The sequence below is a fragment of the Thermobia domestica genome, chromosome 7, assembly GCF_964235325.1.
Source record: "Thermobia domestica chromosome 7, izTheDome1.hap1.1, whole genome shotgun sequence".
NCBI lineage: Eukaryota > Metazoa > Arthropoda > Insecta > Zygentoma > Lepismatidae > Thermobia > Thermobia domestica.
Window position 1 is genome coordinate 251992587 of NC_137460.1, and position 144179 is coordinate 252136765.

At 35.8% G+C, this 144179-nt stretch overlaps 2 protein-coding genes across 4 annotated transcripts in view; one reads left to right on the forward strand and one right to left on the reverse strand.

Moving 5' to 3' along the window:
• The first annotated feature begins 13414 nt into the window (after positions 1-13414).
• Positions 13415-89904, forward strand: LOC145690813 (carcinine transporter-like). Of its 2 annotated transcripts, none has more exons than XM_081766114.1 (10): positions 13415-13629; positions 44322-44575; positions 48807-48940; positions 59547-59709; positions 63067-63224; positions 68204-68372; positions 70871-71092; positions 72602-72816; positions 73349-73536; positions 89434-89903. In XM_081766114.1, the coding sequence occupies exons 2-10, from the start codon at positions 44337-44339 to the stop codon at positions 89674-89676; spliced, it is 1731 nt and encodes a 576-aa protein (XP_081622240.1). In that variant the 5' UTR covers positions 13415-13629; positions 44322-44336; the 3' UTR covers positions 89677-89903. The 2 variants fall into 2 exon arrangements, with proteins under 2 accessions (XP_081622240.1, XP_081622239.1); XM_081766113.1 differs by lacking the exon at positions 13415-13629 and adding an exon at positions 26521-26633 and having other exon boundaries at positions 89434-89904.
• Positions 89905-130368: 40464 nt separating this feature from the next.
• The window catches only part of LOC145690814 (uncharacterized), a 23559-nt gene continuing 9748 nt past the window's right edge, over positions 130369-144179 (reverse strand). Inside the window, exons 2-4 of one of the 2 annotated variants that reach the window (XM_081766115.1) lie at positions 142265-142354; positions 140094-140174; positions 130369-134842 (exon numbers count right to left, since the gene is read on the reverse strand). In XM_081766115.1, coding sequence (XP_081622241.1) covers positions 134377-134842; positions 140094-140174; positions 142265-142354 — 637 coding nt within the window. In that variant the 3' untranslated portion in view covers positions 130369-134376. The remainder of the gene's footprint in view (positions 134843-140093; positions 140175-142264; positions 142355-144179) is intronic. The other variant, XM_081766116.1, reaches the window with a different exon arrangement.

The window sequence follows — 144179 nt, forward strand, 5'->3', positions numbered from 1 at the left end:
TGAAAAGTTTACTGTTTTTTGCAATGTAAACTGAAGTTTTGTTTTTGTGTACTCTTTTCGTATATGATAGGCTAGGCCTATAGACACGGGATAATTAACGATTTTTTGCTGATTAGAAAAAAGAGATCATTCGTCTTATTATTAACAGACTGTTCAAGAATTTTTAGTTCTAATGTGATTATTGTGATACAAAAAGAAGGTATTAGAGACTACTTATTTGTGTTGTGTTCTCTTAAAATACATTGAAGAGAATCTTGTTCCCACCCAAATATAAATATATGACTTTATGAGCACGTAAACCTACCACTTACACCTTCTATTATTCTAAAATATTATGTATACGAATTCTACTCTATGTTTAAGTACGACTTTACAATTGTGTGTGGTCTCAATCCACTTAAAACATGTGGCCCTATTCACCTTACGAACGGCCCTATTCACCCAGATATGTTAGGATGAACAGGGCCAGTCGAGGCGAGTATACATATACATTTTTTATAGTATTATACGATTTTTGAAGAAAATATTTTTTTGTGAACTTTATAGTAGAGATATGGTATATTATAATTCTGTAAAAAGTTCTTTAATAAAGCACTAATTATAGCAGTACAAGGTAATTTTCTTGAAAGTGGCCCTATTCACACCAATCTACTATATTCTAAAATGTCGAAGGTAATGAAATAAATAATATCTATATTTCTGTGATGGATAAAATGATGGTTCGTGTTCAAATAGATCCTGAAACAAAACGCAAGGCAGGAAGTCAGTAAAAATATTTCTCCTGATACACGGAAATATAAGTCCCTTGGATATATACATGACTTCCAATATACGGTTTAAAATCGTTTATATATTAAAGCAATGGCAAATCTAGGGGTGACTGTTGAGCCTCCTTTCGCGTTTGTTAATAAATCATCATAAAGAATTACAATACATGTTACTACACATTACAGTGACGTAGTCAGAAACTCATTCAGAAGAGGACTTACATACACAAGCATACACCTACAGTCAGTGCCTGATTTAGGTTTCATATGGCCCTAAGCTATTAAAAGTAATGGGGTCTTTATATGCCTAGCTTTCTTTTTCAGCGACAAAATTTCGTCATTTTGAGTTATTTTAATATTTGCTATATAGTACTTTATGGACCTAATATATATCTGAATACATTAATTAACTTCATATTGATCTACTTACAGCATTTTATAATTTTACAACATTTACAACACATTGCATTCTTTAAAAACACAAAATAGAGGCTCATTATCTAGTCTCTAGAAGATTGCTATAAAATGAAATACGAGGTGTTAATATATTACAGAAAACTACCAATAATTATACAGGGCAAGTCAAATCGATGGACACAATTTTAGAAATTTATTCTGTGAAATCTAATAAACATATGTTATTTTGAGACATGTGTTTCAAAAAGGTTGATTTTCAAGTTTAGTTTACACGCAGTGTTTCCACTTCCTTCCTATAACGAGGAAGGTCCATAAACCGTGAGAATTGAATTTTGATGAAAATTAGTGACAAGATTCAGTTCGAGCTCCTTAGTAACGTAGTAATAGTCACTCGATGCGCAATTGCTTCGTTGAGCTGCTACACCAACGCCATCTTGAAATCCAGTAGGCAATGTTCAAGAATACCCTTTTGGCACAAAAATGAAAAAGCTTTTGGTAGATCTGACTTCACCATTGTAAACTGAGATAGAGCATGTATAGGTGGGAGAACTTCCAGTGCATGCTGTACATGTCCACGCTGTAGATGTCATCATCCTGAGAAAAATTGTCTATGGCTTTCCAGGGTTTTACTTTGTCCCTCAAGATGAACATCGCAATGTTGTTTATGCTTAAATAATGTTAGTCGCTACTCTCCCTATCCCTTTTCCGGGTTCTGGGATAGGATTTTTCATGGCTTCATACAATTTCACCAAAATTCCAGAATATCGTTACCTTCTGCTGTTTTAAGAAATGTGATCCCGTAGTTGGCAAAGGGACAGTGATTGGTGGTTGTGTCCATTGAGACATTTTCTCAGGATCACAATAACTACAATATATCACGGTTTCAATTCCACCGAAATCCAGAATACCTACCTTCTGCTGTTCTCAAAAAACGTGGTCCTTAAGTGGTCAAACGGTCAGTGCTGGGTGGATGTGCCCATTGACACTTTTTCTCAGGATCCAATATTAACAACATATTATGGCTTGAAGGAATTCCACCGAAATTCAGAATACAGTTAGCATCTATTGTTTTCAAAATGTGGCCCCGTAGTGGTCAAATGATCAGCAACATATCACAGTTTCAAGCAATTATACCGAAATCCAGAATAACGTTACCTTCCCCTTTACAGAACGAACGGCTCAAGAGTTGAGCCGGAAGTTTAAACCTTCATCATTTCGCTTCTAATTAACCTAAAGAGATAATTTAGGTGTCTATCTCTTTAGGAAGGATAAAACTTTCTACTGGTGTGTATTTCGTCTACATGAGGGGTACAGCAGCGGAAAGGTAGGGGGAGATGTTGGATATTTTAGTTCCCCCTCCCCCTCAACATTTGGGGGAGAGCGACTCTCTCTCCAAAGCAGCTAAAAATAGAAAAAGTGGTATCAATAAACATAAATAAACATCCTAACTAATGGCCATTCTTGCGCACGACAAATAAACTCTTTTGTCAACTTCGAGAAAATGTTTGTTATGTCTTCTTCTTATTCTTTTACGTGTTGAGCATGCGGAGCACAAAAGTCACCTCTTTGAAATCTATGTCTCATTAGCTTTCCAACGAGGTATGGCTTGTGTCTCTGTGCCAATTAAGCGCGTCAGGGTAGTCTAAAATATTTCGAAAAATAGGTACAGGATGATTCTCATAGGAAGCACATTCGGAACTTTTTCTCACTTGGTATTGAACTTTCGCCCTTCACTTTTCTACATGATTGTACGCAATGCCTGACGTACACGCGAAAATATTTTTTCCTGCTTACGACAAGCAACAGTGTTGCCAGCTTCTGACAAATTTCCAAGTTACAATTAGAAGGGGTACTAGGGATGCCAAAGTAAATGTCTACGATCTTCTTCAAATATGCCTACCTATCCGTCCTGTAAAAATGTAGCCCTACAGTGACCAAACGGTCAGTGATGGATGGTTGTACAAATTAAGACTTTTTCTCAGAATCACAATATCTACAACATATCATGGTTTCATTCATTTTTACCGAAATCCAGAATACTGTTACCTTCTGCTGTTTTAAAAAATGTGGCTCTGTAGCGGCCAAACGGTTAGTCATTGGTGGCTGTGCTTATTGAGACTTTTTCTCAGGATCACAATATCTACAACATATCACAGTTTCAGTCATTTTCATCGAAATCCAGAATATCGTTATCTTCGGGTGTTTTCAAAAAAGTGGCCCTGTAGTGACCAAACAATCAGTGATTGGTGGTTATGTCCGTTAAGACTTTTTCTCTCGATCGAAATAATATATCACGGTTTCAGTCATTTTTACCGAAATCCAGAATATCGTTATCTTCGGCTGTTTTCAAAAAGTGACTCTGTAGTCGCCAAATTTTCAGTATTTTTTGGTTGTCTTCATTGAGAATTGTTCTCAGGTACACAATATCTCCAACATATCACGATTTCAAGGAATTCCACCGAAATCTAATTTCCGTAAGGATTGTGCGGGGTCCTTTGCCATTTCGAAGAGAGCCATTGCCCCCTAAAACCCTTTCCTCGCAAAAACGACAAAACCCGTATTTCCTACTTTGAAGTCATCTTTGCATGGGCAGAGTTTCGTTTCTTTAACGTGGCCCTTTTATCAAGGTGACCCTTTTTTGAAAGGGGGCCATTTCCCCCCACCCCCCTTTAACCTATTTTCCAAAAGAAACAAAAGTACGTGTCGATTTATTTTAGGTCTAGTATATATGTGCCAAGTTTGCAGAAAATCGGATGACAAAAAATCCTTTTGAAGCTATCTCCTTTACATTTTCACTTTTTGGACTTAACGGGTTTTTGTCCCAAAGTCTTCAATTACAAAGCTATAGCTTGTTTAGCTTATACGTAAATCCGACACTGAATACAGTGCTCGAAAAATTGCGGGAGCCAAGTCACCATGGCAACTGGAAGTGAGTTTAGCGTCTAGTCAGGACACCTTGACTTTTGTATGGAACTGGATTTGTATTATTTGCCAATGATTTCAAAACTAGCGCACAGGTCAGAAGAATTTTTTGATCACTATATTATGTATATACGTATAACAAACATTATATGGCATTATACAGCATTCATTACATGTACTTTCCTATGAAGAACAGAAATATCGGATTTGAGGCCCATATACTGACCAAGCCTCTATTATTTTCAGTTTTATTTAATTACACATCAGTATTTAATTATTTTCAGTTTTATTTAATTTGTTTTATTTAATTTCAGTTTTATTTAATTTGAAACACCTATGAAATTAATTAATAAACAGAAGGAATTACTAAAGTTGTTTTTGCTATAGTTCTAAATAGCTATAGTCGGGTTGATGGCGCTCGTTCAATTGGGTGCTCCATGGTGAGATTATTGTTCCTCAAATTCCAATATTTCTGCACTTCTGGATCGGGGGTTCGATACATCTTAATTCAGGCTTCTCTCCAATTACCTCATGACGGTGGTTCAACAATGGAAATTAGTGCTCCTACCTGAGAAAGCAAACCACGTACACCTAAGTCACATGCGTCAAGATAATTCGGCTAAGCAAAAGCTATACAGTGTGTTTCCGTGATGCTGTGCGAATCTCAGAGGGATGAAAGATGATGTCAAAAGAAACAATTTAAGGATAGAAACGAGTGTCCTGAAATGCATGTTTTTAAAAAACAGTTTTTTTTCGATTTCTTTCCGGAAAAATTGGAAACATTGAAAAAATAAAAAATGTTTATATTAGGTTAATTGTACTAGTAATGATATCAATAATATGGCGCCTGAAAAATATAAGTTCAAAAATTTCAATATTGCGAATATTAAAAAATAGCACTCGAAAATAAAGCTATTCTAATTATTATCTGTATTAAAATACTAGATTTATGCGTATATGTTTGTTCCCACAGAAAAGTTTGTATGTTTGTCTCCGGTCCTCTCGACAATGAGATCTTGAACCCGCAAGTGCTAAAAATGTGCCATTTTCATTGGTCGATCCCAATTTTGTGCAAATTGTCCAGTTCTAATGAATATCCAAAAGAAACATGGCAATTAGTTCTTTATTAAATTTTTACGGGTACACTGGAAGTACTGAAATTTTTGAAAAAGAAAAGCATCATACCCTACGAGTTATATATTCCAACATCACGTAGTTGTATATAGGGGTTGTATATCTGTCGGGCGTTTGTTTCATGGCCAAATGATAGGAAAACGAAGGATAACAATTTCTCCAGTCTGAGATGAATGTTCATTGCTTGGAGAGGTTTTTTTCCAATGAACTCCGTATATAACTGACATAATTAATTGTGTGTGTAATTTATTTACTTATTACATAATGCATGCAAAAAGAAGGGGCGCACTTGCGGGGTCCATCGGCCCGGAGCCCCCTCAAAAAAATTCTAACTCAACATTCATTTGTACACTTTCTCAATAAAGCATGAAATTTTGATCTTACATTTTATCTTCACTCTTTGCCTTATAAAACAACCAAGTTCTATCATTCTTTTCTGAGAAATATAGTGGAAGTATTTGACAATTACTTATCGTCTTTTCGAGTGTAGAATGATATCCATTCAGACGTAATGGCTTGGAGTATTGGACCCTCGCAACGCTTAAATCTCTCTCAAAAAAAAAAAAAAAATTCTGGGTAGAATAGAGATAAAATAAATTTCCTTGTAAGCATAGAACCGATGGATGTAAGGATCTAAGTTGTTATTATTATTATTATTATTATTATTATTATTATTATTAATATTAATATTAATATTAATATTATTTTGACTTAGTCTCTGGAAGGCAGTAGATTTTTATGAACAGAAGTATACAAGAGCTCATGAATCTTTGTGATGAGACGAACTTTGTCGCTGTCTCCTATCGATATCTTCGCTTGATTATTTATTTTTTATCATCACAATAAAAGTAAATCCCGTCAGTGCATCACAAACTTGTGTATACACTTACCCATTTCTTTCCTTGCAAACGCAACTCTTAAAACCTGCAAACAATTATTCCGAAAGGTATTTCCGATTACTGTTGACAACAGTCTATCGAAACTAGATATCTTGTTCACGGAAAATTGATTTCTCACGTGACACATGAGAGATTAAAACCCATCCACCTTTCGTTGTTGTGTTATATAAATCTCAGTGCGAGTACAGATAATCTCTCGTTATCTCTGTTCCTTGAAACAGCCAACAATGGCCTTCGACGAAGATTACATATCGTGTGTAGTTCAAGTACTGTAGATGTTGACAGCTATACACGTTTATACAATAAGTAGCCGAAATGCTTGTTCTTCCACGGGAAAAATAGGTTTACGGAAAATACCTCCTCCTCCTCCTTTCTCCTTTTTGAATACGCATTTTTAGAACAGTTTAATTATAGCAACCTACAAAATACCCTATTTTAGGAATACGTTTTGAACTTCTCTATTCCATTAGGATGTAGCCTTTAACCCTTTAACTGGTTATGACGTAATACGACGTCAAGTCATGCACCTGAGAGAACACAATTCCAAAAAAAAAACTGTGCCAGTTAAAGGATTAAGGAGGTGACATGATTTTAAGAAAAGAAACTCAGCTTGAGGAGAGAATTATGTTCCAAAATCCACTTTAAACGGTTCAGCTATTTTACTGTGAGGTGATCTCAAGAAACAGAGAACGCCGATTTCAATAGGAAAAAAATATACGTATACAATAGAAAGAGCAAATCATATGCTGAGATGATAGTATATATATACTCATTTTTAATTCTAATACAATTTATTTCGAGACTAACTATATGAATTCCAGACTTGCCCCTCGAGACCGAGATGAAGATAATTATCTTTTTATTAAGACAAAACCGAGACCGAGACAGCGGGTTTCGACACGTGACAAAACCAAGAACGAGATTTCTACTTGTCAACCGAGACGAGATTGAAACGTACATAGTTTCGTTTCGTCTCGTTTCGATACCATCTTTCCAAAAAATTACTATTGTACTAAGTTTTTTTTTATCCGATCTTCATTTTACGTTTCATTCTCGAACTATGGCCTTGGCGAGAGAGACCTGGGTTCCATTCCCGGCGGGAGCTCATGTGGTTCGGATCGCAGGTTAAGGTGTATGTTCATATCTTATGTAGCCTTGCTGCTGAAAAAAACGTTGAATTCAAAATCACATCATATCACATCGAATTATGGTTCTTTTTATATCGTTCCGACTAACTTTCAGTGGGCTATAACTCCAAAATAACTCATTTATTCACCAATGTTGCTCTACTTTTTATATTTGTGTGCGTTGTGTGTCACCGAACACTAAATTATTCACACATTATTCATATTGTTGATATAAATTCGGAAATTAGAATATTAGATAACTTATTGTCTTCCTTTTGCTTCTTTAGATTTTCAAAAAATCTGAAATTTTCAAATTATCAATCTTAAGGTTTAAAACTTTTCGAATTAAAAATTCAACTCCTAATTCTGTCCACCAATGACCTTAGACTATCTGTGGTGACTACAATCTGAGATCCAAACTATGAACTTGTTTATCTACACTAGCTGAACCTGCGCTCTCTACACAGCGCATCAACCTAATATAAGCATAAATCTCCTTCCAATTTCCTCACTATATTTGTGCATGTCCCTTTCCAGACAAAAGTGAAAGACGGGAGGACTCTCAAAGAGATTTGAATTGCTATAAACAAACATAAACGTAGCATTTTAATATATACATGCTGAAGTGACTTCCTGGAAAAATTGGAGAAGTGATAATTGAAGGCAAATGGAAATGTTTTCTTCTTTATAATATTTCCCTAATATTATTTTTTCTTCTTTCCCGGCCCGAGTACGCTTCACTGCGGCTCCACAGAAGTTTGAAAGTCGCCAGCGTGCAATCGGTTATCCATCCATTCAGATTTAAGCAAAGCGCCTGAAATGCCCGTCAACCCGCTACACGTAGCTCTCCTGCGGGTTGTCTAACACAAGGATATCGACATTAACAACATCCTAGCTACATTCACGACAATGTTAATCTTATGGCTCAAAACATACCCTAAAACGTTGAGTAGGAAAAAAAGGCAGATGGAACATTTCAATAAGAACTGGCAAATCTATACAAAATTTGCAATCGGTCCGTGAAAACGGTATATTTCTAGAATCTATGGTTCCCAAGAACTCACTATCGAAGTGATTGGCCACAAACCTTTAACTTTCCTTGACCACAAATATATAAATGTAGCATTTTAACTATTGACTATTATCGTTATTTTTATACTGCATAAGTAATATCCTGGGGTCAGATTTAAGCTCATTATTTATTTTGAAATTAAAATATTTCAAAATGTATTACCATTAGTAGTTCATTGTAGACTGTTTACTACTACTAAACTTTAATAGATTTAACTAGTTTTGAGGACAAAAATCGTTTTCAATTTTTTTTGACTAATCGTTTTTTTTTTTCAACTACAAAGCGAAACAACTTTACTTAAATGAAATTATTTTTTGCTTATCCGAAAATAATAAAGTATGAAAATACACTTATTTTCATGTAAGGAAAGCATTCAGTTATTAATGCTGAGAAAACAAATTTTGTAACCTGTCATTCAAAAAAAAAAAAAAAAAAAAAAAAAAAAAAACTGATAATTGATGCACAATATTTAGTCTTAAATGTGTCTTGATCACATATCCGTTAGACACAGAACAAATATAGATACTTCTGTTGTTTTAATAACAGTCAGTACATACAGTGGTTTGTCGTGAATAACCCTTGCACACATTTCGGTTGCACACAAAACAAATCCAAGGATGTCTTTTGTCATCAATTCGAGAACAAATAGCACAACTCTTCCTTGTAGCTGGAGAATCTGTTGGGGACGGTCTTCGTTGATGTTCCCAGTTAGTCGTAACAATGACTGCCGAAGGCTACGAGAAAGTGTTCCGCATCCGACCCTTACTTTTAGATAATCTTTAATGAGAGTCATCCCAATCAGTGGCGGATCTAGAAGGTGAAAACTGCCGCGGGGGAAAGTGCAGCCAGAACCCAGACTATGGTAGGTATATCATGAGATTAATATAAACTTTTAAAAGTATATGCAATACCTTACATTACATTTGTAACTCAAGAAACTGGGGGCCTAGGGCCTCCGGCTGCGGGCTAGCCGCCACTGATCCCAATATTCTTCATGAAGTCTCGTTTCTGAAGCCTTCTTGGTTCTTTGGAAAGATGGTAAAGAACATGGCTATTTACGCATACATCGTCCACTATTCTGTAGAAAATTACAAGACGCCATCTTGTGCACCATCTGCCAGTTCTGAGTATTGCACACACATCTCTGTAACACTGTCTTAGAAAACAACAGAAAAATATAATGCAGAAAAAAGTACAGCGCAAGTACTATCCTGGGGCCAATTTCGACCCCAGAGGTTTGCCACAATCGAAACAACAAAGAGCATGGACACAAACACCCGTTTGGTACGAGATTTCAAGATCAACTGAGAATAGAAGACTGCATGCCTCAGTGAAGCAAAATACATTTTGTCCACAGCTAGAAATGTGTTTGCTGGGATTAATTTGACCTCACGATAGTAGTTAAGAGTTAATATATAGAACAATAGGTTATAATAATTACCTATGAGGTTTCATGCTCAAAAACTGGAGGTAGAGGTAGGGATGAACCAATAAGATTTCGTCACGAGTAACATTTCATCAATGACATCAGACTGTGTTATGTACTTATTCATATAATCATCTGATACAATAAAGTCTCTCATCTTGAACGCGGGGAAAATCCCTAAAGCACCAAATTTATTTTTTTTTTGTAATGATTTGCCTATGCGAGAGATCAACGTACCGTACAATTTTACATATGTATATTCCCAAGTCCTGGAAAACGATTACAAAACTTTATTTTATTTTTGAAAATTTCTAAATTTAAAGATGAACCGAAGTTACACTTCCCTAAATTTGAGAAGAATGTCTCAACATATTCACACTCATTGAAATAATTCATCCATATAATCAATCATATGTTAGACTAAAACCAGATCTTAGAAGATAAACTAGGTCACAAGCCTCCCAAATTTGAAATTTTTGCTTTTCTTTCCATAGAAGGAAACATGGACTATCCAAATTTACAGATGTATATAGCTTAGTCCGAGAGAACATTTATATTTTTTATTAGTTTTTTTGTCAATTTTTTTTAAAAAAATATGATTGGACAGCGGCATACCTCCCAAAATTTTAAAGGGTGTATCATGGTACAATTCGCGGCAAAAAACCTGCAACATGAGGATGTAAGTTTATTGTGAAACTACGCCTAACAGCACAGGGAATGAACATAACATCTAAGTAGAACAAATCACGCCAGGATAAACCTCGGCCTCCTCCCGTGCACACTTATTTTGGAGCAAAAGACTTCGTCATTTCACAATAAACTTATATGCTCATGTTGCAGGTTTTTTGCCGCGGATTGTACCTGTGTCCTATAGCTCAGAAACCAATGTATTTATCTATATGCTCATTAGAATAAAGTTTCATCTTAGCAGCAGTGATAGAGTGGGTCAATGAAAAGTTGACCCATGACCCACTGACCCACCACCTACCATGATCCGTGACCCATTGACCCACGACAGTCCATAACTCACCATCCACCGTGATCTACTCGTGAGATACTAAGTTCTTCGCAAAAATTCGGACTCTTATCCTCCTTAGATTATGTATTATAAAGCAATATAATTAAAGCAATATGATAACATCAAGCTGGGATTTTGGCCTAACTATATACTAAAAGTAATTTCATCTGACCTTGTCATTTGGCCGTGATGATCGCGCACATATAGTTACATTAATTTTTATGTAATAATTCATGTATCAGAGGTGATTAAAAAATATTTTTTTTCCAGTAGTCAGCTCCTATAAAAACGATGAGGCTGTGTCTCGAAAGCCAAGTAGTAGGTCTTAATACTATTATTACAATTACAAATATCAATATCCAAAAGTGCGTTAAGTTCTGTTTTCACCTAGATTTGCTCACCTTAGGAAGTAAATGCATACAAATGAAAAACGAAGAAAAATGGAGGCATTGAACGTAAAATGTAGACAAATTTACCAGTATTCAGATGCTGTCTACAATGCAGTTAGCAACAGACGACTGGGTCGATGGGTCAGAGTGGGTCAAGGTGGGTGGGTGGTTGCAGTGGATCACGTCCTGTTACCCCTGACCCCTTGATCCTCGCCCCTGACCCACTTGATCCTCGCCCCACTGACCCACTCAATCTCTACTTAGCAGACCATGGGGCACTACTTTCAAAACCCCGTCTCATACTAATTTAAATTAGCTACGAAAATTCAAAATTCCTGCAAAAAATATAGTGTTAATTACGTGTAGTTTTGGTATTTTTTTAAAAAAAAAAAGTACAGGAAGATATAAGATGAATCAATGAAATTTAGAGAGGTATGTATTTGCGTTCTAAATAACATTTAACCAACTTTTACTTTTTTATAATTCTCAGATTTAAGGTGGGCCAATACACCCCCTCCCAACATTTAAGAGGGTTGATCTAGGTATTGATGCGTCACGTAAGATAATTGAGAATTGAAGAGAATTGAATATGTACTCAATCATATAACCGTGTTATACAATCAAGTCATCAAAGGAGATAAACTAGATCAATAACCAACCACGTGGTAAGCACATGGTAAGAGGAATATTTTGGAAATCTTTTACTCATAGAAAAGGATAAGCGGGACCATTTTCTGTCAATTTCCAAATTTATAGGCGTGGGCCAATGTACCCCTTTCAAAATTTGAGAGAGTATCATTCATTTAAAAAATGAATGCCTATAACTTATCCATATAAGCTTCATCAAAGAGTATAAATTAGATTAGAAACCTCTGATATTTGAATTTTTGGCAATTTTTTGCCTATAAAAGGGAACGAGTAAACCAACCAAACTTACAGAGTTACATACCTCTGTTCGCTACTACCATACCAAGGTTTTAAATTTGATAATTTCTAAAATTTAGAAGGTGGGTTCTATTCACTCCTCCTAAAATTTAAGATGGGCAATGCACCGTGTTAAAATTTCAATTTTTTGTTCTTATGTTCCGTTAGGTATTGACCCCCTAGGTAATGGTCAACCTTTTGAACATATGATATACAGGCGCAGTTCTTCTTAAATTTATGATATGTGTTGAGTAACATTTAGTTGGTATTCATTTGACAACACTTTTATGTTTCATTATGTTGTACAACAAATAAATGACAACGATGTGATTTCAGTACTGTTTTTTTTTTTTTTCACAGTACTGTTGTTTAAAATATCAGCGATATGAGCTTCGTTGCTAGGCCCATAGTCAGAACACTAAGGCTAACTGGAATTCATCTTACAATCCTGACTGTTTATGCTCGTGAGCATACATCTCTTTAAACAAACAGCTAGAAGTGTTAAGGAGGTTGAGTTCTCTGGCCTAGCTACAAACTTCTGTAAAAACCCGGTCTCTTGATAAAATTCTGTGCACATCACTAAATGTGACAGTATCAATTTCATATTTCATGAAAATACTTTTCAGTCGCCTTGCGATGTATAAGAAATGAACCATCGTCTGATGTCTCAACAGAAATGAGAAAAATTTATGTGTTTGATCTGTTTTACAACACCTACTATTTCATCATATGACATTTCATATATCACCAGAAGGAACGAGATGGGCGAATATGTGTTGAGCGTGGTTGATTCAGCCATAGATTATGAAGCTTATTCAAAGAGGGAGGGCAAGAGTTTCAGAATTGCGTATACATTGCAGTAATATTTATTGATTTACATATTCAGAACGAGTGTTAGCATATCAGTGTAGCGTGCACTTGTTTTTTCGTTTTACTTAGTCTACTGAAGATAAACTAGAGTTTTCAGTAGTGAAGTAATAAAGAAAATAAGCTGTTTTGCACAGAGATGCACAGGATAAGCAAGTAACACTTGAAATTTTATTTTGCTTTTATTCTGCTGATAGTTTCCGCGGAATGGAATCAGCAGAAGGCTTTAGTGAGTGATCTCAATACCCTATTGTGATATTTACAATTACGATTACGTAATAATAAGATTGAAAATAGCCAATATCATTTCTTGAACAAGTGAAATAGAAAATATATATATATATATGATAATCAATTTTGACTTTGGACACAATACTCAGAGATAAGATATAGTAGGAAGCCTACCTTTTTGAAGATAATGACCAACGTCTTGAACAGAGTCAATAATTTCATTGTGGCGACTGGACATTCGCCCAAGAGAAAGTGTCAAGAGATTGGGACCAGATATGAACAAAACAGATAATTTTCCTTCTGATGTAAAACAATTTGTGAGCAATTAAGAAAAGTGTCAATTTCAAAAGTGATCGAGGAAGATTGATCTGGGAAAGGAGAAGAAGAAAAAATATTGTTAATTTATTGTTGATTAATTGCTTAATTATTGTGGAAGGTAAGAAATAATACAGATTCTTAATGAAATAGAGACGTAATTACATCATACAGCTTAATGAGTAAAATGTTAGATATTAATTACAGATAATCTGTTTGTGAAGTATATTTTAGACAGTCTTCAGAAACATGAAAAGAATAGAAATGAAATGTTTGTTTTACGTCCCACGGTTATGCTAGCTAGGCTAAAAGAGACGGTGATGATGTGAAATGAATGAAGAAAGTGGGAGAAGACGGGAGAACTCCGAGGAAATCCACGCACAACGTGTTTGACTAGGGATGCGCACGAGTCGAGTCGAGACAGAATTTTCCTGAGAAAATTCGAGTCGAGACACAGCTCTTCCAATAGAAAAATATACGTTTTTCGAGTCGAGACATCACTTTTACACTACATTTTCGAGACGAGACAGACTCAAATCTTGTCTCGTGCGCATCCCTATGTTTGACCGCCACATTCTTCACATGGCGCAAGCTCGGATCGAACCAAGGACCGTGCACAGTAAAAATGGTTGTGTTAATTCAACTCAATTTTAACACAAGGCAGTGATTCCAGCGTGACTACCACTATGCGGTGTTAGTTCAACACAGACCCCGTGGTGTTGGCGTTTAACACAGGGGGTGTGTTACGTCTTTAACACACAACCGGTGTTGAGCCATACCGTAAGCGTTAATGAACCACAAAATTACTCCCTCATAATATGTTAAATCGCCTATATGCGTAATGTGTTTACATTGGGCTGAATCTAAAAGAACCACTTTAAACAAGTAAAAAAAATACTCCCGTGGTGAGGGGGAGGGCACGAACCACCAATCTTTCGATTACTAGCCGCATGCTCTTCCGACTTGGAAGCTATGAAGAAAACGTCGCTTGTAGAGGGATAAATTGTTGAGGTCTTTTGAATTTGGCTAATCAGAGTCCTCCTTTAAGCCGCTTATATTCGACGATAACCGTTCAGGAGAAGATAAAATCTGCTCACCATGTAATTTTATAACAAAATGAGGACTGTCTATTTACTTTATTTTATAGTTTTTCCATATTCACTTTCAAATAATCGGCGACAGTTGCCATCTAATAAAGTTGATGAGTTTGCTGCTTCTAGTACACAATCGTTTAGAAAAAGAAGCAATAAATGCATTAAATGTGGGAGATGAAATTTTGTGTATACCTGGATTTGTTTAAGTATTTCTTTCTACTGTGTTTGTCTGTAGCTTCAAATCATAAGCCTTTATAAGTAGAAGCCCAACATATTTGGCAATCACGCAGAAAACAACACCGAAAATTCTACACTTATGTTAATTTAACACACAGACTGTGTCATTTCAATTACCGGCATTTGACACACAACTCCAAATGGAGAGTGAGTTATTCTAACCACTTGTTTCTGTTATATTTTAACACAATCGTGTTAACGCATAGGCATGTCGTTGAAATAACAAGGATTTTTTACAGTGTATGCACGAGAGAGAAATATGAAAAGGATATTCGGCTACTATTTCTTACATAATAATAATAATAATAATAATAATAATAATAATAATAATAATAATAATAATAATAATAATAATAATAATAATAATAATAATAATAAGAATAATAATAACAAACTGGTATCCTTTCTGTTCAGCTATTACTTTCATAGAATTTGTTCGATTTTAATGAAGCTTGGCATATATTTCTTGATTGACTGATTGATTAGGGTTGAACCTTTCATTTAAGTAGAGAACATCGTGGCTCAGTGGTACAGCTCTTACCTCTGGTGCATGGGATCCCTATTTCAATCCTTGGCCAAGTAAACTTGTGATGGACTACATCGTGTTTGAAGTTTTCTCGGGGTACTCCCGTTTCCTCCCATACTCTCATTCCACCATTTCTTGCATCATCATTGTGCGTTAATAATTTGTCTCCCTTAGCCTAAAGCCCGTAATCGTGGGATGTTAAAGATTTAATTTCAAGATTTTGCCAATTAAGAACAAGGTTATGTGATACGTCATATATTGCTTAAACTACAGTTTGAACCACTTTGATTTTTATCCGAGTTATGTACTTCTGCCGGTGATCTAATCATGCATTTCCCGCATATAAGTTAATATACGCACATCAGCCACTACATACCTATTTTCTTTAGGCTTACCAAACAATCTTATTGTTTTGTGTTATAATTAGCCGTATGGAGTGCTGGATTTAGGTTTGGTGGTGTCCTAAGTTATTGAAGGTAATGGAGCCCTTTATGTGTCCAGATGAGCGTAGGCGTCCTATATAAAGAAATGAAGAAACTAGTGATATTTTAAAAATAAGGCTAGCAGAAGGGGGTCCTTGCTTACATCATAGGACTTACACAACACGAAGCACTGTTGTTATATATAGCTACATTTTATCTTATTTACTGTTTCTCTTATAGTTTGGAAATGTAAATCCAGTTTTTCCTTTATTTTTGGGAGCCCCCAACAGAGTGGGAGCCCTAAGCTATAGCTTGTTTAGCTTATAGATAAATCCGGTACTGGCCGTATGCGAGGAGCTGAATTCACTTCACAAAATAATAAACAATAGTGTCACAAGATGGAGTTTGGTATACATTTCTGATCACACTCCATTTCGCACTCAAACGCTTTAACCATACGAATGAATATTTAAAAAGATAAAATGTTTAAATGTTTAGATATGTCGAGTAGAAAGTGATTTAGTTTCATTTCATTTTAGCATTGTATTTCACGGACAGATTAGTAATTTGTATCCTGAGTATTGTACTAACCAGCTAATCCGTTCGATACTGCGGGCAGTCTATCAAGCAAGGATGACATCGATAATTACTCCCCATAGAAATACATGAGGAACTGATTTTTCAATGTCTTTATCTTTGGATGAACTAGACGGATGACCTCCATCAGCGAACTCGATTTCTAGCTTCTGGCCTTCTTTACCCTGGCCAAAATTGATGGTGATTCATCGGGTAGCTTCTGAAATTTTGTGTCACCCGAACAGACTCAGGAACAGACAGACTATACATATAGAGATAAGAAGTTTTCCTGTAAACAAAAACCTTTAGGATTCCTTACAAAGAAAAAGAGAACAAATCTTGACTTCTTTCTGTTGTAAATGAAATCTTTGAGTTTAACGTCCCACGATTATGCTCTTTAGGTTAAGGGGACTGATGATTAAGGCAAGTGAATGATGATAGAAGAGTTGATGGAATGAGAAAGTGGGAGGTAACGGGGAGTACCCCGACAAAACCCACAGTCACAATGTTATCCACCCCAAACTTAATTGGCTGGAGATCGAATCGGGGGTCCCACCCAACAGAGATAAGCGCTCTATTTCTTTCTGTTGTAAATCAGTGTGTTTTGAGCTCCCTCGTGGCTATATAGTTAGCGTTCGCGTCTCCGGAACGGGAGAACCGGGTTCAATTCGCAGCGGGAGATCGTGTGGTTCGGGTCCTACGTTAAACTATAGGTCCACGTCTCATATAGTCTCCCTACTGAACGTGACGCTAGACCCCAAATCAACCAATATCGTCGATTGCTCAAGTCTTACTTTCACTCTGAAATTTTCTGTTATTGCACACGTGCCCCTTTAGTTATATCCTACAATCATCATGGATATCTTGAATTATGCAGATGTATGTGTTCAGAACATACTCTTTCTTTGCTGCCCACCAAATAAGATTCCGTGGTGATTAACATTACGTTTCCTATAGTATAGTGATTGTTAATATTATATTTCGCTTTAAACCGTCTTTAACTTACCGTATGTAGTAAGTGCAGGTAATTGAAAAGTTTTTCTCCTCCAAACTTATTTCTGACTGTTTGACAGATATTCAGAGCTACTACTGATGTTTGTAGGTTTGTTAGAAGATATTTTAAGGACAATAGATCTCGGCGAAATAATTGTTGGCACTAATGTAATTTACCAACATTACCCTATCCTTTTCTTATTTCATCTGCTAGGATTTCAGATTTGATGATTTTTGCACTAAATGTTGAGTACCGTAAGTAACAATAACGGTTTCCACTTCTTCGTCCTTTTTCATTGATGATAACAATCTTCGGTCTACTCTTTTGAAATATCTAGGATCAATATTAACACACCAAAACCATATCCACTAAGAAGTTAAATGTCGACTAAACACAGGGAATTCGTGTTATTATTCAGTTTAAAAACTTATGTTGTTGCGAATTCTGTCAAGAAATTTGAAGCTTAAAATATATAAAACGATGATCATGTCTGTTGTACTATATGGTTGCGAAAAATGGCCGCTTACTGTGAGGGAAGAACGTAAAGTATTTGAGAACAAGATCCTTACACGAATATTTGGACCCAAGAGAAATGGGAATGGGGGAAAGTTCATAATGAGAAACTGCATAATTCACACTCCTTACCGAACATTGTTAGGATCATGTCTAGGAGGCTCAAGTGGGCAGCTCATGTAGCTAGAATGGAAGAAAGTAGGAACGCTTTCAAAGTCTTAACAGGAAATCCAATAGCAAAAATACCATTAGGAATACCTAGGCACAGATGGGAGGCCAATATTAAGATGGATCTCGCAGAAATAGGAGTACAAAGTACAAACTGCATGCAGTTTGCTAAGGACAAAAGTCAATGGAGAGCTTTTGCGAACGCGGCATTCAACCTCCAGGTTTCATAGGCCATAGAATTAGTTTAATTTCCGGTCTACTGAGCCGCTGTTATATATGTTCTGATTTCTTGGTCCCACTTTTGTTCGTATTTCAAGCACTGAATTTGGTTGGCAGATGTAGTATGGTTTGGTATTCGTAATTGGTTCCATGTTTTGGTGCAGAAATTAGTGTATGATTGTTGTACTTTTTAAAGAGAGTTTAGTGTGTGCATATTAAAACTACTAATTAGAATTTTAAAAGAATGTGTAAATTGACTGAAGATTGCCACTTTTAAAAAAATAAACACTGTAGGTCAAAATACTGTTACTAAAATAACTTCGATGCGACGCGATTGTTACATTGGAAATTAGTTTTGTGTCGATGCTCTTGTGGATTGATTTGTCTTAGGTATAGTCAATGAAACTTATTTCCAAATTTTTACAAAGGCCATGGTTTGGAGCATCGTAATTTGCTATCAATATGTAATAATGCAGTGGTTTCCAAACTTTTTTGATTGACGATACACTTTACGAAGCGCCATTATCAGAACAAACTTATTTGCTATTTTTATTATTAATAATAGGAATTCACAATACTCCTATTACATATTGCAAAACCATCACCAGAAGATCCTGTACTTGTACTACTCGACAATCACGAAAGTCACATTTGTAATAAGTTTCCACTACGACAACATGCTGTTCCGCCGGGAAGCGCTCTATTCCTACCCGTACAGAAAACAGATGGCGACTATGCACTATTCGGTGCTCTGTGACCAGCGTTGCCAGACTCACAGCTCGGAATTATTCCAAAACCTGATCGAAATTATGCTAGATTCGGTCAAATTATGCTAGATTCTCATAATTACTAACTCAGGAGTTCTTAAACAAAAAACAATCTGTAAAATTAAAATTAACAACTCAGGATGTGGAAAAATATATCGTATAAATCAATGCAAAGTGTTTGTTTACATATTTTGAAAGAAAATGACCTCGCAGTAAAAGGATTAGAAAACCCTGGGTGGAGCTAACAAATATATATATATATATATATATATATATATATATATATATATATAAAATTGCATCTTTTGGGTGGACTGGGCCAAACACATGGCGAAAGGACTTTGAGTCACCTACATTTGTGTGCTACATGTTTTATCTTAACGTTCAAAACCCATTTTCAGAAAAAAAACTAAATTGTTTTTACTCCCACGCTCCTTCTGTAAAGGCATCGGTAAAGCGATGACTTCCCGCAGTTCGAAACTTGGTTCGAACAATAAGACTGACTGTATGGTTTACCGACTGTATGAATCAATGGGAGAGGGGGAATCAATATTTCTGCCGTTCTTTTAATTCCCACTATCAACTTCTTTCTCATCTCAAGTTTTGCAGCTTTTTGATAAACTTGCTGAAATTATGCTAGATTTGGGCAGGATGCTAAAAGAAAGATGCTAGGTGCTAAAGACACGCAAATTATACTAGACCTATGCGGCATGAGTCTCTGTAATATTCTAAATTATTTGTGATTTCTACATCTTCTAAATTATTATTATTTGTTCGAACTATGCTTTCTGATCGTCTACAAATTACCTCATTGCTCTTGACGATAATAGCGACATCTATTGACGGAAGGTAGGAGTCAGCGCGACTAGAGACAACTATTATTCTGAATGTGAATTATTAGAAGCATAAATGAGGGGTTTTGTTTTAGAATAACAATTATTATTAGTAGTACTAATAATAGTAACATTACCCTAGTAGCAAGAAAGCTTTCGGCTAGTTGGAGCATGCTTGGCTTTTGGTTTTCTACGCTTGCACTTGAAGCGCATGCTTTCATACAACAGATGAAGCGATTCTTTAGATACTTCGCAGAGCGTAATAGCATCACTGGCCGTTCATTGGCTATTGACTTGACTTGTAAAAAGCTTGCGTCAAGCTTGAATGGAACACTAAATGCAAGGTTACTCCCGTGTAACTTCGGTACTGGAATTCAGCTTGCGGCATGCTTGCATGTTTTTCAATCAACCTGAATGCAAGCTTGGCCGACTTGCAATTCAAGCTTACAGCAAGCAATTGGCAAGTTGTTTCTGCTACTAGGGTTACCAGTAGTAGTAGTAGTAATGAAAACTTTACTAATCCCTAATTCTTGTGTCTAATTAATGCGTAAACTAAATTTTATCTATATTAGGAGGTAAGTATCCTGTGAAAGTGTTGATAAAATGAAAGGACTCGAGATACTACGTCTTGTACAGACATCCTCTCGAAAGCTGTGAATTGTTTATGAGGCAGTGACGTTAATAGTACTCAATTGTGTGTATGCTTTCCTTTGCATGGAATGAACTTAGCACAACCAGAGTAGTTCAGAGATTAACGTCCGATAGTGATAAAACATTTCGTAACAACTAAAGTAGCCAATTAATTGTTAATTTTATCATAGCTTTTTAAAACAGACTATGAAATAGATAATTGAACAAATTTTCAAGATAACGAATATTGCTAATTACACTTTTAATATGTTACCTGCAGAGCTGTTATAATATTATGAGAACGACTAGAAAGTTTCATAATTAATATGAGTTGGGATTAGAAATAATGAGTCTAGCTGAGACTTTTAAGCATTTTTTAAATTCATATAGGTGGCTCAGTGCTAGAGTGTTTTATTTCTGGTGCGTGGGGTTACTATAGTTCGATCCCTGACTAAATAAGTTTGTGGTAGACAACATCGTGTCCGCGGGTTTTCTCGGTGTACTCCCATTTCCTTTCACTTTATCATTTTACCAATTCTTCCATCATCATTCAGTTACGTTAATTATCGTCTCCTTTAGACTAACGAGCATAATCGTAGGACGTAAAACTGAATGATTTCATTTCATTTTCTCCTTCTTTAGACTGACTTCTCGGGAGGGTGTGAAATCATGACACGGGACGTGGAGGGACACAGAAATAAAAACGCCAGGGCACTGGAACGTTTCGACATATACTACAGTTCATATATTCGAACATCCATAATTGTTAAATACTATAAGATTAGAAATACTGCTAAATACTACTTCACTCATTAATAGAGAGCATGTATGCAGGTGCGTCATTTCAGACTTCGCTTGGGGAGAAGGGGGCAAGAGTACCACCGACATAAGACGTCCACGTTTTGTGCTAGTATATTAGTAGACAATCGGTTAAAGTATATCCCAGACAGCAATTTAAGCTTGCTGCAAGTTGCCACAAGCTTGCTGTGGCAAGGTCAATTAGCTTGCCGCAAGCTATACTATGCAAGCCAATTATTTGGTCTAGGAATTAATTCGTGCGGGTGGACAAGAGATGGCGCAACGAACGGAGCGTCCCACAGTTCCGTGTATCCACACATGTGTTGCAAACCTCTGTCATCGCGTATCGTTCGTAGTATAGATCAGTGGATTAAAGCGTCAACAACACCAGTTTGTAGTTAAGTGAACATGGCGCAATTTGTGCCTGATAAAGTGTTTTTGCGGGGTGTCCTGCTGCATTACTTTAACATGCAGAAAAGTGCGACTGAAAGTCATCGCATTTTGGTGGATGTGTATGGTGACCATGCTCTAGCTGAGCGAACGTGTCAGAAGTGGTTTGCACGGTTTAGAAGTGGTGATTTCGGCTTGGCAGACCAAGAGCGAGCTGGACAGCCAAAAAAATTTCAAGACGAAGAATTGACAGCATTGCTCGAGCAGGATTCGTGTCAAACGCAGGAACAACTTGTAGCAGCATTAGGCGTTGATCAAACAACAGTCTCCAAACGCTTGAAAGCCATGGGAATGATTCAAAAGATGTCACATTGGGTTCCACATGAATTGAAAGACAGAGACGTTGAAAGACGAAAAACCATTTGCGAATTGCTGCTTCAACGACAGAGCAGAAAGGGGTTACTGCATCGAATTATTACGGGTGATGAGAAGTGGATCCATTACGAGAACCCTAAACGAAAAAAGGCCTGGGTGAAACCAGGTGAACCAGGTCTATCACAACCAAAACGAGATATTCACTGTGCAAAGGTTGTGCTGTGCATATGGTGACATATGAAAGGTGTGGTGTACTATGAGCTGCTGCAACCGGGTGAAACTATGAATGGAGAACGTTATCGACGACAATTAATGCGTTTGAAGCAAGCTCTGGCCAGAACACGACCAGAATGGGAGAACAGACATGATAAACTTATTGTTCAACATAATAACGGTCGCCCACATGTCGCAAAACCGGTCAAAAAATATTTAGAAAATGTCGGATGGGAAGTTTTACCCCACCCGCCGTATTCACCAGACGTTGCTCCTTCGGACTACTACTTGTTCGATTGCATGAACAACGATTTGATTGGACAGCGGTTTACTTCTTCAGAAGATATCGAAACATGGGTCTCTGACTGGATCGCTTCCAAGGATGAGGACTTCTTTCGCCACGGAATCCGTACATTGCCTGACAGATGGGCGAAAATGGTGGCTAGCGATGGACAATATTTTTCTTAAGGTATTTATGTATTTTGTGTTTGTACTACAGCTTCAATGTGTGCGTACCAACCGCACGAATTAATTCCTAGACCAAATAGCTTGCTGCAAGCTTGTGGCAAGCTAGTTAGTTACATCGGGGCAAGGCTTGCACAAGCTTGTCTTCACAAGTTAAACACAAGTCAAATTATCTCAAACGCAATCCAAGTTTAAGCGTATTCTCATCAATGGCAAGCTTTATTAAGCTTATTGCAAGCGAAAACACGCCAAACAAGTTATATGGAATCTTTCAGTAAGCGAATTTAGATAAACAGTATAATTTAACTGTCTGACTAAATCTATGCTACAATATGTTTTCCCCTCCCCTTCCCAATTATTGAAGCAAATGCACAACCATGAAAACACCCAAGTCTCGGATCCGCTTCTGCAAAACATCAAAATGAGCATAATTATTACATTTTAGTTCTGACAAGCAACGGCCACGGTCACGGTCACGGTCACGGTAATGGTGAAGTTTTGTGAAGAGTATCGGGCCGAAGCCCCTGACTCCATGAATAAGATGACATAAAGAATATATATAGATGTGCAGGTGGCTAGTTGGGTATTACTATTGTTTTATTATGTCTGGTGGTCTACATCTGCAACTGTCGCAGAGTAGCTGATAATGTTTTTACAAGCTATGGAAAGATATTAAATGCGTGGCGTGCGATGAACATTCCGTAGAGCGTATTCGGTGCCGATGGTGGCTATAGCGGGATTAACATGTCTTGGTAAAGTATGCCAGAACTTATGATGGAGATGCCGTAGAACTTCTCTAACAGGAGGCAGCTCTAGATCTTCCAGAATTTGTCTGTTGAGCGTATATCTGTCGTGACCAGTGATGATGCGACCGGCTCTCGTTTGTACACTTTCGAGTGTTTGAAGATGGCTATTAGAAGCATGTTGCCAGGCAGGACATGCATAAGAAAGTGTGGACAGGACTATCATCTTGAATATGTGCACGCGGACCTCATGAGAGAGCGAACTGCATCGAAAAATGGGGTACAATGCCGAGATTTTCCGTAATGCTCGTTGCTTTACATCTTTGATGTGTGGAGCGAACGTGAGCCCATGATCTAATATCACACCCAAATATTTCGCATGCGTGGCGTGAGGAATGTGTACGTTCTCATATATTAAATTTCGAGGGTGACAAGCAACGCGCCGTTGCTTCTTACAAATATCTAATACGTTGTTATATTAGCCGCGAGTATTTGAAATTTCTACCTTTTTATATAAAAACGCAGAAAAATGTTTATGCTTTAAACACAGCGTTCAGATAAAGTTTATACTGTAAGTTAAACTTGAAGTTTATATTAAAATATCTGCAACAGTTCTGTATTCTTTCGCAAAATAAGTAGGGTCAAATCTGCTGCCATCTATGTTCACATTTATGCTTTATATATAAATACTATAATTCGTTATGCCTCATGGTTACCGAAATATGAGAAAATAAAGGGTGATATTATAGGTACGTGGGACTAGAGTACTAGAGGACTAGACGGCACAATTAAAAAAATAATTAAGTTTGTCCTTTATTCAAGCTGAATGCTAACAAGACGCTAACAACGCGAACACTACCTTGTCGCCGAAAGTTAAGAGGTCAGCGTCACGTGGTTTTTGAGAACAACTGAAAATCGAACGCGCGCTGGCTTTTTACTTCAATCTAAAGAAAAGCGTCTCGCAAGTCAAGCATGGGTTGCCCGTACTACAGCTTGCGCTAAGCAGAAATAAGCTTTTGTGTATAAGCCAAAGCGAAATAAAATCAAATAAAAGCGACAGGCAAGCTTGCGGTAAGCAAACATGCTGTCTGGGATGTATTCCTCAAACTCTTGGAGGGGGGGCAATTGCCCCCTTCTGCCCTCCCTAAATGACTCCCCTGCATGTATGTTAATTACATATGAATTACTGTAAATAATTCACAAATTTCTAAAAATAGTCTTACTTTTTTGATTTCCAGTAAGTTGTTAATGGGGTGATATTTCCTTTTAAAAAAAATAATTAAAGAAATTTCACTTCCCCAGGATTTCGCACCCTCCTTCTTAACGACAGAAATGATTCAATTGGTTAAGAAATCGAACGTAAACAGATACGAAGTTTACACAGTCATCGGCTTCATATCAAATATTAAGTATGGTGCTAGCTGTCTTAGGTTCGATTCCCGTTGTGAACACTTGATCGAAAAGGTGTAACAGCTTTTCCAGGGCAGCCATCCTTAGTAAGGTTTGTCGTGAGTTTTCCTCATTCACACCAGTTAAGTGGCGGGATTGTACCTAATATAATAGCCCCATGCCGCTTCCTTCCTTTCACAATCCCTTCTTCGTCTCCAAATTCCCCGGGCAGAGTGATCGCCGAGGACGTCATTCTTCATGTGTATGACGGGCTAAAATGACCATAGATGCCGAAAGTTCAGAAATGTAATTCCTAATTTTAATCCGGATACTAAATAGAAGTTGAAGCTTCCCGAGCTCAATCTCTGTCTACGCCACTGACAAAGACAGGATTAAAACTTGCTTGTAGATAATCGACATCGTTGAAAGAGTGAAGCCATCGAAGCGACGACTGAAGGCACTTTTCTAGAACGATACAGATATTTATTTATATGAATAAATGAATTGGGTCACTACAAATACATTTTAGTAGGCGGCTATTTGAAGCGTTCGCAAAGCGTTTTTATTGATCATGCGTACGCTTGGAATACGGTGACCATGTACTTAAATGTGGATGACTAATCGCAATGCGCTGCAAATGCGAAAGCAATAAAAACGCATAGAAAACGTCGACTCAAGCGTATTTGTTGCGTTTCGGAACAATAGACCGCCTGTTGAAATGAAATGAAATCTTTGAGTTTTACGTCCCACGATTATGCCGGTTAGGCTAAAGGAGACGGTGATGATGAGTAATGAATGAAATGGTGGAATGAAGAAGGTGGGAGGAAACGGGAGAACTCCGAGAAAACCCTCGCACGCGGTGTTTGTCCACCACAAATTTTACTTGGCGGGGGCTGGGATCGAACCCGGGACTCCAAGCACCAGAGGTGAACGCTCTACCACTGAGCCACCGCTGTCCCAGACCGCATGTTGTTTAAAAGATGTCTAAAGGAAGGAGTAAAGAAATTATGTATTGTCAGGCAAGGGGATTTTAGCAAGGAACAGCTGCTTTGGGCAGAGTATTGAGACTCTGCTATTATAGACCTAGACCTGGGAAAAAAGACCTGGAATCCCTGACTGGCTCACAGTATGATTTACAACTCTGGCGAAAGTAAAAATACCGAGTAGACACCTAGGTCGCGTTCGCTGCTAGGCTTAACGCTTCGAAAACACAATCTCGAATAGCCACAGACTTATTCATGTTTTAATCCTTACAACGTTTAAAAAGCAATGCATAATGTGTTAAGGTATTCAATAACTTTCAAGCCATCACCCATTGTTTTGTTGTTATATAACCTTTGTTTTATGAATTTCCTTACAAACAGGAAGTAGTATTTGAGAGTGAATTGTTAAAAGACATTTTTTAGCTTTAGATCGGTATAAGTGTAATCTCTTGAATAAACTAAAACGAAACAGAAATTAACAGTTAAAAAAATGTTAAATATACGATATTTGCAACGACCCATACATCGCACCATTTATAGTCCTTTGTTCTCTGTTAGGAACTTCTAAATATTATGCTTTCGTGCGTGAGTTGCTTGCTGGTTACAAATGAACACTGGTTTCCAGTATTTAATGACTGAATTTTTACTTCTTTCTGCTTCATTTCTCGAACGAAGAAGAAAGGTAGACTGAAATTTTGCTGCTTCGTGAAACTCGTGTGAACTGTGATTTTATAAAGTTCTGTGGAATGGTTGTTACGGCTTATAGAACTGGCGATTCAAGATGTGTCTTGTGAGTATGACAATAGAAAACTTAAGCTTTAAGAAACTATTTACAGTCACATAATAATTAAAGTAAGATTCATAAAGTACATCAAAATGTTATGGTTGATTTCAGGGATGTACCCAAGGAAAGGGTTTCCGAATTTTAACCTCTTGAATAAGATATCACGAAAAACTAAACATTTATCCAGTGGCGGATCTAGCCCAAAGCTGGGGGGGACCTAGCCATCCCTAGTGATGGGCAGTGGGAATATTCCCCGTGGGAAGAAATTTAAAAAATGAGGATATTCCCGGGTTTTTCCCTGGCCTATAAATTCCCGGGAAGGAATTTATTTTCATTTGTTTACTTTATCTTCCAAATTACAATAACCATATGACAAATTACTTTATTTTAATATATTAGGGTTTACTTCTAGGTTTTAAAGAATGTGGAGGTTAAAAGTTTTAAAATTCTTTGACTGTACGTTATATAACTAATAATATGATTTTTAAAGTTCCATTTCCATTTGCACTAAAAAGTAAGATACTTGCAATAATAATACTAATATTGGCGGGCCAAAACCAGCAAAAAGTAGGATGATTTACGGAACAAATGAGTTTTTAGTGATGTTCAAGTAGTCAAGGAACTATCGAGCACAATTTTCTTTAGGGCAGTAGGTGATTTGGACAAACCGTAAAGATAAATGGAAGTGATTTATGTGGAAAAAAGAAAGTGAATTGTTGGTAAGGAAGATAGAAAACAATGTGCCATGCGGGGCTCTAACCCGCTTTCACTCGCTAACGCTCACTCTGCAGTGCTATCTGAATTTAATGTTGGTAACGTAATTTAACGTATGAAACCATAAAACAACCACATCGGAATAAAATATCGCAAAAAAAGTAGGTGAAAAAGCTTTCCCCCAATGCTAAACAATAGCCAAAATTAGCAAAGTATTAATTTACAAATGATGAAAAGGAATCATTTAGTAAAGTAATGTAGAATTATGTAGAAATAGAGATGAAGTACTATTTAATAAACCCTGAACAACCGTTAGTAATAGACGTCGGTCTCTCACCTCTCTCTGACTCGAATTTCTGAAGAGGTACTCGGACTTCTCTTACATGTGAATTAATGCATGAAATTTCGAGAAATAGGTAGGAAGAAAGGTCATGTATGGTAATGTTACGTGCTAAATTATAAACATAAATCAGTATCTTGCAAATTTTGTGAACATAAATGCGTTTGCGCAAATGTTGATAAATTAGTGAGACATGTATCTTACGGCAGTAACCCAATCTAATTTATTTAAAAATTTAACATCTTTATAATATCAGTAGTAGAATCAAGTATAGAAAATCCCCTTACTTATAAATTTAAACTGTTTAGAGGCGTAAAAATATGTGGACTTACTATACCATATTATCCACGTATTTACTTTCATAGAGCATATTGTAAGTAAATATACATTTATGCGTATTATCTAAACATAAAAAAATATTAATAAAGCAACATAGTACCGTTCAGAATTTACATGTAAAGAATCCCCTGGAGACAAGTGTAATAATATATTGTGACAGAAAACGAATTTAACTTCGAAATCTTAATATAGAATGCGCTTTTCTTTGTGATTGTACATAAATTCCCGGAAAAATTCCCATTTTGGGAATCTTCCCGGGAATATTCCCTGGGAATATTCCCAAAAAAATATCTTCCCGGGAATTTACCCATCACTAGCCATCCCCCAGTTTTTTGGATGACAAAATAATTTAAGCTATTATTTATTTATTTTTGCAAGTGTATAGTAAAGTCATCGTATACCTAATCATAGTCTGGGGTCTGGCTAGCCTCCCCCAGTTTTTATCTTCTAGATCCGATACTGCATTTATCGTGTTAAGATTTGAATCACCTGTATCCTGAAACGATATGAGTTTTGGTGCTTGAGACCCTTGTTTAACGAAATCTTTACGCCACTAGTTGCTCTCACAACATCAGAGCCGTAAGCTAGAGATTTCGGCGCCCGGAGCAAAGTAGAATTCGGCGCCCCCTACACTCACCTTACCAAACTTTTTCTTGTTTGTTTTTTTACATATAAGAAAAGCAACTTTTATTGTTATGCTACGCTGAATTTTTATCAAGCTTCTTCGAGAGACCACTGCAACAGCCAAAAGCGGTCGTTATGTTTTTGTTTTTTTATATTTTTTTACAAATAAGAGCTGTTTTCAAGAAGCATATTTTGGACTTTTTGTTAACCTTCACAAAACTACCTTTGGTGTACACAAATCCACTTGAAGAACAGTTATGAAAATTTAGAGTACAATTGTTTACAATGTTTCATAGTATTGAAATGAAATAAGAAACTATGAGCTTTTAAAATGTTCGAAATGGACGACAGTATTATTTTCCAGTAATAATTGTAAATTTCTGTAATTTTATTCTGTCTGTGACCACATAAATAGCATTTTAATTTCGATACTTTTACGGTAAAATATTTTGTGAAAAGTAACAGAAATTTAGGAGGAGCCTTCTTTGTGAATTTCTCAAAGTTTTCATTTTCGCCGTCCTGATTAATACAATTAGCTAGAAAAGCGTGATTAACTAAGCAAACTCATCACCATCAAAACGCTGAACACGTATTTCAGACTTCGACTATTTTTGATTTTGGAAACGCTCCTTCGTAGACTATAAGTTATTACTCGGCATCTTATGTATCACATCGTCATTAACAAATCATATATAATAACTTTTTAAAGTAATAGGTAAAAACTTGTTTTGACTCTTATTGAAAGATTTGGATTGCAAAGCGGAGCGAGCAAGAACATTTGTAACAAATCTATTTCTTTGCAAACTGACAACATTGATTTAATAGGGCGGCAATACTATTACAGGGTGCTGCGTCGTTTACTGATTTCCAAATCTTTTTTTCTTTCTTCTTGCTCGTTCGGCGCCCTCTTGCTATCAGCGCCCGGGGTAACAGACCCGCTCGACCCTCCCTTCGTAGCTACGGCTCTGAAAAGCATTGACGCACACCACAACACCACAAATTTGAACATAAAGAGTGCTAGTGCTTTAACATTTTCACATTTCTCTTCTGTTGATTAGTCGTTGCTATTACCCAACGACTGAATTTACTACTTTTCAGAGCTTAAAAAGCTATAAACACAGAGTGACGTAATTTATATCCAATTTTATAGAGAGTGTTTCGAAATGAATATCGGGGTTTTAAGATTTTGTTTTATTTATGACATTTAACGTATATTTCAATTATATGTCATAGAATATGTATTTACTCCTTTCTTTTTACCTTTTTTAAAAACTTAATATCTCTATTAATTTCCAGTGTACAATTCTATTTCTAATATTTTATTTTAGTTATAGAGCTAACTATATGGGGGTAGGACACGCCGCGTGTCTTCACTGTTCTGCGTTTCCCGTTTTGCCTAATGTTTCTTATTATCCCAGGAAACGTCAATCAAAAATTGGTACTTAATGGTTTACTATCGTAAGGCATAACGGGAATACCCGATTAGCCTTACAATAGTTTTCATATGTTCGAAGACCTGCTTGAACAAATACAGGGTGTTTCAAAACAACCCAACACCGTTTGGGAGGTGATTCCTGGCACCAAGATAAAATAAAAAGTATAGACCAACCTGGGTGCACAAATACTTCCTTTCGGAGCTATAGGCTGCCGAAATCATGAAAAAATGATCTTCAAGGGTCCACAGCTCCAAAACTATGGGACCTACCGTAGTCGAGCCAAGACTTCACTTAGGAACTAGTATGTGCCTCATCTAAATATCCATGTCTAGGAATCCTGCGGTAATTCCGCAACAATAGTTGATGAGTACTTCAAATTATATGCCCGTAGCCAAACTCCCTATATAAAAATTGTCATGTGAGTACCTTAGGATTCTGAAACATGAAATTTTGGATAGGATAACTTAAAAAACAGAGCCACAAGGAACTTACAATACCGATATATATATAGGAGAAGCCGCGAAGAGGAATTGTTTCATAATTTCATTGCATTGGTAGAGGTCATAAGGCGAAACGGGAAAAGGCGAACAGTGCAGGAATCGACATACCGCAAGGTTGACATGAAATTTATTCTTTAGACGTCGAATTCATAAAAAAAAGTCACTTCTTGCTTTCGCTTGTTGTTTCAACTCCATGTATTTAAGAAGTTCATGAACATCGATACCGAAAATTGTCTATTTAGGATTAAATAGAGAATTAAGGGAAGAGAATCAATCTATTCATGGATCGCTGAATTTATTTCAAGAAACTACTTTATTCTATTACTGTTTTTGCTACGATATCTGCTGATAACTAAGTTATAAAAATATCATAGGTATTCTACGGTCACTTGCAGTTTACTTGTAACAAACTGAGTATCTTTCGTCCTCTGCAACCCATTTAATCTCTTGCTGTTCACTTAGCTGTCATCACATTTTTTTTTGTTTTAAAATAACCACTTACTTCTCTTAAAAAAAACATAGGGGTCTATTCTCGAAAGCGCATATAGAAAATTGTAATATTTCCGTTAGTAGATTTGCAATCTCGCAGTGCTTTTAGCGCCGATGCTATCTGAATCGTTGACCTACAGTTTGCTGGGATCCGAACCAATTGTGAGCTCCCATCAGGAATTGAATCTGGGGGTCCCGCGCATACGTTAATCATATATATATATATATATTAGTGGCAGATCCAGGATATGATTAAGGCAGGGTCTAAACCATAGTTTGCCATTTTATCCAGTGCATACCTGAGCGTCAAGGAGGCCTTTAGCCCCTTAGCCCCCCTTGGATCCGCGCCTATATATATATATATATAAGAAAATAAAGAAGAAAATAAGAAAATAAAAAGAAACTAATGCCCTGGTTGGGAAGGGCATTAGTTTCTTTTTTCTTATTTTCTTTCTTTATGTAATCCACTACATCAGGAACACAGACACTGACAGCTCGAGAACACTTAAAAGTCTCACCATATGTTCTACTGACAAACTCGAACTCTCAACGCTGTATTCGTTCCCGACGACAATATGACCATTGTAATTTACAACACAAGAACTACATACTTTTTAGGGGGTGGTGGTGAGGTAGTTTCGGAAATATAGTCCAGAGCTCCCATAGTATGCTAAATCGGCCCTGGATACCATATAAGCACGAGAGAACTTCTTTTTTAATATTTCGGCTTATCTCCAATAAACATCTCATTTGACAAATTGATTCGCATTTATTCGAAGTCATCCGATTTATGAATATCAATACACACAGTGATGATTTCAGTGGATGAGTTATGGTGAAGCTCCCACTCCCCATGGACCTACATATTTCCCTCCGGGGCATTTCTTCGATCCTAACCAGTTTTGCAATTCTAGTTTTACCGTCTTCTGTTTATTCAAATTCGCCCACAGAGGAATTTTTCAGAAATCATCTTTGAATCGTGTCTTCCTGTTTCGCCGAATGCCTTTGGCTACTAAATTATGGCACACCTGGGCAGACGGCAATGTTAGGCGAATCAGGAATTCCTGTTTGACCGAATTCTGTTTGACCGAAAATTAGTTAAAGAGAATTTATATTCAGAAGGAGATATTTTCCCAGCAAAGCCTAAATTTTTTGTAGCTTAATTTGTACGGTGTTGCCAATTTTCTTGAATGGTTAGGTTGATTGAGGGAACAAAACACTCCATTTAGTGTTAAGCGTAGAAAATATTTAATTTTCTACAAAATTTTAAAGTAAAGGTAAGAACTTTTGATCAATTGTTATGCCTTATTAACCCTATTTAAGACGGCCAGAAAAGAGAGGGGACCAATAATGACTTTATTATTCGATATAATTTTGGAACTTTCTTGACAACATAAAAAGCATTGTGTGGTTAAAAATATTCTTATGATTGTCGGGCACGAGAATTTATTGAGCTTTCAAGGTTCTGTAAGGGTACAAAATTAATCTCAGGAGAATGAAATGTATACTTTTTAAAATCTATAATATTAATCCTCATTGTAGTGGACTAGCCAGAAAAATATAGATAATTATTATTGATAATTTTTAAACTTAATCTTGATTTAACTAACAATTGAATAAAATAAACGAATCTTTCTCCCAGCACCAAGTACAGTAAATAAAAGGGTGAACCCGAAAAAAAAAATGGTACAGAAATGTACAGAAAAGTTGCATCTTCAGTTCATTTCTTAGAGAATACATAAGAAAAATCATATGTAAAAAAGTAAAATAAAATAAAAAAAATGCCATGCATATATTGCAGCTCTTTCTTAAATATGGTATGCATTTTATATCAGGAGTATTTCTTTACAACGCTACTTTATGCAGAAACCCTCATATCAGAAATTTAGTGAAAAATTCTATATAATATTTCTGTTCGTCATCCTCTAGAAAATATGTTTGTTGTCCAGCAAGATCGTGTGATAAATTGCGGAAGTTGGAACTTTTCAAAAATTCGTAATTTTTGTAATGATTAACCTATTTCGCAATCTTTGTCTATATATAGATGAAAGTGATTATGTAAGTTAATCAATAGAACCACCCGACTGATTTCGATCAAATTTTCAACATAAATAACTTTCGGGCCTGTGATGGTTTTTATCATTTCATTTCGAAGACGTAACTTGGGGATATATAAATATGATCGAAAATGATCGATATTAGTGCCGAATCCACAGTTTTCGGGGTCGCTGAGATGAATAGTGACACTTTCGATGTTGTTGAAATCCAAATTCAGCCCCGCAATTTGTAGGAGATGGAGAAGGAGGTATACAAACAATATTACCAATATTAGTGTCGAATACATAGTTGTCGGGGTCGCTGAGATGAACAGTGACACTTCCAATGCCGTTTAAATTCAAATTCATCCTCCATTACTACTCCTAAGGACGGATGGTGATATTTTTTTTTTTTTTTTTTTTATGCCTCCACTTCCCCCTGCCTTGGCCGATTACTTTCGGACTTATTTATGGCAGACGCAACTGCCTCTTGCCTTTATTCTCTCTCTTATACTTGATGTTTCTTTATTATCTCCCTGTCTTTTCGGCTGTCAAACCTCAGCAGATTGAGGTGAGGCACACTTCTTTTCAGCATGGCACCTAATATTTAAAAACCATGCCCTTATATTCTCTCTCTTTTTTTGTTTGTTTATTTTATTTTGCTTTATTTAACCTTTTACATGCAGAAAATAACCTGAAAGAAGAAAGAAAATAATTGATTAATACATAATATAAATGATTGGGAAGCAGCGCATTAACCACCCTGAAAAGTAAAAATTTAAAAAGAAAAAGATAAACAAAACACAGTGTAAAAAAACATCTTCTCATTTGGTGTTAACTGTCTTGTAGTTTCTTCTTTCTTCTATGATTCTCTAAGCTTTTATCACACTGTTTCTCATATGTGTTTATTACACTAACACGCACAACACTGACACACACACAATGTTATTAGGGGTTATAGAAATAAAAACGACATAAATAAATAAATAAATAAAAAGAAACGTAAGTTTGTACTATAGTTCTGGATGTTTGCCAGAACTTTAAGATTGTTTCTATTAGAATTTGATTTGTTTTTTATTTAATTGTATCTTTTCAAAGTGCTATTTGTTCAATTACCTTCTTCGTTGGGTTCGTTCATTCCATAGGTTTCTCACTATATGCTCTGTTATTTTTTGAAAGTTATCGAATTTTGTTTTATCCTGCCGTAAGCTAGTCCAATCTTCATCACTAAGTTCATCTCTGAGATTCCTTATTTCTTCACTAGTTACGTAATTTTCACAATTCCATATTACGTGTTCAGGTGTTTGGATTTCTCCACATGTACACATTTCGTCATTTTCAATATTTAATCTTTTCAAATGTGTTTTGAAGGGTCCATGTCCCGACAGCGCTTCCATAGTTTCCTTCTTTATTTCACCAATTTCTTTCCTTACTTTGATAGTTGGTATGTATTCTTTGAGCTTTTCTCCTTTTGTTGTTGTGTACCATTCCTCCTGCCATTTTCTTTCTATCAACATATTTAGTTCATCTTCGTTGTTCGGATTTGTACCTAGAATCTCTATTATTTTTATAGTTTCATTATTTGTCTTCCATCGTTTTACAGCTTCTCTTAGTATTTGGTAGTGGATTGGTTCTTCTAGTGCAAGCACCTGTAAAGATTCTATCGGTAGTGTTTTGATTATTCCTATTGTTCTAATTAAAACTCCTCTCTGAACTCTGTTTATTTGTTCCCTTAATTTTTTATTTGCAAATATTCTGTGAGCCCAGATGCTGGCACAGTATTTTACTGTTGGCATTATTACAGCATTGTTGTACGTTTGTAGGGTCTTTTTGGGTATCTTATAGTCTTTTCTTGCAATTGTGAGTATTTTATGTGCAACTTTCTTTCCTTTGTCAGTTACGTTTTCGACATGTTTAGCATAGTTCAGTTTATCGTCAATCCATACTCCCAAATACTTGAATTCTTTCACTCGTTCAATTTTTTGGTTGTTAATCTTTAATATTGGATCTCTTTGTATAGATTGCCCGAATATCGTATATTTAGTTTTATTTCCTGATAGTTTCAGTTTATTTATTTCGCACCATTTTTGAAGCGTGTGTAAGACTTGGTTCCCTTTCCTCTCAATTTCGTCTCTTGATCGTGCTGATACGACTATTGCAATATCGTCTGCATAGCCGACTACTCCTTCCGTGTCTTCCGTAATTTCCAGTGTTTTTAGGCATGGTTCGATAACGATGTCCCACATCGTTGGACCGCATATGGATCCCTGTGGACATCCCTTTGTTGTATATGTGGTAATGTTATTATTTGGTGCCTTATAAGTGACCTGTCTTTCGTTGCAGTATTCTAACATTAGTTGGTATAGTGATTTAGGTACTTTCATTTTTTTAAATTGTTTGAAAAGTGATGGCCACCACAAATTGTCAAAAGCTCCACTGATATCAACATAGATTACTACCTGGTACTTGTCTATTTTTCCATTTTCTATTAATTCTAAAAGCCTCCTTATAGCTGTCTCCGTACTTTTCTTCTTCCTAAAGCCATGCTGTAGCTTATCTTTCTCTATGTTTCGATATTTGCTAAGTCTGTTAGTGATTACTCTTTCGAATATTTTTCCTATTATATTTAAGAGACAGATCGGTCTATACGCCTTAGGATCATTATTTCTTTTATCTTCGCTCTTTTTTATTATTACTAAGTTTGAGTGTTTCCATATTTTAGGAATTCTTTTCGTCTTGAGGCATAAATTGTAGAGTCTTGATAGATATGGTGACCATGTATCTGCATTTTCCAGGAAAATTTCTGATTTTATCATGTCTGGACCTGCTGCTTTCTTCTTTTTTAACATTTTTATGTAATTACTTATTTCTTGATTGGTTGTTTCTTCCATAATTTCATCGTTTATTGGTAAAATTTTCATTTCTTCCCTCATTTGTTTGTGCACCTCGTCATCGTCTTCTTTTTCGTCCTTGGGTAAAAGTTTTTCCATTAAAAATTTTATGGTGCTTTCCCATCCTTCAGTAAAACTTCCGTCATCTTTTCTTAAGGTTGAGAGAGTTGTTGGCTTCTTTATTTTCTGACTAATTATTTTATATGGTTCACCCCAAATGTCTAGGTTAGTATTTTCTTTAAGGTAATTTTTCCAACTATTTACTTTCATTTCTTTTATTTTGTTTTCATATATTTCTTTTTGTTCCCTGTATTTTCTTAGTCGTATTTGTTTCAATTCTATTTCCCACGTCTCTTGGTATAATTTCCTAGCTCTTCTCGTTTTTAGTTTTAAGTCTTTTAGTTCATTATTCCAAAAGGAGTTGTTTTTATTTGATTTTCCGTTTAATGTTCGTATTTTAGTTGAACTTTTAATTGCTTTAATTATTTCAGTTTCCAATGTTTCAGCTATTTCATCAACATCGCTATCGTCTTCAATTTGTGGCAATTTAATTGTCTCCCAAAATTTAGTCCAATTTATTCGTTTTGTGTTATATATTACAGTTTTATCGTTTTCATTTAGATTGTTAGAATTTGTTTTGCTGCTTATCTCGAATAGTATTGCGTTATGATCACTTAGGGTAGCCGCGTCTAGTACCCTCCAATTTGTTATTCTGTCGCTGAGTTGCAATGTTGTTAGTGTTATGTCTATGTTTGATTCACCCCCTTGTCTACTCCTGTACGTGGGCGGATGACCTTCCTCATTTATTACTACCAGATCATTTTCTGCTATCATTTCTTCTACTTTCTGTCCTCTTTCGTCTGTATATCTACTCTGCCAAATTGGAGATTTAGCATTCGCGTCGGCGCATATAAGTATGTCTTTGTGTTTGTAAGTGTCACAGAATTTTGTCATGGTATTTAAAAAAGGTTCTATATCTAGACAATACTGACAGTAACAGTTTAATATCATAATATCTCCATTTTGTGATTTAAGTTCTATACAATTTGTCCATGGGTCACTAAACTGGGTTAAATTTAGAATTTTGTAGTTTTTGTTTCTGTTTACTATCACTGCCATAGGTTTCTCTCCAATGTGGTTTGAGTTTGGCTTCCCTCCTCGTGTGTTTTGTTTTTCACCTGTGTTGTTTATAGGTTTCTCTCCTGCGTACACTATTTCTGTTTTTCCCATTACCGTTAGTTTTTTGTTTTTAGTATAGGGTTCTTGTATTAAAATTATGTCTATATCTTCCTTCTCAGCGAGTTCTTTTATCTCGTCCATTACTGTAATTGACCCACCTGCGTTTATCTGCATAATTTTTATTCTTTCATCCTTCCTCGGTTCATCCATGCTTGTGGTCAGGGGTTATATATTTTAACGTGGGTGTGTGGCCACTCCGCTCTGTGGTCAAATACAATACGTCCATACAGTTTGGCAAATTCCCTATACACTTTCTCTGGGTTTATAAGGTGCACTATGCATGTATTTCTATCTTCTAAATCAATGAAACCTTCCTCTATTGTTAAAACCTTTTCTATGCTACTTATTGGTGTTGATTCTTCCAACCAAATTTCGAATTTTGTTTCGGAGATCAGATTTCTTCTAGCTTCAGATCTTTCTTTATCCCTTAGTTTATTCGACTGGCTTTTCTTTTTCTTCTTTGTTTCTTTTTCCATATTCTTTTCCTGTTGATTATTGAAAAATCTTTCTTGACACTTATCCATTAAAATTCTATCCTAGAAATGGTCCGCTCGTAAAACATTTTATATGTAGCGCAGTCCTTCTCATTTTTTGCATCACACTTCTTTTTCCTTCTGCTACATGGTATGCATACCTTGCTCTTACTTTTATCTTCACAGGTAGCACGTTCGTGGCCTTTATTCCCGCAATGAGAGCATATCTTTTCTTTTTCCTTGCAGTGTTTGCTTACGTGTGAATAATCTAGGCATAAAGTACATTTTGGTATTGTGATGAAGTCCTTAACTCCATGAACTTCATACATAAGGTACACTCTACCTTCAGATATTAGTTTCCTTCTTATTGTGGCCGATGTCTCAATTACTAGATGGCATTTGTCTTTATTCTTCGGGCCGGTTCTAAATCTTGGCTTTATATCTTGCTTGGCTTGTTCTATTTCCTGTTCTTCGAAGTTTTGCTCAATTAATGTTTCAACTATATCTTCGTTCTCGAAATCAGCTGGAACATCGTATATTATTAGCAAAGGTTTTCTCTTGTTTGGCTTTTCTACTTTCACATTTTCATGTAATTTCCGGTTGTTCATTATTTTTTCCATATCTGGGATTGATGCTGTTTCAACAATCAGAGTGTTTTTCGTTTCCTTCAAAGATGTGATTTTAATTTTGTCTTTTGATGGATTCACTGATTTAACAAAATTTTCTCTGACTTGTTTAATGTTCTCATTATTTTTAGCCTTGAGAAACAATGTTGGTTTTTGTTTGTTTCTAGTATTTTCTATTATTTGTGTACGTTTTGTTATTTGTTTCTGTACAGTTTGATCTTTACTTGCGATAGTTGAGTACAGGGGTTTCTCTTCCGTTTTTGTTTCTTTTTGTTGTTTTGCTTTGTCTAATTCTGCTCTTAATTGTTTATTTTCTTCCTTCAGTTTCTTAACTTCTACTTTCAATTGACTGTTTACTTCTTCAGCTCTAGCCTGTTTGATAACCCATCCTAACAGATGCTTGTTTATGCTGCGAGTTATAGCTGAACTAGCTTTACTCCTTTTTACGACTTGCTCTACAAAGCTTAATGCCACCTCGTATTCTTTTATTAAATCTTCCTCCATCTTTTTATTTTGTTCATCGTCATCTCTACCATCTTCGTCATCGTTTTCGAGAATTGAACTGTTATTTCGGTCTTCTTCTATGTTTATAGCTGATCCTGCTGGGATACCTTGCTTCTTTTTCTTGTTATCCTTTGAATCCGGCGACTCTCTCAACCTTTTGTCACTTTGTGAAAATGTTTTTCCACTCTCTTCCCTCGTTTTCTCTTCTAAATTTACTCTGATCACATTTTGTGATCTCAAACTTGTAGTTTGCCTTTGTTCCTCATCCAATTTGTCAAGCATGTCTGTGTAATTACTACCCGAGTATCTTGGTTTTCGTTCCATTGCTCGATCCATCTTAGAGAACCTGGGGAGGGGGAATATCACCCCAGGAACGACCAAAATTATGTTTATGTAATGATTTCGATATTTCTCTATTTGTTCTATAGTTTAAAAAATTTCCCTTGGGAGTGTGCACACAATTATTTTATATTTGTTGCCCACTCGTCACAGCGTTAAAAGTTTATTAAATTTCACTGCCTCTTCAGAAGCTTGTGTGGTTTCGTTAAGACTATGTAGAGAAATGTATGTACTCACCATGTGTTTCAGCTAGTGGTGTTTCTTTCTTCTGTCAGTAAGCACTATAAGCACGTGTTTTAGCACTGTTACTAGAAAAAAAAAAACACTACTGTACTATTTTAGTATGCACTCTACTCACTATCACACAATTCTTCTTTTTTCACTCAAACGTATTTACTAAGAGAAGCACGTGTTTCTACTATTTGTTTACTACGGCTACAATGAGGTGTAATTTCTAGTACGCACTTTTACAACCGCGGGAAAAGGACTTTAGCCTTCCACACGGACACTCACACTTTCACAGTTCGTTCGCACTTTAACTTCGCCGTAAAGTTGCAACGTTGCGGTATTTACTTTTTTGTCCTCAGGATTCCACGTCTTCGTATTAGCACTCAAAATTGCACTATAATTCTGTAAAAACCACTAGATATTTTAGTTAAAATCTCCGTTATTTTTTAAAATTTCCAAATTCTGTTTTCACACAGTTGTTTGAAAGAATTTAACGCACACGCAGGTAAGCGGTATATCTCCTGCTCAACCTGCAAACCATTTTCCCGAATAGTTTCCGCGGAGCGACGCGACACACGTCTCTCACGCACTTCCGATACTACCAGAGTTAACGGTAGGTAATAGGTAAAAATCAGACGGATGGTGATAGGTAAAAATCATTGAAAATCACCGATATTAGTTTCAAATTAATCGTTTCTCGGGTCCCTAAGTTGATTGGTGATAATTTTGGTGCCCTGTATGTCCGAAATGAAAATATTCTCCCAGTGTGAAGAACGGATATTCTTCTAATTATTAACTAAATCAAACTTAGCAGGCTTTAAAATCATCATGATTCTGCAAAATCTTCTAAAATGGCAGCCATTTTAAAGAAATATATATTTTCTGCCGGCTTTGTGTCAAAAGATTTAATGGAAATTAACGGAAATATCTACAGTCAAGAGTGTCCACAAGGGGGGAACATGACACCTGTGGTTTCATTACATTTTTGGGCGGGTATTGTTATAATTTAAAATAGTTAAAATTGCCTCATTTCACGCAGAAAATGAACAACGTAAAACTAGTTACCAAGTCAATTACTACTTTATTATGTCAATAAGCGAAAATGGTTAACCTACAGCTAATCTAAAGATGCGGCTTGCTGCGTGCATTGCATGCTATGCATCAGCAAGAAATCAGACAGTATGATCTACAATTGGATACAAAGGATGGATAGGAAAAAATGCTTCTACAGGTATAGAGGTCTACGAAGTATCAAAACGACATTTCGAATGTCAAATTGCAACAATACAATGGTTAGCAGGAAATCGAATTGATTCAAGCCTTATAGTTCAGAATAATGAACTTGTAAATCATCATCGAGAAGTAATGAAGTTTATTCTTGACTGCTGCAAATACTTAAACGAGAAAATGTTGCAGATTTTTCGTCTGTATGATGTGAAAATTATTGAAACTATTTCGATTCTTTGCAAAACATAATCCAAACGCTCGAGTCTATTGTGAGAAGATGCATGAGTGTAGACGAAAAGATAGGAAGATGGGCTCCAACCTTCTAGGCTACCGAAACATTTTTGACTTCATAGAAATTATGAGCAAGCTTGTTATCTCTAGTATTGCACAATGTATTTTTTCCTCAAAATGCTACTTTATCATTGTGAACTTCATGACGCGAAAAAAAAAAAAGCAACTACAGTCTTAGTTCGCTATGTGCAACACTTTTGCGATGCAAATTTAGAAGTAAAAACCGGTGGAGCATTTGTTATCGGTTTTCAAAAGTGGAGGCACAACTGGCATAAATATCTAGTCGTGCAATTAACTTAAAACATCTTAACATCAATCTCCAAAAACATGATTGGTCAAAGAATGAACGGAGAGGGTACATGAGTTTATGTGTGGTGTTACGTGCACAGGTTTGCATTAGTTCTTAAAAAATCAGTAGATATTTGTGCAGAAATGAAGAATATGTTTTCCTTAATAGAGGAATTGTGCGTTTCCTTTTCTGGTCCTCTGGACAACTTAGAGAAGTCTGAATAGGTGGACAAATAAAAACGATGCTCTAAGAGCTGTGTTGTCCTGTTTTGATGTGATCAAACAAATTTTTTATTAGCCAAGTATAGACAAAGATCCATATGGTGATGCTATAGCTACCTGTAAAGGTTTGCTCAAACAACTTATTATAAAGTTGTTGCTGCATTGTACATCTCTAATAAGATATTTTAAGTTCTTAACCCTGTGACGATCTGTCTTCAAGGCACAACAGTTGATTATAGAATAGTTTATTCAGTGATTGATGGAATAAAAAAGAAGCTTAGTTCACCAAGGAATGATGAATCGTGGAATAATATATGTTCAGAGATAGATATATTTGGTGAAAAATACGAAGCTTTAAAATAAAAGATGCAGTTTCCAAAAGGGAACCTTGTCCTTTACAATCGTCAAGAAATCGTATCATATAAACCAAAAGTTAAAAAAGTTCTACAACTATGAACACGCTGTATGTAAATATAAGTGATCTTTAAATTAAGAAAGTCAAGACATTAAAATAAATGTGCAGAGTAAATTGAGAAAATTAAAATTATTTGTGATCACAGTTACTAATCATCTAATCCTCTAAATGTATGCAGTGCCCTAAGACAATGTCCCAACAAACATGGACCAAAAAATGCCTCTTTTTATAGTTTTACAGTTATGAAAAATCACATGTTAAAACTTCTTAGGTTGAAAACTATAGGACCGATTACAAAGGGTTGAAGGAATTACATAGGAAGAAGTATGCGTTTTATTTAAACATCCATGTTTTACAAGCTTCCAGTACCGGCTGAATGAATTATAAAAGATGTTGTTATTGAGAAAACTTCTTTGAAGTTAGAATATGTTGTGTGGGATTTCATAACTTTTAAAAATTATATTGACTGTTTCATGATAGAGAAGTGATATAAGTAATTTTCGATTACCAACAGAAACATGAAATGATTTATTAAATGTCATCTACTTGAATACTGCCAATAATATTCCTTCAGTAGTTACGAGTGTATCCCCTTAAGGGTTCGATTCCCAGAGAAGTCACTCGCTCGAAAAGACGTAACAGCTTTTTCAGACCAGCTATCGTGAGTGAAGTTGTTTCTGGGTTTCCCTCATTTATACCAGGCAAATGCCGGGATAGTACCTAACTCCAAAGTCCCAGGCTAAGGGCGCCGATTTCTATGTAACTTTGGGGGGGGCATTCATATATATAACAACACATATAACAATAAAATAAATATAAAAATATATATTCATAAAAATACATGGGGCCCACATGAGCTTTGGGGGAGCTTGGACCCCCTCGTCTCCCCCAGGATCGTGCCCTTGTCCAAGGCTGCTTCCTTTTCTCTCCATTCGTTTCTTCCTTTCCACGATAGTGTGTTCGCCGGGAACGTCTCTCCACATATGTATCTCTAAATGAAAAAAATGTACAATCACAGAAATTTCTTGAAGATGGGTACCATAAGTCAGGAAAATGATCAGCAAAATTAAAACTTTAATTATATGCTTGTTTGAAAGTTAATGAAAGGTGAGAATCATAAAGTAGCACACTTAATTTGGAAGCTTCCTGGAAACAAGCCAAGGGGTGGGTCCGGGGGATCCGGACACTTCCCTTCGAAACCAGAAATGAAAAAATAAGGAAGGATGAAACAAAGAGAAACGAGAAAAAGAAGGATCAGCGTTAAAAACAAAAAGCTACAGCAAGCGTTTGGTTACTCTTTCTTATGAGGAGGTTTGTGTGGAGGAAAGGGGGGGGGGGTGAAGTTAAAATGGATATTATTGTAACAGCGCATTCCAAATTCAATCTAGCTCCATGCTAATCCTATTGACTAAATGACGACCGATAAACCAGTTCGATCAAATAGACTCTCAGGTAGCATTTGAATGTCCACAATCACCAATCACCAATAATATGAGCCTGACAACATAGATTCCAGTTACACTTGTTAAAGAAATTTTCAATTTCGCGACATCACCAATCCATTTTATAGAATGTCTTTACTGCAGAAAGAGATCTCGTTGCTATCCTTGACGACATTAAACGAATATAAGAAAAATGAGAAGAAAGAAGACAACAAGAACCGAGTTCGGATGACCTCGGAAGATTATATATGTTTTTCAATACATTTTTTATATTTTACTTCAAATTTCTTCATAGTTAGTTATTAAAATACTTACTAACATATCCTCATTTTATTGTCCTAACAAACCAATATGCGTATGTTGCCAGTAAAATAGTTTAGAATGATCGAGACCCTGGTGTGATAACCACAGCATTCGTCACGTACCCTCCTATTATGAAATCCTGGCTACGTGCCGACTGGAAAGGAAAAAAAATATTCTGTACTTAACAACATCTGAGTGTAGTGTAAAGCTCGACGACGGTGCACATGAAAATTGGCAACATTGCACAACTTAACCGTAATTGAATGAAGACTTAGATGGGAAAAATCCCTTTGTATAGGTAAATTCAACTTTAACTAGTTTTCGGCCAAACAGGAATTCCTGTTTCGCCGAACATGGCCGATAGCCCGCATGCGCGATAATTTCATAGCTTAAGGCTTTCGGCGAAATAGGCAGGAACCCTTTGAATACAGATTTTTTCAAATAAAGCTTTCTCATGTAGTTCGGATTCCATGTAAATCAGTAGGTCCACGACTCATATAGCCTTGATGCTGAAAGGGACGTTAAACTCAAAATTAACTGAACTCAAATAAAGTTTGGTGGGCAGGATTCTTATAAACCATACAACAGTAATATAGAATATTGTCAGCTTCTTGTTTAATGCCAGCAATGCAAGGTTGAACAAATTATAGAAAATACTTATGCTACAACCTGGGCGTATACGACATGCTCTATATCCAAATTTTTTATATTTTTCTCTCTCTTTTCAGATCCAGATCGAAAACATGACAAACAAAAAACAAGAAGACACATTATTCGAGGATCTTCTGCAGAAGCTGGGGACACGGGGCAAGTTCCAGATGAGATACAATATTTTATTTAATGTTATTTTTGTAGTTTTCATCTCCGTTCCCTATCTCAACTTCGTTCTCGCTATGACAGTTCCAGAACACTGGTGCTATCTACCAGGCAGAGAGAAGACTAACTTCACGGTGGAGCAATGGAAGGAACTAACAATTCCAAGGTATTGTATCGCACTCTACTCGTGATTATAAGGGCCGGCTCGTCCATAAGAGCCGCCCCTGATTATAACTTACGTTTATCAGAGAAGAACAATAGAATTATTATTTAAAAAAAAATATCTAAAGTGTCGTAGCGAATGGGAGAGGCAGGGGGCCGGCTCCCCCAAAGAGTTCCGATAACGCAGTTTGATTTTTGTAATCTTTTTCTCGGAACAAACAACAATTTGACTTTCATGTACTCAATTTCAAAACAAAATATGTCACTAAACAGTTCCTAGTCAAGCTGTTCGCCAACGTCTTCTTTATTCTTAAAACATGGTTGCATTTTGTGTTGTATGGAAATCGAGTTTTACAAGAATCCCTGAAGTTCAAAGGGAAGAAAGAAAGAGAATGAGGAGGATGTACTGTATATGCATATGGTGAGCTTGCAGTTACTTTTTTCATTGTTTGACATAGCAATGACCACAGTTTTCATCTGTCTTCTAAGATCCAAAGCCAAAATTTGCAGACTGAGCCAGGCAATAGTGAAACGAATCAGTTCCTTTCTAATCATAAAAGAAGGTTCCGAAGCAAAATCATCCTTATCTTAATTCAAGGGTTAAGAGGGAATAGGCATTTTTAAGCCTAAGAAATCATTGACCTCGGTAAAAAATAACAAAACACGTGACTTGTCATTGTCTGTTTTAAATCATTCACCGCCGTTCTCAATAGGATTAACTAAAACAAAAAATCTGAGTGTAATAACATTCACTTCTAACCGCAATTGACATCAAAGAAAGCGGCAATCAATTGATTTTAAGAAATGCTCAGCAGGCAACTTCTTCCTTAACTCACAAGGCAAAAGAAAGAAGAAAAGGATAAAAATAAAGTTTTTTCTGTGTTATTTTGGTTTCATTCAGCTAGGGACGAGACAAGATTTGTGGCAGTCTTGTCTCAAAAATGTGCTGTAAAAGTGATGTCTCGACTCGAAAAATGTATATTTCTCTATTGGAAGAGCTTTGTCTCGACTCGAATTTTGTCAGGAAAATCTTGTCTCGTCTCGTCTCGTGCGCATCCCTACATTCAGCTGAAAAATATTTGAGGAAAATTGTTAACAGGAGAGGCTGGAAAACAATAGTAAAGACTTGTAGCGTGTGGCTATGTTACAGCAATCTCTGTTATTTGATCAGTAAGAAGAGTTCAGAAGATTTGCTTGAATTAGATATGTTTAGGGTATCGAAATAAGAACATACTTTGTAATTGCAAAATGTCGGAAAACGTTTCAAAAAATGGTTAAAGCAAAAAAAAAAAAAAAAAAAACAATTGTGTTGGGCACGGATGCCCATTCTGTGATGGATGCGTGTGTGAAGAAGCCGGGGTCTCCCTGGTATTTGCTTATGCCTTCGTATTTGTATTGAAAGCCTCATTAATATTTTGTTAAACGATAGTTGGCAAACCTTATTGATCATGTCCCCTAAAATTATACAAAAATAGACGCCATCTATTGTTGGGTGGAATTATTACAACATCAGTTGAAATTAATGCTCTTTCACTTACATGAAATAAGAAAAAAAGAAAGAAACATAATACGGAAAAGATGTAAAACTTTATTATTGTTGTGATTGCGTGAAACTAAGTCATCGTTAACTTATTCATGTGTGGCGGACACTGAAAGAAGCGCATGAAATGTAGTTTCTATACCAAACCGTGAAATATGGATGCGGCTCTGTGATGCTATCGGCAGCAATATACTAGTTTCCAGTGAGTTCCGTGCTTATACTTATCGATCGCATCATTCCTGTTATTATATCTTTTTTTTTTTTCGATCTTGTGCATTGCATCCTATGGTCCAGATGTTGCATTCTTTCTATGACGTCATTTTCCAAGATGATAATGTGTCTACTCGCACAGGTGGAACTGTTGTGGCATGATTTTGAGAAACATCAAAATTAAGTTGAAAACCTCCCATGGCCCACTCAATCCCAGACACGAACATAATTGAACAAGTGTGGTTCGTTTCGAAAACATGAATCTAGTGCAGATTTTCCCTTCCATCTTCTATTATGTAACTGAATGAGGTACTGCTTCAAAATACTGTATTCGTCTTGGTACTATTTTCTATAACTATGACTAGTGGTGTATTTACGATTTTGCTTCGGGGTTGGTGGTTTTGCTAACTTTATTCCTGTAAATTTGAAAATTCTGCAAGATATTTCATTTACTTTAAAATAGTAAATAAAATTTCAGAGGAGGCTTAAGCACGGAAGCCTTCTCCTTAAATACGCCACTGACTATGATTATTCTATGACGCCTCAAGCTGTAGTAAGGGCGACAGGCGGTCCGACAGCAAATTAATATATTAAGCTCCATATTTTAAAAGGTATTTGCATTGAATTGATAATGATATAGACCTATCTATCTTAATATGGCAAAGTGCATATTGTTATATCTTGTTGAAAGGTGCTTAAAACGTGGAACCCCTTTTGTGTATTCCAATTATTGCTATAGGGTCTACTGACTTTACAAATGTAAATACTTATGTTCCACTGAGAAATAAGTTCCATCAGTGCCCAAGGTGTAAACAGTTAGAAGTTATCATAAGAAAACAACCATGCTTCCTTGCAGAAGTTTTGTTTGGGTTGGTAAAATAAAGTTGGTTCTGGTTGGAGATCGATAATCATGGTTTGTAAATACGCTATTTGACCTATTATTACTACTTTGATCAAAAAGATCCCGGAATTCATTCACAAATTTACAAATACAAGTTTATTCCAGAAAATTAATATTGTCTCCTTCGAAGTAATCCCCATCTACTGCAACACAGTTATACTCCTCTCAACACGGCGACAGTCATGGCTTCGTTGAGAACACTACTTTTCTTTCTTCTTGTAGGCACCAAAAATGTCCTATCACAAAACAAAACAACTGCAAATCGTTGAACGAAATTACACAATCACTACACACCGTTTCGAAGCCAGGAGCGTCATTTCAGACTTCGCTTGAGGGTTGCAAGAGCATCACAGACTTTAAGACTTTCACGTTTTGTACTAGTATATCAGTAGACAATCTATTGAAGTACATGTATTGCTCAAACTTTAGGGGGGCAATTGTCCCCTCCTTTCCCTCCTAAATTACGCCCCTGTTCGAAGCACGAAAGTAATAGAGGGCACTTTTACATCGATCTTAATCAACCCGCACAACTGTGTTTCCCCGTGTTGAAACGTATACCAGCGCTTGATCCACTTCTCAAAATATTTGTGGTACTCGATATTCGGTACATCCATCGCAGTTGCCTCCGATTTTCATATTATCTCCTCTCGGCTGCTAAAACGCCTTCCTCATAATGGTTTCTTGAGTCAATCAAATAGGAAAAAGCGACACGGAGCTAAATCCGATGTCTGCGGAATGGTATTCGTTACGGTTTTGGTGAGAAATTCGCGGATAATGATAGCATTGTGTGACGCTGCGTTATTATGTTGCAAACTCCACGAGTTATTTGTCCAGAAATCTTTTATTTTTAGGTGAATTGCTTCACGAAAACGCTTCATAACACCCAAATGATACTTCTGGTTGACTGTCTGACTTTCTAGCAGAAATTCATGTTGTATCATACAACAATGTTGTAATCCATTAGCATCACTTTTTTCGACTGAAAACGACTTTTTTTTTTTTTTTTTTTTGTCTTGGCTCATTGGGTGTTCACCACCGGTAAACTGCTGTTTTGTTTACGGCATTATTACCAAAACACTTTTCCAATATTTCCAAGGTATTTACACCATTGAATACATTTTTAACGCAAAATTATACACATTCGTTATTGCAAAATTAACTTCATAGCAAATATCAAAACATGTACCGAAACAGATGCACTCAACGGTGCGTCACTTTCACAAATGGCAAACTAGGATGTTCAAGTTGCTAGGGAATATCACTCACAGGTGTGGCAAGCCACAAAAACAGAAAAAGTTAAATCAGGTGACTGAGAGTTCAACACTGTGGCAATTCCGAGAACTTTTTGATCAAGGTAGTAATTTATGGGAATTAAAAAGTATATCTTCCAAAACGCCATTTGTTACATCAGAGATCAACTACGTGATATAATGCAAGAAGATATGTAATGTGCAACATTGTAACATAACCAAAGGCAGAAAGAGGCTAAGAAGAGTGTAAACATACTCAAATGTGTCCAAGGGTATTGTTTATTAACAATTTACTTTTAAAAATTCTATTTCCGTTTCTTTTTTTTTTTCCTAGGGAAGAGAATAACAGAGGGCAAAGCTCATACAGCAAGTGTAAAATGTATAACATCACAGAGGATGATACAGAGATGAATGAAATTCTTCAGTTGTGGGTAAAAAATGGGTCTCGGAGAACAGAGGATGTGATTGGTAAGTTTACTTTATTAGCTGAAGTCAGTGGTGTCATTCAAATCATTAAAGAATCGGTTCTATTATTAGTATAGTAGGTTTACACAATTAATATTATTATTGTGTGATCTTTGTGATTATTATTATATGTCGTAAGACGGAGTTACTTTGCACCAAATGTAAGGAATTTTAAAGAAACTCGTATCTAACTTACAAACGTAATGATCTAGAACACTGTAAACATATAATAGGTAGATATATAAGGAAAACATTCCTGCAAGTTCATTAGTAAACATTTAGTATGACCATAGTTATTAAAATATAAACTTTGGTACAAAGTAACCCCATAAGTGAGGATAGTTTGCACAACATACAAGAAAGAATGTTCAACATACGAACATAACGTTTCTGTGCAATGTTTTCCCTTCAGTGTTTATACATTTCAATTTCTACACAAAACTGCATGCAGTTAACATGAGGGTACAGGTATCGATACTTAATATGAATTACCCATATTTGTAAAGAAAATTATAGTAGGAAATTACGCTAGGTGTCCTGTACTGGCACAAGAAACACATTTTGATAGTTTAGTATATGTCCCACAAAAGTGCCAACTCAGGAATAGGAAAAAATCCCTAAGAACTGATTTGCCTTGCTTGCTCTTTACCAACAATATTATTCCAACCGTAATGAGTGGAAGATTTACGGGGTTTGGGATTTGCAGGCTGAAGCTCATCTAAATTGCAGGGTTCCTTTTTTTTTTAAATCTAATGTTAGTCATTCCTATGCGTACAAGGCTTCAACCCTCCCTCCAAAAAAGTCTAGTGATATCTAGAATAAAACGAAGCTTTTTCTGAGTGAAGCATCTCTCAAACTATTTTTCTGGATCCCAAATTCAATTCTTTCACGTCACGCCGTTCACTTCCAACTTTAGTCGCAATCGTCATTCGGGGCTCGGAGGCGTGAAAAGTATAACTAGGAATGCAATGGATGTACCCAATTGCAATGAAATGAGCTGAGCGACCTTAAACTACGTAATCATTCCTGGCCATTATGCAATAATAAATGCCATTTTTAATTGTTGACAAAAAAATCGCGTGAAAACTTTTTCCCCATGTTAAGTCTATGCAAGCGTTTTTCGGTGATTATTCCTCGATGGTACATCGGATTTTTGATTTCGACCTATGTTGTCACTCAGCACGACATACTCTATCAGCGTGCTAAGTTTGGTTCAGATCGGCCAAACGGTCTAGGAGGAAGCGTTTTTCGGTGATTATTCCTCGATGGTACATCGGATTTTTCATTTCTACCTATGTTGTCACTCAGCACGACATACTCTATCTGCGTGCTAAGTTTGGTTGAGATCGGCCAAACGGTCTAGGAGGAAGCGTTTCTCGGTCATTATTCCTCGATGGTACATCGGATTTTTGATTTCGACCTATGCTGTCACTCAGCACGACATACTCTATCAGCGTGCTAAGTTTGGTTGAGATCGGCCAAACGGTCTAGGAGGAGTTCGCGGACAACCAAACGGCTAACCCGAGTATAAGAGCTTCGCTTCGCTCAGCTCAATGAAGAAAATAACCGATAATAGTGTCAAATTCATAGTTTTTGGGGTTGCTGAGATAAATAGTAACGCCCCCGATGCCATTCATATCTAATTTAGGCCTCCATTGCCATAAGGGGTAGGGTGTGTGTAAGAAGTCCAAAATGACAGTCAAATTCATAGCTTTTTTGGTATCTGATGAATAGTATCTTCCTCACGCCGTTCATGTTCAAATATAGCCTCCATTGTCATGCGACCGATATTAATGTCGAATCCATAGTTTTCAGGATAGCCAAGTTGATTGGTGACAGTCCTGATAACATTTAAACCCAAGTTTAGGCGATAAGAAACATGTCAGATGGCTCGGTATTTCACAGTGGTAACACCGAATGGATTGCTCTTTCTTATTTATTAATTTTACTTATTTTCTTATCTCCAAAAAGTATTATGTATTGCATAAACCTTTCCATTCCTGTGGGAAGAACGGGTATTTCAGGTAGTATTTAATAGTAATAAAATAATGTAAATGTATGTCCGCAAAGAAAGAGCAACAAATTAGGTACAAAAATATATTTTCATAGATCTAATTGCCTACGAAGCGCTTTTTTCGATTTTCAGACTTGAGGGCTGAAAATGTGTCCACTGGAGATCTGTTTTCTAAGAACTCCTAGTCTTTACGCAACCAGCAGTACGTTTACGTGTTGCGGGCTTACATAACATCATAGGATAAACACAGTGTAATGGAATTATTTGGGAACATTTATTATTCTTCCTATTATGCAATCCAGGCTCTTAATTAAAATGAAATGAAATGAAATCTTTAAGTTTAAAGTCCCACTCTTACGCCGGTTAGGCTAAAGGAGACGGTGATAATTAGAGATGACTGAAATGGTGGAATGAAGAAAGTGGGAGGAAACGGGAGAACGCCGAGAAAACCCACGAGAACGGTGTTTGTCCACCACAAAGTCCGAACGGCGCGAGCTGGGATCGAACCAGGGACCCCAAGCACCGGAGGTGAACGCTCTACCATTGAGCCACCGCACCCGTGGCTCTTAATTAAGACTGCGTAACGACGAGTTATTATAGCTAGAAATAATATTCAAATGACTTCCACTTAATCGACTGTAATTCTGAAGCAACAGTTGGTAGACTCTGTGTAGGCTAATGGTCGTCATGCTTGAGTATAGATAAATGCAATAAATGCAATATATATATATATATATATATATAGTTAAAAAGCACGTTATCCAACGCTGTTTAAAGTGTTTGCTGGCCCTTTCATAGTGGGTACGTTGGCAATTGACTTGCTTGAAAAATACTCGGCTAAGCCATCAATTACAACGTAGTTGGGTTAAAGGAAGAACGGAATTCGCCTGCCACTCCCAAACTTTGCTCACTCATCAATTTGAAAGCCAGAATGCCATATTGTCTAGCTTCAAAATTGATTTTTTTTTTCAAGAAAGAACTTCGAAGTTCAACATACTAATGAAAACACATATTTCTTTTATGGTTACAAATAAAAGCATAACTAAGAAGTTTAATTTCTAATGCTGATAGTGAATAACATCATCTTGATGCGATTTACGTGAGATGTTGAAGTTCAAATTTCTCTCCTCGAAAATTTCAGTTTTGGAGTTAACACAACGTGGCATCCAAGAGGTCCACTTGTATGATACCAGTATCATTAGCCTTACGCGCCTTTTGCGTGGAAGACCCGGGTTCGATTCCCGGCGGGAGCGCATGTGTTTCGGATTCCACGTTAATCAGTAGGTTCACGTCTCATATAGCCTCGCTGCTGAACGGGACGTAAAACTCAAAGTCAACTCAACTCAGTATCATTAGTGTTGAATTAAAAATGAAGTCCAAAAATGAGGCATATATCAATCGACACTTGACATCGGGCTGAAGAAAATGAGATGATTGAAGAGTGTGTTGTCAGGTATAATTTTTTTGAGAAAATTTTAAACAATGTATGGGTTTACGATGGTAAAAAGTTACATTGTTTAATGCTAGTAATAAAAACTGACAGTTTTCTGTTCTGCTGGAACAGATTTTTATTTATTTATTTATGTACAATAAATTAAAAAAATGTAGTGTTAAGTAACGTTCATTGTTGTTTGTATTGTCCACGAGACAATGGGCGGCGATCCTGGAGGGCCCAGTGGGCCCGGGCCCCCCAAAGCTCATGTATGCCCCCTTACTGTACTTAAGAATATACTATATTTGGCCTAATTTGAATGTAATTTGTCTTAAAATCCTCATATATGCCTTCTGCATCTGAATGGGCCCCCCAAAATTTACAAAGAAATCGGCGCCCTTGCATGAGACCCATCACAATTTTTGTCGAGATGTATTTTTCTACAAAATAACACCAAAACCATGTCTGTAAGCTGAATAAATAAATCAATATGAGTTTTGAAAATTGTAAAGTCTGTTTTGATACACTCTGTACTTTCCGAAACAAAAAGCTTTAATCTCGGCACCTTTTCGAGACGAGACAATCCAAAATCTGATCTCTTGGGCAACACTAATTGTTGGTTAATGTTTCTCTAAAGAAGACACATGTATTCGTAACAATAATGCCTAGATCATTTGTAAGACTTTTCGATAAAATATTAAACTGTTTAGCATTAACACATTGACTGCCACGTGTATGACATTTCAATTAACGGCGTCTTGCTTGTGAGTCATGTGCATGCTATTCCATACAGAAGCGTAGGCCCGTAGCCAGCCCGAAAATGTAGGGGGGCCCAATCCAAAAATATTAGTTCATCCCATATTATAGTTCATTTGCAAGCCTACCGTGAAAATTTTAGAGGGGGCCAGTAAAAATGTAAGGGGTTCCCGGCCCCGTAGACCCCCCTGAATACGGGCCTGACAAGCAGTATCTAGGGTGCCCAAATTACTGATTTGAAAAAGGAGGACTTTTGTCTAAAATAACGTGGATTGAAATAATATATACCTATAATAGTTACCGTGCACTGAAAATAGATTTATTTTGGACTTAGAACGTTGCCTATGATCGTTTCAAGTTGATGAGGTGGTCGTTAAGACAAATGAGCAATATCACATATTATTATACCATAAAACGGTTAAGAATTTATGTATAATGTAGACAGACATTCTGAGAGCTTTAAGAGATATTTATAAATTTTATATTCCATTCTTAAACATGGCATCATGAACAAAAATCATTGAACGGTAACAGCGTACACAACTTTAATTTAAGTAGAAAATATGGTATAATATATTACTGTAATAAATTTGAAACGCTACACTGACTCACCAATGATGTGTTTTTTCATATAAATTACTCATGTTTAATTGGATTTGCTTTTATTTCCAGTTATTTCTTTGATGCTTATATCTCTTTTATTTTTCACAAGGAAATCATAAAATTCATTACATGGATACTCCTTAAAATTATACTGCACACATCCTATACTTTTAATTGTTTCTATGAATAATCTACTCCTTTCCTTTGTCCACTAATTATTAATAAGAAAAAATACTCTTTCAACGCTAGCATTATTACTAGCCAATGAGGAAAAAATCAGCAATTTTCAGTAACTTTGAGAAACATCCATCATTTCTTCATTCAGAAAAGTATTTAACCTAAATATTGCTAGATACCTGTTCACCATCTGCTAAATTAGCGGCATTTATGAAAAGATTAAAATGTTGTTATTATTGTCAAAAATCAGGTAAAAATAGTGTATATTTCTTTCACATGCTAATTTGTATGAATATTATGGTTCGTAAAGGAACCCGAAAAAAGAGGACATTTGACTATTTTCTACAAAATCCCCTCCGATGGCTTCTTAGTGGGCGGCTATTTGAAGCGATCGCAAAGCGCATTTATTGCTCATGCGTATGCTTGAAATACGCTGACCATGTATTTAAATCTGAGCGGCTAAACATGAACGTGAAAGCAATAAAATCGCTGAGAAAACGCCGGCTCGAGCGTATTTGGTGCAGGTCGAAACAATAGACCGCCTGCTGTTTAAAAGATTTCAAAAGGAAGGACAGAAAGGAAAGACGTGTTGCCAGGAAAGGGGATTGTAACAAGAAACAGCTGCTTGGAAGACGCTTTGTGCAGAGATTGGAACTCTGCAGTTATAAAGTATGTGTGTGTATAACAAAAGAAAATTCACAAAAATAGAAGGAAATTCCGAAAATTAGCTAATAACAGAAAAATCTATGTAACACAATAGGGTGATTTCTCGTGATACACTTGATTGACACTTAGCTGGTGCCATGGTAATCTATTTAAGCAAAATATTTGGCTTTAGGCAAAAGATGAAACAACGAAATAACTTGAATTTGAGCCCCTATCTCCGAAGCTCGAACTCTACCCCCAAACAGATAACCACAAGTGTAATCACAAAGAGAAATTTTCAGTTGTGTTTGAAAACGTGTCCTGTGTACATATCCAGTCATGGTTAGTGTGTTTAACACAGAGGCGTTTATAATCGAAATACAAAATAGGCCATGCCTATATGATTTAAGAGATCCGAACTACATGAATCGTGACTTAAAAATAAAAATGTGGAGAGAAGTGGCTGCGATATTTGTTCCACACTGGGAGGGAATGGAACGGAATTCTCAGAATGAAGAAAGTAAGAATATTCTTATTTTATGATTTCATTTAATACTGTTAAGTAGAGCTACATCGAGCCAAGTTGTATGTTCACTATGAATAATAATAATAATAATAATAATAATAATAATAATAATAATAATAATAATAATAATAATAATAATAATAATAAATACTTTGTTAAAGTTGTGCCAACTTCCAATATACCTAATATATACCAAACCTTAAGGCGCAACAGCTCGAAAGAGCCAGGGTCGGCTATGCGTCATTTTATGGGGTGGATATGTTAGATGATGGAACAATTGCCCTTAGATGGTCTAAGCCATAGATGTGTGCACAGTAGAAAGGCGGAAAATGCCACCTCTAATAGTTTGGTACTTAGGTATATCGAAAATGTTTTAAACAGCAAAGACTATAATTTTAAATTGGGATTCAATACATCTTATTCTCTTTCCAGTCTTTGAAATGACCGAAAAACTACGTTGCCTAATTATTTCGAAACTTAGTTTTGTAAAACAAACACATAATGTTTCAGTTTCCAGACATTTCTTTCCATGCAGCTTAGAAATATTCCTGGGAAAGATATGTTTATTTTATTTTATTTATTTATTTTAACTGTAACTGCTCGTGTTTTATCAACTTTGTTCTGAAACTAAAAATAAGGTGCTAAAATTGGTAGAGAGTAGGAATTTCAGAAGATGCCAAAATCTTGAGAGGAAAAAAATTAAAAGATTAAACCAGAGAATTGGTTAAAAATATCATGATCTAAATTTTATAGTTGGTGGCTTGGAATTTAGCGGTCCTTTCAGCACAGAAGCTATACAAGATGTGAACCTACAGTTTAAGGTGGAATCTAAACTACCTTTATGCGCTGAAACTTTTCAATGATCTCCCACAGGATTCGAATCCGGAACCCCATTCTCCAAAGGCACGTGCATAGCTAGTAAAGTATAAAGTAGTGTAAATGTTGGAATTTATTGATTGGGGTCTAATATTTGTTTTCGATACAGAGGATATCTTTAAAAACAAATGCCTCTTGCTCCGTCTCTTTCGACTATATCAGCGAGGCTACATCAGACGCGAACTACAGCTCAACGTGGGACCCTAACCACATAAGCTCCTGCCTAGAATCGAATCCAGGTCTACCACTTCTGGCGCGGGAAATGAAAAGAAGAGACCTGGAAACCCTGACTGGCTCATAGTATGATTTACAACTTTGGTGAAACTAAAATTACCGTGTAGCCACTTAGGCCGCGTTCGCTGTGGGGGGTAACGCTTTGTCGACTAGCCTAGTACTTAGAGTCTGAAAAAGAGTACATGTCCGGGTAAAAGAGGACGTCTGGTCCAGAGTTGGCGTGGGTCAATGAAAACTTGACCCACGACCCACTGACCCACTGACCCACCACCCACCGTGACCCACTCTGACCCACGACCCACCACCCACCGTGGCCCACTGTGACCCACCATGACCCACCACCCACGGTGACCTACCATGACCCACCACCCACGATGACCCACTCTGACCCACCACCCACCGTGACCCACTCTGACCCACCACCCACCATGAACCACTCTCATCCACTTTGACCTACTCTGACTCACCAAAATCCATCGTCATCAACTCTGAACACGATCCACGGCCTCTTCTAAACTGACTAAAGAGTTTACACTTGTAATAAAACAAGACTGTGAAATTGTCACTAATCGGAGTTTGAATTTCTAGTCAATCGCTCAAGCACCACTGTTACAATAACGGTGGATCTGGCCTTTACGATATAAAATGGTAAAGTGTTTGTCAGTGAGGAAATTGAAACAGTTCGAGATGGGGGGAAATTAGTGTGTGCCTAAAATATACTAGTACTAAGAGAGTATTCTTGCAAGTGTTAATTTCTCAACGCATTCCAAAAGAAACTTCTATTCGCAGGAAAATACCCCTGTACAATATGGAAAAGGTTATGGTTTCTCAGTTCACAGTATTTTTCTCACAAAAGACTTGAAAAATTAGTTGTTCATAGGGTATAAACGTGCTCGGGTACCCTATGTGAAAGCATTTCCATAAAGTATGCTCATAATTGTAATTTGTGTAATCACTAAAACACCACGTTAAATTTAAGTTAGAAATATGCATAGTTGCAATTATTATGAATATTCATTCAAAGTAGTTTACCTAAAGCAAAGAAGAGACTTGCTAAAAATTAAGTACAAAGTTGAATAACACAAATAAGTCATTAGTAATACAAGTATACATTTTCCGTAACTCGTAATTTTCCACCTTAAAACACATCTGAAACCGGATTTATTTCCTGTTGGTAACTTTTTGACGGTAAATTAGCCGCAGCGGAATGATGTCCATCCTTCAGCCAAGAAATAACTAGCTCGTCTACTTTGAGCATGTCTAGCGGTGGGCCATTAACATTGATGAGCAACAAGTTAGACAATGTTTGAGCACTTAGTCTATTTCTAATATTAATCACCCGTAAATTCATAAGGGGAAATCCCCGTTCGCAGTCTGTCGTGGAAATTGATAATACTTCTACCCGATTTCTGCAACTTCTCATCGACAATCTACTTGTTAGACTTAACGATTTTTCTTGGTCAGGTTTGAAATACTTAGCAAGAAGCATCATCTCTCTATCACCATACAACATCTTTTCCATATCGACCACGTCAGTTGGCAATGTCCTCCCATGTAGAACAGAAACTTCATCTACCACGCCTTTGATAGGGAATCTTGTGAATAAATTATCAAGCCTGATAAACTGATGATTTCTTATTTGTTTATATATTTAATTTTTGTAATTACACATGAAGGTTTGATACCATTACCAAGTTCCTTCCCCCGTCTAGAAAGAGAAAGAGAACGAGGTTCCTGGGAAAGTGTTCAGAGGTGAATGGGAATTTCCCTCTTTCTTCAACTTCAATTACCACACTGCTGTTTGCCATGTACCAAATTACGATGAATTTCAATTAAATTATCATAGTATAATTATTTCCTTGTTGAGTTATCAATACTTTTCAGGGGAAAAAAAGGATGAAATTTCCAAGTTCCAAATTAAAGTAAGTAGACCAACGTAAAGGAAAAAAGTGTAAAATTTTCCATACAATTATGCGTACAATCCAAACTTAAAATTTTCGTGGAATTAAGCTCACAGTACAAATTTTATGACTGTTTTCCTCACAACTTTATGGGTTGATTGCCCTGTGCTGTAAGCGCTCCATATAATAAACATAAGCTTCCAAGCGTTCCATATAATAAACATAAGCTTCAGCAAATATTATAGCAGAAAGCAATGGATATATGAAGCCAAACACTGTATTTTTTGTTTCTGATTTTTTTCATAAATAACATTGATCGTTTTCGATCATTTTTACAAACTCACTACCAATTTTCCATATATAGAAAGTGCCCCCCTCCCCACATAAAGGAGAATTTTTAAAAATGCTAGGACACATTCTGTTTATTTTCAATAAAGAATTAATACACTGAATTTCAGCTCCGTAAGTTTAATGGCTTGCGAGATACTCATTTTTTTCGCAAAAATTCGGATCCTCACTACCTCCTTAGGATATTATGCATTATAATAAAAGCAATATAACATCCCAATTTGGATTAAGGCCTAACTATATACCAAAAGTAATTTCATTTGACTTTGCAATTTGACCGTGATGATCAGACACACATAGTTACATTTAATTTTTATGTAATAATTTATATATTACAGTGATTCAAAAATGTAGTTTTTCCAGTAGTTAGCTCCTCTAAAAGCTCACAGTTCTCGAAAGCCAGGTAGTAGTATAAGTTCGATTGCTATTATTACAATTAAAAATATCAATATCCAAAAGTGCCTGAAGTTCTTTTTTCACTTGGTTAGATATACTCACCTCAGGTAAGTAGACAGAAACAAGTGGAAAAGGAACGGAAATGAAGGTCTTGAAAGTAAAACGGAGACAAATTTACCAGTCTTCAGAAGATACTGTCTACAATGCAGTGAGCAGAGAGGGTCGGTAGATCATACTGAGTCGGTGGGTCGCAGTGGGTCACGGTGGGTGGTGGATCACAGTGGGTCATGGTGGGTGGTGGGTCGCAGTGGGTGATGGGTCACAATGGGTCATGGTGGGTGGTGGGTCGCAGTGGGTCACATGCTATTGACCCACGACCCACTGACCCACTCAGAAAACTTTACCCACTGACCCACTCCGTCTCTGGTCTGGTCACCCTAGCATTATCTTTAATCTCGGCCTTGTGTATAACAATTCATACACAGTTCAAGCAAAATTATGTGACTGTTAAACAGCCATGGTGTACGGCTTAAGCGTCAACAAATAGCTTCTTTTGATATTTTATGCATATAGATTTCATTTACAGTAGCTGGGAAACAGTGGCGTGGAGGAATTCAATGTGTTAAATCTTTAGTTAAATTCTGGCACGGAATGTGTTAAATCTTCTTTTTTTCTTTTAATTAATAACGTCTTCATTACAGATTGCCAATACGGCTGGGATTATGACACTACTTGGTACAGCAACACTGCTCCATCAGACTACAACTGGGTGTGTGACCGGGAGATGTACGTCTCAAATGTATTCGCCTTTGGACGACTGGGAGATGTCACAGGAACTCTAGTCTTTGGTTATCTTGGAGATATGTTAGTTCCTTATATATGGTCTTATTTATAGAACTTAATGTTATAGAAAAAAATGGTCTTAAAACAACTCAATATTAACACAAACCAGAGGTTCCAGCATGACTACGACTGTATTTCAACAGAAAGAATCCGGTGTCGTGGTAACACAGGTGCAATGTTACCGATGTGACACAGCACCGGTGTTGAGCGGTATCAAAATAATATAATGGTTCAACTAGGTGAGTAAACGATAAAGAACTGTGGAGCAGATAAACAGCGTCAACAAATAACCACTGTTCTCAAAGATATAGATCACTCAGTTTAACAAATGAAATCTTTCAGTTTTACGTCCCACTGTTATACCGGCTAGGCTGAAGGAGACTGTGATGATGAGAAATAAATGAAATGTTGGAATGAATAAAGTGGGAGGAAACGGGAGAAATCCGAGAAAACCCTCGCACACAGTATTTGTTCACCACAAAGCTCACTTGGCGCGAGCTGGGATCGAACCACGGACCTCATGCACTAGAGGTGAACGCTCTACCACCGCGGACCCTACTCAGTTTAACAGATGCCAGTATATTGGTGTCCAATGTTTCGATAATACCTAGGTATGTTGAAACACTAACATTTTCCAATCAATTCCACTAATAGTATGATGACTTACCTTACAAATAAACGATCGGATGGGTCAGAAAAAATTTAACACTTTCTTCTTTATAGTTAGCACATCAAATTAATACTCACACAAATTTTTGGAACTCGACCGCCATTGGTTTTGCACAAAAATGCATTTAAAATTTCTGCCGTTCGTAACATTTACCTTTTCTAGACTTTCACTTAAAGCCCAGTGAGCTTAATGAGCTCTTAGCTCACTTAAAGCTTAGTGAGCTATTATCAACTCATGAAGCGAGTAGGATCATGCTTCATCGTCATATGTTGGGTTATTGTCCGTGTCAGTCACTGGCAGAGCTTATTATAAGTGAGTATAGTCTCTTGATTCATGTTGAATCCGACAGAATTTGAGGCATTCCCAGAGTTAACTGTAGTCATTTTGAAGTTCCTTTTAACAGGCCATTGAAACCATATTTTTGTTGTTGCTGAATTGATGTCACTATCCAGATAATTATCGTAAACTACTGACTGGTACCATGCTCTTCTGAAATGATCTTCTACGGACAAAGAATTATATGCCCCACACAATTCAAGAGGTCGACATCTAAGAATAATGGCTTATCGCTTACTCACTTTCGTTATTTTGCTTAACTGTGTTAGATGGGGAGTGTCTTTCATTCTCTTCTAACAGTTTATCAACTATTACTTTCTCCTTAATAAAAAAGTCTGCATTTGAGGCAAGATTGGAATTATCATCTTTCCTCATCCAATCTCACCTAAAATAGTGGCTAGGAAATGTCTGTATTAAAGAAGAAATTTTTGTACTAGATTGTTAAACCAATAGCTCTACGAAATTGAGAAATCGTAAAACGAAGCCATAATTCTTGAAGTTCTTTCGTTGCCGATGTTGAAATATTGCATACTAACCATTAAGTAAATACCCGAATAGAGTTTTAAATCTTTGGGAAGCTAGTATCCGTGCCAACAGTAATTTAAAAAATGAGTAAATATATTATCTTCGCAATCTACATAAAGAATGCAACATTCTAATATAGCCAGGAGAAACATATCGCAAATCACATTTTAAGATCAATTGTATTTGCATGCACTAATTACACTAGGGGATATTAATAAACACTTTTAGCTGTATAATATCAACTTATACTATTAAAAGCTCATTGGCTGCGGTTGAAGTACATCAAGCACAAGCAGATGCAGGAAGATAAATCCTCCCCAAATTGCTGAGTTTTCTTATTTAAATAATGCGATTTAAAAATATTTTTTCTCGACAACCAACAAAAATATTCTATTTTGATACAAAATGGCGTATATCTTTCCTGGTATTTTCCGATAATCCCCACTGCTTGGTTTTAAGCCTGTTAGGTTAATTTACAATTTAACAATATCGTGCCCGTTAATTTTCGAAAAATTACATTTGACTTTCAATCAGTACGGTGCATATTTCCTTTGAGGTTTCGCAATGAACCCCAAGGCATAAAGTTAAATTCACTGGAGAATAAAGGATCTATTTATCCTCATCACCTATTAAACAATATGTTCCTAGTCAAAATGGGATTTCCCATCTTGCCTAAATTGGTTGAAATTCTTATCTTGGAGAATCAATAGCTGATAAGTCATTAGGCGAAATGGGATTAGAGGAGGTGAAATTGATCCTAGAATGGTGTTGATAGATAAATTATCTGATAACTAGTTATCATTATTTCCATGAGGAACGTTAAGTTAGAAAGCCATACAAACGGAATACCGTGCACCGAGGAAGGCTTCGTTTTTTAGATTTCTCAAGGAAATCATGATGTGTTCATTGTCATCAACAATTAGCAGATGCTTATGAAAGGGGATTTCAGCCTAAAGACAATGCCTAGATATGCTATACGTGCAATACAAGAATCACTTCTCACACGCTTGTGCTTAACGAAATATACAAATAATTACCAAATCTAATACAACTCTTGCACTACAGAAAGATTCCACACACATATCAATCCAGTGTAATAAGTGCGCAGCACATAATTTATCAACAAATTTTGTGCAAATTAATCCATCAGCATAACCTCAATAACCTGAAAAAAAAAAAAAAGAAATTTGCAGTTCAACATCCGGAAAACATGACAAAACTATTCTAAGTATTTGTAAGATTAAAGCTGATTTTGATAACTATTCGAAACTTTGTAATGTAAACTACTTTTAGGAGTTGGGAGTGATAACATTAAAACAGTAGTTTTCAAACTATACAGCACTGCATTAAAGTTAGAAACATATATATATATATATATATATATATATATATATATATATATATATATATAGAGAGAGAGAGAGAGAGAGAGAGAGAGAGAGAGAGAGTGGCCGAAAAGTAGGTATACAGTCCTGTATGTTTTATGTAGGTCTGCATACCTACTTTTGGGCCATATATATATAATACATACTAAGGATAGCGTGAACAGCATGAGCCTTATGCAGAGTTGTTTTGATGTATGATTATCGTAATACTAAAGGGCTGACTACTGCAGGAAACATTTGTTAGTCGGACTCTTTAGAATGGCACTAATCACGCGTCAGAACGACTGTGCATCAGGTCAAATAAGTCTGGATATAACTGTTTTATACTATGTTTGTTGATTGGCTAATTTCCTTGGATTTTTGATGCCACGAATTGATATAGATGTTTTAGAAAGCGAAATATCAAATGCATACACATTATAATTAATTTGAGATTATTTCTTTTTCTGTGTATCTGTGTAGAATAGGTCGCAGGCCTGTGTTTTTCATTACCCTGTTCATGATGGTCTGTGGAAGATCCATGCTGACAGCAACTGCTTCTATCTATCCGTTATTCATTGCATCCACCATATTTGGCAGCGCCGCGACGCCAGCAGTGTTCCACGCGCCTTTGGCCATTGGTAAGTGAGAGTCTTACAATACCTTTGAAAGACAAAACAATATCGAAAATTTATAAGATTATCAATTTATCTTAATGTATGGTTTTAGAGATACTTGTAGGAGAGCAGGGAAATGTGGGCATGACAATTTAGTAGTGGAGCACTTACCATTCTTGTGAAAAGTGCCTGTTTCATTTCCAGGGATGAGATTGTAGCGGACAGTAATACACCCTTGATATCTCTGGAAATTCTCTGTTTCCTCTTAGTATCTTTACTTTACTAATTATTTTATGATTATTCATGTTATCATTCTGCTCGTTAAAGCTTTGCTTTCAATTACTTGACGTGCTCGCGGGCAGTGATGAAAATCTTCCGGAAAATTTTCCGATTCATAGAAGGATACTCCACTAATTCCTACATCGATGTTTAGCCGTGATGTGAGGTGGAAAACTTTTCTTCTATATTTTTCCGGAAAATTTTCCGTTCTAAACAAATATCAGTGATCAAGTAGCAATTCCTCAGTAATCATAAAATTGATTGAATTCATGTATAGAAATGTTAAAAAGTGAAAGATCGTTTAAAGAATCGGAAAATTTTCATGGCTCAGACAATTTTTAGTACTATGTAGGAACAAGTTAAACAATCTTGCATGAATCGAAAAATTGTCTCTCCTGTATGGAAAATGAGTCGAAAAACTTTCATCAGTTTGGAGCAAAAAGTAAAAATCTTTTTGTTAATTGGGAAATTTTATTACTCTGTAGAAACAAGTAAAAGGAATTTTCATGGACCGGAAAATTTTCATTACGATGTAGAAACAAGTGGAAAAACTTTTCATAAGCCAAACAATCTTGCATATTATGTATAATGATGTTAGGTGGAAAATTTTAGACTATATTTAACTGCACATTGAGCTACAAAATTGAATTTCTATAGAGGAGACTTAGCAACAAATTATAATTTTCCAATTAGCTTTCGAGAACCGGAAAATTTTCTAATATTTCAAGTTGGGATGTAAAAATTTACATACTGTTTCTTTCTTTCTTTCTTTCTTTCTCTCTCTCTCTTTCTTTCTCTCTGTGTGTGTGTGTAAAGTGCAGGGAACATACATTGAGTTTGTAGAGAACAAATATCCCATTCTAATATTTAAAATGTAACAAGAAATCGAAAAGAAACCTTTGTGAATTTATCAATTATTCCAAAAAACAGAAAATTCCACTATTTCTTCACATACAGGCCTAAGCCATATATATATAGTAATGAAATAACTACATCAAAGTTCCTTACGAAGATTATTTTTGTAACAGAAAATAAGAAGATATGCTTTGATTTTATTGTGTTTAACACTCGTAAATCATAATTTCAGTATTAGAATTTTGTATAATCAACATCTTAGAGCAGATATTTATATTGTAAAACTACCATTATTATGTATAAAATGTATTAGAAATAATGACAATTCGATAGAACAAGTATATATATATATATAACAAATATGTTTTTTTTATTTTGTAAATTAAAATAAAATTACTTGTTGCTTTTAGAACGCAGCACTAATAGTGTACGTTTTTACGTTTCCCTTATTATTTAATTGGACGAACAAGTACACAAATCAGCTTCTTTATTAGTTATATTTCATTTTCTCTTCTTAATGAATATATTAATAAATAAATGTTTATTTCCAAAAAATGGTCAGATTTGTTTTCACGAGTTAATTAAACTCGAAGTTTGGGTAGTTAAAAAATTTCAGTAGGCACTTTATATTATCTCAACTTATTTATAAATGTTGCTGTATGTAAATTTAAAAAGTAATAAAACTATGAAAAAACTTTGTCTTACGCGTATTAATTGACGATATATAATTTGTGAGATCAAAGGTGGATTCTGAGGGAAGAACGCATTGAAGTTTTTGAAACATTTTTGAAGAAATGGAGAATCGTTAGATTTTCGGTTCATGAAAATTTTAAGACAATATTTATTACCAATAAATTTTACGACTAAACAACGATGTAGGAATAAGTGAAGGATGTTTTTATGAATTGGAAAATATGCATCTTTTAATAAATTTAAATTTTAAATAATAGATTGGGATTTTTGTACTCTACGAACTCGATGTATGTTCTCTGCACACACACACACACACACACACACACACACACACAGAGAGAGAGAGAGAGAGAGAGAGAGAGTTAAATTGACTTGATTTTGAGTTTAACGTCTCTTTCAGCAGCGAGCCTATATGAGATGGGACCAACCGATTAACGTGGAATCCAAACTATATGAGCTCCCGCCAGGAATCGAAGCCAGATCTCCCATGTCAAGGGCGCGTATGCTAACCGTTTAGCAACGAAGGATCTCGCAGAGGGAGAGAGAGAAAGAAACACAATGTAAATTTTTACTTCCCAATTTGAAATATTAGAAAATTTTCCGGTTCCCGAAAGCTAATTGGAAAATTAAAATATAATTTGTTGCTAAGTTTCCTCTACAGAAAATCAATTTTGTAGCTCAATGTGCAGTTAAAGATAGTGGAAAATTTTCCACCTAACATCACCGTACGTAATATCCAAAATTGTCCGGCTTATGAAAAGTTTTTTTTTCCACTTGCTTCTATATTGCAATGAAAATTTTCCGTTCTATGAAAATTCCTTTCACTTGATTCTTCATAGCAATGAAACTTTCCGATTCAGAAAAAGTTGTTTTAATTTTTGCTTCAAAATGATGAAAATTTTCCGACTCAAAAAGTTTTTCAATTTGTCCATAGAAGACAGAAAATATTTCGATTCATGAAAAATTGTTTCACTTGTTCCTACATAGTACTAAAAATTGTCTGAGCAATGAAGATTTTAATTCTTACACAATCTTTCACTTTTTAACATTTCCGTAGATGAATTCAATCAATTTTATGATTACTGAGGAATTGTTACTTGATTGCTGATATTTTTTTTTAAAAAACGGAAATTTTCCGGGAAAGTATAGCGGAAAATTTTCCATCTCACATCACTACTCGCAGAACTGTAAAGTAAGGACTTTCTGCATTTGTTGCTAAATAAAATCTATTAGAATGAATTCCATCGTTGGGTTTTGTTCAATTGACTCAACCTAAATTAAATACTGCTTGTCGACTTGCTTTCCTCTGGTCGATTTGAAATCAATTAGCAACTTGAAAATGTCCAAGAGGAGAGGTATTACAGTAATGTTCCATGGTGCATCACAATTGTCTATTTTTGCGATTTCACACTTATATACAGTATATATTGTCCTACGTTTTTAATATTTGAATACCGTTATATTCTCGTAAAAAGTATTCTTTGCATTCCATAAACACTAACAACTTTCCTCATACAACTCTAGAGATAATACAAATATCATTATTCCCAAATAAACACTTATGATCAGAACTCGCGCTCTACTTTGCTGCCTGCTACCAATTTTTTTCGGTGATAGGAGCTTTCAGTAGGAGATTAACCAATTGCGTTTGGTCGATCAGAACAAACTGCCACTGCTCGATTTTAATTTAGCTGACACTTGATTTGTCGCGCTCGATCACAAAAAAATCAGTAAGATCTCTGTCTATGCAGTGGAGTCGGCCGACAGTGACGTCAATCCAACTAGAATCGACAACAAATCGACTACGTGAAAATGCTGTTTATGTCTGAAGTGCATAGCCACAGAACGATAAATAACAGATGCTGTATTTCAGTTTATATTTATCTTTTTTCCGGTTTTAGGAAACGAGGGTGCCTTTAATATTTTAGTTATGACTGCGTATTGAAAACATTCTTGAGGAATCAATTATGACAATTCGTTAGAAATATACAAATGTATTCTGGTTTTAGAGTTTATCTCAGATTGGCCAACACTATCACTCCAAGACAAATATTGCGATGTTTGATGTACTGGTTTACGTCAGGCTCCGATTAGCGCCTAGGTCGAGTACGTTGGGGCCGACGGCGGTATGCAGCTTTTCCCGTTCATCTCATGTTAGCCAACACTTACACACCAAGGCAGATATTGCGAAGTTTGAAGTACTATGCTATGCGTGCGTTAGGCTCCAATTAACATCTAGGCTGGCTAAGTTGGGGCTAGGGCGGCATACAGCTTAATAGGGACAAATTTTCACCCCACTCCCGTACCTTACGTATTACATAATAAATTAATTATTGTACTAAAAATTATACATGTGCACATTTCTGCATTACATATTATAATACGCCCTACAATTTTTGAGATCAGAATATAGCTCGATCAAAATATAAGATGTTCTTCATCTATTAGATAGGATAGACAACATCAATAACAGTATTTTCCACTTTTCAAGTAGAAATATATATTTAAAATGACATTGTTCAATTTTGAGGGATGGGGTGTTTCCGGAAGTAAAGACTAGGGTGCTATACTTTAAAGTCCGGATATGTATATGTGTTTTTCTTTGTTGTGCACTGTTTTCACTATTGTTCTCCCTCACATTATCAACCAATTTTCAGATTTATTGTACGACATTATGTCAAGAAGCAGTTTACCTTCGAAGAGACAACGAAAGTATTATTCGATAGGGTGAAGTTAATTTACTATACCAGAAGTTTTATATATGAGTATTGCTGTATTACAGATTACAAAATCCACTTCCTTTCTCGAGATAAAAAAATAACTAATTAAAATATAACATTCTATTGCCTCCTTAGGAGAGAGTCTGTGTGATCTTGGTGAGTCTTTGCCATTGGAATGTGGAGACTTATATATATTAATCTACACAATAATTAACAGCTTGGTGGGAAATATCACAAAATTCACCGTGGCGTTCAACGTGTTGAAAACAAAAGACTTAAAAAGTGTAAGAATATTGTATTCTTTAAATTTTTCTAACATTTTTGATGCTACTTACTTGATGAGTGCCGAACTTAATATGTTGTGAGTAGAAACCATTACAACTGACTGAGGTATAAGGATTTTGGTCCTGAAACTCAAAGTATTAATTTTAATTTTGTTATTTGTATTTTCTCTAGGTCTAGAAATGACTGACAGTGGACAACGCTCTAGTATCTGCATGTGGCAATGTCTTGGGTGGACGCTTGGTATCTGTTTGTTGCCGTTCGTCGCCTGGGGTCTTCGAAATTGGATTATATTTGTTCTTGTAACCTCTTTGCCTGCTGCAGGATTCTTTCTTCTCTATAGGTAAGTTTTCTGATATATTTATTATTTCAAATATTAGGCTTACCTGCTAACACTTAAGAACCACAATAGGAAACCAGTATATTGTATTGTTAGATTGTAAGAGGTAAATTGCATTTCACTTTTCAAGAAGGTTTCCAGGCTATAGAGTTTGATCCTAATAAGAAGCTGATCTACTATCAGAATTTATATATGAAAACTAACTGGTCCTTTATATTCTGTTTTCCTGTTTCGCTGAATGCCTTACACTACCAAATAATGGCACATGTGAACAATAGATTATCTTTGGCAGACCAGGAATTCTTCTGCCAAAGAGAGCCTTTTGTTCAGCGATTTGTTTGACCAAATTTGTTTCCTGCGAAAATTAATTAGAGGAAATTAGGATCAGTAACGGATTTTTACACATTTAACTCTCCATTTCCTATCTGTTTTGTGCCTTGTTGCCGATTTTATGAACCGCTACCATGATCGTCGAACAAATCACTTCCTTTAGGCATTAAATTGGAATTACTTTTTCTGTCTCACATAGTTTGTAAGTTACAGGTACTATCCCTTGATTGATTGTCATGACCACTTCATTAACTTTTGAATATATCATTACATTTTTTACGTTGATTTTTGTTTTTTCATTTACCAGCTACTAAGGAATTTCTGTGATAACCGGCATGCAATCCACAAATGAACTAAGATGAAAGAATTGACGAATAAAATTTCATGGATAAGAAAAATTACATTATAGAACATAGAATGAAGAGAAAACGTCAAATTTAAGAGATATTTGGGAAGAAGAAGAAGAAGAAAAAGAGGAAAATGTTAATAGTAATAGTGATTTATAATGAAAAGTTATAAAATTTCAAAATGAAACAGTAAATTATAACAATACCTTATTGTTATATATTTAATAAATTTATTGACATATGTAATCTATATACATTGGATATACAATATTGCTATTATGATCATTACTTTGTCCAGTTAATGTTATTCACAGAAATAGAGCAGTCCTGTTCAGACTGTGTTTAATTCAATATAATTCTCCAGGATAATTCCCACATGGAGAAATCGCTTGACTTAAAACGATATTATAAAGCAACTTATCCACCATTTTGACACAAACAGTTGTTTCACTCATCCAGCAGATCACTTCATCAGTCTTCATCAGTGTATAATCCAACTGAACAGTCTGAACCGGTCTGAACTAAACTGACTGTAACGTGCTGTTTATGGAGAATATAATTATCAAATGATATACATTATTGTGATAAGCTTTGCAACCACACTTTCAAACTTTCGCCGAGATGATTACAGAAAAAATATCTCCTCCAGTTTCTTACCAGAGGGTAGCGTTCCCAAAACTGATGCAACGTTCACTCTTTGCACTGCCATACTGATGGGTTGCAGTAGAAAAGAGGTTGCTCTAGCGTCTCCTGACGATAAATAAACGCGGTGTCCGATTTCTTTTATAAAGTTAAGATCCTTGGGACTCCAGAACCCTCCTGATTCGATAGCTATAGTGACAAAATGATATTTGTCAAGTAAATTGTTGTACTTCTTGCGTTTCTCTGTTTCACGGCGAGCAGACACGTTGCCAGCTTGTGCTGAAGAAGAGTTGAGTTGAGTTGAGTTGATTTTGAGTTTAACGTCCCGTTCAGCAGCGAGGCTATATGAGACGTGGACCTATTGATTAACGTGGAATCCGAACCACATGAGCTCCCGCCGGGAATCGAACCCGGATCTCCCACGCCAAAGGCGCGTACGCTAACCGCTTAGCCACGGAGGAGCTCGAACTTGTGCTGAAGAAGAATGTAGATTTGATAGGGCGAAGGTACCGGAACAAGTAAAATTCCATAGAAGTGCTTTTCCTTCCTTCCACGGTATTACGGTCATACCATCTGGCAGCTTATCCTTTGCACGACTGCATCCCAATGGTTCGCGTATAGAAGGAACGCCTGCTGAAATTAGTGCCCTCATGATAATATAGTTGACACTAGAGTGGTGTGAATGTGTGCCCGCACTATTGGCACAGGAATAAAATTATATATAAAAGAATAAAATTATATAAAAGGCAACAATTAGAATTGTAGCTCAATAATTTAATATTATGATGTTTGTATTACCTACATTAATGTGAACATACGTATATATGCCAATTAACGTCTGATGCAGATAACGGTACGTTATTAAAACTGTTGCGACTTATTTTAATTTAATAAAGAAGTGCATATTCTGGTCAGAAAAATATTAATTATTAAAAATTCCCCATAAGACCACATTGTGAGCGTTAGACCTGGTCCATTATTCATAAGGCAAAATTTAAATGCAATAATGATTATATTTCCTTGCATTAGAAAGTATATCGATTTTATTCACTCTTGATTCATACTTATTTATTGTTGAATGTCTGGTGGAAGCTGGCAACTTACTAAACAGCGAACTGTCTGATTGTAAGGTAAAACTTGAATACTATTAACACTGTTCAATAAATCGTAAATTGTTTCCAGACTGATCCCTGAATCTCCACGATGGCTGGCTGCAACTGGAAGAGTGCAGAGAGCAGCTGCAGTTCTTTCAGACATCGCCCGAGTGAACAATACCAAACTTCCCTCCAACTACATGGAGACTCTGAATCAGCTGAGGAAGCGAAAGGAGAAAACGTATGGAATAGCAAGTTTGTTTTCAAGCAAAACGCTCGCCATCAGAACTCTACTCTTGAACACTTGTTGGTAAGAGTAAAATAAATAAATATTTAGTCAATGCATCTGCCCATTCTATTTTGTGATGTAAAGTTTATGATATAAATTTTACATTATGCATACATTATGTCAAAATTAATGAATTATAAGCTAATGCTTTATATTTTTGCTTTCCGATCGGTAGGTCCGAAATTCGAATCTAGAGTTAATCATTTTTCAAAAATATCTTCTCAGTTTAATTAGGAAATGACCAGATGGTACTTTTAGTATAGGGTCTAGTTAATTTCCCTCTACTACCTTTCACATGTTGTTGTACTTGCTGTTTATAAATCATAATTTTAATATGAATACCTCATAACAATGAAAGCGTAGTCACCTTTCTTGTGAAGTTAAGCGTATTTTCATCCACGCCGGAGGGTACTATAGTAATAAGCCTGGATGACAATGAAACTATTTCAATGCACTTGTCCCTTTGTACGTTGCTGTCTATTTTTATGTTAGAGTATGCATGCTATCCACCAATAATAGTCCTAAACTCACACGATCTTAATCAGATTTAGCATACTTGTAAACTTTGACTTTCTTAGTATGCTGAATATTTTCTAGTGCAGATCTTGATTTCCCACTCGCCATCCATCAAAGCTGAGTTTTGGAGTTAATGATATTCTCGTAATTGAAAAAGAATAATGAGTGAACTCATCCGACTTCTATCAAGTGTGTCACGATGGTAGATCTTGACCTGATTGATACACGTATGAGATATTGAGTCAAGTTTCCAGCGTCCATTTAGCTGATATCCTTACACAGACAAGAGAAAAGACATAACTTTCAATCATAAGGATAACTTGTCATTATTAGCAATTGATAAAACTAAGAAACTTTCCTTTCTTTGCAATACCACCCTCGCAAACGCGTTTGCTCCTTACCGAATCATCTCTTACAAAATAAACACTACAAAATAAAAATAAACATTATTTAAAAAGTAGTTAACAAGGAACTAAGAAAACATGATAAGTCATCAATTATCGTTGAGTTCATTTTTCTAGTCGCTGCCTTAACCTAAATTTTTGGGTATTTCATATTCTGGTCACACTGCAATTTCTATGGATGGCAACACTGAAAATTTTTTAGATTCATATTTTCGGGTGTGGAATAACATTATATATTGTTGTGGTAAGTTACATTTCATTATCTCTTTTCACTTACGAAAAACGGACAGAAGAAAAATGGTTAACTTTTGTATCAGTTTTAGTAGTCTGCCCCCTTGAATAACTGAAAATCTAAATTTCCCTCTACTACTACTTTCTCCACTACCTTTTCCTGCTTTAAGAACTTAGAATATTTTTTTTTACCATACTACTAAACTTTGGTGGCTTCAACAACAGAAAAATAACAATAGCTCAATAATTGCAAAACTCTACCTAGCAATGTGGCACATATGTTAGGGTCAAGAATGCAACACCAGAATAAACAGGAGTTCATTAAGAAACTAAGAATTATTGTTTCGAAATAATAATACCCACGTTACTTCTTTAACAGGATAGTGAACTCTTTGTCGTACTATACATTGGTTCTGAATGTCAGCAACATGTCTGGAAACCCATTCTTAAACTTCTTCTTCCTGTCGTGTGTGGAACTGCCTGCGTATCTGCTGGGATCATGGATCTGTGAGAGACTGGGCAGACGCTGGAGTCAAGTCACCTTCTTCTTCATTGTAACTCTCTCATGCATTGTGCTTATTATAATACAACGCCGTAAGTAGCTTTATTTTCTGTTTTTTCATTGATTATCTGCTAATCAGCACTTGAAACCAAAATATTCATACGATCAACATAAGTATAGTGAATTTTGTTATATAGACTGCTTGAATACCAAGTGGAGTAAACCGAAAGTTAAAATTTTAGAGGACAGAACTTTCAACTTGAAAATCTCATGTATATCGCATAAATAGACTTATTCACTATCAACATTATGCAAGAAACTTTATGTTCTTGATTGCAATTATCACATAAATATGAGATTTTGATGAAATATTGAACTTCAAAGTTCTCTTCTGAAAATGTTCTATTTTGGAGTTACATCTTGGCATCCAAACGGACCCTGTTTTGGTATTTACTTTCCTTGCACTTTTAATCAATTTTATGCACATACTTTTCCGACCAAACTTAGATGACATGTACAGGTATTATAACATTTCTAAGGTTAAATAAGTAACGGGAAGATAAAAAGTATGTTTCAGAAAAATTATTTTAGTTAAATGTAATCTTTCTTCATTTTGTTTTCTAGAGGAAGAGCTAGAATGGCTATGCTCAACGTTAGCAGTATTTGTGAAGTTCTGCATCACCGTCACATTCTTCGTGGTCTACCTCCAAGCTATGGAAATTTACCCGACATGTGTGAGGCAAACAGGAGCATCCTTTGGTGCTCTCGTCTCAAGCGTCTTCGGAATTGTAGGACCTTACATCGTGTATTTGGTAAGAAAGAACAACCTACTTGTTGCTTTTCATAAAAGATGATTGATTGCATAGGCAGCGCCAGGATTTTGGTAATGTGGATGTAGGCTGGGAAGGGATAATATATGTTAAAAAAAATTAAATTTATTTATTTATTTATTTAGAGAAAGAAGAAAATGTAATATATTTGAAGTATCCAACATATTAATGAATATACATAAAATTACATAAACATACCAAATAATAATAATAACAATATACAAAATATTAGTGGAATAAAATAAAAGTATAATGAAAAAATAACTGCCACAGAAATTAACAAGTCAAATTTCCTACTTGTAAGTGCTATAACTTTTCCAAAAGAAATCGAACTTCCTAGATTCCCTTTATTTATAGAGTTTAACATACCCGATATTCAGAGATGACAGGACTTCGACTTCCAGAAATCATGTCTATCTTCCGGTGTCGAGCAGATTAATTCAATGCACTTATTTCTACATTTTTGTATTTCTTACGCAAAGAATTATGATAATAAAAAACAGAAAGTGGCTTACATAAGCAAATGCTTGTGTGTGAGCCTGATTCTCGTGTTTTATTTATTTATTTTCTTACCGTAACATACGAGGTTTATAATTCTCACTTTTAGCTAACGATAGTTTTTAAATACCTTTTGATTCTTTTATTCACTGTAAAAGCAAACTTTTATATACTTTGAAATTACTTTCCTCTTTGATTCGCAGTGGGAGTTCATTATAGATTTTCGGAGCTCTGTAATATGTTTGACATTGAGTTGTAAATTTACTCGTTGCTTTAATTTCTAAATTTTTGTTCGTCACGTTTCTGGTTACGTCCCATTTGTTTCTATTCTTTTTAACATTATTAATACCGTCTGGAAATATAATTTTGAAAGTGGTAACTGAAAATTGATCATGGAGCCTACCTAGTTTACTGTCAAATCCTTTTTAAAAATATATTCTTAAATATTATTTTGCTGAACATTCAAAGGTTTTAAATGAGTAGGGTAAGCAGCACCCCAAATTAATATGCCATATGTAAGTACACTATTTACAAGAGCATAATATACAGTACGTAATATTTTTATGTTTACAATGTTTTATAATTGAACACATTTATATAATAATTTTCTTAGTATTGTGCCGATATGTGTAACGTGGCACAATTTTAGATGCTTATCAATAAATATACCTAAGTATTTTACTTTATTTTCATTAATAAGAGAACTACAGTTACATTTATCAGTATTTTCATAATAATGCAATTTTAGTGACTTTTTTTCCGGCTGGCGTGTTGAATTTGGCGAAAATGTTATATACCTGGTTTATTCAGCATTTAATACAAACTGATGATTTTCAAGCCATTATTTTACTTTCTTCGTTCTGCTTCAGTTTTCTTGAATACATCTGTCCATGTTTTACCAGTAAATATAAGAGAGGTGTCATCAGCAAATGATTGTATATGTCTGTCCATTTTTAAATTACATAAATCATTTATGTAAATTAAAAATAACATTGGACGTAATACAGTTCCTTGTGGGACTCCTTGTTTTACATATGAATAATTGCTTTGAAAATTACCTACTTGGACGGCCTGTTTTCTGTCTTTTAAATAACTGCTAAACCAATATAGCGATATACCCCCTATTCCACATTTTTCTAGTTTATTTAAGAGAATTTTGTGTGATATAGTGTCGAATGCTTTAGCTAGGTCTAGGAAAACTGCAATTACTTTTCCAGCTTTCTCAACATTTTTACAAACAATCTCTTTTAAATTGTATACCGCATCTGATGTACTTTTACCTTTTCGAAATCCATACTGATTTGAAGAAAATAATTTGTTTTGTTCCAGAAAATTAACTAATCTTCCCTTTATACATTTTTTTAAGAGTTTACTACAGTTATTGAGGATTCATATAGGTCTATCGTTTGTAACAATATTAAAAATTCATCTAATTTTTTTCTAACGCTTCTAATATTCAATTGAGTAATCGCAATCCCTGTTTTATCACTAAATAATTCATTCAAAGAGTCTATATCATTACATATGTTAGTGTCTATATTTTGATATAAGAAAATTTCATCAATTATCTGTTCCATTTTGAGTTAAGTGGACAATCCTGTTGAGCCACTTAGTTTTGCATGTTTTGTATATCTTTCAGGTTTTTAATATGTTTCACTCGGGTTGTTTCGTCTTTCCTTAGAAGCACATTGCCATCACGCACTCAAACCAATCAGAAACCGTTGTTCCTGGCAAATTGTTTTGCTTCGCATAGCACTCGTCGATTATTTGGTGTTAATTGTTCATTAACAAAACTTGATTGTTCGGGAACTCAGGTTTGACCTCTGATGCTAGCAAACTTTTTTTTTTTCGAAACTTCTACCTAATTATCTTAGCTCCAATTGTCCCTAATTACCTTAGAAGAAAGTTTAGCTATAATTATTTTGGGCTTGTCTCTTCTTGATGTGGACACTCTATAGGATTTTTGTATATCTTCACTTTTTGTTATTATTACAGCTGCCTATGCTACCTACATTACCATTTCATTGGTTTGTTCTCCTTTTGTCTCGATGATTCCAACTATTTCAATAGTTTCATTTAACTCTTTTTGTTCTAGTTCACTTGTTGGATATCTGTTATTAAAAGCAAGAGATTTATGGCGCGTTATGAATTGTGTTTTCGCTGGCATTTAGCTTCAATGTGTTTACATATGTGTTAGCAAATTTGACACGTTTTGAACACGTGAAGAATCATAGTAAATCATGTGAATATCATTTCACTTTTACAATCTGTATTTCCTGCTGAAAAATATGTAGCAACAATTATTACAGAAAAGGAATAAGAATTGGCATCATCTTTCATTGATATTTTAGAATTTGGTATGAAAGATCCCACTTTTGTTGCTGAAAAGAGCAGAACTCTACATCGATAAATGCTTAACCATGTCCATAGCCGTAGACGATCCTTAATGCGAAGTTGTAGAAGATGACATCCCTAAAATGATGCAGTACCAATACAGTAGAAGAAAAAAGTCATCGATTTTTGGAAATCTAAATCAAGTACTGGAGGTAGAAGAAAATTTTCAAGTGTACAAACTAAATTTAAAAAAAGTAAAACATGTGTCGCAACTTTACCGGTTTGAAGCTCAAATTGATAATCAAGGAACACGCAATGACAAATGTTCACCTGTTTCCAATTTTGTGTATGCAAAGTTCATTGAAGCCAATAGAGATTTCATGCCTGTACATGACACGGATCTTCGGAAATGGGCAATTGAAAAAGCGAAAGAAATTAATCTTGAAAACTTTAAGGGTTCCAAGAATTGGTCCGCCCGTTTTAAACGGAAACATTGCGTCGCAAGAAATAACAAAATTCGTGTCGCGAGCCCACGTTGAAAATTAGAACAAATAGAAATTTCGGCCATATCTTTCCAGCTAGAAGTCAGGGATACGTTACCAGAATTCGATGTAGTCAATACGTACAATTTCGATCAAAGTGTTTTTGCCATGGAACTGCACTATAATCGTATGTTAGCTATACAAGGTCAAAAAAGTAGAAGCTTCTACACAATTCAAGAACGCCATATCTCATAGCTGTACAATAATGCACCTTATGTCTGCCAATGGAAAATTAGTAGGGCCATTATATGCTGTACTGCAAGAACCGACAGGACAATTTGAACCACAGAGCAAGAAAACTTTATTCCAGTCCCCAGATGTTAAGCTTTCCGCATCAAAATCTGGAAAGATGGGTAAGCTGCATTTTGAGGAGTGGATCCATGACGTTTTGGTTGCTAACATATGGGACAAAAGTGTCTTGCTCACTCATGCTCATTTATTAACAAGGAAGAGATGCAGCAACACATTTCGGACGACAAAACGCTATGTAACAAAGAGATTCCACCAGGGACAACTTGGGCTGTACAACCATGGGATGTTTGGGGCTTTAGAATATGGAAGCATTTTGTACGGAAAATTACAATTTCATAATTTTACACCAAAGTGATATACAACTTTACCAACGTAACAACATTATAAAATTGCTATCGCTTGTTTATGAACAACTATCATTACCAAGATAACATATGTTCAAATATAGTTGGGATAAATCCAGATATGTAGATGCGAGGCCGCTAGAATGTGTTAATCAAGCGAGTTTCTCATTTTGCTTAAACGACACTATCATATGCAATGAATGCCAGATATAACACTCCTGAAATGTAGCTGGTCCTGCAAACGTCTTTGCGCGGAACATTTTTTCCACTATTATCATTTCTGTAAAAGATACAATCTATAAAGTATGCATGGATTCTATCAAACTCCTATTTCAAGCTCTTCAGTTCTCTTTCAACTTGTGATTCAGCATCCCAGAAACTAGGTAGAGAACTGTGCCGCACATGTGCTACACAAAGTACTTTTAATGACATATTTGAATTCAAATTGTCAAAATGAAGGGCCAACATGTATCACATTTAGAGGGGGACCCTCCAACACACACTGGTCCCCGACCCACGATTGAAGTATCTTTACGCAATTGAAGACGAATGACAACGATTGTCGACAAGAAGAAGTCAATTTTCAAAACAAAAGTCCAATTTTTACTACGAAGCCGAAAATCGCAAATGGGGCACTGCCCCACCCTAATATGGAGTTCCGCCGAAATTTGTTGTGCCGATCTTTATTCTATGAGCCTCCTAACGATCTGCATAAACATTTTTGAAATCAGATTTACATTTCGGACACCCTCCTTGTAAGTGCAGATCCAAGGTTCCATTCTTGGTGAGCTCTCATGTTTGAACTTTACGTTAAACTGCATGACGGTGTCCCATACAGCGTCGGTGCCGAAATGCTACGTTAAGTCCATCCCACTCAACAATTCCTTGCTAGTCCTTTCGAAGAGCAACACACCCGGTTTCAGCCTGACAGCAAATTTGTTCTTCAAGTATTGTTAGTTTGGAATGAATGTGCAGTTTTAAGAGATAACGGTTTTAAAAAATGACAATTTTATAGTCAAAATGAATGACTTACATGAACGAAGAGCGTGTAAGTTATTAAGTTTCCTTGGTTACGTATACCTGCACAACGTAGAAAAGCGGTACTCGTCTTTAGGATACGGTTAAACTTACGGAAGCATTGCTAGTATTTCCACCAAGTAGCATGCCGAGTGCCATCTTATAACTACTTGAAAATTTATTAGAATTTCCGAAATGTTGAATACTGTTGCAAGAAATGGTAATTATCTGAAAACAAAAATGTGCACAGTGAGAATACAATTGATGTTTGTAGCGATCATCTGTCACAGATTGCTGCGTATTTCCACATAAGCAATATTTTGTATATGCCCACTGTCCCTTCACTTCTGATCCCTGTAGACGCATTCCCTCCAGCTTTGCTTCGCCCTGAACCAGACTAGATACAGTTATTATCCTTAGTATAAATCTGGGCGTGTTTTCCGCATATTACCAATCTGTACGCAATTATTTGAGCATGCACTATAAAATGTATCAGGGTAGAATTTAAAGCAATAAAAAGTTTGTAACTTTTATGTAACTTTTAACTTCACATTATACACTTCAATTCGCACCGTTACACAAGTACAAAAGTAGGATGCAGCCACGATGGCTCAATAGTACAGCGCTCATCTTTCATGCATTGGATCTCTGGTACGATTTTAGTTTTGCACCAAGTGGACTTTGATGTGAACAAACACCGAGTGAGGGGTTTTCTCAGGGTTCTCCCGTTTCCTCCCACTTTCTTTTTCTACATTCGTGCTTTTTATTGGATACTTAGCATGGTGCGTGTTTTTGTACTGTCGTTTCACTGCCATATCCATACACTATTTGTGGACATGTCCATAACGGTTAAAAACTCTGGTAACCAGAACTGGCATGTGTGGGTGCACGTTGCGAGGGAGCAGGCGCGTCCTAGACGCAGGGAATTTGCAATATCAACAATAGTGCAGGAACCATTTGTAATGATTTCACACTAGTAACTCCATATTTGTAAACATAAAATATGCGTAAATATTTCACCAATAGAAATGTGCTACACCAGTCGCGTGGAGGTCAAGTTTAGGCACACTTCTGTCACTTATTTTGACGATCGTAAAGGTTTTGTAATGATTTCACACTAGTAACTCTACTCTTGTAAACATAAAACACAACTGTATTACTTAGTATCTAATTTTTCCGCCTGCTGAAATTTGTTCTTCATAAACATGCCTTTCCATGCAAAGTATTGAATTTTACTTGTAGCTTTGCCAAATGTGGTGTACTTAAACTTTAACAGCATCCACAATCGTAACATAATCTCAGTGAATTTACCCTAATGTAGCCCTTGTAATGGTTTTTCGCTAATGCTATTACACATGTAAGCACAAAATACTTGCTTTCTACATTGTGCACAAACGCTCCACCAGTGGAAATGAATATCTTAAAGAGTCTTTTTGCAAATATACTCACTCATATGTTATAAAAATATCATTTTCATGAAAGACTACTCTGCGGCAGTGTCCAATCTACAACAATTTGCAAGGAACCGTTATTATTTACACGTTAAGGAAAACCTAACTTTAGTGTCTAAATTAAGAAACCGCAATTTAATTTCGATTCTTGTTTGAAGAATTCGAGTTTTGCCTCTTATGCTGTATGTAGACGAACCAAGAAAGAATGAACAAAACCATTCAATACCTCCAATTTATACGTTCAAAAGTTTATTGTTCAAGACACCTGAACAAGATTCTCGAATGGTCTTGAAACAACTTTTACACGATTATAGAGGTGAATACAATGAGTCTGTGTCTGATGAAGGCAAAGTTAATTTGTCGAAACTGTAACGCTATTATTTATTAGTTAATATATGCTTTGGTCAGAATTTGTCTGTTAGATTATAGAGGTATTGATTCATGTTTTATATACTTTTTGATAGGTGGCAGTCCAAAACAAGTAATTTAAACTATGAAAACAAATGAAAGCGGAACTCCGTACTGATTTAGTTCAGACCTGCGCATGAATAGCTATAATATTAGCATACCTTTCCTAACCTCCTGCAGGCATTTGACATTTAATAGATTACCAGTATATTAAACCAGTTAGAAAACAGGTCAATTAATTTTTCGAATTTTCACTAAATATTTTGCCTCTTTTACATTAAATGCGGGTTAGGTTAGCTTAAGTTAAAAGACTAAAGTGCTGCTTAGATATACAATCCCTGTATCAAGCTTTGAAAAATCTCATTCTTCAAATGGCGTACTGATAGCAGAAACACACTCAAAAAGAAAAAAAAAATAACTGTTTCCCAAAATTGTATCACGAGGCAATGACTACCTTTTGATGTTATTTATGCTATGACATCGAAGTCTGTTTAAAGAAAAAGGCTGAAAACGTAGGAAACCAAACCAAGGAATAATATTATATTTTTTCAGCCACTGGACTTACCGCCCAAATCTGAATCAGATTTCCTTTACAAACCTATCCCATATTTGGTACTGGTTAAGAATAATCCGTCAAACAAATAGTAATTTTACTGTTAAAATATGTGAGTGCGTATGAAAGAGGATTATTTGGGATAATAATTTCCACTGTCGGAACATGCATGTATAATGTAGGAAACAAGTATTTTATGTTTAGAAGTTTAATGTTACCAGCATCAAATCATTACAAGGGCTATAGTTGAGTTCAAATGAGTGAATACGATGTCAAGGGTTTGTTGCTATATTCTTATTCTTGTGTTTCCTGCACTTGGCACGCGCGACAATGCACTTTAACCTCTGTTGATGACGCGCCTGCTCAAGACGGACGTAGTCTCGCGTGGGCCCCTTTCTACCTATGTTTCTGTCCTGACACTGTTAAATAGCATTGTCGATTTTAGTGTTTTTTTTTTATTTTTTCACTTGCGTACATGTGGCATAGTCTGGATGCGCATTTGTACCTTACGGAAAAGTTCTCGTAAAATTAACCTGCCGTATGAAAGCAATTCTTACCTTAAGAAATAACTTCTGAAATACTGCATGTGAATTCCGTAATAAAATAATTGCATATTTTATAAGAGGATAACATGTAATAATTTCCAGGGTACTTCAGTTTACGAACATATTAATCTGTACGAATTTTTTTTTTTTATTATGCCAGAGTAATAAGAGTACAAAACGTCTCATTAAAGCAAGAAAAGTCATATATATATTTTTTTTATCTGATGAACTCTTCTTTCGATACACCCGATATTCTGGTATATTAAATTCTCAAATTAATACTTATACCTATCATTGCCTCAAAATTTAACAATAGTTATGGGCAAGCAAGCACTGTAACTACATAAATCGTGTATATTATCAACAAAAATACTAACAATATATTCCAGCCCAGATATTGGTTTTTCTTTATTATTAAGCACAATTTGAACATCAGATAATTATGCGAAAGAAAATAAAAATATATTTATTCAACAACAGCCGCTCTGTCTCACTTCGCCATCTTACTTGTTTTGTATTTTCCTGCACTCAATTCGAGCGCTGATTGGCAATTGAACGCTCTTGAATTGGATTGTTTAGAACAGGACCAAAACGAAACCTCCTGAATTAAACTATTGAATTCAAGACAAAAATGACGTAAATGCTGACGTCTTTTTCATCAAATAGTCTCGGATGGTCTTGAACAGTTCAAGCTTTCTTGGATCGTCTACAAGCAGTATTAGACTTTCCATATATAAAATGTCGAACTGAAAACCTCTTACATTTCGTTGTCTGTAAGAAACTTGAATAATCTCCATTGTTTTGGTATATCACAAACAAGACGTTTGTTAGTATTAGACATTTTAAAACAATGAAATGCCATACAGTATATATATGATTGATGCGATACGAGCCGGAATTATTCAAACGCTCGTCTTCCTTCGTGCTTCATGTATGATTTATGAATGAAAATAAAATAAAATGAAATGAAACACGATAACACAAAAAATTAACAAAATATCAATTATATATGTTAAAAATCCAAGCTACAAATTTACAGTCTCCACTTACGAAAACGATCACAAAATAATCCTTTCGCTATTCTGTTCAGTAGTTTCTGGTTCCTAAGTGCCTTGCGTGGGCACGTATTCTGTTACATCATTTAGTTTCAGCGGTAAGAGCAGATGAAACCTCTTATAATAATATTTACTCTATGTGAGTACAGAACGCAGCCACACTCCTACCAAAATGAGAGGAAATATTTAAGTTTCATATCCCACGGTTAAGCCGCCTAGGCTAAGGGAGACGGTGATGATGATAAATGAATGAAATGGTGGAATAAAGAAAGTAGGAGGAAACAGGAAAACCCCAAGAAAACCCACGCACACGGTATCTGTCCACAACAAAGCTCACTTGGAGTGAGCTGGAATAGAAGCAAGGACCCCATGCACCAGAGATGAACGCTCTACCACTAAGTCACCGCAGTCCACTTCTCCTCGGACCAGCCGTGATGTCCTTAGCATCACTCTAAACACTGCCATCGATGTGCGGCTGTCAATGGAACACAATATAAGGGCCATCCGGCACAGAGGCTATCCCATACCATGAACGTGCTACTGTAAAGCGTCAGATTGGTCAACTTGAAGTTCTGTTAAAAGGTGTTTGCACTTGCACCTGCTGTTTGATGTCAGTCTCTTCCCGTCTGTTGCTGAATGTAGAGGTGGTCTGCTGCTATGGTTCACCATTATCTATCCCACCTATCCTTCGCAAAGTATTGTCTTTCAGAATGCTCCTTATGTACGTGAAATAGTGTAACGGGCAAGACAAAACTCCTGCACACCACTCGTCCACTTTGTCCTTCTTCCAGTTTCCCCTATGATTCTTACGCGTGTGAAGTCATCCAAATGCACCTAAGACTTGCTGTAGTAACATTACAATGATGTACCTTAACAGCTTTCTGACTGTTGCACATCATCTCGTATCTTTAATTGAACTGCCTCTGTGAGGAATCAGACCCATCCAGTGTTGCGGACACCCTGGCGTCACATGTGGCATCGCCTTGCTCTTGCACGGGTGGAAGACCTCTGGCAACATGCTGCCGGGCTTTCATTCATTTCCACAAAAGTACACAATATATATTTCCTATCTATTTCGGCCTTAACTTTTGCACACCAGTATATATACTCAGTGACTTATTTGTGGATTTTGTAGAAGGGGGGAATATTTATGAAAGATTGTGTTCCGTACAACAGAACAACTATAAAGTCAGGCTGGGACAACGTTATTTTTAAACCTATCTACTTTGAAATTATGGTACTAGTTTCATAGCGAGTCCCCAAGTTCATAATTTTTTCATTAAAAAAAATTATGATAAAAATTGGTAGGGACGTTAGATAAAATTTGGTTAAGTAGATGAGATCACATTCGTTACTTGCCTTGCTACTTTTCGTCCTACTGCTGAGCAGTGTTGGGTAAGTTACTTGTAAAAATGCAACGCGTTACAAGTTACTTTACTTTCTCTAAAAATGTAATGCGTTAGTAACTCGTTACTTGCCCCCAAAAAGTAACTGTTACTTTACTTCGAAAGTAACGCGTTACTAACGCGTTACTTTTAGGTTGAAAACTTTAAAAATGTGAAAAAATATGACTTCAATTTTCCGTACTACTATTACTACCGCTATTATTATTATTATTATTATTATTATTATTATTATTATTATTATTATTATTATTATTATTATTATTATTATTATAACACTATATATAAAAATGAAAGGCGGTTTGTAGTTGAATACTGAAAAAACTAGTTGATTGCTATCCTCGGTTGTCGTGAAGTCTAGGAGTCAAGGTCATTGTTCACGAGCTTCTGAATTTGGGTTGAGGGTCTAGGTTGAGTATTCGGGCTCGAGCCAAACAATGTTGAAAGTTATAGGTCACTGGCCAAATATCTTCAAAACTGCTCGCCCCGGGTTTAGAATTGTCAAGGACTCGAGCAGCTCGGCTCACAGTTCATTCACTATCAACCCGAACCGAGAAGTGAGCCGAGCTAACAGCTCACCCAACCGACTCGGCTACAGCCCTCGGCTCAGTTGAGCCGAACTGAGCAAATGGCTCATCTCTACCAAGTCAGCTCGAGCCGATCGTCACCCCAAGTGAGCCGGCTCGAGCCATCTTCTCAGTTGAGCCGAGCCGAACTGAGCTTGTTATAAAAAATCTCTTGTGGTCTCGCTATCGAGACGAGACGAGATGCGAGCAGTGTCCCCTCTCGTGAGCAACACTAAAAGTATTCCACTAAAAGTACTGTTTAGCTTACATTTCTCATGGCTTTCGTTTTTCAGTGTAATCAGGCCATGATTTCAAGACGACTTAAAACGAACGACCCATTTATCAAACTCGACTGGACTCGAAACTCGACGCGAGAAACTGAATCGGCTCGGAACTCGACTTGAGGATATTATCATTGACTTGACTCGAAACTCGATTTGAATTCGAGTCGAGTCGAGTTTTAGCTTGACTCATGCTCATCCCTATGCGTTGGAAAAAATGGTTGCTTATTAATATTTCTGCTAAACTAATTATATAATAACAATGTTGTTATGTAAAATTAAAAATAAAGAATATACAAAAACATTACACTACTCTATAATCAACTGGACTGTAGGATAAGCAAACTGATCTGAAAGAACTCCAATATTACATACAATCAGCAAACTATTTTCTAGTAATAAAGTAGGCCTGCTCATCAGAACACAGTTTATTCATATTAACCCCTTATTGTAAATCATTAATTATGGCACCCTAATTGTTGATAAATATTTTCTGGCGGGACACTTCAGACACTTTGCTTTTAAATTCTGTCCACCATCATCCTCAGCTTTTAAGAAAAAAGTATTCTTTCAAATGTTCGAACGGTAAAATATTTTCGATCGCCATCTTTATAAAAACAACAGCAATGAAAGTAAAATAGACTATCGATATCATTTCACTCCTAGTTCACTCACTGAATGTATTGATTTGGAGCTGTCAAAATCTACGACAAAATCTTCCAGGTGCTTGCAATCAGTACACGTGATTTCCCTAAGGCTGTCCACATCTTCAAAAAACAGCAAGTGGCACTACGAACTTATCTGTTTCTCAGTGTGTCTGTGACTGTCGGTCACTGACATACGTAGTTCATGCTCGATTGTTTCATTTTGGGAAATTCACTTACAGGAAAGAAACATTTGTTTCCAAACAAACAAATATATATATATATATATATATATATATATATATATATATATATATATATATATATATATATTTATATATTGTAGTTACTCATCCGAAATGTAACGCGAAAAAAGTAACGCAAACTAGGTACATTAGCCTACTTAAAAATTTGTAACGCGTTACCGTTACAGTTACTTTGGAAAAAATGTAACGCATTACTAGGAAACGTTACTTAAAAAGTAACGCGTTACAAGTAACTTGTTACTTGCGTTACGTTACTTCCCAACACTGCTGCTGAGGACAAGTGTGCAGCATCCAGCAAAAGCCCTATAGTTACATTGCAACTTGCATAACTTGTCATAACAAGTGTCACGCTCCTACGTAAAACTGTTTTGTTATGACACGTAATTCTTTAGACCACTCTAATTAGGTATTTGAAGACGAAATTCATCACCCGAACAATAAATACTACAAAAGTTAAGAGTTTACTTTTTGCAGAACAGTGATAGGTGCACATACACTTGACTCTAATTTTATTAGATAGAAGGGAAAGACGGTACTAAATGTCTAAGTTTTAGTACCAGTAGAATTAATAGTACTGTCACACCTTACCTCACTTTAGAATAGTGAAGCAATAGGAGATTGGTTTAAATCGGATACCGTCTTTTTCCCAGTTGATTTGTCGGTAGCAGCATGATGTCCACTTTTTATCCAATTGATGACATACTTTTCTGCATTGAAAGAAGTCTCGTAATGTCTGGTAGATTCGAGGGTTTTTATAGATAAAAGATTTCTAGCGTCAGTGTGCTGTGAGTTTAAAGTGGAAAAGCCTCTCCCGCACAGGGGCGTCATTTTACACTTTGCTTGAGGGGGGCAAGAGCACCACTTACATAAGAATTTCACGTTTTGTACTAGCATATTAGTACACAATCTATTAAAGTATATGTATTCCTCAAACTCTTGGGGGGGGGCAATTGTCCCCTCCTGCCCCCCCCTAAATGACGCCAATGCTCCCACACTATGCAGAAGAAACAAGAAGAACAATGATTTCATGTTAAGATTTTGTAGATTTCGTCCAATATTAGGAGGTTCCCTCGGAATGCTGCAGAATTTTGCCTGTATTATCATAGGAACATTTTATTTTATTTTATTTTATTTATTTATTTATTTTTTAAATTTCATTACTTCTTTGTCGTCGTATAACATTCTTGCAGACAATTCTTCTGGCCACTTGGATTGTAGCAAAACCTCGATCCTACTGAACGTTTCGTTAGGAAAGCAAGACCGTATGTTATCTACTAGACCCTGACGGAATTGCAATCTTATTTGCTGTTACTTCTCAAGAGAACTGTCTAAGGGTTTTGCGAGTGGGACTCCACAAAACTGACCAATAACTTCAAACTGACGTTGTAATTCTTCCATGAACATGCCATCCTTTTCCTGCAACGCTTCCAGTGCACGTACAATTGTTTCAATTTTGCTTATTGCCTGTACAGTACAAGGGATGCTGACCTTTCTTGTAGAAACAGGCTAAGGACATCTATAGGTTCCAGCACATCTCGGAACATGGACATTTCATAAACAAAATTCCACTTAGTGAAATTTTGCAGGCCCAAAAATATTGCACGCTGCTCAAAATTTCTCTGCAAATTTGTAGAATCTTCTCGAAAGTGTTCCACTAGCGCAGGGTAAGACTTCCACAATGCTTCTACTGAACGGTAAGAAGAGCCTAACCACCGTATATCAAAAACTTTAGTAATATTATACAAGAGAATACCTAGTTCTTCTGATATTAATTCGATTTCTCGTGTTCTACGGGGACATTGAATAAACACCGTGTAAGCTCTACAAAGTTTTGAAAATGAACCATATCTGAAACCGTATTAACAACGTTGTGAACAACCAGTTCCATCTTCTGACTCATGTAGTAGATCACGAGTAAATTGGTGTCAAATTCTTGCTGCAGTAAAGAGATAGCATCATTTATTCCGCCTTGCATGTTAGTGGCGCTCTCAGACAAACTGCCATAAGTCTTTCCCGTAATATCGTTTTAGAAAGATTCATACGTTCACATAATCACGGAATCACAAACCTCTCTGCCCGTTATTGCCTGTAACTCAAATAATCCTAAAATTATATTGATAGATATGTGATTAACTACAGTACGGATATACACAATGAGAACATGAGACACAATGGAGGATTCATCCACCATTAACTCGAAGAGTTCAACGGAACGCGCAAGGTACTCAGTCAGTTTGCCTTCATTTCTGTAGCTAAAAGTCAATAATATTTGGACATGTAACATACGAGTAAAGAACTTGTCCGAGGTCCATTAAATTTATTTCTTGTAATTTAATGCGATGTGGGAGCATCATAAACGATAGAGATTTTGGACAATAACGTAGGCAGTCCTAAATATCGTAGCTGTCTTGTCTTCTGTATTTGCCATTGAAACCTATATTTCTTCCCTATCTCTTTGTTCACATATTGACATGTGAACATTTTTTCGTAGTCAAAGATTTTATAAAAACTTTTCTTTGATGCTTTTGCAATAATATCGTTGCACCATACACTTTGTACATTTATTCTTCTTTTTGTATGAATGATGAAATGAAATCTTCAAGTTTTACATCCCACGTTTATGCCGGTTAGGCTAAAGGAGACGGTGATGATGAGAAATGAACGAAATGGTGGAATGAAGAAAGTGGAAGGAAACAGAAGAACCCCAAGAAAACTCACGCACTGTATCAATACCGAGTTTACGAACGGAAGCACATATAGTATACACAACGCGAATGTCATTAGTATTTTGTTTGACACCTAGCCAGGGTCGTTTAATTTTCCAGCTCGCAAATTGTTTTTGATCACATATAGAAGAGAACAAGCCACTGGGGCTAGAAATAACCTTACCATTATTAACACTAGGTCCCGAATCATTTTCATCTTTCTGATTAGATGTCTCTAATGTGATTTCGGACGTTGCACTATCTTCAAAGCCTCTTACTTTGTGTGCTGGAATTACTTGCCTCATCGTCAGGAGCTTTTTTTTTCTTAAATTTTGGCTAATATCCATTTCTTTTTGTTCTTTTTAACGTGCTTGTCAACGAAGAAGATACCAATTCACAACTGCTATGACTGCTCATTGATTATTGAAAACGTTTTATTATTATTATTATTATTATTATTATTATTATTATTATTATTATTATTATTATTATTATTATTATTATTATTATTATTATTATTATTATTATTATTATTACTGTGCTACTTAGATTAAGAATGATAAGTAATGATGCCAGTTGAAAGATTTTTTTCTTCGGGAAGCAATTCTATAAACAAGACCAACACAGCTCGCGACAATAAACATACTGAAAAAATAAAGAATTGCAACTAAATCATGAATTTGAATTATTGAACTTTAAAACAGATTGTATACCCTAAGAAAGGAGGAAAATGTCTTCCCAGGCTGGGAAGACTGAATTAAATCTAGAGAGAGGGAAGTCAAAACTTAGAAGGGGGGAAATTCCCAGGCTTCCCTGGCTACAAATAAATCCCTGTATATACTATATATCGGAAAACAGTTTTAATTGTAAAGCTATCATTGACATATTATGATTGCAAATTTAAATAGCTGAGCATTATAAGTAGGAGTATACATGTGTTAAAATAGATAAAGTATAATAAATGCAAATATAAAATTGACACACATTTACTCATTTGTTTCAATAATTTTCACAGGGCTCAGCAGTGGACATACGATATCCGTATGCTATTTTGGGAGCACTGGCCATTTTAGGAGCTGTTTGTGCTTCATTTCTTCCGGAAACTTTACGTCAAACACTGCCTGAAACTCTTGCTGATGTTCAAGTATTCGGAAAAGATCAAAAATACTGGTCCATGCCCAAACGAAAAAGAACTTTTGAGCCGGTTCCAACGGAAGAGTCAAAAGATACGAAGAACAACGAAAAGCTTCAAATCTAAAAAAAATAGTGTCGTGTAGGACAATAAATATGCATAGTTCAAGGTCATAGTACTCAAAAGATTGTAATGAAATACATTCTCCTCTTTTCTAAAGAAAAAAGACGAAGAACAATTACTTTTAATTTTATACTAAAGTTATCTCCATGTATTGTAAATATAATAAATGGTTCATTATACTATCATCAGCAAGTTTTTATGTAAATATCAACAGCTATATATATGTATGTATATGTATTTTATCTATAAACAAATTGTACTGTAAGTGAAAAATAGTAGAATAAAATAAGTTTTTGATATGGAAAGTGTTCCAGATGGTACTATTAGGAGTAAAAGTGGATCTAAAGAGGTATGAGGACGCATGAAGTCACGTTGCCCTTTCTGCCTATCTTTGACCATTGTAATTTTTCAGGAATTGAAGGGATGCCATAGATATTTTTTGGAAGTGAGATAACGGCGTCCTCCCGTGTTTCCCTCACTTTTACTCCTGAGGAAGGTTCATAAACCGTGAGAGTTGAATTTTGATTTAAATTAGTGACAAGATTCAGTTCAAGTTGCTTAGTAACGAAGTAATAGTCACTCGATGGGCAAACACTCGCATCTGAAGCTTCGTTGAGCTGCTACACCGACGCCATCTTGATCTGGTAGGCAAAGTCCAAGAATACCCTTTTCGCACAAAAATGAAAAAAGCTTTTGGCAGATCTGACTTCACCATTATAAACCAGGATAGGACATCTGTACTTCCAGTGCATGAGGTCCATCTTAAAAGCGCCATATTGAATCGCTGTCAAATATGATAAACGGCAAAAGAGTCATGTGGGATATCAAGTAGCACTGGAAGTTACTCCTGAATCCATTTCCGTAACCAAAATTTTCATATCTGTTTTTACTTCAGAGTTAAGAGCCCTGGAACATAGCCTATAAAACTGTGCGAGTTTGATTTGTGTTATGAAATGCGGTCCTGTGTGCAGTTACAGGGTTTTAACTAATGCAGTAGTTGTCACTTGGTGTACAATAGCCACTATATCAATTACATCTTGAACTTGATGAGAGAAATCGTTAATTGAATTGAAATTCCTGTAGTGAATAATGAAATAACAGCACTGCAACAAATTATACCTATTTCGAAGCGTGATGAAATAGACTGGTGGAAATGGTAGTGATGGTGGAAATATGCATATATTATTTAATATTATTAGTTATCCTTATTTAATATTAAAGGAAGAAGCAAGAAAGAGACTTGTTTTATGGATTGCAACTTGGTATTGAATCTTGTAATAAGCTTTATTGCAGTCTATTTTTAGTAGGTGTGTATGCATTCTCTTCTCAGTAATAGTAGAACAGACAACAGAAAAATGAATTCTTAATTTCCAGGTATATCTTCTTGTAAGAATCGGCTTTGAACTCATAATTTAACCCTTTTAAATTATGATGGCACAACACCTATGCCATGGCGTCGACCTTCGGAATTTGCTTTATAAGTTTCTAGTAAAGCTTTTCAGCCCGGGCTTTTTGCATTTATTCAAATATGGAAGCATCATAGAACATATTTTATGGGCATTTTGCAGCCTCGAGTGCTCTGTCTGGGGGCTGTGACGTCACAAACATGCACGATGGGTTTTAAAAAAGGTTATATTTGAGAAGTTCTTTCAAAAAATCCCTGACACATTACTATTTATTCTAGTATCATGGTTTGTACCTCGTTGGCTTTGTTATGAGACAGGATTTCAAAATGTACCACTTAAATTTTCCTATCGTGTAGATGAAGCGGGAAAATCTCGTCCAAAATGGAAAAAGGGGATTTTTTTAAGAACAATAACTTCCTTTTCCCAATTCTTATCTTCACATGTACACGATAGCAAAATTTGAGTGGTACCATTTGAAAGGCTGCCTTACGCTGAAGAAAATGAGGTATGACTTATGTTGCTAGAGTCAACAGACGTGTGTCAAAAAATCTCGATTTCTTTATCTTTTTTCATTTTTTACACATTTTTAGTCAATTACTTTAGTAAAGTAACTACAGTATTATCACTATTTATTCTAAAGTCATGATACGTACCTCGTTTTCTTTGGCATGAACCAGTCTTTCAAACGGAATCACTTGCATGTCTCTAGCATGTACCATAGTGGAGAAAATTTGCAAAAGAGGGAAATTTTTGTCAAAAATCCCTTTTCTCCCGATTTTGGGCTCCTCTAACCGGCCCCTGTCTTAACCCACAGAGCTAAAAAAAATCTCAAACATATACATACTATGTGTAATAACTGTACGAAGTTTCAATGTTATATCTTGAAAACTAAGGGAGGGAAAAATATTGCCCCATGTGCAAACAGTACCAGCTTTCCTCTATGTGAAAAATGGATAACCCATTTTGCAATCGGGAAAAAGGGATTTTTTGACAAAAATTCCCTTTTTCGGGAATTTTCTTTACTAAGGTAATGCTAGAGACATGCGAGTGGAACCGTTTAAAAGACTGGTTTTGGCCAAATAAAACGGTGTATCAATCATGTCTCTTCGATAATTAGGGATGAGTCACGAAATTTTTATATAAAAATGGGTTATCCATTGCTCACATAGGGGTAAGCTGATACTGTTTGCACATGGGGCAATATTTTTTCCTCTTTCATTTTTCAAGATATAACATTGAAACTTCATACAGTTATTACACATAGTATGTAGTATGTTTGAGATTTTTTGGGGCTCTGTGGGTTGACACAGGGGCCGGCCAGAGGGGTCCAAATTCGGGGAAAAGATGATTTTTTGTCAAAAATTTCCCTTTTCGCGAATTTTCTCCACTATGGTACATGCTAGAAAAATTCGAGTGGTACCGTTTGAAAGACTGGTTCATGGCAAAGAAAACGAGGTACAATTCATGTTCCCAGAATGAAAGTCTTGATGGTGATGATGATAGTATAGAAATTCACTAAAAAGGTATTATCAAGGGAAAATATGTAAATCGGCCGTAACATCAAAACTATTCATCCCAGGGCCACTCTTTGTATCTCATTCTCTTTACTATAAAAGCAAAGTTTTTTGTAGCATTCGCATGATCGTATCCTATACCAAAAGGGAGATAGTCGCGATAAAAAAGGGATATTTTAAAAAGAAAATCCCTTTTTCCCACTTTGAGCGGAAATTTCCCGCATTTGGTACACTTTAGGGAAATTTTACGGACGCAGTTGAAAACACTCCTTTACTAGAAACAAAAGGGAGTATGAACCATGATCCTACGATAAATAGTCTTGACGCAATAGATGATTGAGTGAAAGTGTACAAAATACCCTAAAAAAAGCCCTAATTTAAAAGGGTGAAATCCCCTTCATTCTGTCGATTTTATTTAGACAAACTGATAATAAATAGAATAAAATATTTTAACTTCGTAATATGCACAGTAAATTATAGGTTAAGTATGAGTATTTAAAAAAAATGCTTTATTCTGCAACAATGAGGGTCTTTGCGTGAGGTTTCAAGATTGAAGAAGAAAACAAACTATGACGGGTCATGAAGAAATATGGTCAAGTGTCTATTTCTTCAAGTCCCTAAACCAGAGTCATTTCCTACAGTGGTTATCCTTTTTCTTAATCTGATGATCATCAACTGAAACAGAAAGGGATCGAAATCAAATCAAATATCAGAAAGGGAATCGATGATATTTCGCTGCAGGCTATTATGAAATATCTCCGATAGACAGGGTTGCAGAGTGTCAGATAAAATTATGTTGATCTTAAAAATATTGTAAACTAAGCATAGTTATTTCAATGTTTAAAAGCGGGGTTATAAGTGAAATAACAACATAGTTTTCCCACAGACACACAGGTTAACTAATATACAGTACATTACGAATCTATTCATAATTCAATTTGGCCAAAAATGACACAAGCCCCTTTTAACAATGACTGATTCAATTCTACAGTACAATGCAGTATTAACCCTTTTAAATTTTTGGCTTGTATACAGGCCATGGCCTTTTGGGGGAATTTTCTTCCCTCAGGTGCGCGATACGGATATACAAGTTATACTGTTCTTCAAAAAATCCCTTTTCCCACTTTGAGAGGGAACTTTTCGCATTTGGTACGTAATAGGGAAATTTGACTGATGCAGTTGGAAACTCTGCTTCATTAAAAAAGAAAACGAGATACGAACCATGATCCTAGAGTCAATAGTGTTGATACTGTAGCTGCTTGACTAAAAGCCCAAAAATTACCTAAAAAAAAAAAAAATTAAAAGGGTTAAATTAGCCACGCAGCATATCTGAACATTGAAATAATAAATAATATGCATAGATTTTACGTACGTTAAGTATTATTTGTATTATTTTTGAATTTAGATTTATTAATTCTAACTAACATTCTTTCTTGTAACTTCAGTAAGGTTCATACTTGTGCTTCGTGCTCGTATGTCACTAGCGAACAACCTAGATAAATCAAAAGGTGCAGGTCATCAACAACAAAGGAATTTAGTATCATTTTTCCAAATAATTAAGCTTATTTCAAATACTACTTTTAGACTGAAACGATACACGGATACGACCCACTCAGAACTGTTCTAGTGCACACATTCATTTATTACTCGGCAAAGGAAAAATGGTATTTCTTTTTTGTTTTCGCTTAATATGTATAATGTATTTTGATTATGCCTAGTTTGTTAACTAGTTGAAAGGAAATGGAAAGATCAATATTCATAACATGGAATTCTGAAGGAGGAAAAGTAGACTCTTGCAAAGTTCAATTCTCCGGGACTTTACCACCAGCAAAAGGGCAATAGTTTTCTGTGTCGCTACATTCATTATGTATTTGTATTATTCAGAAATAGTGATATGCACTCATGTTCAAGAAACTCAGACATTCACTTTCGGAAATTCTATATTGGAGGGATTTCAGAAAACATGGGAACATGTTCTCCATTCTTTTGAAGTTTTTCGTGCATCTCAACATTATAGAGTGAAGAAAGAAATTTGTGTAAAGAAAATAATTACTGTAAATATATCTGCATTTCTTCTTTGCTTTATGGTTGAAATTCGTTTAGTAACAATATATCAGGGGCGTATCTAAGGGGGGTTGAAGGGGGTTGTAACCTGTTGCATTGAACTTTCATGTACTGCTTAAATAGATTGGATTGCAGATTACTTAAATTTTGGAAAAGTGGCGATCTTAATCTGTGGGTGAGGGTTAATTTATAGGCATTACGTTACATCGCTTCCAAATGTTTAGAAAATTTTTAACAGGCTGCGGTATATACTTATCCAGGGAAACGAGATAAACGGTTATTTTAACCAAACCGTGAAGGAAATGTACAGACGAGTACAAGTACCACACCATAACTGCATTGGACAGGAGACTTGGATGATATCCCCGATTGTATTTTATACATTTTCAAAGGTTTGCAGAGTGGTGTATTGTATTGCATAGTGTACCTCAAGAACTTTTGAAAGGGGCAAATAAGATAAAATTCCAAATATTTTATTTGTAAATAAAGAAGGAAAATCAGATTTACTATTTTAGTTAAATAAACAAATAATGGTGAGAGGGAATATCGGGATTTGGTATTTGGAACCTGAATATCAAGGAGTGGAGAAAACATATGAAGAGTACGCGGGAAGAACGATGAAAGTCAATTTTCCTATGTAAAACAGTTTTTAAAAAATCTTGTATCTCAGATATGTGAAAATATGGCTTTCATCGTTCGTCTCACGTACTCTTCATATTTATGTGGAGAGGGGGAGCGTCAGGAACAGAAGTGAACATGCACTCTACATAACACAACAGGAAGATATTATTGTTATCATAGTTATTACATATCTCCTCCCATCGAATATTTCTCCCTAAGCCCATGTAGTATATATTATATATATTTAAATTTAACTTATCTCAATTACGCTCAAAGTCTATGGGAGACATTGATGAATGAAAGAACTTAATAATAATGGAAAAATCGATGAAATTAACAATATTCCCAAGAGAGACCATCCCCACGAGGTTTGTTTACCACAAAATATAACTTGCATTTAGCGGGATTAAACAGCCCTCATCAGAAGTGAGCTACTACGCTTTTTCACAAACCTTTGCACTCTTCAAAAACAAACCGCGTAACTCAATTTGTATCACTCCGCGCACGAGTATTCAGCGATTGGTGCAGGAGAAAATGCTTCGTCTGTTTCCCGCAATATTTCTGCTTCTGCACGTGCATGTAATCCTTTACTGGTAACCTTCCTGCCTGCATGGTCATCATCAAATATAGCGCGCGCTCTGCGTATTTGTCAGTGGGTGTAGCTGTTTTCCTGTTAAATTTAAATTTTTGTGTAAGATGTCAATCCATATATAGAGATGTGCTTTTAATTGAAACTAAAATGTTCTTAGTGTGATTTAAAAATACAATAATTGCTACTTAAGTTGAACAAGTGGAATTTCTTGGGGACTATTTTCTTATGGAAGAATAATGGTCATTTGGCTCATTGCAAGTGTTGCTCACTTCTGATTATATTTCGTTTTTTCTTTTGTGTGTGTGTGTGTGTGTGTGTGTGTGAAGAATCGTAGTCAGACTGTTTAGTCAGTTTCAGAGAACTGGGATGCAAATGTTCATTATGTTACCCAAAATAAAAACTGAGCTCCTGTACTAAATTTCTATTTAATATATTAAATGTATTATACTTCAGATAATTGGAGAGCATTTCATTGGATATAAAAACTTGTAGGCCTATTATTTTAAAGATAAGTAAGAAATAAAGATAAAAGCAATTTCACCGATTCGAAGTAGCGTAACGTCTGATGTTAATTCTGTATGTTATAATCAGGGGTAAAAGTGGATCTGAAAAGGTAGGGGTATGGTAGCAAGCGGCATGACGTAACGCCGTCCTCCCACCTATCCTTGCCCATTTTAATTTCTTAGGAACTGGGGGACGTCGTACATATTTTTCCGAGGTCGGGGATGGCGTTCTCCCGCGTTCCCCCACTTTTACCCCTGGTTATAATTCGCATATCGATTAAAAGAAACAATCGGGTTTAAGAATCAATTTATTCTCGATTTCTATGTGTGTCCTGCATCCGTTTGGGATATACTATCTATTACATAATTAGATCAACGATGCGTTCGTTAAAAAAAAAAAATAATAATAATAAAATAAAAACACACTTGAAAATGTAAAAGCTCAATTGCTAAACTTGTATTTCAGATTTACGAACACAAAAATATAAAATTGTACGAAAAACTGAATATTGCTCAAGTAAACATAATATTTGATGTCAACAATGCTCATTTAACTTAGGTATGCTTTTAGACATCCAAAAAATAATAATTTGAGTTGCAATACTATGTTGAGATATTAAAATAATACTTGGGGTCCCCAGAAGACCCCAGCTTGGTAAACAACGTTGACGAGTTAGGCTTGGTACGTTAAGGGTTAAATGAACATTTAAGAGTCGTAAGAATGATTGTCCGTTCTCAGGAGTAACAAAATATCTGAAAAAATCTTCAAGGAATACTAAAATTGTAATCCATTCAATAAATAAACTCTTTCGCTTTTTTTTTTTAATGAACAATTATCCACATGTTCTCTTGCCTCTACTTGAGAGTCACGTAGTGATCCGAAACACAGTTTTGAAATGAATGGGGGTAAAATAGTATATGTTTTAGTACATCTGCTAGTCAAGCTAATAAATATAGTAAGACAACAAAGACTAGAGAACATAGTAAGATCCAATAGCTCTGATTCTAATTTTCCATGTTATCCCTTGACGCTATGGGCAGGCTAAATAAAATTTAGTAGTGATAGATTGAATACTTTGAACTATTAATGCGAACTCCCTGATATACAGAGGACGAAGGTTTATGGTCAACCACGATTAGCCATGATTTGCAGTTACAGGGAAAATTTAAGAGATTGTTCAGCCCGGCTTCCAGGCATGGACGTCCGTTGGAGTTTTTCAAGGAGGTAAAATACTGATTCCAGGGGGGAAGACAAAAGACCGACACACAAACTCAGTAGCGAATACACAATATTTTGATACACGAGGGCACATAATACAGCAAGTAAAACAACAGTTATTTACGCGCGTATGCTTATTAACTACAGTAAATAATCTGTAATACCAGATACTATAATATTTAATATGAATATATTGTGTTATAACATTTAAGTAAGCAAATTAGTATGTCTTGACATGCACTTCCAAAAACCTTTCAAAACCCAGGGAGGCAACATCCCCTTTGTCCCCTTCCCCGCTGCGGACAGCCATGCTGCTTCAAAGATTCAGGAGAGAGAAAATGCATCTTGGTAATCTATCAGAAGTCCATGCCATTTCATTATCAATCTCCCGCTCTTTGGTTTGTTTCTTAATTTGTTAGCTCGAGGTTTTCTGTAAACTTGTGTTGCTTGGATACAAGATTTATTTGTATCTCATTTAGAAAATTTGTACATTGTTACTGAATCTTTTCTTTCTTTTTTCTTTTTCTTTCATTTTTTGTCTATGTATTGACTTGAAATCCACAGCAGGTTTTAGGACGCAACCTTTAATTGTACCATAGTAATACTGTTAAGAATGGGAAAAAATCCCGAAATTGAATAAAAGTTATTTTACACAGGAAGTTATCATGGTTTAACTAAAAATAACTCCTGTCTCAACTTTTACTTTTGAAAGGCGAGAATTGTAAGTTTTCGAGGGCGTTGTATCCATGGTGAACTGGAAATTTCAGTGAAGCCAAGATATGACATTATTAGAACTGAACACTTTAAAGTTTTACATTTCACAGGTAGCAAAGGAAAATGTACCTCATAATATAGAACATCTCATCACGTTCTGGCAGAATTTATTAGACAAATCAATGCTATTGCAACTTTCCCTCACAGTTTATCTAAATCTATGCTTGGAACTAGCTATTTTCTATGTGAGATACAGAAAACAGACTGCTTAAAAGTTGCAGGATATTGCTTTTGTCAAAAACTACAATTACAAGATTTGCAAGCTATTTCGTTTGTCAAATAAATTATGTACACGTGAAGCAGTCCTCAAAAATTTTCACTAATTTACTGTAGTTACTCATAAATTATTTACACGTCAAGCAGTACTCTAGTTTTTGAATGTAAGCCATCTTTTTCTGAAACTTCCTAATATCTCTGTCAAATTCATATTCTGCGCACGTCTTTCTAATATTCTCATCTGATTTTACATATTTTGTTTTCCTCTTTTTTCCTCCTATTCTTGTTCTCAATTTCAGCTTAGAGACTGGAAATTTGATGTTTGTCTTTCTCATTTATACTAATGTGAGATATGTATGTTTAAGCGTTTTCTAATATTTTAGTAAAACGAAAAAGAAAAGTGGTGGGAGAAAAGGTAGGGACTGCAGTTATTATAGTAAGATACCACGCTATATGTATTTTTTTATATCTGGCTTAGAAGGAAAGAATAAAAAGGTGAGTATCACAATTACAATAAGACGTTCATATTTTTGGATCCCTGAAGATTAGAGGCATGAAACTTGGTATGTGAACTGAAATTCGGTACTCTATAGGTTCATGGGATGTGAATCCGTAGGTCGATCGAACGCGGGTTTGGGGGCGAAGTCCTTGGTACTTGAAATGTTCAGTGTATCTCGGCATTGAGGACGGTTAGTATTTGAACTGAAATTCAGTATGCTTGTAAGTTTAAGGTGCGAAGCAGTAGCTGAACAAATGCAAGAGTCTGAGGGCGAAGCACCCAGCTAGAGGCTGTCTATTCTACCTGTGCCCTCGGAAAATATGCGAACTATACTTCGGCCCCACTCCCATCACCCTCTGGCGGATGAAACCCTCCATTTGCTTAGGGAAAAGAAGTGAATGAACTCAGGTGTTGTCAATTTGTCATTCTGTCGTTTGGTCTTGATGAGGTAAGATCGTAGGCTACTTACAGTGGCTAACAAAACAGAGCACAGCGAAGCACAGTGATGTAATTCATTGTGGCAACGCTTCCGCATCCAACAATTGAAAGATCTCGGCTGCAGCAACTTATCCCTCCTCTTTCAAGGGAGGTACGGGAAATCACATATCGACGGCAGCGCCAGAAGGGGCACAGTTGAGATAGAAAGGCTCTAGTCGAAGTATTACAATTCTTAGGATCACATAGTGGTACTTATAATATTATCATCTTAGTTTTTCCGTACGTACGTCCGTTATTCCGCACGCTAACTTTTGAACGGATGCGAATTTTTTAATTGTTTTTCTTTTGCCATAGATAGATAGAGTGATTATCTCGAGGGAGTTTGTTGATGGAGGTAATTCGCCCACCGGAAGTAGTATAAATGAGCCATTTCCAGTTAACATATTTATCACCGTAAAGGAAAAACCGTAATAGACAGAGATAAACGATTTTCGGAAATCGATTCCACGTTTCAAAGGCAACTTGCATCTTCATCCTTAAAACTCTACTCACTTCCAGTTATAATGTTGATCACTATAAATTAAAAACGGTAATAGATAGCGAGAAGCGATTTTCTTCAATCAATTAAGTGCCCCAAGAATATATTCCATCTCAACACTAATCTATCTACTCAAACTGGAATTGAAAGAACCATACAACTTCCATATTCCATATTAAATGATTAAATATTACGTATTCCTCTTTACGGTCTTTGAATTTATTATAATAATACATTCATATCTGGGGATCACGGAAGTTAGAAACATGAAACTTGATGTTTGAAGTGAAATTCGGTATGCTTGCAGGTGTATGAGATGGGAGGCCGTAGGCCGAGAAAACACGTCGGTCTGGACGAAGTCACCAGATAACCGAAGGCTAGTTATTAAATACATATTTTATCGTATTCTGATTATACATACAGTAGCAGAAGTTTACGTTCTCCTCACGGGAAGATAAGGTATAATAAATATAAAATCTGAAATTTAAATTCGGCACTTTATGTATAAATAAAAGGAAATTTCAATATAATATATAAGACCTTCTTTCTGCTCTTGAAACACGTGTTCCCTTATTTTTAATTAAGAATCTATGTACCGAATTCCACATCTCCAACTTAAGTGAATCTTGACATTCGACAGTCTGTAAAGAAAGGAAGAGAAGTTTGACTATAGAAATGTCCCCGTTAGAAACGAGATTTTTGAAAGTATTCCCTTATTTTAAAGAAGAGTTTATGCTGAGTTTCATCTGTCTAATTTCATGAATGTGTGAGATACTAAATTCATAAAAAAAAAAAAACACACACACACAGACACACACACACACACACATAAATAAATAAATAAACTTTAAAAATTTCTTTATTTCCTTTGAATACATGTTCCAAAATTCCTTTCTTATTTCTTGCCTCCGTGATAAAAGGAATAGGCGTAGGCCGGGAGCGCAAAAACAAGGGACTATGTGCGATCATGACATAAATAACAAACCTCGAGTGCACAAAATATGATGCGATGATACTCCATTGTGTCAAACAGTTTTTGGCAATAGTGATTTTTCTTTCAAAATCACTATTGAAACAAATATTGCATTATCACTAGGCACAAGATTAGTTAACATTTAGTGCTGGAGAAGAAAACAGAATTTGGAGATAGGTCAACATATTACGTGTCATGTCTTTATACTTTCATATTGTCAGCATATACTTAAAGAAAGTAAATTGCTGTTCTCTATTAACTTAAGTTAATCATTTTCAAAGTAAACAGCAAGGATAATTGTAAATAAATGAAATTCAAGAAACCTTTTCTAAATTGTCTAAAACTAGTACACAAACTTAAATCTTCCGTTTGACGAAAGTTACACATTTAGCGGCACATACTGTGGTGGTAGCCGGTGATGCTCACTTTTTTTCTTTTTTTATAGGTGCGAACTAAAAATTGGTAAATGTCAATTAAAGACAGACCGTGGATATAAAATTTACTATATAATAATATTACGTACGTATGTGCTATACTTCTTGCTATTTATAATTTCATACAAAAACATCTTCCCATATTTTACAAAAATTAAAGTAAATGTGGTCATTAATGTTATAATAAACGTCCAGCGTTATAATAAATCTGTCTTCAATATTGAGGGGGGGAGATTAACACGCAAGACCGTTTTTTGTTAAGCGATACTCAAAATACTTGTGAAGTTGAAAAACAATCCTGTGGAGGATCGGGGAGCAGAGTTGTCTTCAACATTGGGAGGCGGGCAGATTTGAGGCTTATTCTGGGGGACATCAATTTCATCTTTGTGGTAATCGGATACAAATCATCACAGTTTTCCAAATAATCACATTTGAAGTCGGATTATTGGGAAGAACAGTCAGGGGCGCCGATCCTAGGGGGCAAGAAGGAAGACCCCCAAGGCTCATGTGGGCTCCTCCATAGGGGGCCCAAAATGGTAAGTTGAAGTCGGTTCTCCTATTTTTATATGTCATTCATGTTCCCCTTCTACTAATGCGTATCTTCCTTTAGCAAATCTATTTTATTGATAAACCCCTCCCTGACCTGAAACTGTTGTGCTACAGTACGTAAATATGTAAATTACATCACGCTTAATACTCTTCCTCTGGCTAAAGGAGCTAATTCGTGCATTGTTTCTGTTGTTTTGAAGTTTCGCGCGTAAAAGGATAAAGATCATTTAAAAAGCAAAGAAAAAGGAAAGAATGGATGAATGAATGAAAAAAGAAAAATGGAGACATAATATTCTGTTCGTTGAGGATCATTCGTGTTTTGTTATAATTTAAGAAAATAAAAGATATACAAGAACAATAACCGACAAAAAAAAAAAAAAACTCACAAAAGCAGTTATTAAAAATATCCATCAAACTTCTGTTTCGATTTAAATCTCTAAATCCCTATTCTAAAAATAGTAAATGAACCAGATTTTGTTGCTAAAATATTTGACGAAATCGCGCTGAATTGGCAACAGTTTTTTAAAAAAGGAAAAGTATATTTGTCCAATAAATCGGTGGCGCGGCGCAAGTGCGGTTTCGGAGGGATGTCGCTGCTGTCGTGTTTACATCAGTTCGTGGGCAATGGCGGTGGGACAGGGGAGCGGAGAGTATCACTCTGCAGTGTATCCAACGGTTTTTAAAAGTTGCAGTTTAGATGTTACACATAGGCTAATCTGTTTAACTTTAATAAAGAAAGCCGTAAGTTATATACCTAGAGTGAACCATTCATGCAGTAATGCAGATGTATTGTGAATAGTGATATATGAATGGAAATTACAAATTTAAGAACAACATAGCTGAATTGACAATTCAGTCAGCTTCTACCGTGTATTAAGCAGATTGTATAAACATTGATTACGTTTTATTCGATTTCATTATAAAACAGGAGCAGTCTGTAAAACGCAGGAATGACAATGTCAATGACTTAAAGGTTAATTTAAGGTTGATAGCTTAGAGATTTGCGAAATACCTTTTAACTGTAATTTTAAATCAAGTTAAGGTTAAGGCTCATGATGCTTGTGTTTGTTCACATTGTTGTTCATTGCATTGTTATTCACATATGAAATTCAAAGAAAAAAAAGCAATCGTCTTTATCCAGTTATATTTTTATTTCAAGTGTAAGTATTAAAATGTGCTACGCATGGTTGCAAGAGGTTGGGTGGCTTTTTTCTTCTTCTTCTTCTTTTTTTTTTGTTAATACGAACATAAGTATCTAATATTGGGACTCATCTTCTTCATGAATTGATGTAACAAGCGGCCGCGTGATTTCCGGCCAATTATTTCATCACTGGTATGTATGAACAATAAGATAACAACAGTGGAAGAAAATTCGTTCTTCTCAAACTTGATACTTTGAAAATCTTATGCAAATAAATTTTGTTATTCAAATACATATTCACTCTAATCAGTTTCAGAAATAGCATTAACCTTATAATAACGTAATTGGTGTAAGAGTTCCCCTCAAAATGTATTTTGTATCTTTTCCCTTTCTTACTTAATTCAGAGATTTTTTTTTCTGAATTTCACTGAAGTTATAAGGAACCTTCAATTATCAGGCACCCTACTTTAATCGCTCCCCCTCCACCCCCAATGCAGCATTGGGTATATTTGCAACTTAGTGCAGCTTAAAGGAACCATGATCGTGCATATTTAATTTTTAATTCGCTTGCTCACAGCGTTGCCCTCGAGACGAGATGAGAATTCAGGTTTTCTCGTTTCGTGTCGTAAATGTTTGTACAAATCTCATCTGGAGTCAAAATTTTCTCGTCTCGTTTTGTAAATTTATGTATAAAAATTGTCCTGATTTCCATCTTAGTAATCATGTAGAATTTATCAGAATTATAGTTATTATTGAAGTAAATTGTGTAATGACTTGCGTATCTTTAAACGTTGGTAAATGCCCTTTATTGTGTTCATACAATCATCTTACCAAATTTTATATATATAATTTGATACACACACACACACACACACACACACACACATATATATATATATATATATATATATATATATATATATATATATATATATATATATATATATAAACCCTATACAGTGGCGCATCCAAGGAGAGGTATGCAGTCTATAGCCCCCTTGACGCTCAAGTATACACTGGATAAAATGGGTTTCAACCCTGCTTTACACTGGATAAAGCGGCACCATATTCTGGATCCACCGTGGACTATAGCCCCAGGTCTCCAGATGGACAGGGTGCCTCCACTCTGATCAAAATCTTAACTAGTTATCTAAAAAGAATCAAGAAGATACAACCATTATTATAAAATAAAATATAAAACATATTCCCTTAACTTTCCTACCGACCGTACTTTCACAGAAATGTATTAGGTGAAGTCAGCAGGAGCCACATTTTCTTTTTAGTCCCGGACATCCAGATGGGTTAATCCAGCCCTGCGTATAACACTAAACAGTGTTTGAAATTGAGATGTAACATTTGAGTGAAGTAGACTCGACAATTTTCTCGCCTCTTCTCGATTCACGTCTCATTTCGTATTTACGAAAGAAGGAGCGTATACATGGATAAGAATACCCTATATTTCTGAAAACGGGAGATCATGTGTCTACCGAAAATTCTAGTGTTTCTTGTGTGTACTCTACAAATTGTTTCCTCCGATGCAGGGACGTGTAGTACATCTCTCTAAATTTCATCAACATGGGAAGATGTTTACATATTTTTCTTTCTTTCTTTTTTCTTTTTTTTTTTTAAAGTTCGGAAGGCCTATGCCGCATTTACACTGCCAGCGTCAAATAGGAATATACTATTGTTGATACCGTATATTTCAGAGGTAACGCCAACCCTGATAGCGGTTATTCACTCCAGAAGTACCTTTCAGCGTGCCAGTCAGAAGCATCCTGCGCGCTCGTATTTGTACTTTTCGGAATGGCCCTTATGTTACCGTTCGGCTGAGTGGATCAGCAAAACGTAGGAACGTTTCCTGTCAAAACAAGGAAGATCTAGAATATCATCAGCATGTTTATTCTACTCGCTCTCCTCTCGCTATAGAGGATCGAGCTGGCAGTGTGATTCAACTATACTGTTTCGTTTGCTTCCTAATCCAAGTATGGAAACTTAGCTGTAATTTCCGTATTCGTAAAGTTCTTTCATTGTCTTAATAGTATACAATTTTATAGTAATGATAATTAGAGAGAAGTAAAGATGTTTCCCGGCGCTCCTTCTAATTCGAATATTTATTATTTAGAATTTATGCTATTTAAGCTGGAAATATTTTGCTTTAATTTAGTATAGAATACTTTCGACTCAGCAAATTTCCAGCTTTAGCCTCTAGCCTACTAGTTGAATTTGCACTTTGATGCACTGTGATGTGTTGAAAGAGAACGGTGCAATTGTCTTCATCATACCGTAGTTTGACTGTCCCAAATTGTGTTTGACAGTCTGACTCGTTTTCAATACGGAAAACGTGTTGCTCAAACATACGATGGGGCTTCGGTTATGGTTGGTGAGGTAGGAAGCAGCAGCCTCTTGTTAAACAAAGATATACTTGCACAAAAGTCTATTTTTTTCATTGTCATGCCCATAGGCTTCATTTAGTGTTAGAAAAGTCCATTGACTATACAAAAGGGTGTAAGATTTTTCTAAAACTATGTCGTGACTTACTTCTTTATTCTCGAAGTCTTCAAAAAGAACAAATGCTTTGGACTATGTAGTCACAGGCTCGTATCCAGGGGGGTTTAGGGGAGCCGGAGTAGTAATTGCCCCACTTGACCTAACTCTTAATAATCCAATTTTGGGTCCTTATGGACCATAGCGAATGAATCAGGGATGCTTTGGCCCGGGATTGCGTCACCTATTGAAATTTTGCTTATGCTTATTCAGGGGCCATGCACGTTGGTGTAAATGAATCAGAGGTACCTTGGTCCTGCTATGACGTAATAGAATTGGGAGTATTGGATCAGAGGTCATGATGATTCTTTAAAATTACTAAAAATATGGTCTTGATGATTCATTACGTTATGAAATAGTACAGGTTTACGAATGCTTTCGCTCCCTTTTATGGCATAAAATTTGGAGATTGTTATATCTTTGATGAGATGGACTAACACGGGTGCAAATGAAATCTTTAGTTTTACGTTCCACGCATATGCAGTTTAGGCTAAAGGAGACGGTGACGATAAGAAAGGAATGAAAGTGTGGGAGAAAGTTGGAGCATAATGTTGCCCACCACAAACTATTTTCGAGGTGTTTTAAATCAGGGACCACATACAGCAGAGGTAAACGCTCTACCACTGAGCCACCGCGCCTCTACTGGTATGAATGAATTAGAGGTAGTTGGTTCGAGCTAATATGTTCGTTTGACGTCACTGAACTGGGATTTTTAGCTTGGAACTTATGATGGCTTGTTTCGTTTCCTTTTATGGGTATAAAATTACCAAAACAAGGTATGATCTCTTTCTTGATGACCTATTACGTTATGAATTAGTAGACCCCAGTAATAGTATAAATTAGTATTAGTATTAATATGAAACTCGAAAACTTTGGAGTTCCTTTGTGGCTAACCGGTTAGCGTATGCGCCTTTAACGTGGGAGACCAGAGTTCGATTCCCGGAAAGAGCTCATGCGGTTCGGATTTCACGTTAATTAGTAGGTTCTATTTTTGCTGCTGAACTTTGGGAGGAATACTTGATTTTTGTTTGTTATCCCTTTGATGAGATGAACTAACACTGGTGCAAATGAAATCTTTAGTTTTACGTCCCACGATTAGGCTAAAGGAGACGGTGACGATGAAAAATGAATGAAAGTATTGGAGAAAATGGAGCATAATGTTGCCCACCACAAAATTACTTTGAACCAGGGACTCCATACAGCAGAGATGAACGCTCTACCACTGAGCCACTACGTCCCTTTTGGTGCGAATGAAGTAGAGGTATTTGGTTTGAGCTAATGTGTTTGTTTGACGTCGGGCTGACCCTATTTCACTTTTCGGACCCCACATGGACCATAGTGAATGAGTTAGAGATACTTTGGTTTGGGATTGCATTACCTGTTGTAATTTTGCTTATGGAAACTCAGGGGCAGGGATCACTCAGGACACATAAGATCACCTTAATTTACATCAGGAGTTGGGGGGGAGGGAGTATGGGAGCTCGTTCCCTTTGATGATTATCGATTTTGGAGCCTTATTACGTTATATGGAGGCGTATTTAAAATTATTTCCTTAAATTTGATAAGTACTCCATTTTGTTCCGTTTCAGGGGTGAACATGGATACCTTGCAATCGTACCGAGTTCGATTCTCGGTGCTAGTTTAGAAAATGTTGAATTTAACATCCCCAGCGAAAACGATGGTGATGAGAAATGATAGGACGAAACAGAAGAAAACATGTTCCCTTTTAGAGGTACAAAATTGCCAAAATATAAATGTAAGCAATACGTTGTACCACGTGTTTGGCCTTTTGGCCCAATTTATCCTCTTGGATGAGGCCCTATTACCTTATATAGTTATATGGACGTATACAGGGGTTCATTACCTTTCATAAGATATGGGTATATCTGTGCACCCCTTTAAAATTTGGGTGGAGTACTTTGACCTAACCCCTTCAATTTTGGAAATTGCCCAATTTAAACATTTGGTATAATAGTATAGGACCCTAATATATATTATTATATCCCTTTTAGGGGCACAAAATTACCAAATTTTACTACAACCACGTATTTGGTATTTTGGCTCGTTTTATCACCTTGGATGAGGTCATATTACCTTATATATTTGGTCTAGGAATTAATTCGTGCGGGTGGACAAGAGATGGCGCAACGAACGGAGCGTCCCACAGTTCCGTGTATCCACACATGTGTTGCAAACCCTTGTCATCGCGTATCGTTCGTAGTATAGGGCAGTGGATTAAAGCGTCAACAACACCAGTTTGTAGTTAAGTGAACATGGCGCAATTTGTGCCTGATAAAGTGTTTTTGCGGGGTGTCCTGCTGCATTACTTTAACATGCAGAAAAGTGCGACTGAAAGTCATCGTATTTTGTTGGAAGTGTATGGTGACCATGCTCTAGCTGAGCGAACGTGTCAGAAGTGGTTTGTGCTGTTTAGAAGTGGTGATTTCGGCTTGGCAGACCAAGAGCGAGCTGGACAGCCAAAAAAATTTCAAGACGAAGAATTGACAGCATTGCTCGAGCAGGATTCGTGTCAAACGCAGGAACAACTTGCAGCAGCATTAGGCGTTGATCAAACAACAATCTCCAAACGCTTGAAAGCCATGGGAATGATTCAAAAGATGTCACATTGGGTTCCACATGAATTGAAAGACAGAGACGTTGAAAGACGAAAAACCATTTGCGAATTGCTGCTTCAACGACAGAGCAGAAAGGGGTTTCTGCATCGAATTATTACGGGAGATGAGAAGTGGATCCATTACGAGAACTCTAAACGAAAAAAGGCCTGGGTGAAACCAGGTGAACCAGGTCCATCACAACCAAAACGAGATATTCACTGTGCAAAGGTTATGCTGTGCATATGGTGGGATATGAAAGGTGTGGTGTACTATGAGCTGCTGCAACCGGGTGAAACTATGAATGGAGAACGTTATCGACGACAATTAATGCGTTTGAAGCAAGCTCTGGCCAGAACACGACCAGAATGGGAGAACAGACAAGATAAACTTATTGTTCAACATGATAACGCTCGCCCACATGTCGCAAAACCGGTCAAAACCTATTTAGAAAATGTCGGATGGGAAGTTTTACCCCACCCGCCGTATTCACCAGACGTTGCTCCTTCGGACTACTACTTGTTCGATTGCATGAACAACGATTTGATTGGACAGCGGTTTACTTCTTCAGAAGATATCGAAACATAGGTCTCTGACTGGATCGCTTCCAAAGATGAGGACTTCTTTCGCCACGGAATCCGTACATTGCCTGGCAGATGGGCGAAAGTGGTGGCTAGCGATGGACAATATTTTTCTTAAGGTATTTATGTATTTTGTGTTTGTACTACAGCTTCAATGTGTGCGTACCAACCTCACGAATTAATTCCTAGACCAAATAGTTATATGGACGTATAGAGATGTCCATTTCCTATTATAAGACATAGGTACATTTGTGCAACCCTTTAAAAATTTGGGAGGAGTACCATGGCCAATCTTTTAAATTTTGGAAATTTTCCAGTTTAAGCATATACTACTGGACTCTAATATGTATCATGATAAATTTGGGTGGTTCACTTCATTCCCTTTTAGGGTACAAAATTGCCAAAATATAAACATAAGCAATATGTTGTACCACGTGTTTGGTTTTTTGATCCAATTTATCCTCTTGGATGAGGACCTATTACCTTATATGGTTATATGGTCATGTATAGGGGTTTATTCCCTATCATAAGACATAGGTACATTTGTGCACCCCTTGAAATTTTTGGGAATGGTACCTTGGCCCACCCCTTAAGTTTTAGAAATTGCCCAATTTAAACATTTGGTATAATAGTACTGGACCCAAATATATATTACTATAAATTTGGGTGGTCCACCTCGTTCCCTTTTAGGGGTCATTTTGTTCCGCTTTAGGGGTGAACATGGATACCGTACATGTGTTGCAATCGTCCCGAGTTCGATTCTTGGTGCTAGTTTCAGGAAATGTTGAATTTAACGTCTCCGTAAAACGATAATACCAAGGGCGCCGATCCTGCGGAGGCCGAGGGAGCCCGGCCCGCCAAAGCTCATGCGGGTCACCTACTGTATTTGGGAATATACAATATTTGGCATAATTTGTCTTAAAATCATATATATTTGTGCAGAAAGTATATATATATATATATACCTTCTGCATCTGAATGTCCCCCCCAAATTGAGAGAAATCGGCGCTCTTGAGGACAGCCCCCCAGTTCCAAGATTAGAGGAGATATGTCCCCGTCACCCCCCCAGAATTTGCGCCAGTCGGAAAAGGGGTTTATAAATTAACAATGACAAAAAAAAAAAAAACACCAACAATGAAATTGTTGCTAAGAGTTAAGTTTTTCTTATTCGTGTGGCAAAATTCAGTGAGTGTATTCAGGTAAGTATTTTATTTCCCTATTTCCCCAATTTTCTTTTTCTAGTGGCGTTGAAGTTAAAAACGTTACTAGGAATGAGGGAGCAGCATATATACAAGAACTAGGCCCCGGCGTTTGCCCGAATGACTCATCCTCACTCTCTTTTATGACCGGGGTGAAAGATCAATGACCTTGGTCGGGGTCAATGACCTAGGGGTACCTACGACCACCCCCTCTAAATTTTGGCAGGGGTACCATGGCCCACCCCCTAAATTTTGGCAGGGGTACATAGGACCACCCCCTTAAATTTTGGAAATTGCCAAATCTAAAAATTTGGTGTGGTAGCCTAGGACCATAGTATGTACCTCTATCAGTATTGGGTGTCTATGTCGTTCCCTTTCATGGGTAAAAAATTGCCAAAAATTCAAATTTCGGGGGTTTTTGACCTAATTTATCCTCTTTGATGAGGTGTTAATACCTTATATGGTTATATGGGCGTATACAGGGGTCCATTACCTTTCATAAGACATGGGTATATTAATGCACTCCTTGAAAAATTTGGGAGGGGTACCTTGGCCCACCACTTAAATTTTGGAAATTGACCAATTTAAACATTGGGTATAGTACAGGACCCTAATATGTATTATGATAAATTTGGGTGGTCCACCTTGTTCCCTTCTAGGGGTACAAATTTGCCAAAATATAAACGTAAGCAATACGTTGTACCACGTGTTTGGTATTTTGGAACAATTTATTTCCTTGGATGAAGTCCTATTACCTTATATGGTTATGTATAGGGGTCTATTCCCTATCATAAGACATAGGTACATTTGTGCACCCCGGGAGGGGTACCTCGGCCCACCCCTTAAATTTTGGAAATTGATCATTTTATATATTTGGTATTATAGTACTGGACTCTAACATGTATTATGATAAATTTGGGTGGTCCACCTCGTTTCCTTCTAGGGGTACAAAATTGCCAAAATATAAACGTAAGCAATACGTTATACCATGGGTTGGTTTTTGGTCGATTTTATCCCCTTTGATGAGGTGTTATCCTATTTAGTTATATGGTCATGTATAGGGGTCCATTACCTTTCATAAGATATGGGTATATTTGTGCACTCCTTTAAAAATTTGGGAGAGATATTTTGGCCCACCCCTTAAATTTTGGAAATTGACCAATTTAAACATTTGGTATTATAGTACTGGACCCTAACATGTATTATGATAAATTTGGGTGGTCCATCTCGTTCCCTTTTAGGGGTACAAAATTGCCAAAATATAAACGTAAGCAATACGTTATACCATGTGTTTGGTTTTTGGTCGATTTTATCCCCTTTGATGAGGTGTTATTATCTTATTTAGTTATATGGTCATGTATAGGGGTCCATTACCTTTCATAAGATATGGGTATATTTGTGCACCCCCGGGAGGGGTACTTTGGCCCACCCCTTAAATTTTGGAAATTGACCAATTCAAACATTTGGTATTATAGTACTGGACCCTAACATGTATTATGATAAATTTGGGTGGTCCATCTCGTTCCCTTTTAGGGGTACAAAATTGTCAAAATATAAACGTAAGCATTACGTTGTACCACGTGTTTGGTTTTTGTCCTAATTTATTCCTTTGGATGAGGTCCTATTACCTTATATGGTAATGTATAGGTGTTCATTCCCTATCATAAGACATAGGTACATTGATGCACCCCGGGAGGGGATTCGGTATCATAGTACAGGTCTCCAACATGTATCATGATAAATTTGGGTGGTCCACATCGTTCTCTTTTAGGGGTACAAAATTGCTAAAATATAAACATATGCAATATGTTGTACCATGTGTTTGGTTTTTGGCCCAATTTCTCCCCTTTGATGAGGTTTTATTACCTTATATGATTATATGGTCATGTATATAGGTTCATTTCCTATCATAAGATATGGGTACATTGATGCATCCTTTAAAAATTTGGGAGGGGTATCTTGGCTCATCCACTCGGTTTTAGAAATTGTTTAATATAAGCATTTGGTATCATAGTACAAGTCTCCAATATGTACCACTATAAATTTGGATGGTCCACATCGTTCCCTTTTCATAGGTAAAGAACTACCAAAAATCAAATTTCGGAGGTTATTGACCCCTATTTAGCATGTTATATGGTTTATTACCTTTATATGTTTATGTTCCCTTTTAAATTTGGGAATTATCAAATAATAAAATTCGGTAAACGTTTTCTAGGACCCATTGGTGTTCCTCTTATGGCCAAATATTCAAAATTTAAATGTTATTGACCGGCTTTATTATTGAATAAGTACAGGATATATTACTTTTTTCATAAGACACAGGTGTATTTGTTTACCAATCTTAAATTTTGCAAGGGGTACATTTCTTATTGTCGTATCAATAATTGGTAATTGTTCTTAAAAATGGATAGTATCTCATTCATTGGGTAAATCATTATGATCACGTGATCGGTTATTGACCTATGATGGGATTAGGAGTCCAGGACATTGGTACATTGAAACTTTGTAGGATAATTTGATAATGCGTCATTGGTTTTGATTATTCCCGCCAAATGTAAACGTAAGCAAGACGTTGTACCACGTGATTGTCCTTGATGAGGTAGTGTACAGGGATTCACTTCCTTTGTTGTGGTACTTCTTAAGTTTGAGTATACACACTTCTAGAAAACAGTTGGTTCTACTCAGGTAAACAATTGACGGACATTATTGACCTTATTGAACATATAATGATATGATTAACTATAAGACTTAGGTATATCAAGAGAAGTATTCTTTAAATTTGGGAATGGTGATAAACAGAATTTTAACATAAGGTGCGAAATTTGAAACAATACATTGAACTTTAGTCACAGCTCATAGTCTAAGATCATTGGTGGTGATTGATTTGACCTTGAGCTTTAGAAATCTGATAGCTAACCTTATTGAATCTTATGACTCATAGACGAAAGGCAATACATGCTACAACATTTTGAAATTTAATCATAAGGTGATGTAATCTGACACTAGCAAAGTTATTGGTAATGCAATTTGATTGGATGATCACTATCTTTCCTGCAATCTGATTGGTTGATCACAATCTTTCGTGCAATCTGATTGGTTGATGATTTTCAAATCTTTGCTGTATTCAGTTTTAAGTTTTGTTAAAATTTAAAAATCTTGGTTTCGTTCAACATTTTGCACTCACTGATAAATATGATCAAAACCGTTTATTTGTTAATCGAATAGTTAAAAACCGGATAAAGTTTGACGGTTAAGCGTGAAACGTAAAATTTTTAGTTTGAAATTTTTTGTTTGAAAATTGTTGCTTTCAAATTTTTGTTTGAATTTTTTGTTTCAAAATTTTGTTTGACATTTTTTGACAACTTTTGTTTCAAAAATTTTTTTGTTTAAAAATTTTTCGTTTGAAATTTTTTAAAATTTTTTCGTTTCAAAATTTTGTTTAAAATTTTTGTTTGAAATTTTTCGTTTCCAAACTTTTTGTTTGAAATTTTTTTTTTCAAAATTTTGTTTGAAATTTTTTTTCGTTTCAAAATTTTGTTTGAATTTTTTCGTTTGAAATTTTTAGTTTGAATTTTTTTTCGTTTCAAAATTTTTTTTCAGAGATTTTTGTTTGAAATTTTTGTTTCAAAGTTTGGTTTGACATTTTTAAAGTTTGTGCACTCATTGGTAAAGAACCGAAACTGTTTAGAACTAAAACCTCTGGCAACATCGTGGTGCAATAGTACACGTTAGAACATGATAATGCAACGTCATCAGTTTTGCATCATATATAAGTATCGTTCGAGTTAGTATTCATGATAACATCATCATGGCTACTTGTCTGCAATTTCTAAACACACGTGATGTGATGAAATCATTTACCAAGATTACTGATTTACAACAGAATGTACCTTATAGAATCCTAGCTAGCCAAATGATCCCTACAAAGTTTGGATTAAGAATCGTAGTGAAACTTGAAAATGATAAGTATATAATTTTACCAGCAAGATATTTACCCATGGAAGCATCAAAACAAGAAGAACTGCTGCGTTTCTTAAATACTGGATCTGTATCTTTATGTTACAAAGGATTCCTTGGTCGAAGTCATCAACTTGAATTTAGTATACAGCCAGATTCGTCAGAAATTGTGATGACATCATGAATTCAAACGTCAGCACATTCCTTTGACGTCAGACATAGTTGTATGAATGTGGTTGGTCAGCATGACGTCAGCAACTGTGATGAAATCATGAATTCAAACATCAGCACATTCCTTACCAATGACGTCAGCCGTAGTTCTATAAATCAACCAATACACTGTCATCCCACGAAATCATTTGAGCAAGTGCGTTTCAGGAGGAAAGATGTGTACTTCTAACGATAAAGAGTTCATCTTCGCAAGCTATTATCCAATAAATATATTTCAAACAAAGCATGTGATGATTGGTATCAGTGCTAGAACATTTGAACCAGTGATTCGATTGGGCAAAGCAGAACAATTTGGTGTACAACTGACCTGTGAAGAATGGCAAATATTATGTTCACGAATCGACCAAATGAACGATTATTTTCATGATGGGCTAAATGTGACCATAGTCAAATCATTAGGCTCAAATCATGAAGTGGTGATGCGTACAGTCCTCGAAGAGAAGATGGTGCTGTTACGTAAAAAGAGTACATTTCATGTCCCTCGCAACATGGTGTATCTAACACAAACTGAATGGAACAAATTCATCAGCGTATTTCAGTGTGTTAAACATGCAGTGGAAGTGTGCAACAAAACTAGTATATTCCTGAAAAAGTACTATTTTGAAAAATGTGTTATGCATATTGTACAACATGTATCTAGATATTGTGATGGTTGTCAACATCGTTCGTGGGTGCATACCTGTATTGATAAACAGTTTATTTGTGATCAAATGGACATTGAGTTTCCACCAATTGATATTGCATTAGACCTTAAAAGACTTCAATTGGAATTAGAATTATATGCTAAAGACAAACTAGTGCAAGAAGTTCAAAATACATTGTATCGACAGTATCCAGATCATATATCTGGTATGGATGTATGTGGAGTGTAATAAAATGATCCATTTCAATGAATTGTGTTTTTCATTTCAAGTACAACCTCATGTTCTGACGTGTACTATTGCACCACAATGTTGCCAGAGGTTTTAGTTCTAAACAGTTTCGGTTCTTTACCAATGAGTGCACAAACTTTAAAAATGTCAAACCAAACTTTGAAACAAAAATTTCAAACAAAAATCTCTGAAAAAAATTTTGAAACGAAAAAAATTCAAACAAAAAATTTCAAACGAAAAAAAATTCAAAATAAATTTTGAAACGAAAAAAAATTTCAAACAAAATTTTGAAAAAAAATTTCAAACAAAAAGTTTGGAAACGAAAAATTTCAAACAAAAATTTTAAACAAAATTTTGAAACGAAAAAATTTTAAAAAATTTCAAACGAAAAATTTTTAAACAAAAAATTTTTGAAACAAAAGTTGTCAAAAAATGTCAAACAAAATTTTGAAACAAAAAATTCAAACAAAAATTTGAAAGCAAGAATTTTCAAACAAAAAATTTCAAACTAAAAACTTTACGTTTCACGGTTAACCGGTTTTTAACTATTCGATTAACAAATAAACGATTTTGATCATATTTATCAGTGAGTGCAAAATGTTGAACGAAACCAAGATTTTTAAATGTTAAACAAAACTTAAAGCTGAATACAGCAAAGATTTGAAAATCATCAACCAATCAGATTGCACGAAAGATTGTGATCAACCAATCAGATTGCAGGAAAGATAGTGATCATCCAATCAAATTGCATTAACAATAACTTTGCTAGTGTCAGATTACATCACCTTATGATTAAATTTCAAAATGTTGTAGCATGTATTGCCTTTCGTCTATGAGTCATAAGATTCAATAAGGTTAGCTATCAGATTTCTAAAGCTCAAGGTCAAATCAATCACCACCAATGATCTTAGACTATGAGCTGTGACTAAAGTTCAATGTATTGTTTCAAATTTCGCACCTTATGTTAAAATTCTGTTTATCACCATTCCCAAATTTAAAGAATACTTCTCTTGATATACCTAAGTCTTATAGTTAATCATATCATTATATGTTCAATAAGGTCAATAATGTCCGTCAATTGTTTACCTGAGTAGAACCAACTGTTTTCTAGAAGTGTGTGTACTCAAACTTAAGAAGTACCACAACAAAGGAAGTGAATCCCTGTACACTACCTCATCAAGGACAATCACGTGGTACAACGTCTTGCTTACGTTTATATTTGGCGGGAATAATCAAAACCAATGACGCATTATCAAATTATCCTACAAAGTTTCAATGTACCAATGTCCTGGACTCCTAATCCCATCATAGGTCAATAACCGATCACGTGATCATAATGATTTACCCAATGAATGTGATACTATCCATTTTTAAGAACAATTACCAATTATTGATACGACAATAAGAAATGTACCCCTTCCAAAATTTAAGATTGATACACAAATACACCTGTGTCTTATGAAAAAAGTAATAAATCCTGTACTTATTCAATAATAAAGCCGGTCAATAACATTTAAATTTTGAATATTTGGCCATAAGAGGAACACCAATGGGTCCTAGAAAACGTTTACCGAATTTTATTATTTGATAATTCCCAAATTTAAAAGGGAACATAAACATATAAAGGTAATAAACCATATAACATGCTAAATAGGGGTCAATAACCTCCGAAATTTGATTTTTGGTAGTTCTTTACCTATGAAAAGGGAACGATGTGGACCATCCAAATTTATAGTGGTACATATTGGAGACTTGTACTATGTTACCAAATGCTTATATTAAACAATTTCTAAAACCGAGTGGATGAGCCAAGATACCCCCCCCAAATTTTTAAAGGATGCATCAATGTACCCATATCTTATGATAGGAAATGAACCTATATACATGACCATATAACCATATAAGGTAATAAAACCTCATCAAAGGGGAGAAATTGGGCCAAAAACCAAACACATGGTACAACATATTGCATATGTTTATATTTTAGCAATTTTGTACCCCTAAAAGAGAACGATGTGGACCACCCAAATTTATCATGATACATGTTGGAGACCTGTACTATGATACCGAATCCCCTCCCGGGGTGCATCAATGTACCTATGTCTTATGATAGGGAATGAACACCTATACATTACCATATAAGGTAATAGGACCTCATCCAAAGGAATAAATTAGGTCAAAAACCAAACACGTGGTACAACGTAATGCTTACGTTTATATTTTGGCAATTTTGTACCCCTAAAAGGGAACGAGATGGACCACCCAAATTTATCATAATACATGTTAGGGTCCAGTACTATAATACCAAATGTTTGAATTGCTCAATTTCCAAAATTTTAGGGGTGGGCCAAAGTACCCCTCCCGGGGGTGCACAAATATACCCATATCTTATGAAAGGTAATGGACCCCTATACATGACCATATAACTAAATAAGATAATAACACCTCATCAAAGGGGATAAAATCGACCAAACACCAAACACATGGTATAACGTATTGCTTACGTTTATATTTTGGCAAATTTGTACCCCTAGAAGGGAGCAAGGTGGACCACCCAAATTTATCATTATACATGTTAGGGTGCAGTACTATAATACCAAATGTTTAAATTGGTCAATTTCCAAAATTTAAGGGGTGGGCCAAGTTACCTCTCCAAAATTTTTCAACGGGTGCACAAATATACCCATACCTTATGAAAGGGAATGGACCCCTATACATGACCATATAACCATATAAGGTAATAACACCTCATCAAAGGGGATAAATTGAGCCAAAATCCAAACACGTGGTATAACGTATTGCTTACGTTTATATTTTTGGCAATTTTGTACCCCTAGAAGGGAACGAGATGGACCACCCAAATTTATCATAATACATATTAGGGTCCTGTACTATAATACCCAATGTTCAAATTGGTCAATTTCCAAAATTTAAGGGGTAGGGCATGGTACCCCTCCCAAATTTTTCAAGGGGTGCACAAATATACCCATATCTTATGAAAGGTAATGGACCCCTATACATGACCATATAACCATATAAGGTAATAACACCTCATCAAAGGGGATGAATTGAGCCCCCTAACCTTGAAAAACCAAACACGTGGTACAACGTATTGCTTACGTTTATATTTTTGGCAATTTTGTACCCCTAGAAGGAAATGAGGTGGACCACCCAAATTTATCATAATACATATTAGGTCCTGTACTATAATACCCAATGTTTAAATTGGTCAATTTCCAAAATTTAAGTGGTGGGCCAAGGTACCCCTCCCAAATTTTTCAAGGAGTGCATTAATATACCCATGTCTTATGTACAACGAGATACTTTGTATAAATTGATAATTACTTGTATTTTTGGGCAGAAAGTGCTTCTACATAAGCACTATACCAGATATAATATTAATTTAAAAATAACAAAAGAAGAATGTTTTTAATATATGTAAGAAATAGACATTATTATATAGTTGGTTGCTATGTTGTTGTTGATAGATACCTAACTAACATACGATTGTAATACAGTCTATGTGCATATTCGTTCAACGAGAATCAACGAATAAAATTGTTTAAAACGTATCATCGTTTTGTAATTCCAATATAAAAGGTGAGAATACTAGTAAATGTAATCACAGAAGATATTTTAATGTGTAAACAATTACTACCACTCAAAATTTACTGATATTATTAGCCGAACCAGGTTGATGACTACCTTTGGTGAGTCGTTATAAAAATTTTGGTTTGCCGAAACCCGGGAAATCTTGTAAATTCATATCCCGAAGTAAAGTAAGGGTGAATTTACTTCTGTAATAAGGTTAATGATTACGAACTTGACAAGACTTAGAAGTGGTAGAATAATCACACGAAAAATGAACGGTGAGGCCATGGAGAAGGAAACCAGTGATTGTGATAACGGTGAACAAAGTGCAGCACCAGGAATGACATTAGAAGACCGAATTTTGCTAGCCTTACAGCTTCAAGAACAATGTCGAAAAGATGATTCGGAAGCCATGAAGCGATTAGAACAAAATTTGGTTCAGATGTCCACAGAATTCAACAGACAATATGAGGAATTAAAGCGGACGATGGAACATAAGTCCGAGGAATCCAACAGACGATTGGAGCAGAAGTCAGAAGAGACGAAACAATTTATTATACAGGCGATGAATGACATCACCGCGCAGTTTGATGAAAAGTTAAAAAGAATATCTGAGGATTGCCAGGATAATCAAAACCATCTAATCCAAGAAGTCAGTGGTGTAAAAAGGGATTTGGAAGTAATAGAATCTTCTGTACAGCAACAAAAGATTCAGGTCACGGATAACTCCAACCAGATACGCGCGAATACTCAGTTGATAGCTACCTTACAAGAGAAAATCAGGACACTACAGATCAAGGACAACACATACCACAACAACATGGTTAATGATCGTGTAGAATTCCCTTGTTCACAAGAGATGACTTCGCCTTCACCCGTATCTGATGAGGACATTATTTTGGAAGAAATTCATCCGAGGAGTACCGATGTGCAGAAAAGAGATGGTGCAACTACACATCACGCCATAGGTAAGAATTGTCACTCAACAAGAACACAGAATGATAAAAGGAAGGTAAAGTTAAGTGTAAAGATGAGTGAAATACGTGCTATGAGTAAGTTCAGTGGTAAATGTAATGAGAATGCTACTTCTTTCCTAGAAAAATTCCAGGACGAGTGCAATATAATGTGTATAGATAAATCACAATATATGAAACTAATCCCTCATTTATTACTCCCACCATGTTCTTTATGGTTTAAAGCAGTGCGAGATCACGTCAATACGTATGACGAGTTCAAAGCAGCGCTAATTGCAAATTACGAAAATGACTTTTTGCTTGCAAATAGAGATGCCACAATTAGAAACCAACATTTCAATCCTCGTTTGCACAAATCTGTTGTCGAGTTTGTTGTAAATACATACAACGAATTAAAAGTCGTAAATCCATTGCAATCAGAATCTAGAATCATAGCATCAATTCGAAATTTGCTACCGTTTAAGTTACAACAGATCCTGTTTTCTACCCAGTGTATGAGTTTTAATCATTTATTAATGCTTGTTCAATGCTATGAAACTCAATACCATGCTCTGAATCAACAAGCTGGAGTAGGTAAAAGTAAAAATAATTCAGATCATTTTGTACCTGTTCGGAATCTAAATATCCGTAGTGTGAACGATAGGGAACACAACCTAAACCGAGTAAATTCAAGCCATCAGAATGAGCAAAATAGGCAAAGCTATGTAGGGAATCTGCCTAACCTAATTAGTCGTGGCAATCCTTATGTAAGACCATATACCCAAAATAGGTTCAAAAATATACGAAATACTTGGCGAAATTCCAGGAATACAGTAAATTATGAGGATAGATGTAATCGGGGGTCAAGAGATGGCACTTCGCATCAAAATCCAGATATTGATGCAATTCCTGTACAGAACAGTAATACGGGACATAATCATGATTGTGCTGTACAATGTACTTTATTGGAACCATACACGAGTATGAATTTAAACTAATTGCAGCTGATGTGGTAGGGGTTAAACCCATATCAGCTATAGATTCTCATGAACATTTATCTTCAAATTTATGCGATAACGTCAAACTCACGTCAGCTATTGATTCTTATGAACATTTATCTTCCAACTTACATGTTCATGTTAATGATGAAAACGACCTTTTACATGACGTATCTGTAAATAATTATTCGAAAATAGCAGTTAATAGATGTCAGTACCAATTTATGCCTGTAGTAAATCGTTGTTGGTCCAAAGATGATACTGTCAATGATGGTTTTGATGTTGAAGAAAATTTTGTATTTTTAAAATCATACAGTACAGCTAAAATACCTGTCAAAATCAATGGGTTAAGCACTGAAGCTTTACTTGACATAGGAGCAAACGCCTCTTTATTATCGTATTCGCTATGGAAAACAATTACTAGTAATTATTCGAATCCTAAGTTACAAAAGGCTGAGAATCTTATTATAGTTGATTTTACCGGTAAACATAAAAAGAGAGTAGCTGGAATTACTCGTGTGACAATAGCTATTCAAGGTTTAGAAATATCAATCCCTATTCTAGTAATAAAGGAACTGAATGAAAAATTAATTATGAGTTTAGATTTATTATCTCAATTGCGTGTCATGCTCGATTTTAGAAACCAAACTTTGACTATACCTGGCCTACCTCAGGAAATCGTTCAGAAACTGCTTCCAAAATTAGATGATATTGCTTGTCAATATAATAATGTTCCTAATGTATTGAATAATGTTTCTGTTAGTTCAGAAAGTGGTAAATTAAATGATCAACGAACGAAAGACATCCAAAATTTGATGGATTCAAAAGACGATGTATTGTTTTCTGAGCGTGTTATGTCCCTCGAAAGTAGTCTTGATTTTACAGATAATACAGTAAAAGCTGACTTTAAGGATATCCTATATAAACATAAAAATGTCTTTTCAGAACGTCCTGGGCGTTGCAAGGATTTTGTTTATTCTTTTAAGGTTAAAACAGACAAACCCATTGTAACCAAGCCTTATATAATTCCATATAGATACAGAGAAAATGTACATCGCAATTTTGGTATGTTGTTTCGACACTTTTGTAAAGATAAACACGCCGAATGGATGGGTGTCTTCTGTTTGTGTAGAAATAGATTTATTTTCTTCCTTTTGTTCGCTCGAACGTAGGTTGCGTTTAATTCCTGATTTTTATTCAATTTAATTTTCTTTGATTTTCATTAACCAACGATAATTTTCCAATGATTTTAATTCTTTCTTATTAATGTGAAGGATTATAATTTAATTCATGATTGATTAAACACAAAAATTGTTTACATTATATTAATTTGTGTTGAAACTTTATTGTCAAAAATAAGTATTAATGGAATAAAAGATTTAGTATAAATGTATTCATGTAAAGAAAACTAAATAATGTTATATATACATACGAGGGTCGATCAAAATGTATAGAATATAATTAATGGAATATCGTTCTTATAAACGGACCAGTGGTTCTTAAATATAAAAACCAAGCTCCCTTGTAACTGTTATATTCAGTCCCATCGTCGGGCGACATTTTTATACAACGAGATACTTTGTATAAATTGATAATTACTTGTATTTTTGGGCAGAAAGTGCTTCTACATAAGCACTATACCAGATATAATGTTAATTTAAAAATAACAAAAGAAGAATGTTTTTAATATATGTAAGAAATAGACATTATTATATAGTTGGTTGCTATGTTGTTGTTGATAGATACCTAACTAACATGTACAATTGTAATACAGTCTATGTGCATATTCGTTCAACGAGAATCAACGAATAAAATTGTTTAAAACGTATCATCGTTTTGTAATTCCAATATAAAAGGTGAGAATACTAGTAAATGTAATCACAGAAGATATTTTAATGTGTAAACAATTACTACCACTCAAAATTTACTGATATTATTAGCCGAACCAGGTTGATGACTACCTTTGGTGAGTCGTTATATATGAAAGGTAATGGACCCCCTGTATACGCCCATATAACCATATAAGGTATTAACACCTCATCAAAGAGGATAAATTAGGTCAAAAACCCCCGAAATTTGAATTTTTGGCAATTTTTTACCCATGAAAGGGAACGACATAGACACCCAATACTGATAGAGGTACATACTATGGTCCTAGGCTACCACACCAAATTTTTAGATTTGGCAATTTCCAAAATTTAAGGGGGTGGTCCTATGTACCCCTGCCAAAATTTAGGGGGTGGGCCATGGTACCCCTGCCAAAATTTAGAGGGGGTGGTCGTAGGTACCCCTAGGTCATTGACCCCGACCAAGGTCATTGACCTTTCACCCCGGTCATAAAAGAGAGTGAGGATGAGTCATTCGGGCAAACGCCGGGGCCTACTACTTAGGAAAAGGGGTTTATAAATTAACAATGACAAAAAAAAACACCAACAATGAAATTGTTGCTAAGAGTTAAGTTTTTCTTATTCGTGTGGCAAAATTCAGTGAGTGTATTCAAGTAAGTATTTTATTTCCCTATTTCCCCAATTTTCTTTTTCTAGTGGCGTTGAAGTTAAAAACGTTACTAGGAATGAGGGAGCAGCATATATACAAGAACAAGGTGAATGTAGATTGTAGACACTATTTAAAAGCACTGAATGATTTATTATTATTATTATTATTATTATTAATCTATTAAATGCTACAAAAGCTATAAGAACGCTATTTTATTTTATTTTATTTTTCTTAGGGTATGGGAATATGGTTGTAAGTGAACTGGATAATTCTTTACTCATCAATCATTAAATGATTGGGAAAAATGGTACTCCTACTCTCTGCCATTAGAGGGTTATGCCCTCTCTTTGGCATAGATGTTGGTTGATTTACATTGTTAACTCTGTGTGATAGTCAAAGTGCAGTTACGTAAGCATGAGGAAAAGTGAGCATACAAAACTAGGTGGACTGATAAATATTATTAATAATAATAATAATAATAATAATAACAAACAAAATTTAGAATATGTGCAAATGTATATACGAGGAGCAAAGGTATTCATATGATGAAAAACAAAATGTATGACAAATGTAATAGAATTTAGAGCAATGATGGTGAGGTATGAAATGAAGTGTTAAGACAACACAAACACAGTTGTATTAGCCAGACAAATGCAGTGTTAAGTCTTCTGTCCCGGGTCGACTCGGGACTGATGAGGACAGGGGGAAGCCCTTGTTAATAGTGAGGTTTTCTGTGCTAATATGGAAAAATATGAGGAAGATGATCATTAATGAGGTAAATGTCATATATTTCCCGTTCGGCAGCAGTCAGATCTGCATTTTGGACAAACAGAGATACTAAGATGTTTAAAGGTGAATGTCTGAACCGAAATGGATAATCAGTAAGGGCATCAGTCTGCAAAATGTCCAATAACGGATAACCTATTTGTATACGTGAAGTTATGTACCTTGGTCGGAGTTCTGCAAGGTGTTTTGTGATTTTTAAAAAGTCGATATACTCATATATAAGCCATGTAGGGTAAGGAAGCTTAATACGATATGCCAGCCGAATAGCATGTCGCTCCATTATGCAGAGCTTTTCGTAACATGACGCAGAAGCATTGCTCCAGGCGGTATGTCCAAAAGTGAGGATGGGACGGAGGAAAGCCTTATAGGTATGAAGTATCACTTCAGCTTGTAGACCCCAAGTTGTACCTTGAGACGACGCAATATATTTAACCGAATATTAGCCTTAGCTGTTAGTTTTTTCAGGTGAGCACTCCAAGTGAGCTTTGAGTCGAAGACTACGCCTAAGTAGGTAGCAGTAGGGCTAGGGCGCAGTCGGAGCCCACCAACATTTACTTGCAAGAAATTTGGATTTCTGTAAACTTTGGAACGTCTGTTTGGAGGTAAAAATACTTGCGTCTTTTCTGTGTTAATAGTTAAATGTCATCTCTTGCACAACACTGCTGCTATATCTATAACTTGCTGGACATTTAAAGACACTGAAGTTAAGATCTGTCTTCGAGTGACATTATCTTTCATACCAAATACAAATTGGTCACGTGATGAATGATACAAGCAACTTCCAAAATTACAAGAAGGCAACTTGATTTCTCAGTCATAACAAATTGTGCAACTGTTTTGATGTTCCAACTGTGTAAACTGATGGAATTTGAATGTTTCCGCTATTTCATTTGGCTTAACTTCATAGTGAAGTAACATGGGTTTCTTCAACTTGTTATACGTTTTTTTTCAGCAGGCTTATTCGGAGTACACAAATTCCATAATTCTTCTTATGCAGCAGTACCACTTACTGCTAAAATATACCTTCTTTCGATCTTCCAGCAGTGCTGCTGATAAAGCTACCTGTTCAAAACCTTCTTTGAAGATTTGGACTCTAGGATTTGTAATTGCCACAAGAAGCTATCTTGATTCAGAAGGGTAACGTTAAATCCAACTCGACAGCGTCAATTGTTATTCACTTCCTTTAGAATCTGTTAAAGTAACTCTTGCCTTATTCAACCTTACAATACCAATGCCTTTTATTAATATTCTAAAAACTTCTCCTTTACATGTTCTGACATTCCTGTTCACTATTCATATACAATAATATTTCACTCTTCACAATTAACATATTTTATTCTCAAAACATCTTCACATCTCTTGATCTAATTGCATACGCTTTCTCTAACGTTGCTCTGTTTAAAACCTTACAACATTATTCTGAACTAAGCACAACTAACTTAACTTTCGAAACTTCCTAGGAACCAAGGATGTCTTAAATAGAGAATCTGCCCATATGCATCTTCATCCTATTAAATCAATGAAGCCAAAGAACAATCGAGCATCGGCACGCCTGATTGGCTATTCTCATTTCTGCCATTGTCTGATTGGCCACTTTCGTTTCCGCCATGATTGTTGACTCAAAACACTGCAATCCTATTGGGCGGAGTGGGCTGAGTAAGGGTGGCGAAACTGTGTCGTATGGCTTTAAGATTTGTTGTTTCATATCCCTAACAATTTCGGCTAGAAACGCTTCTAACTTTATCTGACGGCCATCTCTAGCAAATGGAGATTTTAGGAAGAGTTGTTTTTCCTTTTAAAATAATCCTGATCATATGATGGTGTCTACGATGACTTATTTTCACAGGTCTATTAGATGCATTGCTTTTATCTGCTGCAATCGTCTCATAGTTCTTTTAGGGACATTTCCTATAGCTGAGACTACGATCGATATTACTGTACAGTAACTTTTTGACATTTCCATATCACTTTGATTTCTCTAACAAGTCTTTATACATTTTCATTTCAGTACTAAGTATTCATATGTTGTGACTATTTCTATTAGAGTTGCTTTTGGTTATAGTTTAATGGATGATAATCATGTTCGGTCAGTTGGGAGACACTTTCACTGTCGTTCTTGATTTCTTGATCACAATATAGTTTCTATTTATTGTTTGGAAGTTTAATTGGGATTGATTTACCACTCGGAATAAGATAAAATGCGTTTGCCATGTAATTTTGTAACCAAATGATACGCGCCTATTTACTTTATTTGATAGTTCCATATTCACTTTCTAATGGTCGACGACAGTTGCATACATACTCATTTCAAGATGTAGAGGAGGGGTTACTCTTGACACCCGAATGAAATCTTTGAGTTTTACGTCCCACGGTTATGCCGGCTAGGCTAAAGGAGACGGTGATTATGAGAAATGAAGGAAATGGTGGAATGAAGAAAGTGGAAGGAAACGGAAGAACCCCGAGAAAATCAATGCACACGATGTTTGTCCACCACAAAGTTCACTTGGCGGGAGCAGGGTTTGAACCCGGAACCCCAAGCACCAGAGTTGAACGCTCTACCACTGAGCCACCGCGGCCCCACGGACCTCACTTTAGGAACAATTCGTCAGGAAAAAATAATATATAATAATAGTCGCATGCACATGACTGCTATAGTTCGTGTTATTCCCTTTGCGATTCTCTGCCACGAATCGAAGAAATTTGGACCAAAACGAAGTCTTTCCTGCTACGCAATACTAACTTCAACACCCCGATTCTATATATATGTTTCGACTCGACGAAACTCTGCTGCCAGTGGCACACTGGCGGAAATCCTTCGACGCATCGCTATATCGACGATCGACATTTACCAAGTGGACCACTAGATGTTGGCGACATTTATGGCATAGGTTACTTCCATGATGCGCTGGCGCAGCTGTATGCTTTGGCATTGTTTAGTTTAATGATATGCTAGGGCTTGGTGAATGGTTTCGTATCGGTGAGTAGTTCCAGTGTCGTAGGTAGGGGGCTCACCCGGCATAATCCCCCCCATTAGTAGATTATTCGGAAATCCAACATTGGATTCTGCTAATATGGATTGTGTTGGATTTGTGATCTTTTATGCTACGTATTTTAGCTTTCGGCCCAAGCATGAGAGTTCGTAGTTTCATTTATATATTGTATGTGTCAGGGCGACGATTGCCTACAGAAAAGGAAACTTTATATATATATAAAACCCATTCCAGAGTTTGGAGGTCTTAAAAATAGCTCTAAATAGCAATATTACAACCCACCGCACCCCAGGTCTGTGCTAGATCCGCCACTGGGTATGTGTGTGACTTGATATCTCGGTAAAACTCTGGGTGGATCTAAACAAGTAATCACTGCTTTGAGGAATAAATTTCGCCATATTTGGTGGCCGGGATCAGCCAGATATAGCACCGGCTTGTCTTGTTTTGCATATTGTACTCCATTTCTTAGTATCTGTCGGCCGATGTGACCAAAATTGGCGTAAAAGCAACCCATCGTCTAAGGAATAAATATCGCTGTATTTAGTGCCCGAGATCAGACACAATCCTGCTCGGTTCGACTAGGCTTAGCTTACATGTAATACATTTATTTCTCTGCATTCTACCGGCCAGATCAGAGCAAAATTTGGTGAACAGAGCGATAAAGATTGCTAAATTTGGTGGCCGAGCTCGACCAGGGACTGGATCGATTTATTTTAATACAATTTATTACAAGAAGAGGCATTGTACAGCCACTTATAAAATGCCCACTTCCTGGAAGCACTAGGACTTACGCAAAGTCGTTTTGCTTATGATCAGTGTTGTACTAACGATCTGACTACTGCAGGAAATATATGTTAATCGAAATGTTTAGTATGACACTAATGACGCGTCGGAAAGACTCTGCATAAGACCGTCTACCTTTAACCTTCTCGTATAAGACTTCAACAGATTAGTAACGAAAAAACAAAAAGTATTCTTAATCTTCCAGAACTCTTTATTGTTAGCATATGCATCAAAATTTACCATCTGTGGGTGAAGATAGAAACCATGAAAAAAGAACGTGAATTTTCAAATTATTACTATGCTTTTAATATTATTAAGCTCTTTGTCTGTTCCCGGAGGGAACTTTAAAATTTCCAAGTGTTGATCCAGCATCATAAGGCCAGGTGCGCCGATTTCTCTGTAAATATAAGGGGGGCATTCAGAGGCAGAAGGTATAAATATGAAGATTTTAAGACAAATTGCACTCAAATAATGCCAAATATTATATACTCATAAATACAATAAGGAGCCCCCTCGACCTCCCCAGGATCGGCGCCCTTGCATAAGGCAAATGTCGAATTACTTGAATTAAGAGATAAGTTCCGTTCCAGAGAGCGAGTAATTATGACACCTGGGCATATTCACATTGTCGAGTTACAAAATCCTTCTCTGATAGAGTTTCAATTGCCTATCAAAATGTTGGCATTATTTTGTCGTATTCGGTGCCAATATCTTGAGCGGAACATCCTTGTTCACAGAACTTTCATGTAACAAAATATAATCTTTATGGCCTAATCAGAAATCACACAGGAATAGACTCTTCGCATTGTCACGTATGTGTTCACTAAGGACGGTAGTTACAAAACTTTTCAATGGTCTTTCCTCATCTTGCCACTTTTGCTTACCTGCACATGAATGTCTCGGATATGTTGCTTTTTTTTTTTTTTTTTTTTGAAATATTTGGGCCAAAAGTCCCGTGCGTCCTTGAAAAGATATCTCGTTGCAAACCTACCTCATTTCTACAAAACAAACAAACAAACAAACAAAAAAAAGGGTTCACCAAGTTTTTATTTTCCTTCTTGAAGTTTAAAGTGGTGGTTCTCAAATTTTTCATTGGAATTTGTGTTCCATAAACATTTTAACGAGGTATCATTTATTATTGTGGGATAATTAGGAGGGGGAAGGTACAAAGGCTTCCAATGTGAAGTTGTGCAATTTCCTTGATATTTTGTCTAGGATATTTTTATAACTGGTATTATTTCTAAATCTGGAGTGCAGGACAAAGGTTAGATTCGCTTTCAATAGCTCAAAAACTATACGGAAAAAAGTTTAACGGTGGACCAATATATCTTTTTCAACTGACCGAACTTCTTTATTCCGTAACAAGAAATTGCTAAGCGAAATGCTGCATACCACATTGTCTTTTGTTGTAAAGATCAAGCAGAGTCTACCAGAAAAAAATGTAGAAAATAAATTACATGTTCTTAATTATTTTTAATTATTGTTCATACATGTGTTACAAACCTTCGCCAGAAGATTACAGAGGCATGTGAATCGCCCTCTATTGATACATTGACCGCTGTAGCTGCAGCGACCACTCGTCGTTCCATACGCCTCAAACTTGTCAACAATGCGTTTGATTGTTAGCTGGGTTGGTGGTTCAATACCAAACTTCCCTGTCCACTGACGCTGAATTTCGATGGCATTCCCATACCTGATAAAACACTTGTAAACCTACTTATGCTGCTCCAACGTCAAGCTTGCCACTGCCATTTTCTTACCTTAATAGACGCGGAGACAGTACAGACATCTGTTGAGCGAAAAACCGTACTACAACATAATTTTAACTGGAAATAATGCCGACATCTGTTGGCCGAAAAACCATAACATATTTAAATTTCAGAACAATTGCCAATGCCAGTATTCTGATACAAGATGACAAAGTGTACTCATTTTTCTAGCGGACTCTGTGTAACATTCATTAATTTGTGTCTATTTTAGCATATAGACTAAATAAAATGCAAACGTATACTAGAAGTTTAAAGTGCAATCCTAATCACCGAAATATTTTATGCTTTTCCCAAGGGTACTGAGGATATCAGATGAGAACTTATAATTTAAAGCGGAATTTCGAATCAGAAGTGTTTCCACTATGAATCCAACGGTCACCTAGGAAAAGTATCTTCCGCAACTAAGAGACTTGTTTCGTAAGCAAAGTACAGTATTTCATTATTCAATATTTCATTTTTTCTTACTTAGTCGTGAGGTTAATTAAAGTTTAGCGCCCTTTCAACACCTAGGCTATGCAAGGCGTGAACCAGTAGGTTAAATTGGAACCACCATAAGTGTGTTCTCTCAATAGTACTGAGGCTACATGAGATGTGAATTTATAGCTCAAAAAGGAATCCGAATAATCATAAATGTTTCTATCAAGCAACGAACCATCACTCTTTGAACCTTGAATATGTTATTCTGTTTATTAGTATTTTCAATGTACAATGTTGTTAAAATAGAAGCTGTTAAGGAGAAATAAAATCAGTCCCGCAAAAGATAAACAATCAAATCAAAAGGGAGAGCTCGGATCTGAAAAGCCGACAAAATTTCCATTAAAATTATACTAGAAAATAATGACAAGCGTACAATAAGTTGCAAAAATTACTTTATTTTGTACTATGAGGTTATGTCTTGAAGATTATACATATTCGTACCACCAAGCATTTAACGCAGAGTACGCCATTGGATTTTTAAGTAGTTATTACATTGTTATTAATGAAGATGTAATTCGAACCACTAAGTTACAGATGCACATAGAGTCACTATCATATAAAACGAACCACTATATAGAATCAATTACTTTTACTATCGCATGAAGAAAGTTTCTTCATCATAATCCACTCAACGTAGGTTGAAGTTTGAATGACAGCTTGTTGGACCTATCCCGTATGATAGGGGGACAGTAAGAGGACAGAACTAATTTGTTTGACGATATATTTTAATACCTGAATGAGTTTATGTCATCTTAGCACGTTTCGCTCTTTTTCTCACTTTCGTATGATGAATTTGCAAAGTACAATTATACCAAGTTCTAAAGTGTTACATGTAATTACAAGAAAGACGTATTTTCATTAGGAAAAAAGAAATCGTTAATGAAGTGCAGTATATTAATATTTTCTTCTCAGTACAAGTGTCGGTACATTATGTTCAAACCAAGAAGATTTTTTTTTCTTTCTTTTAACAAAACTGCTCATCATAGCTCCAAAAATCCGACTTCATGAGCACACTGATCTAAACGTGGACCTCAACTTTGGACTTTCTAGTCGAGCATACACTGAAAGTGTAATGAAGTTTGATTGTTCTTGCAGACACCTAATAGATGAAAAAAAAAAAAAAATGATGTTGCTATTCTAGCAGGTATACTACTTGGGGTCGCGCGCGGGGACTGTTTAGTAAACTGTGTCTTTCTGTGGAACAGTTTGAGATATAAAAATGCTTCCAACGGCATTCAATTTTCAAAATTACGTAGTAATTAATTGTTCATTATATCTAATGCCTTGTCCCACCTAAATTAAATAAATAACATTTTTGTTCGTAAAGTTTATTTTAATGGTGCTTCTTTAAATATTTGCAGTAATAACTGTTCAATATCATCGCTTTATCTTGTATGTTTAGTATTACACATATGATATAAAACATTGATTTACAATGAATTGTTCAGAAGTAGTCCAACACATTTACATTTGTATCAAAGAGATGTGTAACGGACAACTCTGGTAACTAGCCACCCTGCAACTATCGGGTGAGTGAAAAGTGACTAAGTATTTCTAATACTCTGCGAAAATGATATTACTAATTTCATGTTGAGAACATTACTATAACATATTTATTAATATTTCACATAGCGTGAATTATTCATTTTAATGTTTGACCGCTGGAATTAGCACTCGCAATGTAAACAAATATGGTTGACCGTTTATGTTTACGAGTGAGCCGAGACCGTTGCTCGTTATAAAGTGTGGAACTCGATCATTTCCGTGCAGAGATGGTAGTGTTCAGCGCAAGGGTGAATGCTACAGTTCGCTCAGAGACAACTGAGAACTGTCATACAAAGTTACTGACCACAGGTCCTGTAAAAGTCGTAAGAAATAGCAACTCATACATATTATAGTCAGAGGAAAATATGAAAAACATAAGAAATGTATAATCGCATCCCGAAAAAATCAAAACGCCAGGGAGCTTGTGAAAGTAGATGCATAAAATACAAGTAGTTTTGCAAAAAGAACCCAATTTTCACCCTTAAAAACCCTTATATGTACAAGTGTTTAAATTCGAGAAATGTAACCGAAGAATAGAATCTGGTTTGGCATGAAAATTAACCACGACTGTTCGGAAACTTCTTGCAAAGTGATAAGGCCTTATTCCATGTTGCAAATTTTGTCAATCGCCACACCTGCTATCACGTAATAATGATTCCCAAATGACTACTGAGATGATGCAAACTCATCTCAAAGTGATCATGTGGTGCGGAGTTCGGTGACAAGTCTCGTTCATATCTGCGTAATACCACGAATGCTGACCGATACCTTTAGATGATTCGAGATATGTGTAGCCTACAGTACCGGAATGGGAAAGCTCTCGTGGAAGATGGTGCACAACCTTACTTCGCTGTAATAGTTTGCGAGTGCCTGGTCCAAAATTTTCATGGACATTGGCTTGGATGGTATGGACCTCACGAGTGGTTACCAAGAAGTCTAGATATCACTCTGTGATTTTCTCCTTGTTGGGCTATACTGGTGTACAAGACGAAATTCTGCACAGCGGGTGTATTGGAGGCACAGATATAAGAGGTAATTGTGAAAATTAAAAAAAAAAAAAAATCAACTATTCTTGACCGTTTGCGGAATGTGGTTATGAACCCAGGTGCCAATGTTTAGATTCAATATATTCCTTGTTTTCCTATGTGACAAAACGTACGTAAATATTTTTCTAATACATAAGAATCAATATTACAGAATCTAAAGCAGCTCTTTAATACATAGTTAATTTTCACCCACCAAGCACTTTGATTCGACCGGTGCACTGTTTTAAAAAATCCACGTTATTCTCATGCTGCTCAAAATGCAAGTGCTGCGATAATTAAAAAAATCCTTTATAACCAAACTCAGAAGACAAAATGTAAACATATCAACAGTTTAAAAACAGTTAAAATAAAGAAAGCGACATTTCATCATGTACTGTACTATGTAAATACTGAGAAAAATTGTACGTTAAAAGTACTATTGTGAGTGAAATTATGTGAATAAAAATTTAAGTAATTTAAAAGCTATAAAGAATAAAAATTTCAAAGTTTCTCCATACAATGGACTTGTTGCCTGGAAAGATCTTTCGAACTATACATAAGAATCAATAGATTTTAATAATTAAGTTACTCGTTTAATTTATTTAAATAAAAATGCCTTTTACAGCCATCGCGCATTGCATGTAGTTGCACGGTGGTTAGTTACCAGAGTTGAATGGCAAATATTTATATCACACAAATATCAATGTGTGGAATATTTTGAATAGTTAATATCAATATTTTATTTCATATACTAATGCTAAACATATACGATTAATTGCTAATAGTAAATAGTACTGTTATGTAGTATTAAAAAACAGAATCAAAAATACATTTTAACGAACAAAAATGTAATTTACTTGACTTGAGTGAGAGATACACATTAATGTTCAAAAATGAAAAGCCATTGGAATCACCGTTTCAATTTCTAACAGTTCCAAGATAAAAGTAGTTTAGTAAACAGTCCCTGCGCTCAAATTCTTCACCTTTCTCTGCCCCAAGAAGTGCACCTATCTGGAAGGCAACAACAACGAATTTTTTCATTTACTGTGTGTTCCCAACAACAATCAAAAGTTAAATTGCGCTAAATTTTAAGTGCACGCTCAACCCCTGGTACATACTGGAATTAGGAGATCCTTTTGAAACACAGGTTTACAGAAAAAGAGGCCAAAACCACACACTAATGAACAAAATGTACTTTGGCAATCTTTTACCCATGGACAGGTATCATATGAACCACAAACAATTACACATACAGCATACAAATTTGAGTCCTAGACAGTGATTAACAATTTTTACTTTTAAGAATTTCTAAAATTAAAGGTGACTCATCAAAAATTTGAGAGGAGAGTTTCAAATAAAATAAAATAAAAAGTCTTATAAGAAAATTAACCCGTGTCTATTCATAAGACCTTATGCTATGATAAGGTCTCATCGTAGAAGATAAATGAGCTTAAAAATTTTCTAATTTTGACTTTTGGGAAACACAATTAGGCATTCCTGATTCAGGTCCAATGTACTCTTGGGCAAAGGCTCACCTGCGGAAAATTTGGCGACTTTTCGACTACCGAAAACTGCCCTCAATTACGTATCCTATCCCAAATTTTGGCGCGGGGGTAGGAGTACACAGTGGCGTGGTTGATCTTTTGGAATTTTAGACACTAGCTCTATCATTCAGAGAATGAACTTAAACGCAAGTGGTCAAATCACTGGCGGACAAACATTAACACAACTTTTGTTGTTTTAGGCATCTAAAAATCAAATACTGATTTTTGACATGAACGATACGTGTACAAAATAATCTAGTCATTCAAAATTACATTAAATGTGCCTTTTCGTCCTCCTGTAACTCCAATATTCTCATTTGAATTCGCTCCTTTTGTTGCTGCAAAGACAAAAGTTTCATTTTCATTTTATGTTCCTCCGTCTTCATCTTATGTTCTTCCATTTTCAACTTGTGCTCCTCCATTTTTAACTTATGCTCCTCCATTCTCATCGTATGCTCTTCCATCATTTGTTGAATTTGCAGATCATGTATTTTTTCATTATACTTTATTTCATCCATAATTCTGGCAGTATTTAATTCTAAAAGCTTTTGTTCGTAGCTGGTGAGTGACGTATTCGTAGAGCTCTTTCGTTTACCTAGCTTAGATTCTCTGGTTTGTCGTGTAACCTGAAACTCCGATGAAGAAGGTTTATCTTGAAATACATGTTCAGCTGAAGGTTTTGTATCTGGGACATCCTGATTCCGATCATGTGCTCTGCAAGAATTATACAACTCACTGGAAAAAAAAAATAATTAAATACATTACTACACATATCCTATAAGTTGAAGACATTTACGTCAATCGCAATTTCTATTAACGAGTTTCGTCAGAATTATCCACAAAGTTATGTGATTAATGGTTTGTAATTTACAACATACCTTAAGACTAATGACACTATAAACTGTCGCTCTTTGATTCTCACACTTAATTTCTCAGCAACCAATCAGACAACACGTTAATCAAATCTATTGTTTCGACACACATTTGAAATAATAAAATATCCCTCATGTAGAGACATTAATTGAGCTTGACCTACCGCAAATATTTTTACGCCTAAATTTTCCGATCCACACTGCGCCAAAATTAAAAAAGTTGCAAAACTTAAATACTATTCCTTAATAATATTTTTGTAGAGTTTTTTAACTTATACTACTTTACTTATCGCTTATTACCGTTACATAATAAAATAGCCGGTATGCTATATTTGGAATTATACAAGCAAATAAATAACGGTATTGATTCACAATAGAACATAATGTTCTTTTAATTTCGAACCAACACATTTCTTTGAAGTTCATCTCTGATACATCGTACTTCGATACATCTTCCGTTGAGAATTTATTCTACAGTGTCACAGCAAATTACTTTTGTTTTGGAAATGAAAATAAAATGGAATATTTCAATTTAACGTCCAACGTTTGTGCTCTTTAGGCTAAGAGAGATGGATGATTAAGGCCAGTGGATGATAATGGAAGAATCAGTAGAATAAGATGGTGGAAGGAATCAGAAATACCCCCCACCCAGAAAGAAAACATGGAGACGCTGACATCCACCACAAACTTACTTGGTCGCGGATTGAATCAGGGATCCTACGCACCAGAGGTACGTGCTCTGCCACTGAGCCATTGTACCCCATTTTTGCTTTTGACTTTTCAAATTCAGCAGCAGGTCCGTTTGGTCGAATAGTTAGCACTCGTGATTCCTGCTTTACTTCCTGGTTGGAGCACGGATATTTCCCTATGAACCAGTTTTGAGAAGAATTTGATCAGTTAACTTGAATTTAAAGCAAATTCGATCTAGGAAACCAGCAAGTAGTAAATGTGCTCTGACTAGACAATACTCACTCATATTCCATACGGTTATACATAGTTTCTCATGAGTTTTGCACTAGGAATTTAAGACACCACGGTGTCTACTAGGAGAGCGTTCACCTCTGGTGCGTGGGGTCCCAGCCAGTGCCAAGTGGTTTTGTAGTTAACACTCTTCATGTGCGTAGATTTTCTCTGAGTTGCCCCGTTTCCTTCCACTTTCTTCAATCCATGATTTTATTAATTCTCATCATCAGTTTCCATTACGCTACATGACATAACCATAGGGCATGAAATTGAGAGATTTAACTTCATTTTCTCTAAAGATTTAGCTTTACAACTAAGTGATACGTTAATCTAAAATGAAAATGGAATTTCATTTAAAAATATACCACCGTAAAAACCTTTCCACAATTGCCACTAGTAACCAAACGGGTTTCTAGTTTTGAAACAAAGTGTTTTATAACAATACACCGAAATTAGTAAGTCATGGTCATTCGTTGGCTTAGAGATATGAGATATTATTGAAAATGTCGAAACGTATGTTCTATTTATTCTCATGAGTGACATTTCAGCTAATAACTTTGATCGGGAACATCATCAGGATAGAATAGAAGGTTCAAATTTGGAAAGCGACCAAGTAACATAATTTGAAATGACATTGTACGACAAATATGTTAGTACTACTACAACGTCTCTGTATAATATATAACCAAAATGGCTCAAAGCAAATTTTAGAAACTGAACTACAGATTCATATTTTGGACAGATATATCTAGACCTCATTATTGTACGAAAATGTTTTGCAAAGACCTTTTAACCCTTATCCGGGCAAGCTATTTTTGCATTGAAGACTGCAACTGGGGCCTTACCAACTCTACTAGCCTTACCAACTCGATATGTTCATAACTTTAACTTCGACTAAAGATAGAAGAATTCAGAATTTTATGGCATCGAAATATTTATGGTTATTAAGAAATTCGAAGAAAAGTATGAAGCTACTGGGCCTGGGAGGCCCCGGTTGCCCGAATAAGGGTTAAATGATATATTACTTGACTCTATTTGCTGTTTAATGTTTTACCGTTGTCTCCTGCAGATTATCTGGTGACGTTCCATCGAATTTGAGTAACTTTATAAATCATTCCTACGAACTGATGGAAAATGAGTTTCCCACAAGTTCCTTTTAAAGTGAGTCTCTTACTTTCCCTAAAGCTTTTGAATGTTAAAGCACACCAAAACAAATGAGAAAACCAAGACTGAACTTAGCAGTTGTGCTACACGTTGAACTGGTGACAATTCTCCATTCAGAAATTCATATAGTATAGAATGCATTAACACGTAAGATTTATAGTAATATTTTTTTTGGCAATATCAGGTTGTCTAGAAAGTATTGACACTTTGAAAATCAAATCACTTTGAAAGTTAGAAGATACTATTTGCTATTTTGACAATAACGTTGTGAAATAGGTTATTCACCACTTTGATGACCTACCATTTTACAGACAACACCGTAATTTAGCTATAGAGCTTCTGTGGTCTGTGGATAAAAAAAAATAAATAAAAATAAAAAAAGTGACAAGTGGTTTCTAGGTTCATTTTGACCTAACTTAACACCATTGCCGAAGTTCTACAGAGACCGAAAGAAAATCATACTATGACCATATCAGGGTTTAGCCCAGCAGCAGCAGGTAATGACGATCCCCTTTCCATCTTACCAAATACACAGCATAACCCTCCTACACGCCCACATGAGTTCTGCTACAGACAATGGAGCTTCTGGTTTTGTTCACAATCTTTTAGCGAATTGCTGTAGATTACTTACTTTTAATTTCTCTTGATGAACCGTTACGTCTCATTACAGACTCACAGATCGAGTAAATGGGTTTGAGTGAAATTATGTGGTACTCAAGTGTAGAGCTTCTTTCTGCAGGGAGCTATCTCCAAATGGTTACCATCGTGTGATGACGGATGGTTTTAGGTCATTGGTAATATTGTGTGCTTATATTGTTACCTTCTCGACTTTATGCGATCTCATCCACTTTTAATTGGTCCCCCAATACGAGAAGCAAAATTCTAGAACGAAAGCGACTTAACATCTTTTCGTCAGTTGCTTTAGATAACACACCTTACCCATACAGAGCACATATTTCTTCCATATGTCTGCGCAGAATTCCTGCCTTTATAGAAATAACATTGTAAAAGTAGTGCACTTTTGTGGAAAGTTCACAGTTCACGGTGCAATACTGTACGTCTGATTACGAGAATTCCTACACTTTCTGCCCATTTATTTACTTCAACTTTATTTTGAAAGCGCAAAGTTAGCTCTGACGTGCTGCGGCTCATATACTCTGAGATTTGGGACACTAACGATATATTGTGCGGGAGATTCAATATATTTTAGACAACCTGACATTTCTATCCTGCAACCAGTGTCACTTTAGGTCATATCGTCAGTAAAGGCAAGTACGGGCGTAACTCGCAAAATTGTGAATTTGAGTTATGAGCATCACGCATGCTTATTTAACCTGCCCTATCAACAATAAGACTCTCAGAGCTGAATTCCCTATATGAATGGAGATATGAGCTATCTACTAAAGACTGGTTGCAGGATCTAAAAATCTGCATCTAAAAACATCGGCAAAGAGGCGTAACCAACACACAGCTACTCGCTCATTGATTAGTATCTTTGTACTTTCTATTTATGAATGAGTAAACTGCCATAATCTCTTTCCAGAAAGAAAAAAGCCGAACTCATTACATATATTATCGAAGCGATAATAGATTTGCTCGTGGCCTTTCTTCAGTCGTGCTTTGCAAAGTGTTGCAAAGTCCAAGAATAAAGTAAAGCGTTGAGAAGACTAACGTTAGATCATAACCAAACTTCATTTTGAGAAAAAGATGTCGTTATCTCTTACATTTAAGTGTTCATTTGCACTACGTGCAAATTTTAAAGGTGGAATATGAGAGTGTAGGGGTTCTACTTTTTTATTCTTAGGAACGTATGACATGTCTGACGTGAAGTTATGTTATGCTATAATCATTATTTCCTAATATATTTAATTTAGTGAATAATAGCATGCTGTATATAAAAAGGTCCCTTGTTTTGCTAGGTATGTAATAAAATATGATATAAATGTACCAAAAAATTAGGGACACAGTATTACACTTGGTATTGTTAGCAATTGGAATGTGCAGGTTTAGTTTAAGTTGCATTAAAAGCAATATTTTTCTGTACGATTCTTATTTTGTTATACAGTATTTTTATTTTGTAACACTAATTGCTAACTAATAGATATGCTCTCACTGAGCTCAACATACGAGTAAAATACTACAAAATTCTTTATTAAAAAAAATAACGTGCGACAAGAAAATATTCTTACTGATAATTTAATTTGTTCCTTTTAAACGAAACAACATTTACGTATACCAGGGACATTACTACTTCCTGGCGATAGTTACGAACACATTGGAGTATTATCAGCAGTGATGTAGGGATGTCCAACAGAGTGTATTCTAATTTTTGTTGTTCATACTACTGTTACTACTACTGCTAATAATAATATTGGCTACACACAGAGAGGAACTTCCATTTTTCTGAGTTCAATCCGCGGAACATGAAAAAACAAATTCTCTCTCAAAGGAATGCTCAGAACGGTAGCCATTATTTGAAAATGCACCGGGGCGCAACTCTGGCAGTAAGGAAAGTACTACGGCACCGCCTAGACGCGCCCGGCTGGAATTCATTCCTGATCAACAGTATATTCTTGAACGCTCAAGACTACTCCCGTATCTAATCTTTAATTTATCAAGGGCGTAACTTAATTTTTCCTTTACAAAAAAGCGGCGGGAAAGCGTACCTGATTGAGTCACATTTTCTCCCGCCGAAAGTACAACGCGGTCAACATTTAGTACTATCTTCAGAAACAGTAAGGTCAAAACTTTCTTGGCACAAATTTTCGCAACGATGTGCTAAAAATGAAATGAATAGTAAACTATAACGCTAAACGAAGAACTTCTGATCGCTTTCTTATAAAAGTCAGAACATGCAAATACGCCTGTACTGCCTTTACCGACAATATATTCGATGTATTTGTGGTCAGATCTCTGACCGGTTAAAACAGAAGAATCGAGTCTGATTGAAAGTAGGAAGGTATTCTACATTATCGAAGCATACATACCTTTGCTTTCCGTCATCACTTACGTGGGAAAGCTCTACAATTTCAACGCAAGAAAGTAATTCGTCGTCATTTTCAAGTTTCCTGCAATGGACAATAAAAGTTAATTAATTACTTTGAACATGTTTCTGGAGTCACGTATGTTTCACATAAAATAATAATACTGACTTTCACAACTTAAATTCCCAAAGGAAATAACACATATCCTTATCAATTTTATTACACAAAGAAGTAAACATGTATGTGGAATTCGAATACTTAACGTATGAAGTGGCAGAAAAATACGTGCCTAATTCCAATAGGTTGGATTGATGTAACCGTCAGTAATGTCTTGTTAACTATTAACACAACATACATCGCTGATCCTACTTTTCTAGTTATATTAAGTTGGAATATTTATTAAAAAGGCAGGGGCAGAGAAAATGCCCCCACGTGATCGCTGGCATAGCAGCATTAAACATGGACGTCTGAAGGTTAAACATATGAGATGCATTGTTCTTACTGGGACACACTTTGTAATTTGGAGCCCGTGAAACGGAGGTATGAAGCGGTTCAAGCAGCATCACTGCTCACAGAATATTATTTTGCATTAATGAACCTGTAGTTTACGTGTCCTAATCTCCTTCATATTCTTTTTCAGTTTACAGATTACAAATGTTAAATCCTATCTTTCGAATTATGTTCTTTGAACATGGAGCTTTCAGTGGCTTTATATATCCGATTATATGGGAAATATGAAGTTTTGAGTACCTCATTCTTACAAGATATAGAATATTCATGCGTCAGTAAATGTGAAGTTCAGCAGGGAAATTAATATTTCCTCAATTAAATATCTTTTTTTACACTATTCCGGGCCATATTGTTCAACATGTGACCAGCAGAAGCAGTATCCTTCAGTTTCTGACAAGTATTTATGCAACACCAGAAATTAATTACCTATAAAACACTATTGGAACGTATCCGGTAGCTACGTTCCTTCACAAAGAATTTGTATCCGAATCTCATGTCAGTAGCACTAGTTTTTAACACGAATTATTAAATTTGAAATTGGCATTGATTATGAGTACGATACATAAGCAAATACGATTTTCCGCTACCTAAAGGATACGAAAAAATGACAAATACAAAGTGAATGAAATAGAGTTTTAATGTTGTGCATTGCACAAGCATGGAAAAAGTTATGATTTCTATTGCCCTTCCTTAACAATTTACCCCTTTTGCACTTCCATATAGTCAAAACATTTTTATGGAATTTTCGTTAAATTATTGTAAACAGTTTTCGAGGAGAGGTAAATTCATTTCCTTGTCCCCAAGTAATTTTATTTCTAAGTAGAAGGAGTGATGGTAAATATCAGAAGCATTTATGCCAGAATTCACCAGATTATTATTTTGTTCGTCGAAAGCTATCCTGGGTTATGTAAATCTTGAATCTACTTATCGTTGACTCATTTTACACGCTAGCAATGGGTATGATTGAGATACTCACAAGAAAATATAGACAATAATTTATCAAAACAGAATAATTTTATGTAATTTGTAGTGAAAAATATTCTGGCATTTAATTGCAAAAATTGCTGCGTGAAGGGAATTTCACCCCTAGCATTTCATGGATTATAATCCCAAGCAAATGTGTTATTTCCGAAAGTTAGAAGACATAAATTACATTTTTATCAGACTACTTTTACTACAGTTATAGTGGAACCGGCAGACAGACAGGAAATGCCGACTGAGACGAAAGGTAGAAAACATCTGAATAACTTTGCTGTTTTGTCTTGATATGGGTGGGATAATTTCAATGCTTTCCGTTTCTTTTCAGCACAAATTTCTGACAAAACACATGTCTACAGGACAACGTAGAATCAAAAGAAAAAAATACCGTACCATAAGTTAGTATAATCAGAAAATCAAACCTCAATACCTTCGTGACAAGTGGTGAGCACTCATAAAGCAGGTTAACAAGGCCGAACTTTTCTTACACCTGACCTATTAAACTAATAGTTTAAAGAAAAATAAACTGCACACAAGCTATATATATATATCAATATATATATATTCCAGCATGAATACTACCGAGTTTCTACCGGTGATGCAATTATTTATATCAGGCATCCGAAGCTACTCTAGTAGTATTTAGTATCTAACGGTATATCAAAGTAAAGACAAAGTTTTATTACCGTCGAAAGCCGTCATCTGTGCCTTCAGAAGTTCCAGTGTTTTCTCCGTCGGGAGGACATGATTCATTTGGTTCCACTTGTTCAGTATTCCTATAATGTACAAAATTAAGTTTGAAATTACTTTTGTGAAAGTCATCCTAGAATATTTTTCTGCAGTGTGGAAAGATTAATAGCTCTATAAACGGATTTATCAGTACAATTATTGTCATAAATAATATATTTTGCTCGTACTAATTAATCTACCGTGAAACAAAAAATATGTATGAAGTAAGCATATCAGTTCTCAAGAAACGATGAAACAATGCCAGACTTGTTCAATGATTTACGGTACCGGCAACAGTATTATTGCACAACTTTATTTGGCATTTCGTTCCATCACATAAGGCACGTGAAATTTAGACCAGCAATGTAACCTGAAATACAATATATACACACTACAGAACCTACCACTGACTGACTTTGCCAATGGTCTGATGGTTAAGGTACACCTTCGATGCATGAACTCTCGGGTTCGACTCTTGGGGTGAGTCCTGAAACTTGAACCTGTTATCTACAAACATAAAAGCAGTAATTACTAGAAAACGACATAGAAACATAGGCACATTATTAAGAAAAACATTACTGCGTGAAAAAAATTGTGACCGAAACGAATTTTTAGAAGATTCTACAACTCAACTATCAGAAATACGCAAAGCAACATGGCCACAGGTTAGAAAGTTACTGACGCTGGTATGATTATCTATTTACATAAGTTATTTTGCCTTCGTTTGAAATTTAACTTCCCTTTTCATCAACAAGGTTAAAAGATAAGAACTTAAAAGTGTACCCTGAAATGCAAAGTACTTGTCTGGAAATTTGAACGTAAGACTAATAAGCAAGGGTGCTACTGATAACTAGGTAAATACAGGTCTCCTAACCTAAATCAGAAACTGACGGAATTCAAACACTTGTCAATTTTTCTACAAATATATTTCTTAGCGGTAATCACAGTTGTGTGTGTACGCTCATGAAAATTAATACGACTAACTACACACAAGATTACATAACTGTATGTAGCTCATTCAGACAGTGAGAACAACCTACTTACTGTAACGCTGAAACTAAAGGTAGATGCTTCTTGTCGTTTCTTAATTGCATTGTGCGAATAGAGTAGTGTGAATATTTAACTGAAAAATTAAAGTGTTGATAGCCAATCGTATAAGCATATACTACGATCATGCACTGCACGTTACTTATGCAACAGTGTCACTATATTTTAAGTAAGCAATATAGTTATATATATTACTAGAAATATATGTCACTTTTCTAGTATAAGTAAGCGAAAATTAATGTAGGTAATCTTTAAATAAAATGCGACTTACTAAGAATGTTCTGTCCTTTACACTGTGCGGTAGGCAAACTTAAAAAGTAAAAATTTTGACAAAGAAATTGCACGTAACTTGAGTGCATGGAGAAATATAGTGAAGTACGGCAACATGAAAATGCCTGAGGCATATTCACCTGGAGTCTACTTCTGTAGACGGCATAAATTGGACAGAAGATTCAAAAGTAGTTTCATAACTTTGACGTACAAAGATCACTAAGCAGAGTTAAACAAATAGGTTAATGATATTACCACTTAGTGTACGATCCTTTGTGGAGTTATGAGTATTTGCCCCCTTAATTGTCTCGAATCTTGTGGGATTTCTACTTCATATTATGTATATTCCTACCGTGTTTTGAATATTTGTTTTGACGGTCTTACTGTATTAAAAACGAACTCAATATAATCTTGAAAATTTACACATTCATTATGGTCATTATTGCTGTTACTGCTTATTTCGAGTAGTGATTATTGAGATGCTTCACTGGGTCTATAGGAAAATTAATCTCGAAAATACTTGGTTGCCTCAGAAATGTGAAGTACTAGCTGCAA

Bases quoted from the DNA above. Each gene is read 5' to 3' on its own strand.
- LOC145690813 (XM_081766113.1), top strand. The intron at 48,941-59,546 runs GTAAGTTTACTT...TCTTCATTACAG, and splicing joins GAGAACAGAGGATGTGATTG to ATTGCCAATACGGCTGGGAT. The intron at 68,373-70,870 runs GTAAGTTTTCTG...AATTGTTTCCAG, and splicing joins GGATTCTTTCTTCTCTATAG to ACTGATCCCTGAATCTCCAC.